The 138,073-nt window shown below is 54.5% G+C and overlaps 5 protein-coding genes and 1 pseudogene across 12 annotated transcripts; 4 read left to right on the top strand and 2 right to left on the bottom strand.

The window, feature by feature from the left end:
• Nucleotides 1-355: 355 nt before the first annotated feature.
• On the top strand, nt 356-4,248 carry LOC122109067 (von Ebner gland protein 1-like). The gene is made up of 7 exons (XM_042681257.1): nt 356-482; nt 904-1,040; nt 1,977-2,047; nt 2,572-2,682; nt 3,253-3,354; nt 3,538-3,571; nt 4,060-4,248. Exons 1-6 carry the CDS (start codon nt 393-395, stop codon nt 3,561-3,563), a joined length of 537 nt encoding a protein of 178 aa, XP_042537191.1. The 5' UTR covers nt 356-392; the 3' UTR covers nt 3,564-3,571; nt 4,060-4,248.
• Nucleotides 4,249-7,464: 3,216 nt separating this feature from the next.
• LOC122109023 (von Ebner gland protein 1-like) lies at nt 7,465-13,984 on the bottom strand. 5 transcript variants are annotated; one of them, XM_042681167.1, is made up of 7 exons: nt 13,694-13,984; nt 13,155-13,291; nt 10,882-10,952; nt 10,244-10,354; nt 9,568-9,669; nt 9,359-9,391; nt 7,465-7,630 (listed from the first exon to the last, which is right to left on the bottom strand). In XM_042681167.1, exons 1-6 carry the CDS (start codon nt 13,781-13,783, stop codon nt 9,366-9,368), a joined length of 537 nt encoding a protein of 178 aa, XP_042537101.1. In that variant the 5' UTR covers nt 13,784-13,984; the 3' UTR covers nt 7,465-7,630; nt 9,359-9,365. The 5 variants fall into 5 exon arrangements, with proteins under 5 accessions (XP_042537101.1, XP_042537105.1, XP_042537102.1 ...); XM_042681171.1 differs by lacking the exon at nt 7,465-7,630 and adding an exon at nt 7,655-7,722; XM_042681168.1 differs by lacking the exon at nt 7,465-7,630 and adding an exon at nt 7,744-7,783.
• Nucleotides 13,985-53,719: 39,735 nt separating this feature from the next.
• LOC122109008 lies at nt 53,720-54,326 on the top strand (annotated as a pseudogene).
• Nucleotides 54,327-58,188: 3,862 nt separating this feature from the next.
• Gbgt1 (globoside alpha-1,3-N-acetylgalactosaminyltransferase 1 (FORS blood group)) lies at nt 58,189-76,030 on the top strand. Its single transcript, XM_042681155.1, is given in 7 exon segments — nt 58,189-58,192; nt 61,769-61,834; nt 72,291-72,341; nt 72,421-72,456; nt 73,352-73,486; nt 75,350-75,549; nt 75,552-76,030. Coding segments are annotated over 6 exon segments (939 nt in total). The 5' UTR covers nt 58,189-58,192; nt 61,769-61,787; the 3' UTR covers nt 76,022-76,030.
• Nucleotides 76,031-79,669: 3,639 nt separating this feature from the next.
• On the top strand, nt 79,670-124,529 carry Ralgds (ral guanine nucleotide dissociation stimulator). 4 transcript variants are annotated; one of them, XM_042681162.1, is made up of 18 exons: nt 79,670-79,732; nt 110,948-111,058; nt 112,535-112,728; nt 113,488-113,583; nt 114,127-114,320; nt 114,570-114,919; nt 115,503-115,718; nt 115,984-116,087; nt 116,958-117,042; nt 118,466-118,534; nt 118,824-118,910; nt 119,590-119,622; nt 119,848-119,969; nt 120,184-120,279; nt 120,498-120,699; nt 120,857-121,099; nt 122,167-122,281; nt 123,523-124,529. In XM_042681162.1, the coding sequence occupies exons 1-18, from the start codon at nt 79,715-79,717 to the stop codon at nt 123,696-123,698; spliced, it is 2,511 nt and encodes an 836-aa protein (XP_042537096.1). In that variant the 5' UTR covers nt 79,670-79,714; the 3' UTR covers nt 123,699-124,529. The 4 variants fall into 4 exon arrangements, with proteins under 4 accessions (XP_042537096.1, XP_042537095.1, XP_042537094.1 ...); XM_042681161.1 differs by lacking the exon at nt 79,670-79,732 and adding an exon at nt 102,853-103,035 and having other exon boundaries at nt 113,524-113,583; XM_042681160.1 differs by lacking the exon at nt 79,670-79,732 and adding an exon at nt 102,853-103,035 and having other exon boundaries at nt 115,503-115,713; nt 115,979-116,087.
• Nucleotides 124,530-129,134: 4,605 nt separating this feature from the next.
• Cel (carboxyl ester lipase) lies at nt 129,135-137,842 on the bottom strand. Its single transcript, XM_042681100.1, has 11 exons — nt 137,754-137,842; nt 135,065-135,215; nt 134,865-134,987; nt 134,504-134,701; nt 133,776-133,906; nt 133,523-133,630; nt 133,068-133,185; nt 131,324-131,510; nt 130,935-131,138; nt 129,878-130,075; nt 129,135-129,539 (listed from the first exon to the last, which is right to left on the bottom strand). Exons 1-11 carry the CDS (start codon nt 137,817-137,819, stop codon nt 129,215-129,217), a joined length of 1,809 nt encoding a protein of 602 aa, XP_042537034.1. The 5' UTR covers nt 137,820-137,842; the 3' UTR covers nt 129,135-129,214.
• Nucleotides 137,843-138,073: the final 231 nt, after the last annotated feature.

Raw genomic sequence — 138,073 nt, 5'->3', positions numbered from 1 at the left:
GGGACTCTGGTTCCTACCAGCTCCCTCTGTGGCAGCCAGACCTGCCATGTGGGGTGGGATCCCTCAGGATCTCCCCACACAGGAAGCCGCACACCTCCATTCATTTCCTGCCAGCTCTCGTCTGGGTCCGCTCCTGGCCAGCCACCCTGTCCTGGACATCCTTGGGGTGGAATGCTGCTGTTCAGTGACTTCCAACAATAATGACATTTACCCTCCACTGCGGAGCTGGCCGTGTTTGTGGTCAGGAAGGGACAGGCCTGTCCTCTGTGCCAAGTTCTCCTGGTTCCAGGACCCAGTGGTATAAAGGCAGCTGGTTCCCAGTGAGGAACCAGTGCAGACTCTCCCAGCCCTGCGATTGAGCTGTTGGACAGTCGTGAGAGCAGACCCCAGACATGAAGACCCTGTTCCTGATCTTCGGCCTGGGCCTCCTTGCTGTCCTGCAGGTGCAGGGCCTTCCAATTGTGGAGGAAGAAGAGCAAGAGGTGAGTCTCCATGAGGAGGGGCCGGCCTGTGGAAGGGGACTGAGACCTCTGGCTGAAGGTCCCATTTCTACCTACATCCAAGGAGACCCTCACTTCAGGGCCATGGCCTGAATCTCAGGCCTAACAGAGCATGAGACAGAGAGCCGTGTGACTGGTCCAGGGGGGCCAGGGTTCAGAAGGGCTAGCATGGGAGGGGGACACCGCTGTCTTCCCTGGGATGGAGGGAGCCTGTAGCCCTGACTGACCTACAGGGACTCAGGGCCTGCACGTAGGCGGCCTGGGGGCAGTGATAGGTGGTTTGGGATGGAAGGAGGACTGGAACAGGCCCCATGTCTGCACACCTTGGAGATGAAGGTAGAGTCCAGGCCTACAGAACAGAGGACAAGCCCTTACAGGGGTGAGAGCTGAATATCTTCTCTAGGACTTAGGGACGTGGTATTTGAAGGCCGTCATATTCGACAAGGAGATTCCTGGGGGAAGGCAAGGGTCTGTGTCTGTGACCCCCATGGCCATCAAGATCCTGGATGGGGGCAACCTGAAAATCCAGTTCACGTTCAGGTGAGTGCCTGCCGGCCATGAGGCCGTGACCTGCCCAGCCTTTTCTTACCCACATAGGAGAGCCAGCAGTCGGCGGGGCAGGCCAACAGCGCCTCACATCTCAAATCCAGGCACTTTTGCTCGAGGGGCTACTGTGCCACTGCGGGTGCCTTGATCAGATGGACCCTGGGTTGTTGAAGCCCTAGAGCAGACCCAGTGGGCTGGGTGGACTGGCACCTACTTTCTACTTGGTAAAGGAACAGCTGTTGTCCATCCAGTCCCTTGGGGGATAGAAGCGTCACTCACAGACCCAACCAGAGCTGGCAGACTGGGCTTATGGCCCTAGACTTGTTCATTATCATAGCAAATTGCTGCTCTTCGACACAAGCTTTGCAGACTGACCAGAGAGGGTGGAAGAGACCAAGGAGAAGCCTTGGCAAGGCAGTGCATGGACACCTCTGCAGTCCCTGCGCAGACCCCTGTGTCCTTCCAACCTTTCATCCCCTCTGCATCCATGGGGGGGGCTCCTGCTTGAACAGCAAGATGGTATCTGTGCTCGGGTCCTGGGAAGACATTCACCCTGTGTTTTGGGGATCCCCGGGACCTCACATTCACCGACATTTCTTTTATGGCACCAGGTGTTGGGAGATGTCAATCCGTCTCTAGGCATAGCGGACCGCCAGGACAGGAACTGAGCAGGGCGAGGGTTGGGGGCAACACTGGTGTCTGAGGGAAAGGCAGACCCAGGTCCCCTCTGGGCAGGGGCACAGCCAGGCGGAGGTGAGGCATGGAGCTATGGCCTCCACGTGACATGGAGGGCTGGCTGGGCCTGTAATGAAGGAGCCCACTCCTCCTTGGGCCCGACCCCTCGCTGGGCCTGCATGGGCATGCGTGGTCCCACTGCCCTCAGGAGAGGTCCTGGGCTGGACAGTGCTGCTCACTGAGCTGGTTTTCCAGGGTTGCAGACCAGTGCCACGACGTGAGCGTGACCCTGCAGGAAACTGAGGAACCCGGAAAATACACAGCCTGTGAGTCCACAGCCCCTCGCGGCTGCTCCCCAGTCCCAGCGGGGAGCGGCCAGCGTCCGCTCAGGGTGGCCTTTCCGTCAGAGAACCTTTCTCTCCATTCGGCACTTGTTTGCACACACCCTTAGCTCCCGTGGCTCAAGACCCACACACTGTCCTCAGCCTGGACGGTGCAGACTTTCCCAGTGGTGATGGCTGAGCCTAGAGCAGGGTCAGCAGCACGGCTGCCCTGGGCTTCCTGCTGGGGCTCCCAGGCTCAGGATGTGGGCACCACTCTGGTGTGTGGGGACACCCTGGCCTGGACATCGGCCCAGGGAGGACGTGGTGAGGACCTGCTGCCAAGCTGCCCGGGGCCGGATACTGAGCACTTTTCCCAGCTGGGTGCTGGGTGCTGGGAGCTGAGTGCTAGGTGCTGGGTGCTAGGTGCCAGGTGCTGAGCACTGGGTGCTGGGTGCTGAATGATCTTGCACCCATGCTGCTGCAGGATCTGGTCCTTACTCAGGACTGGTTGTCCCTATCCTCTGCAGATGGTGGCAAGTATGTGGTACAAATCATTAAGTCGGGCGTGGAGAGCCACTACATCCTCTATGGCGTGACTGACCTGCACGGACATCGGACCCAAATGGCTGAACTTGTGGGTGAGTCACGTGATCTACGGGCCTCCAGAAGTCACCCTGCAACAGGAGGGGTTGAAGCCTCTAGAGCAAACCTTGGGCCCCTTTCCCGAGGGGTGCCTGGTGGGCACCAGACAGGAATGGGAAGAGAGGCCTGCATGCAGCTCACCTCTGAGCAGCTCTGGGTGCCAGCACCCTTCCCAGACAGACAGAAAGGCCCAGGACCCTCCTGCGTCCTCCCCAGGGCCAGGTGTGTGTGAGCAGGGAGCAGAGGAAGGCGCAGTGCCCCGAGCCCCATGGACGGGTGCCCACTCCTCCAGGGCGCATTGGTCCTGCCACCCCTCCTGCCCTGGGCCAGGCACAGGGTGCTGGACGGAGAGTGGCCCTGTGTCCCAGCTCAGCTGCTATGGACTCTGTGGTGGGACTGTCACCTGGTGGTCCTTGCCTAGCCAGGCTCCAGGCCCAGCCCAGGCCTCCAGGCCAGGCCCCTCAGGGTGGGCGGGGCCTTCCGCAGCCCAGCCTGCTCAGTCCTGCAGGCTGGGCTGATATGCCAACAGTCACTCACGCTCCTGTCTCGGCCATCCTCACCTGCAGGCAGAGACCCTGACTTCAACCAGGAAGCCCTGGAGGACTTTGCGAATGTCACAGGAGCCAGAGGTCTCAACACAGAGAACGTCGTCATTCCCAAACAAAGAGGTAGGAAAGAGGCCCCCACCTAGTGGGGCCTCCCCATGGAGGGAAGGCCACTGCGTCACTTCGCGGGGTCAGGCCGCCTCCCATGCTGACTGTCCCTCTGGGATCGTGGGAGATGCTGGCGATGGAGAAACTAGGGTCTGGAGTGAGCTGCCGGGGTCTGAATCCTGAATCTTCCTTTCACAGAAACCTGCTCTCCGGGAGGCGATTAGGGTAAGAGGTGAGTGTCAGACACATTGGACAACACCCCCGGAGCTGGGGGTGAGTGAGCCTCCAGAGCCTCTGTGGTCTAGCACCCCACTCCTGCCTGGACAGGGGGGAACCCCACCGCCCCGGCACCCCGAAGGGTGCGGACTCTGCTTCGGCAGAAATCTTTGCCCGTGAGCGCAGAGCTCAGGTTTCCTTCCGGAATGTGATTCCAGTTTCAGGGCAGGACCGTCCACCCTCTGCGCTCCAGAGGTGGGTTGCTGGAGGAGAGTACAGCCCCTCCCAACTCCTGCACCCCGGCAGCACACCCAAGACCTCCCCCGCCCCTCAGTAGGAGGGTGGCAGCCATGCTGTAGGCCTCAGAATTCCCACGTCCCCCCTGTGAGGTTAGAGACCCTGCCCACGGTCCTGGCCCAGATGAGGACAGACCCAGGGGACACCTGCTGGCATCTTGCCCTGGTCATTGCATTTGCTGACATCACCGTTCCTCTTCGCACACAGCGGGCAGCCTCACTGTGATCTGGTGGATGGAGCCCCAAGAGCCAGCATCTCTCTGCTTTTCTCCCTTCCTGGCCCCGCGAACACTCCTCCTCTTCCCGGTCTCAAGGCCCATGGTGTGGCAGCAGACCCAGTGTCTTATCCTAGGGGACATGGAACCAGCCCCCTCTACTATCTGCCTCTGCCCTCCCCTTCCCCGTATTTCTCAATAAAGGGCTTCAGCATTCCCTGGTGACTCTGCCTGTCTGTGAGGCCCTTTGGTGGGCTTTGCTTGGAGGGAGGAATGCCTGGAAGCAGTCAGGAAGCACTGAGGACCCAGCCATGTTCTGATCCCTTCTGGTGCTGCACAAAGACCAGAGAGAGCCTGACAGGGCTATGGTTGCAGATGTGCCCCCAGGGTCCCCTGGTTGCTTCCTGCAAATGTGCCACCCACAAAGCCAGGTTTTGATGACTGCTGTGATGGCAGACAAGGATGTGAGGCACACAGGGGCTTCAGCGGAAGTCCAACACCCAGCAGAGCTCATGCACAGCTGGAGGGTCTTTATATTAACATGACACATAATGTATCATAGTCAAGTAATGGTTTTCCATTTATATTCATTGATGCTATACACACACACACACATCTATCTACCTATCTATCTATCTATCTATCTATCTATATATATATATATATATATATATATATTATACTTACAAGTCTCTTTGTCTTTTTCCTTCCCTTACTTATTGACTCATCCTCGCCTTCTTTCCTTCCTCCATTTACAAATTTATATTCAGACATAATCCTTGCAAAAATGTTTATATTTAGACATAATTATTTATTTCCCCAGCCAAATCCATTTTTTGTTAATAACTTTTTAACAAAATACTTAATTTTAGGCCTCAAACATAGAACTAATTGTGCTAGTTCAACTCCTAGTGAAGACTCAGGAAGTAGCCATCTTGAACTGCTTTTCTATGCACCAACAATTTGTGAAAATGTGTATATGAACAGACCCGAATATATGCGTGCACATGTGCACGTAAGGTCCTGGGCACAGGCAACCAACGAGATAAAGGCCGTGTGGATACCAGGAGCAGGAGCAAGGTTGGAGCTGGCAGTGAGGCTGGTGGGGGAGTCAGGTGTCCAAGGACCCTGAGGCTGTCTTTTACCTGTGCAGACAGGGTCAGCACTCTTCACTGGCTTCTGGGGAGCACTGATGAGTCTAATCTTTAGAAGAGGCGGCACCACAGAGGAAGGATGCAGCGCTGGGACTCTGGGGCCACTATACCCTTGCAGTGCTGATTGTGATCAGCAGAGGGAAACCAGGCTGACTAGGAATACAGTCCTTCCATCCTTCTATCCACACATCCACCCATCTGCTCATCCACACACTCTACTATTCTCCCATCTACCATCCACCCATCCATCCTTCCACACAACCACCCATCTACCCACTCTTCTGTTTTCACCTACCCATCTACCCACCCTTCTGTTTTCCCATCCACTCATCCACCCATCCACCCATCCAGCCTTCCAGTCACCAATCCACCTATCCATATACCTACCATCTACCCATCCATCTATCTTCCATCTGTCCATCCACCCATCCTTCTATCCACCCATCCTCCCATTTCCCCATCTACCTAACTACTCATCCATCCTTCCTTCCACTCATCCACCCAATCTTACACACATACATCCACACATCCACCCATTCTTACATCCATCCATCCACCCATTCACCCAAACAAAGTTCTGTTCACTCTAGGCCCTACCTGTCCTCCTGTCTCCTCCTCCTACACTGAAAGATTCCATCTGGCCATTCCAGAAACCTCTCAGAAACTTCTGAGATGAGCCCCTCCCAGAGGGAATACCATTCAGGAGAGGCCTGTCTGCCTCTGCCTGTCCAGCTCAACCTGCTAATGAGAGAGCCTGCCTGTCCGTGGGAGTTCGTGTTTCTTACAGGGCTCAGAACCACCCTGCCTATGCAGAGACTCTAACCAAGCCCTGCGCCTGCCTCTGCTCCCATCCAGCCCCAGCCCTCTGCCCCTTCATTCCTGCTGAGGAGTGGCTTCCCCCTCCAGCTCTTAGGGAAGTGGTACATCCGGCTCTGGGCAGGAAACGTGCCCATTCCTGCAGGGAAGAAGACCAGCCCGCAGCCTCGCTTGACATTTGTCAGCAGAGATCTCAGGAAGCTGGAGTTCAGGATGAAGGAAGCTGGAGTTCAGGATGAAGGGCTGTCCTTGAAGGACTGCTCTGAGTGGGATAGCTGGGTCAGCCTAAGCAGAGACAGGGAGGGGTGTACTTGTAAGTTACCCCTCCTCCAAAATCCTCCAAAATCTCCCTCCTTGCAGGACTCCATCCCTGTCCCATAAGAGTCCCTCCCCTGCCCCCAGAACACATTCTTCCTGTGCACCTCAGCTCCTCCAGAGGCCCCTGGTATCTCCTTGACCCTGAATGCTCCTTGGTGTATCTGATTTCAGAGGCTGCACCCTGACAGGCAGCGTGCACAACACCTCCACAGCTACCCATGGCACCTGCACACGGGGGGGGGGGGGGGGGGGGGGGGGGCATGGACAGGAAGCCCTGCCCATCTCTCCCCGGCCCTGATCCCCATACTCGGAGTCACTCCTGGGCCTTGTAGACTCTTGGGATCGCAGAAAGTGCAGAAGAATGAATATGTGAGCTCTTGGCTCCTCATCCTCAGCTCAAATCCTTCCCGAGGAACGCTGAACACTACAGGCCACGCCTTGGACTGGGCCCCATTCGATGGGCCCCAGAAGAGAGGAGAGGCATAAGGTTCGGTCAGGAGAGGTGACATGAGCTGAAGACGCCTGGAAGTTTGGGCCGGCCCGGAAGGCCCTGCGGTCCAGGGTTACCTTTTGAAGAGCCAGACGCCGGGCAGATAGTGGATGCTTCTGCTCATGCCTCTATCTCCAACCTGAACCCCCAGGGGCTGAGAACGCTTTCCACCCAACTTCTTTCTCCTATGAAAAAGGAACTGTCTTACATGGCACCTCGGGGGTGCCTGTGGGCGCCCAGTACCTCTCTGAGCGGGAGATCTATGAGCCCATGAAGCCCTCGGGGACTGGGCCCATGGGAGTTGTCGTTTGCAGGATTTTTTTCAAAAACATCTCTGGTTCTGGCTCCTCTTGCCTGTGGTCACTTTCTCAGGTCAGCGCTGTGTCTGACACCCTCGCACTCAAGACTGGGAGACAGCCAGCTCTTCCTCAGAATCAATCCGTTAGAATCCCACCATCCAGGACCCCTGCCCAGCAAGCGACCCCACATCCAGCCCCTGGCCGGTGCAGGGAGCCCAGCGAGTTCCCCCACTATGAGCACAACCCCAAGAAATCCCGAAGCAGCCCACAGACAGCAATCACCAGGGACTGTGGCAGCTCTTTATTGAGAGAGGAGGGAGGAGGGTAAGGGCCAAGGCAGCAGGTGGCGGAGAGCGCTGGACATGGGGGCGGGGCTAGCCCAATGGCCCCCAGGGCAAAAGTTCAGGGTGATGCCACCGGGTTGCTTCCAAGCCGTAGTTCAGCATAGCTCAGCATCCGTGAGGCCAGGAGGGAGGGAGGAAGAGGGCTGCAGCAGGGGAGATCACAGCAGAGGGCGGACAAGCCATTGGCCGGGCTGCCTGCCGAGCTCCATGTCCAGGTGTGAAGAGAGACAGGTGACTTCGGCAAACAGAATATCAGTGGCAAGACACACACATCTGGGCTCTTGTTTTGTCCCTATCTGGGCAGAAGACCTTAGGCAAACTCTTAAACAACACACAAGAGACACAGGAATTCTGAGGTCCTGCAGCATGTCTGTTGCCTTTCTCTTTGTTTTGTTTGTTTGATGTGTGTGTGTGAGAGAGAGATAGAGAGACAAACAGAGAGAGAGAGAGAAAAGAGAAAGAGAGAGAGAAAGAACAGGTCCTAGGGCTTGAACTCAGCCTGGGCGCTATCACTGAGCTTTTTTGCTCAAAGCTAGAATTCTACCATTTGAGCTATAGCTCCACTTCCTGGTTTTTGGGGTGCTTTATTAGAGACCTTGTGGACTTTCCTGCCCAGGCTGGCTTTGAATGATGATGCTCAGATCTCAGCCTCCTGAGTAGCTGGGATTACAGGCATGAGCCACCAGTGCCTGGCTGGCTGTCCCCTTTCTTAAAAGCAGCCCAGGGAGTAAAGCGACCCAGAGATGGGTGACTCTACCTGGCCACTCTTTTTTTTTTTTTGGGGGGGGGGGTCCGGTCATGGGCCTGAACTCTGGGCCTGGGCGCTGTCCCTCAGCTCTTCAGCTCAAGGCTAGCACTCTACCACTTGAGCCACAGCACCACTTCCGGCTTTTTTCTTTTTGCTTATGTGGTGCTGAGGAATCGAACCCAGGGCCTTGAGCATGCAAGGCAAGCGCTCTACCACTGAGCCACCTTCCCAGCCCAACCTGGCCACTCTTGGTGATGAGGCTCAGCTGTGAGTGAACATGGATAAGGAAGCAGTCATCATTACAGAAAGCCAAGACCAGCCATTCTCCTCAACTAGGGGTACATACTGAGCTGTGGGGACCCTTGCCCATGGAGGACGCTGAGGGTCCTGCTCAGGACAGCCACATAGATGCACAAGATGCTGGCTTTGTAGCAGAGGAAGACCAGGACCCAGCCATGCCCACTGGCACCCATGGATCTACACCCAGTGGTCTTAGTGGAGGCCTGGGATCTGGGGAAATTAAGCTGGGGGCCTCTTTCCACAAGAGGAAGCTCCTGTCCCATTTTGGCTTATATTCAGGTAGTTTAGACCAAAATCCATGGTGATTTTAGGAAAGAGTGTTTGGAGAAGGCAGTCATATTGTTCAATGTATACCTGTAAAAATGGAACTAGGAGAACTGCGGGAAATGGGGGAGAATAACACTCCTCTATACAATACCTTAAAGAGCGTTTTTTAAATTAATTTTAAAAGATGCATTACACTCATAGACTGACATGTTGCATTGAAATTTATTTGTACAACTACTTAGAGATAATTTTAAAAGAAAAAGAAAAAGGAGGAAGAAAGAGGAGGAGGAGGAGGAGGAGGAGGAAGAGCAAGGGGAAGTCTTCAGAATATGGAAGGCAGGCAGCTACAGGAGGGGCAGCAAGTGTGTAGATTTCAACCTGCCTGGGAATGGCCTATGGGAAGGAAATCTGAGCTCAGTGCTGGTGGGGAAGGACTCCACCTCTGGGACAGGTGGGCGCTCCTGCCCAGGCAGGGGCAGGGATGGAGGGCAGACCCCAGGAGCTCCTGAAGCCAGCACCCAGCACCAGCATGGTTACCAGTGTCCCCAAAACCAACCTTTATCCTAATCGCTTCCTGAAGAGCAGGTTTCTGTCAGAGAAAGAAACACAGGGTTCAGACCCCGGCAGCTCACTCGAGACCCCAGCTCCTCCATCGCCAGCATCTCCCACGACCCCAGAGGGACAGTCGGGGCACGATGCAGCCTGACCCCGCGAAGTGACACAGTGACCTTCCCTCCATGGGGTCTGGGGTGTGCTCTTTCCTACCTCTTTGCTTGGGAATGACGACGTTCTCTGTGTTGAGACCTCTGGCTCCTGTGACATTCGCAAAGTCCTCCAGGGCTTCCTGGTTGAAGTCAGGGTCTCTGCCTGCAGGTGAGGATGGCGGAGACAGGAGCGTGAGTGACTGTTGGCATATCAGCCCAGCCTGCAGGACTGAGCAGGCTGGGCTGCGGGAGGCCCCGCCCACCCTGAGGGGCCTGGCCTGGAGGCCTGGGCTGGGCCTGGAGCCTGGCTAGGCAAGGACCACCAGGGAGCCATGACAGTCCCACCACAGTCCACAGCAGCTGAGCTGGGACTCAGGGCCACTCTCCGTTCAGCACCCTGTGCCTGGCCCAGGCCAGGAGGGGTGGCAGGACCAATGCGCCCTGGAGGAGTGGGCACCCGTCCATGGGGCTCGGGGCACTGCGCCTTCCTCTGCTCCCTGCTCACACACACCTGGCCCTGGGGAGGACGCAGGAGGGTCCTGGGCCTTTCTGTCTGTCTGGGAAGGGTGCTGGCACCCAGAGCTGCTCAGAGGTGAGCTGCATGCAGGCCTCTCTTCCCATTCCTGTCTGGTGCCCACCAGGCACCCCTCGGGAAAGGGGCCCAAGGTTTGCTCTAGAGGCCTCAGCCCCTCCTGTCACAGGGTGACTTCTGGAGGCCCGTAGATCACGTGACTCACCCACAAGTTTAGCCGTTCGGATCCGATGTCCGTGCAGGTCAGTCACACCATAGAGGATGTAGTGGCCCTCCACGCCCGACTTAATGATTTGTACCACGTGCTTGCCGCCATCTGCAGAGGACAGGGACAACCAGTCCTGAGTAAGGACCAGATCCTACAGCAGCATGGGTGCAAGATCATTCAGCACCCAGCACCCAGTGCTCAGCACCTGGCACCTAGCACCCAGCACCCAGCACTCAGCTCCCAGCACCCAGCTGGGAAAAGTGCTCAGTATCCGGCCCCGGGCAGCTTGGCAGCAGGTCCTCACCACGTCCTCCCTGGGCCGATGTCCAGGCCAGGGTGTCCCCACACACCAGAGTGGTGCCCACATCCTGAGCCTGGGAGCCCCAGCAGGAAGCCCAGGGCAGCCGTGCTGCTGACCCTGCTCTAGGCTCAGCCATCACCACTGGGAAAGTCTGCACCGTCCAGGCTGAGGACAGTGTGTGGGTCTTGAAGGCAAATTGAGCCATGGGAGCTAAGGGTGTGTGCAAACAAGTGCTGAATGGAGAGAAAAGTTCTCTGACCAAAAGGCCACCCTGAGTGGACGCTGGCCCTCCCCGCTGGGACTGGGGAGCAGCCGCGAGGGGCTGTGGACTCACAGGCTGTGTATTTCCCGGGTTCCTCAGTTTCCTTCAGGGTGCTGCTTATCTCCCTGCAGTGGCCTGCAATCCTGGAAAACAGAAGGTCAGTGAGCAGCTCTCTTCTGCTCTGGGTCTCTCTGCTGGGGAAAGCCACAGTGTGTGTCCTAAGGAGGCCCATGGCGGGGACATGGCCTAAGGAGAAGCAGCCTTCACCCCATCTCAGGTCCAGGCAACAGCTAGTCCTCCATGCCTCCGTCCACAGGCAGATCCCTGGCCTCTGCAGGGACCACTACTCCTTTCCAGACCTCCAATGGCCTGTCTGACCCCCTCTACTCTCTCCAGAGAAACCTCTAGGCTGCCCAGTTTGCATCCTCATTTGTGGCTGTGGGTCTGCCCTCTAACCCTCACCTGGCCAGCCCCTCTCCCTGCTAGCCTACTGGATGTGGAGAATCCCAGGGACAGCCCCCGGTATAGACCGTCCCTGTCACAGTGAGGGAAAGCTTCAGTTCTGGAAATGAGGTAGAGACCACGCTCCATGGCCATCCCTGTGGTCAGTGTGGCCTAACGGCAGGATCTTAGGACCAAATCACAGACACTGTCACAGCACAACGCGGGTGGGAGCCAGGAGGATGAGTGAGATGCACAGGTGGGAGCCATGTTGGTGGGAGCTGGGGGGGAAGGCGGGGGGCGTGCAGAGGGGTCACACAGATGAGAGCCCCAGAGGGGAGGGCCACAGAGGGGAGGGCCCAAGGGGAGGGCCCAGAGGGGAGGGCCCAGAGGGGAGGGCCACAGAGGGGAGGGCCCAAGGGGAGGGCCCAGAGGGGAGGACCACAGAGGGGAGAGCCCAGAGGGGAGGACCCAGAGGGGAGGGCCCAAGGGGAGGGCCCCAGAGGGGAACCACAGAGGGGAGGGCCACAGAGGGGAGGACCACAGAGGGGAGGGCCACAGAGGGGAGGACCACAGAGGGGAGGGCCCAGAGGGGAGGGCCACAGAGGGGAGGACCACAGAGGGGAGAGCCCAGAGGAGAGGACCACAGAGGGGAGGGCCACAGAGGGGAGGGCCACAGAGGGGAGGGCCACAGAGGGGAGGGCCCAAGGGGAGGGCCCAGAGGAGAGGACCACAGAGGGGAGGGCCACAGAGGGGAGGGCCCAGAGGGGAGGACCACAGAGGGGAGGACCACAGAGGGGAGGGCCACAGAGGGGAGGGCCACAGAGGGGAGGGCCCAAGGGGAGGGCCACAGAGGGGAGGGCCCAGAGGGGAGGGCCCAGAGGGGAGGGCCCAAGGGGAGGGCCCCAGAGGGGAACCACAGAGGGGAGGGCCACAGAGGGGAGGACCACAGAGGGGAGGGCCCAGAGGAGAGGACCACAGAGGGGAGGGCCACAGAGGGGAGGGCCACAGAAGGGAGGGCCACAGAGGGGAGGGCCACAGAGGGGAGAGCCCAAGGGGAGGGCCACAGAGGGGAGGGCCCAGAGGGGAGGACCACAGAGGGGAGGGCCCAGAGGAGAGGACCACAGAGGGGAGAGCCACAGAGGGGAGGGCCCAGAGGGGAGGGCCCAGAGGGGAGGGCCCAAGGGGAGGGCCCCAGAGGGGAACCACAGAGGGGAGGACCACAGAGGGGAGGACCACAGAGGGGAGGGCCCAGAGGAGAGGACCACAGAGGGGAGGGCCACAGAGGGGAGGGCCCAGAGGAGAGGACCACAGAGGGGAGGGCCCAGAGGGGAGGGCCCAGAGGGGAGGGCCCAGAGGGGAGGGCCACAGAGGGGAGGGCCCAAGGGGAGGGCCCAGAGGGGAGGGCCCAGAGGGGAGGGCCCAAGGGGAGGGCCACAGAGGAATTTCAAAGGTGACTGTCACATTGCCTGACAAGCCATCTTGCTTGTGTTTTGCGCCCCCTGTAGGCCATTCTGCAAATCCCACACCTGTGAGGCTCCCAAAGAGAAATTCACTAGAAGGTCTATGAGGTCCAGGGTCCATGAGCCCAGTCTGACAGCTCTGATCAGTTCTGAATATAAAACTCCTGTCCCCACAGGGCCTGAGTGGCCAACAACTGTTCCCTCACCAGTAGAAGGTGGGTGCCAGCCCCCACGCCCACCACGTCTGCTCTGGGGCCCCTAGACCACAGTGCCCTTCTGACCAAGGCACCCTCTGGCACCGTTGCTCCTAAACCTCCAGGTGTGGAGGGACGCAGGAAGGGAGGCGGAGTAGAAAGCATTGTCTGCCTGCCCCAGCCCTGGGTCGAGCCAGGGAAAGCTGAAGGAGAGCATGACCTCCTGGTGGGGCCAGCAGACACTCACCCGAGAGTGAACGTGATTTTGAGGCTGCCCCCGTCCAGGATCTTGATCTTCATGGGGGTCACAGACACAGAGCCCAGCTTCCCGCCAGGAATCTCCTTGTCGGATGCCAAGGCTTTAAAATACCACGTCCCTGCATCCTGGGGACAGTACGTGTCTGTCACCACGGTGTGAGCAGACCCCCCTGCAGATGCGCCCTCCCCGATCCAAGTCCCACACTACACCTTGGCCTCCATCTCCTTCCGTGCGCTGCCCTTGCCGGTCCACTGGAGGCTCTGAGTCCCTGTAGCTCAGCCAGGACTGCAGGCTCCCTCCGCCCAGCCAGGGCTGAAGCCAGGCCCCACTTCCTACCATAGCTTCTTTGCACCCCGAGCCCATCTTAACCGGCCACTCCATGCTCTGTCACACGTTGCCTTGGAAGGGCTTCGGGATTGACCCTAACACAAGGGCTTCCCTGGATGCATGGGAAACTGGGGTCTTCACCCAAGCCGCCTCAGTCTCCTTTCCTGGTATTCCCCCCCACCCCCGCAACTGAGGCTCACCTCCTTCTCCTCCTCCACCACAGTCGGAAGGGTCTGAGCCTGCAGGACAGCAACGAGGCCCAGGCCGAAGCTCAGGAGCAGGGTCTTCATGTCTGGGGTCTGTTCTCACAGATGCTGAACAGCTTGCTCGTGGGACTGGGGGAACCTGTGCTGGTTCCTCACTCAGCTGCCCTTTATACCACTGGGTCCTGGAACCGGGGAACTTGGCACAGAGGACAGGCCTGTCCCTTCCTGACCACAAACACGGCCAGCTCTGCAGTGGAGGATAAATGCCATTATTGTTGGAAGTCACTGAACAGCAGCGTTCCACCCCAAGGATGTGCAGGACAGGGTGGCTGGCCAGAGGAGCGGACCCAGACGAGAGCTGGCAGGAAATGATTCATACACTGTGGGAAGGAAGGTGCGGGGACAGAGGGACCGGGGCTCGGGTCTCGGTGACCTTCCTCTGTCCTTGGGTGTGTCACTTAACCTCAAATTCTTACTGAACAAAGAAAGGCCCTGCACTTTGCACATGAAAACACGTACATTCTAAGAGGTTGTGTGCCCTCCTGAGCAAGGCGTGCAAAGGCCCCAGCTCCACGGAGGGAGACACATGCGTGTGCTCACGTGAGTCAGACACAGGAAAGAAGCCCCGGCTGTGAAGGAGCCGAGGCCCCAGGCCCCGAGGCTGGCAGCAGACCCAGACTCCTCTCCTGGGGAATGAGGGGGGTCTCCCTGGACCCAGAAAGGAGGCTGAGAAACCCTTCCTGATGCATCCCAGAGTCCCCGGCTTGTTGAACTTCACGGGGCACTGATAAGGTGCAGAGCATCCTCTCCAAGCATGAGTTTGACCAACCCGTCCACGGGCCACTGGCTTTACCTGTGACACCTCAGCGTCTGTCTTGAAATATGTGGCAAATGTCTTGTGTCCGTCTACCTTTGGAGAGGAGGGGAGGGGAGAGAAGAGGAGAGGAGAGAGGGGAGGGAAGGAAAAGAGAAGGGGAGAAGAGAGGAGAGAAGAAAGGAAGGGAGAGGAGAAGGTAGGGGAGGGAAGGGAAGGGGAAGAGAGAAGAGGAGAGGGAGGGGAGAGGAGAAGGGAAGGGAGAGGAGAGGGGAGAAGAGGAGAGGAGAGGAGAAGGAAGGAGAAGGGAAGAGAAGAGGAGAGGACAGGAGGGGAGGAGAGAAAAGAAGATGAAAGGAGAGGAGAGGGGAAGGGAGAGAGGAGGGGAGGAGAGGAGAGGGGAAGAGAAGGGAAGGGAGGGGACGGGAGGGAGGGGGGAGGGGAGGGGAGGTATAAAGACCCTGAAACTAGTGATGGAAAAAGCTCTGGCTTTCTTGCCTGGGAAGCTCCTGACAGCGGCCCTGGGGCCCCGGGGCAGCTCCCAGCTCGGCTCCCTCAGCAGAAGGCCAAGTCAGTGAAGCGAGTGGCAGTGCCGCGTTGGCTCTGCGTGGGCGCGGGCCATGCACGCTTCCCGCAGAAGGCCTGTCCCACGGCTGCCACCGTACCGTGGCTATATCGGCTGGCAGTCTCGGAACAGTGCACGGCACCAATGCCTTGGGCGAGGACCTCCGCCATGAGGAAGAAGCAGCTTCTATCTCTGGCATCGGAAGGCCAGTTGCTACTGCTCTGAAGACATCTTCCTGCCTCCCGCGTCGTCTCGTTCCTGGTGGCTGGAAATCAGCACCGGGGCAGGCTCTGATGGCAGCTGGGCCATTCTGGCCCCACACCTCTCCCCCTCCCTGGCCCACAGCCCTCCCCCGCCAGGCCTACATCACTCTAACACCCTCTGTCCACAGCACAGCCGCTCATTTCCCATGTCCAGCACCCTGCAGGCACGGCTTGCTGAATCAGCAGGCTGTGTAGGCGCCCGCGGCCGGATCTGAGGTGCTGGTCCATCCTCCGCTGTGCCACCCAGGACCTGGGCACTTCCTGTCTCTACAGGAAGGCCCACAAGCTGGGACCCTAGCCCCGGGGAAGTAGTTGAGATTACAAGTGGTCCAGGAAGACCGGTTACACAGAGCCCTGGAGAGGCCTGATGGCCTCTTGGGCCCGAGACTCAGACGAGGAATGACAAGGCCCAGGGTCCCAAGAAATTCTAGAGGCTTCCAAAGAGAGGATTGGCAATGGACACACAACTGACTTCCTATTGAATACTGGAGTGAGTTCATTTGGTTCTGAATTAGACATTGAGAGTGTTCAACATTGCCGCCATTGTCACAGTGGTGGGGGTCATGGGACCTTCCACGTGCCAGCCTCTGGAATGCAAAGTGGGTAGGCAGAAAATAAATCATGGCTTTTCATACATACCTGACTGACCTGTCCTGTCCTAGGTGTAAATTGAGTGTTCAAATGACCCCTGTACCTGGAGTGCAACAGCTCCACCTACAGGTAGCTCCTGAGAATGCCGTCCACCTGCAATCTGCCAAAAGCCTGGGTTTGATGCCACTTGAAGTCTATGAAAAACTAAGCAAAGCTGTGTGCGCTTAGCAGGGTCCTTGGATGAGCTGTTCCAGTGGTCCTCATCAAAGCACTATTCATGGAAGGGGTGGTGTGCCCTAAGAGACCCTGAAAGGAATTCATCTGATTCTAAGCAGACATTTTGAGCATGAACTATTCTGTTTGCTTGTTTTTTATTACGGTATGTACATGTTACTTGCTTTCGGGTTCCACACTAATACAAATTAGTACATGAGCTAAGAGTATAAATGATACTGTCCAGGATAGCCACTCGACTGTGCTTAAAAAATAATCGGGAATGAGACAGTTGTGTCTACTCTCTCCACTCTTACTCAATGTAGCACTTGAATTTTTAGCCAGAGAAATAAGGCAAGAAAAAGAAAATAAGGGATGCAAATCATAAAGGGAAATTTTTAGTTATTCCTAATTGCAGACAATATAATCCTATACTGACTAGGCAAACCCAGCCTGATTCCATTGGGGCGGGCAGTTCAGGACTATGTTTACCATCTTGAGTACAGGACCAGCTTAGGCAGCTCAAAGCTGGGCCTCTCCTAAGATCACACAAAGTTCTGCTGGAGTAGGAAACCTGCCAAGGGGCTGCACACTGCTGCAGCCCTGACACTATCTCTCCAGCCCAGGACCCAGATTCACGCAAAGCCTGCTGGGGTGGGAGTTCATCCAGCGCCCTCCCCCACCGGGGCTATCACATTCTCCTACAGAACTGTCAGGTACCATACCCCCTGGGGCCCTTACTAGGTCTATCTCCCCATCTTAGCAGTGCTCTTAGGGACGTAACCCCAGGCCCCTTCACAGACATGCCAAGCTCAGAATCATTGCTGTAGTGCTTTATTTAGAGTGAAGCAGGTCTGGGTGGGAGATGGAAGGATAAGCCATGGTTCAAGAAGAAGGGGCGGTCCAGGCACGAGAGGTGGTCCGGGGAGCTCCCAGCACTGTGTTGGTGGTAGGATGGCTGAGAGGGACAGACCTTGGTGGCTGCTGTGACAGGAAGAGGAGCAGAGGTAAGTGCCCATCGCATGGGAGCTGCAGGTGGTCTAGGCTGCCGGACAGGGTGCAGACACTGGGCTTGGGATGTTCCTTCCCCAAGCTTTGGGGCTTGTTGGGAAGTCATGAGCCCCCAGAGCCATCACTGCGCCTCTGTGACCAGCCAGGTCTCCGAACATCCCTGGTGTGTATTTGGGGTGGGAGATTGGACCGTGGGGGAGCAAGGGAGCGGGGAGAATGATGGTAAAGCAAAAGGCATTGGGAAGTGGGGTGATCTCTCAGCCTTTGGCTGACAGTGTTGATTCACTGATCTGGATGTCTCGAGCCAAGTTATCAGGAGAGGATGCTGATCAAAGAAAGGAGTTTCAGGAACGCCCCTTAGGGCCAACTCCTGCCTGATGTGTCACGGCCACAGCAGCTGGACCTCAAACACCAGGGCCCAACTCGGCTTTAACACCATTCTCCCGGAGGGTGACTTACCCTAGTTCTGCTCAGGAACACAGCTATCTGCAGAAGCCAAGAAAACACAAGAGTGAGAGGTGCCGGAGAAAGGGCCCAGGGCCCATCATGTCGGAATCTTAACCCTTCGGTGGCCGAGCACTGAATGGGGCGGGGTCCTGCTGTCCTTGTGTCTTCCCACAGAGACACAGAGAGCGAGAGAGACGTGCATGCACACAAGGGGGAAGTGGACGGAAGGAGACCCTGTGACGTGGGAAGTTGTAGGGGACTCAGGGAGGATTGGGGACGCAGAGCAGGGGCATAGACAGAGCTCGCGCTCACCCTTCTGCTCAGGCATGATGATGTTCTCCTGCAGGAGTCCCTTGTGCTGTGTGAATTTCTTAAATTCTTTCAGGGCCTCTGGGCTTGCCTCGGGGCTCCTTCCTGTGCACGGAGGTAGAGGCCGGAGTGAGGAGTGGAGGGGCGGTGGCTGCCCACAGTGCATGCACGGCCCAGGATGAGTGCCACCTAGCACCAGGGGCTCTGCCCTCCAGCAGCCAGAGGCAGAAGGAGAGGGGAGCTCTGGGGTGGGAGCACCTCCCAAACCACTCAGTGACCCTCACGAGCTGGGCTGATCCTGAGCAGACCTGCAGGGTCACACACTGACCCCAAAGGCCTCTGTACCTCCAGGGTGCTTGCCTGTGCCCTGACCCTGGAGGGTCCCTCACCCAGACTTCCGTCGGGGCCCAGCACCTTCACTATGACCTTTGGCCTGAGATCACAGGAAGTGGCTCCTGCCAGCTTCCAGGGCTGAAACTCCCTCCCAGGTCTCTCGGGGCCTGGGCTGCCCCTGTCCCTGACAGTCTCTGCCCAGATGACCCTTTTTGGAGCCTGAGCCATCCCCAGGCAGTACACAGTACCAGCGCCCAGAGGCAGGCCATGGAGACCTCACAGCGCCAAGCTGCAGCTACGTCCACTCTACTAAAAGCCCAGATGGTGGCACAGGAGACAGGGGCTCTGAGGGGCCCTCACCCAAGAGCTTTCCCATGCCAAATGTTTTCCCAGGGCGCTGCTTTTCACAGTATATGATGACATGGTCCTTCATGGGCAGCTGCTCTACAAATATCAACTTGTGTCCCTTTGCTGTAGATGAAGAAGGGAAAAAGTTCTTTAGCATATCCATTCCTGGAGAAGACATTGACAATGACATTAAGGAATAGTCTAGAACATGGTGGTGGGAGATCCAGCTAGCCTGAGCCCAGGCCTTGCTGTGTCTCTGACACTGGGCAGGAAGTCCCTCCCATGGGTGCTGTAGAATCCAGATGATTGACAGCAGAAGAGGTCAAGGTGGGAGGAGGTCCCAGGCCCTACTCTACCCTGCTCTGCTTCCCGTACCGCCCAGATGTCCAAGTCCTTCTCTGCTGTAGCACGTGGTGGTGGCTGGTGTCAAGGCCACAGACACCCAGGACTGGAGGTAGCCCCTCCTGTGAGGTGGACAAAGCAGGGAGCCTCCCGTCCCCAAGGATCAGGCCCAGCCAGGCCAGACTCACAGTCCCTGTATTTGCCAGGCTGTTCCAGTTTGTACATCAGAACCTTCTTCTCGTAGCACCGACCATTAAATCTGAAAAACAGGGGACCACAGCTCTCAGAATGCCCTCCTCAGCCTAGCTGCCATCCCTAAAAATCCCATCCCACCTCTGCCTGAGCTTTAAGGCAGGGAGAAAGCGAGAGAAAGTGGATGGAGGAGAGCCATGGGGCAACACTCACTTGAAGTTGATCTTGGCCTCCAAGTTCCCACCTTCCAAGGCCGTTATAGTCACAGGGAACACCTCCCGGGGCCTTCTCCCCTCCGTCAGGTTCTTGGATACCATGGCCTTCACATACCAGGTCCCGGTGATCTGGAAGAGACCGCGCCATGAGCCAGCCCAAAGAGCCCAGGTTTCCCCTGCCGGCCTTCCCACACACAGCCTGAGTGATGATACTCCCACCGCCCAGGCAGCGGCCCCCGAGTTGCGATGCACCCACACACACCTGCACCCCTGAGCTCAGTCCAGCCCAGCACTCCAGGCTCCAGGCCCTGGGGGGAGGCAGTGGGTATCTGTACCCCAGATGCCATTCTCTTTTTTTTTTTTTCTGGGGAAGGGTGTCCCAAGCCCCAGTGCCAGGTAAGTTCTCAGTCCTGAAAATCCCTCCCTGAGAGGGCCCAGGATCCAGGTATCCATTCAACAGACCCCCTCCCCTAACCTGCTCCACTGAGCCAGCCCTGCACCATCCCTGTCCCAGGCAGGCAGCCATAGGTCGGCTGGGAACCAGAGTCCCCAGTCTCTGAGCACCTCAGGCTGGATGACACCTTCTGACACAGGGCTCAGTCAATGTCGGGTGACTGGCCCTCATGCCATTCTCCTGCCCCATCTACCGCCCTGCCCAAGCTCACATTCAGCTCCTGGGGGGAGAAAAACAGAGGGTCCTGGGCCTGCAGGGCAGCCACCAGCCCGAGCAGCACGGCGGTCAGGAGCAGGGTCTTCATCTCCGGGCTCCGTGCTCACAGATGAGGCAGGTCTCCTGTGTTGTCTGGAGGAGACTGACGCCTTTTATGTCCCCCACGGCCAGTGGCCTGTGCCCACGTGGCACCAACCATATCCTCCTGTCCATCTGTCATGGCCAAATCTACGTCCATCATGGAGGTGGAAGGGTGTTATTGTTGGAATCGGATGAATAGCAACTCAGTGCTCACAGAGCAGCCATGCGATGGAGGGTGTGGAGGGGGGGCCCCGTCATTCAGTGTGCTGGCACATGAGTCTGTATTTTAAAATGATGGAGGAAGGCCCTAGCTTCCTCACCCTCCCCTCCAACACACCCTCTGGCCACCCACGTCCTGCCTGGGCCCTGTTCCCTGGGGAACTGTGTCTCACCTCACGTCACTGAGGAAGGGGCTGAACTTCTGAACCACAGACAGCCCCCACCCCCGGCTCCCTAGAGTCCCAGCCCTGTGTCCATGGAGTCCTCTCACTACCCCCTCCCCCGCCCCCCGTGCCTCACCCTGAGCCTCCTGGGAATGGGCATCCATCTGGGTCTGCTGAGATGTCACCAGCTCGGGACAGGCCCCAGCCCACACTGCAGATCAACGTCCCTCCCCCCTGCCCATTCTGCACCGAGGCCAGCCATGCTTGTTGAGAGCCCTCCCAGATGCCGCTTGCTTTGCCTTTTCCAACCTGTGGCCATAGCTCAACTCCTCAGTCCCCCTTTATGTTCTCCAAGAGTAGAGGCTTGACCATGTGGCCTGCAATTTTATCTGGACTTTATTGAAGAGCACCCAGCCACATGTTTGGGGTCATGAATATTTGTCCACTAAAGGAAGAAGCCTCTTTATTGCACTTCTGTGAGCTAGTAGCGTTCAAACTCATGCAGAGACCCCGCAATGTCCCTGAACACTGATTTCCTCCCTATTCTCTAATCTCCAATAAACCACCAGAAAACCGGAAATGGCACTGTGGCTCAGGCAGTAGAGCACTAGCCTTGAGCTGAGGAGCTGAAGGACAGCACCCAAGCCCAGAGTTCAAGCCCATGACCAACAAAAAAGAAAAGCAAAGAAAGAAAACACATCTAATCATGTATCCAATTAACTCTTTTCCATTCTCCATAGGCCACACGGTCAAAGAATGCAAGAGTGAAGGGATCAAAGCAAATGTGCTGCTGTCTCAACATTCACATCGGAGGACAAAATAGACAAACTACGGAGGAGTTACAGTGCTCAAATCAAGCTCTTGCCTTTAACTCCAAGCACACCCTTCATTGCTTGCTCTGTAATAATGGAGGAGGACTCGTTGGCACTTTCCTTCTGTTCACAGCATGAATATAACTTTTATTAGAGGCCCAGGAAGCAGGGCCTTCCCCTCCAGCCCCAGGATGCTTCCAGCTCTTTCTTTTCCATCCTCCTGCTGTGTAATGACCAGTGTCACACGTAGGGGACATCGTGAGCTCTCTTTGTTGGCTCAGTGGCCCCAGCACGTGGCTTCCTCTTGAGCTCAGTGACACTCCACCAGTGGCTCCCAGCGAGCCTTGGGGCTTCCCAGCCCCAGGTCACCATATCTGGAAGGGAAGGGATATGGCCACCCGCCTTGCCCACCAGCCATGTGCACTGTCCATTACAGCTCTTCCCCTGGCAGCCCAGAGAACGCCCACCACTCCTGGGCCGCAAGCACACCAAAGAGGCGGGGCCTGAGCCTCGTGGAGGGGTCTCAGCCCCGTCAGTCCTTCCTCGGCTGCTCTCCGGCAGCCTGGGGCTGTTCTCCATTGTCCTCCTTACACTGGTGCTGGCAAGTGTTCAAGTGTTCACCACACACACTCTCCCTGTTCTGTCTACCGCGTGGTCCTGCCTCCTGACTGAACACTGATGTATATAATTACAAATTATTCTGAAAGGTCACAAGTGTGATGAGGAAAAAGCAAAGGGAACACAGTGGACAGGGAAGGTTGAGGCAAGAGGGGGTGTTTGTATTTTCAAGGGAACGGCACACGTCACCTCCCCGAGTTGACATTTGCACCTGGAGTTGAAGATGGTGGGGGAAATGAGCCATGAGAGTCAGGTGGAGGAGGAGTCAGCTGGGAGAGGCCCACAGTGCAGTTCCAGAGGGGAGAGGGAGCCGGGGCAGTGCCAGGAACAGACTGGAGACAAAATGGATAAAACAGACCACTGGTGTTGGAATTTGGCCGAGCACAGGACATAGAGAGCACAAGGCAGACAGGGGTGGGTGGTGAACTGCTGTAAGGAATTGGCCTCCTCCTCTGAATGAAAGAAGGAGTTGCTGGGTACCAGATTCAGGATGTGACTGGTTTAAAGGGTAACTCCAATGCCTACATTGATGGAGGTGGAGTTGGCAAACACACAAATGTAGAAGCCAATTGGGAAAATATGCAAGAGTTTTAAAGCCATAATGACAGTTGAATTGACATCTAACTTGGTGTCAGGAGGGCGTGACAAGGCACAGACTCACATACAGACCACAGTGAAAGGGAACTGGGTGTGAACCTCTGAAATGGTTGTGTGTTTTTATATACTGGACCGCATTTGTGCAGTTGCAATCTCTCCATGAGGGAAATGGGTGACATCACCACTTGTTGCCATAACTCTAAGCCTAGACGGAATTCTAATGCCGGGGCAGAAAGCAGACACCAGAGGCCCAGGCAGCTTTGCTGTGTGCAAGAGAGGAAGGTGGCATTGAAGCCCTGAGCCACCATCAGAACATGTGGACAAACATCCAGACAGGACAGTGCCCTGCACAGGAGGAACCCAGAATGCTGCAGGGGACCCCGGGAGCAGCCAGGAAATGCCAAGCATATAGCAGAGGCTGTTGATCCACAGGCCAATGGAGGCAACCACAGATGAGGAACAACTCCAAGACCAGGAAGGAAAGCAGCACCCAGCACCCAGCACCAATTGGAGTCTGCTCCAATGAGTGGCTCTGAGACCACCAACCTATGAAAGGACGACGTTGACCTGATCCACATGCAAAACTTTACTCAAAAAAGCCAGGCACCAGTGGTCCACGCCTGTCATCCTAGCTGCTCAGGAGGCTGAGATCTAAGGATCACAGTTCAAAGCCAGCCTGGGAAGGAAAGGCCGTGAGACTCTTTTCTCCACTAAACCACTAGAAAACCGGAAGCAGTAGAGCACTCGCCTTGAGCTGAAGAGTGCAGAGACAGCGGCCAAGCCCAGAGTTCAAGCCCCAAAACGGACCAAAAAAAATGAAAACAAAACCTCTTAGAGGATATCAGTCTTTGTGACCTAGGCATTACCAATGCTTGGCTTCTGCTGAACACTCAGAGAATAAGAAATCAAAGAGTCTCTGTAGGCTGAAGGTCCTGAGACATTCAGTCACATGCTGGCCTCTTGGCATCATCCGTAGGAGTAGCCGGCAAGGCAGGACAGGGCAGGGAGTCCTAGCATAAGACAGCAGCTAGGATGAGCTCTAACCAAGGGCCCTTGCACAATTGAATGGCCAAGTCAAACCTTATTTTCAGGAGGCTGACACAAGAGAGTAAGCCAGGGGCCCCGGTGGACATTGCTCAGGAGGTAGCTAGTCACAGAGGGAATGTGTCACTCTGTTGTGACAAAGCATGAGCTCCAGACAGGCTCTGGTGGCTCACTCCTGTCATCCTAGATACTCAGAAGGCTGAGATCTGAGGATTGCAGTTCAAAGCCAGCCCTGACATGAAAGCCCGTGAAACTCTTAACTCTAATTAACCACTAGAAAACTGCTATAGCTCAAAGTGGTAGAGGGCTAACCTTGAGCTGAAGAGCTGAGGGACAGTGCCCAGGCCCAGAGTTCAAGCCCCATGACCACCATCAACAACAACAAAAGCATGAACTCCTCCAATGACATTGACAATAATCTCCCTGCTCAGATGGATTCCAATCCCAGGGTCCAGCCACTTCCTGCTTCATCTGCAAGCACTGGTTCTCCCAGTCCAGGCAGCAGTGAGTGCTCCCCTGTGGTTAGTGCAGCATACACACTAACAGTGTTGTTATCTATGCACACAACAGTCCCTGGGTCCTTGACAGCATGACCTCCATATTAGCCTTCCCACTAGCTCCCACCGTGCTCCTGCTCCTGGGATCTACATGCCTGTGATCTCATTTGTTTCCTGTGCACAGGTTGATACCTCTCCCTACCTCCTTGAGTAGCAAGGATGCAGGCCAGGGTTTATGTAAAGGGGGCAGCAGCAGGTCCCAGGCCCGGGCGGCCGAGAACATATCCAGCAATTGGCCACCCCCCTAAGAGGGGAGAGGCCGACTTACAGTCACCACAGAGACACTTTGGGTTGAGAATGAATGGGCCCAGGAACTCCTCATCAGAGGAAGTGTTGTTGCCTGGCCATTGGCTACGACCCAGGGCCTGTTGAGGATAAGATCAGTTTCAATTCCAGGATGAACACAACAGAGACGAAAGTTGCTACATCTCCCAGATTTTCCAACTCTTAATCAACAGACCAAGAACCGTCTCCAAATTCCCCTGACCCTGATTTGGACTCCCATTAAAAGACCACCAACTGTAGTGCACTGTTAGTGTGTATGTAAACTAGTACAACTACTCTGAACAGCAATCTGGAGGTTCTTCAGAAAAGTAAACAGATCTTCCCTACAATTCTGCCATGCCACTCCTGGGCATCTACCCTGAATATCATGAGCCAGGACACCATAAAAGCACCTGCACATCCGTGTTCATTGCTTCACTATTCACAATAGCCAAAATATGGAAGCAGCCCAGACGCCCCACAATAAATGAGTAGGTCTAAACAATGTGGTACCTACACACAATGGAATTTTACACAACCATTAGAAAGAATAAAATTATGCCATTTGCAGGGAAATGGATAGAACTAGAACAAATCACATTAAGTGAGACAAGACAAGCTCAGAATAACAAATGGCACATATTCTGATTTGCAGAAAATTGATCTAAAATACACTGGGATATGATAAATTATACAGGATTCTGGACACTCACACGCAGTGAGACCAGTGAGAAGAGGATGCTCCTAGGAGAGAAACACAAAGGCACAATGCATATATGCCTCTTTATATTTATATAAAATAATATATGTGTATATCAAAACAAACAAGATATAGAAACAAGAGATCTCTTTTATTATGTTAATTAGTTGATGATTCTGATTTCTTTTCCTTACGTATGGTGTATTTGCCTGGGAGGCTAGGATGGAGGGTACAGAACTCAAGGGAAAAAGGGTGAAAAAGTGCAGCAGAATAGTTCACTGGACACAGATGAAAGTGAAATCTACAGCTCGTGGGTAGAGATGAAAAGGGACTGAGAGAGAGTGAGCAAAGGGAAGACACTGTATAAAAGGAAATGTACTCATTACCTGACTTGTGTAATTTTAACCCCTCTGTGCATGTAATTTTAACCTCTCTGTGCATCACCTTTAAAATAACAATAAAGCGACTTTAAAAAAAAAAAAAAAAAAAAGACCAAACAAACCTAGCCAGGCACAGGTGGCTCATGCCATCTGAGGAGGCTGAGATCTAAGGCCCAGCCTAAGCAGGAAAATCCATGAGACTCATATTTCCAATTAATCACTAAAAAGCCAGAAGTGGAGCTGTGGTACAAGTGGTAGAGTACCAGCCTTGAGCCAAAACACAAGGAGACTGCACCTAAGTTCTGCATTGAAGGCCTCATACCAGCAAGAAGAAAAGACCAAACCTGTAAATCATGAGCATAGATGAAGGGGAAGAAGTTCAAACCAATGGCACAGAAAACATTCAAACAATAACAGCAGAAACTTTCTCAGATTTGAGATACGGTCAGCTGGGTGCAGGCTTTTAGAACACCAAACAGACAAGATCAGCAAAGATCATTTCCAAATACCTTTCTGCCAGGATTGACTTGTTGCCTAAGATGCTTTTTGGATCTCTGGAAATGAGGATCAACTGACTTTTGCCAAGTAATGCCACCAAAGGCATAGAACCTTGCCTGTCCCTAGGTTCTGCCCTCTGTATTATATCCTGAACCTTCCCAGGTGAATATAGTAAACCTGCTTTATTCACTAATTTATTAGACTTATTTTGACCAAATACAGTTTAAAAAAAAAAAAAACACTCACGCTGGGAATGTGGCTTAGTGGTAGAGTGCTTGCCTTGCATGCATGAAGCCCTGGGTTCGATTCCTCAGAACCACATACACAGAAAAAAATGGAAGTGGTGCTGTGGCTCAAGTGGTAGAGTGCTAGCCTTAAGCAAAAAGAATCTCAGGGACAGTGCCCAGGCCCTGAGTTCAAGCTCAAGGACTTGGGGAAAAAAGAAAAAAAAAAACTAATCAGGAATTTGAAAAAACGATGAGAATTTGTTTAAAAAAAGATATCCCATAAACACATTATACAACTCAGCTTATGCAAATATGCTCTGTCAACCCAGATTATCATCAATGTATTTAAATTACTGTGTGATCTGCTGAGTGTTTCCCTTTGAAATGGTACCAAAAAAAAGAAGATAAAAATTATGGAAATCTCCCTAAGCTCCCAAAAACCCATTTTATGTGCTTAATTTCAGTCATATAGTGAAAATGTCTGCTTTGTTGAAAGGTAGCATGTCTTTAGTAGAAGTTGGACAGTGATGTAGGAAAACTGAATCAAGGATCTGTAGTACAGTACTGAACTCCACACCTCCTGAGCAATTGTGATTTTTTTCTCTACAGTGGTCTCTTTGCAACCATATACTTATGGGTACCAGGGGGTCTACTGCATTACATTAAAATTCTGATTCTACTGCAGCCTTGTCCTTGTGGTTTCATTCTTTTATTTCTTGTGTTCGTGAGACAAGGGCTCTCCCGTTTCGTGTGAAATAGGAGGCCTTGCCAGATGCCCAGGGGATTTGATGAAGAAGGTGAGGAGCAGCCATCTTCTCAGCTGTAGGGGAGGAGCTGCCTGTGCCCCTGGCATGGAGCCAGCAATCATCTCCATTTCATTCACTTGATGCTGCACTGAGATGCCCTCAGAACTCCTGGGACCAGAGCTTGTGGGTGCTGCCACCGAACATGGAAGAAATTGAACTCTCAATGGTTTCTAGAGATGGTGGTGATTCCATCCTCAAGCCCCATTTTACGTGCATGGAAGTCATACCTCCCACTCTCCGGGGATGGTCACCACGCATTGCCAGGTACCAGACCACTGAAAAACATCCCAAGACACCAGGCTCTGGAATCACCTTACTGGGTGACCCTAGGCCTGCCTCCCTGGGACTGCCTTGCCCTCTCTGAGACCATGCATGCTATGGCTTGTGAGTTATTAAAACTCCTCCTTCCTGACCATTATGAACATTGTTTTTTGTCAGTCGAGGGGCCTGAACTCTGGGCTTGGGCACTGTCCCTCAGTTCTTCAGCTCAAGGCTAGCACTCTACCACTAGAGCCACAGTACCACTTCGGGTTTTTTCTGCTTATGTGGTGCTGAGGAATCGAACCCAGGGCCTCATGTATGCAAGGCAAGCACTCTACCACTGAGCCACCTTCCCAGCCCCACTATGAACATTTAATGATGCTTCTTCCCACACCTGATGAGGCAAAGCCTGAGCCTGTGGGCACTAGATGGCTAGAGGACACTGACCACCTCCATTGAAAGCAAAGGGCATTAGGAACATGGTTTTGTTGTGGGTTTTTTTTTTCATCACTGTGACAAATAGCAGAGGGAAACAACCTAAGGAACAAAGATTTATTCTGACTCAGGGCTTCAGAGGCTTCAGTCCAAGGATATCTGGTTGCTTTGGACCAGAGCTGAGGCAGAACACCACAGGGTAGGTCTGTGGGGCAGAGAGGGCCACTCACTTCTTAGCAGTCAGGGAGCCCTGAGGGTAACAGGAAGGGGCAAAGGCCAAAATACACATTTGAATAGCCCTGTGCATTGGTGGCTCAACTCCTCCAACCAGCCTCCACCTTCAACAGGTCCATGATCGAGCAAGATTATATTCCAAATTTGAATCCAACAAGACATTAAATTATTTATTATTAGATCAGAACCCTTCATGATCTGATTGCCTATACAAATGCACTCACAGACACACCCAGAGATGTGCTCTACTAATCTCCTTGGCATCTCTCGGGGAAGTCAGGTAGAGAGGTTTGGAAGGTGCGGGTGATGGCCTTGTTCTCCTCTGCTCAGAGAAGTTAAGTCCACAGGATGCAGAGGGTACGCAGGTTCCTTAGCTCTGAAGTCCAGGCATTTTCTGCGGGTCCTCCCTCCCTGCATTAAGACTTAGGTGGCAACTTACAGGCACCTGCAGAGCAGACATAGACAGAGGCGTGGAGGAATAGCAGTGCAGTCACCACGGGACATCCAAAAGTACAAACCTCAGGTGAATGGAATCATTAAAAAAAAAAAAAAAAAGGAAGGAGAAATAAGGGGGAAAAATTCTTCACATTACCGACGTGGTTAGGATGGACCATATCTGTTCTGTTTAGCCCTGTGCTATCCACAAAGTCCACAAACACCTTCACAGCCTCTGCGTCTTCGTCCAGGGTGCGACCTGCAGGCACACAGAGTAAGGGTGGGAGAGGGATCGCAAGGCCCACAGCGCACGGAGCTGTGGGCGGAGATGAGTGAAGGCCACTATCCCACACGGGAGACTCGCAGCTTGTGCAGGAGATCTCTGAGCACTGAGAAGATTCAAATACCAGGATGGAGCCTCCCCAGCCCTGATCTCCTGAGAAAGAGGTCAGCCAGTGGGAGCTAAGAGGCAGGTGTTAGGTGTCTGCATCATTTGGGACATAGTCTTTCTCAAAGCTGATCACTGCTGGTTGCTCCCTTCTGTTAAGGCCTTCACAGGAAGGGGCTCCCAGCAGAGGATGGATGGAGAATTCCCTTCACAGGTATCACGTCTTGTCATGTTACAGCCCTTCTCTGAAGGACAGCATGAGACTGAGATTGATGATTGAGACCTCTAGCTCCCTCTCTCCGTGACCCTCCCCCTTCATCAATCAGCTGCTCAGCTTCTCCCAGGCAAGGCCCCACCCAGCTCATCCCATCAGGAGAGGCCCTGTGTGTCCCTGTCCCTCCAGGACCCTATCCCCTCCTCGGCCATCTCCCCTCCCTCCATAGGGAGACTCGTCTTGAAGGCCGTACCCTCCTGATCAATGATGCTTATGTTCCTACCCTGAAAATCCTGTCAAAGAAATGGGGCGTGGCACAGGCTCCACCCCGCCCTGGGCCCTGTTTGGTGTGGACCTTTCCCCTACACCAGAACACAGTGGCCTAGAGGAGGGAGAGGAAGGAGCTGAGATTTGAACTGAGAGAGGGTGGTGGGAGGTGACCTGTGGAGATTTAATGGATCTGGCACCACAGTGGCTCTAAGGTGCAGGCTTTGAGCTGGAGGTGAAGGCAATCTCTAAGTATTGGATATTTCTGTCCATGAATTCCTGGTGCAGCCCAAACTCCCACATAGTCTACTCCTTGGACCGTGTAGGTGCAGAGTCTCTGAGAACACTGAGGATGGGGTGGACAGAGAGGGGAGCAGCATCAGTAAACAGGAGAAGGCAGATGTAGAACGCTAGAGAGAATGAGGAGGGATATTCGCAAGGCTGCGTGGTGAGGAGGACCCTTGGAGAGGAGGCCCTGGAGAACGCTGGCAGAGACCGGAAGCGTGGGGAGAGCTGAGAGGCTCGGGATGGAGAAGTGGCCCTGAAGGTGACAATGGTCACAGGCTGAAGCCAAGGCATCCACCTGGACCCTACTGACCTTTGGGATAGCCCGCTTCCCATGGAGGCCACTTGTGCATAGCAGAGTCTTGACCAATGCCCCAGCCTCCACCCACTGGATGCCGGAGTCCACCATTAAGACAAGGCACACGCTGCTCATGCTGCCCACATTGCACATACGCCCCAAACGGATCTCCTGATCAACGCGTGCCCACACCCAGTGCAGCCTGAGAAGGGACAGGAGGGGCCTGAGGTGTGGGCCAAGCATGGATATGGGCCTTATGGACTGGGATTGGTCACATGACAGCTGAGGGCGAGGGAGGCCAACAAATCCCTATCCCACAAAGAGCCCAGGGAGCCGGAGATGGCTGGGCGTTAGGGCCTGGAGGGAGCTGGGAGGAAGCGGACATTTGTCCTTGAACAGCAAGCCAGAAGTTCCTGTTCAGCTCCCACCAGCTCGGAACGCACTGGAACACACCCATGAGCATCATCATCTGGTGCAAGATGTTGTCCACCTTGTCCTTGAAGGAAGCAATGGCGTGCTTCTTCCCTGGAAGGAGACTGATGTAGATCTTGTGTCTCCACCCTGCGGGCAGCAGAAGCCTTGTGAGCCCAAGCCTCTCCCGACCAAAGGAGAGAACTTGTGTTTACTTGGCTACTTACAGGTGAAGAAGAGACCGGGCTCAGAGTGTTCATCCAGGGGCAGCTTGAACTGAATGCATCCGATTGGTTTCCTAGAACACAGCAGCCAAACATGGTTCGTTCTCTCCCGGGACACCCACTCCCTCCTGTCCTCTCCAACACACCAACGCTCCCACAGTGAGATAAACGGCCAAGGGCACGCACGATGCACGCGTCTGGCCCACATGCTTTAACTCTACAGACGGTCGGCCAGAGTCACTCAGCATCCAGCACCCCACAGGAACACAACCCTGAGATGTTACTTGGCACACTGCTGAGATCGTAGAAGAGATGCCGTATTCCTCGTGGCGAATGATACGGGGATGCAGGAGCACAGTGGGGGGTTGGGGTAATACAACGCACAGCAGGGCGTGGGGAGAGCGGCCTGTGGGCAGGGTACTCACATGATGTTCATCCTGAACTCCAGCTTTTTGAGTTTGTTGATGGCAAACATGAAGGGGGGCAGAGGGTGGGCTTTCCGCTTTTCAGGAATAGGCATGTTTCCTGCCCAGCGTACTATGTTCCAATCTCCTAAAAGCTAGAAGGGAGAAATTGTCTCAGAGCAGAACTGGCACAGCAGGGGCTGGTGGGACGGCCTGGGGAGGCTTCCAGGCCACTCCCAGCTGGGTCCTGGGAGGGAGGGGGGGGGAGGGGGAATGGGAGGGGGAGGAGGGGGGTCCTGCCACTCAATGACTCACTTCCTCCAGAGAAGGCTCTTTCCACTCATCAGATGGGACTCTACTTAGAACTTTTATTTCCCAATGAAAGGCTCATGGGTAACCATCTACACAAAGCCGTGGGTTTTCTAAGAAGTTTTCACTTTCAGAAATCTGCAGTCTGTCCCTCAACCTCTGGATCCCCTCCAGCGATTGGACAACGCTACTATCCCCCAGAGACCCTCCCATACCAACCCCTGGTCCAGACTGATGTCACCAAGGACCTAAGACCCCACACACTGCCAACCCCCACCGCCAGCCCCTAGTCACAGGCCTGAGACCTCATCTCAAAGACCTAGGCCTGGGCTGGGAAGGTGGCTCAGTGGTAGAGCGCTTGCCTCACACGCATGAGGCTCTGGGTTCGATTCTTCAGCACCTTACAAGCAGAAAAAGCCGGAAGTGGCTCTGTGGCTCAAGTGGTACAGTGCTAGCTTGAGCTGAAGAGCTCAGGGACAGAGTTCAGGCCCCACACCCGACACAGGCACACAAAAAAGACCCAGGCCCCACCCTCACTCCTGCCCAGGGCTGTCACCTGCCAAGAGCGAGCTGGAATTAGCTTAGGCCCCTCTGCTTGCACCACAGAGAGCAGGCTCAGCGCCCCGGACAGCAGAAGCAGCTGCAAGGGCTCCATGGCTGCTCCGTGCACCCGCCTCCTCACAGCCACTGGGTTTTATTCTGTCATGGGACCTCGCTGCCCTCATTTGCACAAAGGTACACACACACACGCACGCACACGCGCTTGAAGGTAGGGTCAGTTACAGGACTTGGTTGGGATGGCAGTGAATGGATAGTACTAATTTGTGCAATTAGCTTTCACAATGTCCTTTGATGGGCTTTGAGGAAGTGTGGGCGGAGCAAGAACTGTATTATCAGAGTGGGAAGTGTTCTGCCTTGGAACAACCACAAGGGCTCCTTGTTCTCCCCCCTTCCCCAGAGCCAGGACCAGCCTCGGTTGTGACGTGCTCCCTGGTGTTGTTGGCCTGTACCTAGACCCCAATTCCCACCCACAGCAAGGCTGCCACACCTCCCCCTTTCTCCTCCACCTTCAGACTCCAAGCTCAGCAAAGTCTGTCTCCAAACCCCTCCACCAGCAAGGCCCCCTGCAAGCTATGTTGCTTTCCCTCTCCTCCACAACCCTGGCTCCTGCTCCGTCTTCACACCTGTTCCCCACGGGAAACACAGAATGCTCGCTGCCTCTTTCTACCCCCAGCCTGCCCACTCAAACCCGAGCTTGTCCTCATCTCCACATCCGTCCAGGGCTACCACCCCATCCCTCATTCTAGGTCTTAGGAGAGCTCAGCACAGGCCATTGACTGAAGGAATCCACCTGCTGTCTGCATGTGCCTGTGTGACTGTGTCCTGTGAATCTTGCCTTTGCTAGTGCACGTGTACGCTTGTTTGTGCCTGCCCGAGCCTCTCCATGTGTGTCTGAATGATTCCCTTCGGGATTTGTAGTTACATCGGTGTCTCTAGTGTGTGTATGTGTGTGCACATGTTGACATTCTGTGTGTGTGTTTACTCCTGGAGGCATGTTTGTGCATGAAGCTGAGTGTTGTTGTGTGTGCACCATTTATGCATGTGACTATCTACACATACAAATGCATGTGCTTATGCGTGTGTGTAAGTGTGCATGTGTGTGCCTGGATCTGTGTGTGTATGCTGATGTGTATGCGTGGCAGTCAGCCATGGAGTGCAGGCAGCTTCCAGAATAATCTCTCTGTTATGCAGCCTTTATTCTAAAAGGGGAAAGACTGTAACTCCATATCCACAAACCCCAGAGTTTTCCAGGTCCCTGAACTGCTGGGATCCTCTGCTGCTCCTCTACTGGTCTGCACTCACTCTGTGGGGTCCTAACAGAGCTGAGGAGTCTCTTCCTTAGTTCTCCCTCCCCCTGAACGAGACCAGCTGCCCTCTTGTACCCCCACCCATGGCTCCTCAGACATCAGTCTCCCGAGCTTCCTCGCTGGGAGAGAGGGGACCTCTGCTGTAAGGGAATTTACCTGGCCTGCACAGCCTCCCTCCTTGGTGCATCGACACACTGCCCATGGGGTCACCCGCAGATCTGGGACAGGCAGCACTGGGGCCTGCGAAGTCATTTGACAACGTGAGGTGGCGTCTGATGGATCTCTTGGCAAAGGCTCTGACTGGGAGACCTTCTTCCCTTTCATTTTCCTACAAATTCATTTTCCTTCAGGAAAAGCAGAATACTGGCTCCAAAGCTGCTCATGTCCTGGACCCAGAACTTGCAGACATGTGAAGTTGCCTGGCAGAGGGAGATGAAGACTACAGACGGCACCAGCGATGCCAGGGGCTCCTGTGGTGGACGGAGATTGTCCAGGTGGGTCCAGAGCAGTCACCAGTTCTCCGAGTGTGAAAGAGAGACAGGGGGCTGAATCAGAGCGGGTTGGCACTAGGGTACAAGAACACAGCTAGTCAGTGCAGGCTGTGAAGATGGAGAGAATGTGGCAAGGAAGAGGGAAACCTCTGACTTCTGTGGAGACAAGGGGATGCAGACTTCCACCGAGCCTCCAGGAAGAGTCAGCGGTGAGTTAGGATGGCACAGCACAGATCTCTCTATGCCCACAATGTGGACAGAAGCCCACACTTGTTTGGCATGTGCGGTTGCACACCAATTTGTTTAGAAGATTCCAGAGAGCACCAGGCTCTGGAGTAGCAAGCCCGTGAGCTTTGGGGAAGTGAGTGGATCAAAAAGGTCCTCATCTTACCAATGAATTAATCCATTGATTGATTCATAAGTTAAATGACATGACTGGGAAGTGGTGGGAAGTAGGAGATAGGGAGACTAGTTTTGTGTATGTGTATGTGTGTCTGTCTGTCTGTTTGTCTCTGTCTCTGTCTCTATGTCTCTGTGTAGAGTCCTTTCCGTGAAGTAAGTTTCTTTCAGAAAGCAAGAATTAGATGTTGGATTATTTTAGTACATTTATCCCTTCCGTACCTTTTAACTGGAGAGCTAAGGCTTTTGCGTTGCGGGTTATTATGGGAAAGTGTATGGTAATTTCTTCCTTAATAATCTAATAGAATTGCCAGTTTCCTGGATGAACAATGTTTGATTTTCTCTAGTTCTCCTCTGCTTATCAGTTCTTCTTGTGAGATGTATTCTTTCCCAAGTCCTCTTGATTGTGCACATCTTTTCTTCTGTCTTACGTATATTATTCCTTTACCTAGCATTGGCAATACTTAGTGGTCATAAATTGCTTTAGTTTATGCTTATCGTGAAAATCTTTATTTCTGTTCTGGAGAGAAGAGTTTAAGCTGGCAGTTACAGTCTTCAGGGTTTGAAATACATCACCTCGTGTTCTCATGACCTTTTAGGGTTTCACTGAGTGGTTGGCTGTTGTTCCAAAAAGTTAGCCTTTGTAAATAATTGGTCCTCCCCACTCGCATTTTCCATTCTTTGTTGTGTTGCTGCTGTTTACTCTTGGCATCTTCGTGTAATATTAGAAGGATAAGTTCTCTGATCATGACTATTTGTGGTTATACATGCCTCCTGTGCTTGTATGTCCATCTAGTTGCCTAGATTTGGAAAACACATTCTGCTATGATTTCCTTGAATAGGTTTTTTTATGCTTTAATTTGTGTCTCATAAGAGCTGTGGGGTCATGGAAGTTTTATCCAGATTTCAAAGGTGGGGCTGGAAAGCCGGGACACGTGTGAGAGCAATGAAATCCCTTCAGGCTTTCCCTGAGAGAGAAACGTGAGAAGATGTGAGGGTGAAATCTGAGCAACAACGGAGACCACAGGATGCTGGAAACACCATGTTCCTGGGATGTCTGACAAGAAAAGCCACAGGATAGGAGTGGAACCAGCCCAAGAGAGGGGCCATGTAGGGTGAAAAGACTGAGCTTTGCACACTTAGGAGCTCACACCATACCACCCTGTACCCAACACACCACATGAGCTACAGGATTAGATGCTTTCCCTTCTGAATTTCAGCCTTGCTTTGGTCCCATTGCTCCTTCCTGTGCCCAATCCTCTGCTCTTAGTGCTTGTTTTAATTATTCATTACGTAAACTATCCCTGTCCAGTATATCGCGTGGTTCTGTCTCTAATGCATATCATTGTTAAGGGTTATAAGCACGATGGGGAAACAGCAAGTGGCAAATGGCCCCTGCTGCACAGCTTCTGTGGGTACCAGGTCGGGTTGTATTATCACTGGAATAGCCTGAGTCCACTTCAACAAGCCGGCAGTTGAACAAAGATGATAAGCTGGTGGTGGGACTTTATACTGGACAAGAGTGACTAGAACTTTGGGGATGGAAAAAGATAGAGTAAGACCAAGTCAGATGTTAAGACTTCAGCCCAGAAGAAGAGAGGCACTAGAACTGAACAAACAGATGACCAGGTACGCACAACAACGGTATTGGTTTAATTGGTTTCCCATTGTTGATGGGCATTGTTGCTAAAGATGTTTTCCTTCTTGTGTACAAATGTCCTAGTTCTTCAGGGATTTAGGCAAAAGTGTGTTCAGCTGGGACCTGGAGGTGCTGAGTCTCCCCTGTTTCTGACATCACCATCTTGCATAAATATCCTGGTTCTAGGGAATGTATCTCTGATGGGACAAAAAGAGGTCCAGTGCTTGAGCTGCTAGAAAAAATCATGGAAGTGTAGTAGAAGAAATTCATACCACATCCAATGGGCAACAGGCCAAGTTCACCTTGTGTTAGATACAACTGTAGGGGAAGATTTTTTGTCAGTTGTGGGGCTTGAACTCAAGGCCTAGGTGCTGTTCCTGAGCTCTTTCGCTCAAGGCTAGCACTCATTTTGAGCCACAGAGCCACTTCTGGTGTTCTGGGGGTAAATTGGAGATCAGAGTCTCACAAACTATCCTGCCTGGGCTGGCTTTGTACCGTGATCCTCAGATCTCAGCCTCCTGAGTAGCTGGGATTACAGATGTGAGTCACTGGTGCCCAGTTAGGGAAACATTTTTTTTAAATGAACAATACATCTTACATGCAGTGCTGAGTAGAAATTGACTCAAAGATTAAGACAGCAAGGAAACAGAAAAACTGAGGGGATGGGTAGGGTTGGCAGGGATGGGAGAATATGAGGAAAAGGATGGCATTGATCAAGATGCATAGACTGATATGTTGAATGATAAGCCCTTTGTACAATTACTTAAAATAAGAAATACAATTTTTAAAAATATTTTTAAAGTGAAGGAAAAAAGAAGCAAGGGAGATGGGTACAATATGAAGATAAGGATGCCAAACCTGCTTATTGCATGTTAGTTATCCATCAGATATAGCCAGGACCAAATGAAATGCTTTTCAGCAAAAACAGCCTTTGAGATTCCATGAAGTAACCTAGGCAACCATTCTCCTAGCCCACACCTGCACAGCAAGGTGGGTAGGAGACTAAAAATGTCCTGTCCAAGTTTGTGACTTCCAAAATTAGTAAGTCAACTAAGGGCAGGTGCTAGTGGCTCATGCTTGTATTTGTAGCTAACCAGAAAATAGAGATCTGAAGACTGCAATGGGAAGACAAACCCCAGAGTCTTACCTCTAATTAACCAGCAAAAAGCCAGAAATTGAAGTATGGATTAAGTGGTACAGCACCAGCCTTGAGTGAAAAAGCTAAGAGCACAAGGCTCTGAGTTCAAGCCCCAGTATTGGTGTGTGTGTGTGCACGCACACACACACACACACACACACACACACAAACTCAACTAAGAACAAGTGCTGTGATTCTGCTCTGGCAGATTGCCTAACATAGACTTGATACTGAGGCCTGTCCAAGATCATGTGTTAGACATCATTCCTGTGGTCATCTGAAGTCCCTCACATTTACTCAAGGGCACTCCTACTGTATAAACATTTTGGCCTAATGCCCTAAACGGATGCTTCATGACAAAATTATAAGGAGCTAGAAACACCACAAGAGGACAAAGGCAAGTAAACTTTCTTCTGCCTCCTTCCTTACTCCCTCAACAGAGAGCGTTGGCACTCCATGTATAGACATTGATCGTGTGTATGCGTGTATGCGCATACGCCTGTATGCGCGCATGTGGGCACACACATGCACTCTGATGCTGAGGCTTAAATTCAAGGCCTAAGTGCTGTCCCTGAGGTTTTTTTGTTTTTTTTTTTTTTTTTTGGTCAGTTGTGGGCCTTGAAGTCTAGGCCTGAGCACTGTCCCTCAGCTCTTCAGCTCAAGGCAAGTGCTCTACCACTTAAGCTACAGCATCACTTCTGGTTTTCTGGTGATTTTTTGGAGATAAGAGTTTCACGGACTTTCTTGCCCGGGCTGGCTTTGAACCGCTATCCTCAGATCTCAGCCTCCTGAGTAGCTAAGATTACAGGTGTGAGCCACCAGCTCCCGGCTGTCCCTAAGCTTTTATGCCTAAAGCTGGTGCTCTATCACTTGAGCCACAGCTCCATTTCTGGCTTTTTGGTGGTTAATGAAATTCTCATGGAATTTTCTGCCGGGGCTTCCTTCAAGCCACAATCCTCAGATATAAGCTTCCTGAGTAGCTAGGATTATAAATGTGAGCCACCAGCACCAGACACATAGATTTTTTTTTTAATTTTGTCCAAGGCTGTAATACAGGGCTACTAGGGCCCATTGCCAACTGAGGACAGCAAACATTTCTTCATCAACAGAAGCTCTGGTCCTTCAGTCCTATGACAAGGCTCAGACCTACTACTAAACCAAGACATTTACATGAGATGAAGACACCAACAAGATGAGGAACTCAGTGGTTCCTAGAGAAGTTCACCACCTCCTAGTTTACAAACCTCAACACCAGAACTCTTGGGTACAGGAATGATTCCATTCAAAACCAGGGCCATGGAAAATGGGCAATTATTGAACTTCAGCCCACTCAGCCAGTCGTAACAGCCGCCCCTCGGGTTCAAGGAGCAAAGGTCTCATCCCCCTCTTGGTCATGGCTGTCTCCCTTGAGCTTGCGCTGAAGCCCCCTTTCCCTGGGCTAAAATGTTCACTCTGTATAATATTTGGCATAATCTTTTATTTTCAATTGTTTGTATGCCACAGATTCTACCTATTATTTCTGATTAGGAAAAAAGACCACGTAGAAGATGTTTCCAGGTGAGAGGGGAGACTTACTGTGTGGACTTAGACAAAGGCTACAATTTCTATTCTATTCCCAGAACAGACCAGAGAGCAGAGTGTCTGGAGAAGATGCTATGGGGAAGACTGACCAAAAAAAAGAGGACACCAAAAGGGTGTGGTCAAGCTGGAGCCGGTGGCTCCCACCTGTAATCCTAGCTACTCAGGAGGCTGAGATTTGAGGATTACCATTCAAAGCCAGCTGAGGCAGGAAAGGCCATGAGACTCTGATCTCCAATTAACCCCCAGAAAATCAGAAGTGCTGCTGTGGCTCAAGGTGGTAGATCACTAGCCTTGAGCAAAAGAGCTGATGGCAGCGCCCAGGCCGAGTTCAAGCTCCATGACTGACAAAAATAAGTCTAAGTGTTCTACCTCATGATCTCACAACTCTTGCATGCTGCATGCCAGCAAAACCAGCATCACATGGGTGACATAAAGGCCTACCCCTAGCTGGGGCAGAGGCCAGCCCCCTCATTCCACAGCTGCAAAAGTCCCTGTGCACCTGTGTGAAAGAACCCGGGAAAACACTTCCCCATGCATCCTGTGCAGTCTGAGCGCAGTAGTGCTCTCTCCTCAGATCAAATGAGCTCCCATTTTTCCACCCTTGATCCTGCTGTAGGTGCGTCTGCAGTTTCTGTGATGTTGTCAAGGTGCGTGAAGGGTGGAAGGTTGATGAAATTCAGGATGCCAATGCTTTCGTTCCACAAAAGGACAGAATTCCAGCCTGCATGTAAGCACGCCTCGTGACAGCCAGGGTCAAGATGAGCTGCATGTCCTCTAAAGCTGAGAGTCTACACCCACAAGCGCGATGAGCTCACGTCTGAACCTCTATCCGCGGCAGGTACCCGTGCACCAGGGACATTCTGGGAGCCCAGATTTAGAGTCACTCACACCAGCCCATCCTAAGCATGCCCCCAGCTTTTTCCCACCTACCCAGCTTGCTCTGATGCTGACCCTCAGGGGCCTGTGCACTCTGGCATGTGACCAGCATATTGTCCTGTGAAGATGACATTTCTCCTTTGATGATCATCGTGATCACACCAGAGCACCTTCCCACACCGGACTAAGACAAAACCCAACCCCATAAGACCCTGGGAAACACACATGGCCAGGGAATAGTGACAACTTTATTGAAGACCAAAGGTTGAGGGGATGGGAGTGATGGAGCTTTTCTCCTTTGCCACCTGGAGTTCTCCTTGCCCGGGTACAGAGGATGGCCAGGGGCCCAGCCCCTTTGTCCCTCGACAATCTCTGCAGCACCCCATCTGTCCACGCAAAATCTCATTCCAACTCACAGGCATCTGCGGACCCAGAAAGAGACAATGAACAGGATAGCATTTCAAGCGAGCTATGAGATATGAAGACAGAGAGAAAAGGGAAATCTTCCTGGGGCCACCCTGGGTGACTGGAACCATGAAAACAAGAGGAGTAGAACAGAGAGAAGTCCATGTCATTACCCGAGCTGGGAGGACGGAAGAACTTGGTGGCTTTTGAAAACTTAGTTGCTGTAAACGCCTTGAAAATCTTCATAGACTCTGCGCTTGCCTCTGAGATACGACCTGCAGGCCAGACCGTGTGAAAGTGGGTGGGAGGCAGGCAGAGTCCACCAACCCACGGTGGGATGGGGGAGGAGAGGAGGGTCACTCTAGGCTGCAGGGGTGATGGCCCTCCCGGGGGCCTCCCGACACTGAAGGGCTAGAGGCTGCTATCCTAGGAGATGGGAGATAGGAGGATGGGACTTCCCCAGCCCAAACCACTGTGGTTCAAGTAGCAGACTGGTAGCCTTGAGCAGAAGAAGCTCAGGGACAGAGCCCAGGCCCTGAGTTCAAGCCCCAGGAGTAGCCATAAATAAATAACTAAATAAAAGCTTAGAAATCCCTTCTCCACTGAGAACCAATGAATTCCAGGAAAGGACCCTCCACTTCTCAGTGGAAATCACTGAAGGAGGCAATATCCTCAGTCAGAAGCAGTGCCCCAAGAGCCATGCCAGAGCCAAAAAGAACAGTAGCCAGGTGCTGAAGGCTCACACCTGTAATCCTAGCTACTCAGGAGGCCGAGATCTGAGGGTCAGGTTCAAAGCTAACCCAGGGAGGAAAGTCTGTGAGACTCTCATCTCCAACTAACCACCAGGAAACCAGAAGTGGAGCTGTGGCTCAAAGTGGTAGAGGGCTAGCCTTGAGCGTAAAAGCTCAGGAATAGTTCCCAGGCCCTGAGTTCAATCCCCATGACCACCACCACCATCAACAACAAGAAAACAAATTAACATACCCAATAAAATCATCATGTGGTAGAACTTATAGTTCATGTACCCTTTCAAGTAGAGAGTGACGTAATTCTCATCTGGGAGGAAGTAAATTTGAACCGTGTGTTTCCACCCTGCAAACAACACAAACTATGCAACCATCTGGTCTGTTCATGTAGACTCTACTGAAAGAAAGAGCCAGAATCAACTGCTTACATGTGAAGAAGGTGCCAGGTTCCGTGCCTACATCCAGGGGCAGCTTGAACTGAACACATCCTGTAGGCTTTCTGGAAAATGATTCAAGCACAGTGCTCCCACCAGCCACTCACCCAATCTGTGCCTGCCTTCACCCCTTCCTGTCCTCCTGATGTGTGAATATCCACGGACAGTACAAGCTCTTCAACTCTGGGGGTACATTACCCCCAAATGCACACCCTCAACTCCCAGGCCCCTGAAGCTGGGGCTGCCAAGAGTTTCTAGAAAAGACCTCAACAGGTCTTTATTACAGGCACAGAAGGCCCCTAGGGCAGCAGGCTGGTCAGGAGACAGTGCCTACTGGTACACAGATACCATGCCAACTAAACTGAGGTTTGTCTTAAAGACAAGAGCCAAGCAGGACCTCCTGCCCTGTCCTCCTCTGTAACAGAAGACCAACAGCCTGAGGACTTGCCCTGCCATACAACTCCAAGTAGTACCAGTAGGGGGAAATCTGTGCAAATGTGAGGGCTGATGACCAGCCCTAGCTCCAAGTTCAAGGTACCCTGACCACTCGCCTGCCCCGTCAGAGCATTTCCCACATAGGAGACCAGGCTGTGCCTCGATCTGCAAATGCGTCTCCCAGGATGAGAGTCCTAGACCATCCTCACTCCATCCTGGGCTTGTTACTGACCCTCGGGCAAACCCTAAAGGATGCCAAGGTTTTGTCTCTATACAGCGTTGAGCAGGATGCCCACTCCAGCTTTCTCCAGGAGCAAGTAGCACTGCGTAGAAGGTAATGAGTGGGCACTGCAGTGCCCCCAACTCGGCTCAGTGACCCCGTGGGCATCATTCCCATCTTCACAGAAGTTGCCAAGCACAGGGCTAAGACAATAGAAAATGTCCCTCCATTTTCCATGCAGGGTCACAAGCTGATATCTGAGCTCACACAGGAGGTGAGGGCTGCAGTGTGGAGAGCAGGAAGTCAGGAGCAGAGCGGTCAGCTGCAGTGTGGAGAGCAGGAAGTCAGGAGCAGAGGGGGCAGCTGCAGTGTGGAGAGCAGGAAGTCAGGAGCAGAGGGGGCAGCTGCAGTGTGGAGGGCAGGAAGTCAGGAGCAGAGCGGTCAGCTGCAGTGTGGAGAGCAGGAAGTCAGGAGCAGAGGGGGCAGCTGCAGTGTGGAGAGCAGGAAGTCAGGAGCAGGGGGCAGCTGCAGTGTGGAGGGCAGGAAGTCAGGAGCAGAGGGGGCAGCTGCAGTGTGGAGAGCAGGAAGTCAGGAGCAGGGGGCAGCTGCAGTGTGGAGGGCAGGAAGTCAGGAGCAGAGGGGGCAGCTGCAGTGTGGAGAGCAGGAAGTCAGGAGCAGAGGGGGCAGCTGCAGTGTGGAGGGCAGGAAGTCAGGAGCAGAGCGGGCAGCTGCAGTGTGGAGAGCAGGAAGTCAGGAGCAGAGGGGGCAGCTGCAGTGTGGAGGGCAGGAAGTCAGGAGCAGAAGGGGCAGCTGCAGTGTGGAGGGCAGGAAGTCAGGAGCAGAGGGGGCAGCTGCAGTGTGGAGAGCAGGAAGTCAGGAGCAGAGGGGGCAGCTGCAGTGTGGAGGGCAGGAAGTCAGGAGCAGAAGGGGCAGCTGCAGTGTGGAGGGCAGGAAGTCAGGAGCAGAGGGGGCAGCTGCAGTGTGGAGAGCAGGAAGTCAGGAGCAGAGGGGACAGCTGCAGTGTGGAGGGCAGGAAGTCAGGAGCAGAGCGGGCAGCTGCAGTGTGGAGGGCAGGAAGTCAGGAGCAGAAGGGGCAGCTGCAGTGTGGAGGGCAGGAAGTCAGGAGCAGAGGGGGCAGCTGCAGTGTGGAGAGCAGGAAGTCAGGAGCAGAGGGGACAGCTGCAGTGTGGAGGGCAGGAAGTCAGGAGCAGAGCGGGCAGCTGCAGTGTGGAGGGCAGGAAGTCAGGAGCAGAGCGGGCAGGCCCGTAGGTGGGGTACTCACGGCATGTTCATCCTGAACTCCAACTTGTTAAAATTGTTGATGACAAATGAGACCGGAGGCATCAGACGGTTCCACTTCCACGGGGGTGTAGGCATGTGTCCTCCCCACTGAAGTACATACCATGCTCCTAAAAGCTAGAGCGGGAAGCCGTCCCTGAGCAGAGCTGAGAGGGCTGAGATGAGACAGAGGCAGCTTCCAGGCAGGGCCCACGGCAGGCTGGAAGTGCTGAGACTGCACAGGAGGATCCTGAGCATGAGCCAGTAGCAGCAGGAGGAGCTAGAGTCACCATGGGGCATCCCAGAAGTCAAGATGGGTGCCTTCCGGAGCTGAACTTGTCCCTAGAGAGAGCCAGGCTGCCCAGACCCAGGCCTTGACCCAGGAACTGTTTGGAGACCAAGTGACTTTAGCTTCCAGGACACGGATCCCAAAGATAAGGGAAGACGCCACAGTAACCTATGAGCATGAATGACAGGGGCTGGAAGTGTCTAGCCATCTCTAGAGACTTAAATTTTCTCATAAAACGTGTAACAACTGGGCTGGGAAGGTAGCTCAGTGGTAGAGCGCTTGCCTTGCATGCATGAGGCCCTGGGTTCGATTCCTCAGTACCACATAAGCAAAAAGAAAAAAGCCGGAAGTGGCGCTGTGGCTCAAGTGGTAGAGCACCAGCCTTGAGCTGAAGAGCTGAGGGACAGCGCCCAGGCCCAGAGTTCAGGCCCCACGACCGGACCCAAAACAAAAAAAAAAAACATGTAGCAACTATTAAAAGTTGAAACTTCTAGGTGGCTCACGACTGTAATCCTAGCTATTCAGGGAAGCTGAGATCTAAGGATAGAAGTTCAAAGCCAACCTGGGCAGGAAAGACCATGAGACTCTTATCTCCAATAAATCACCAGAAAATCAAAAGTGGCACTGTGGCTCAAGTGGTAGAGCGCTCGCCTTGAGCTGAAGAGCTGAGGAACAGCGCCTAAGCCTCATGACCAACCACAACAACAAAAATCCAAGAGACTCTTAGCTCTGATGAACCAGCTGAAATCCAGAAGTGAAGGTATGGCTCAAAAGGTAGAGCGCCAACCTTGAGCGCAAAAGCCACATGAGAGTATGAGGTTCAAAGTTCAAGCTCCAACACAATATAAAAATTAAGTAAAACAAAGCCAAACTTGGAAATCCATGATTTTAAGTAGTACAGAATTCCATCTGCTCAGCAGAAAGAAGCCTCTTGGAGCTCAGGAACTGACAGGGAGGAAGTAAGTCTCTGGGTACCACAGATGGCAAGACCCCTGCCTGAGGGCCACCTCAGCAGCTCTCAGTCCACACCCCTTGCGGCTCAGCATCCCCCTATCTGCAAACGCACACGATAACAAAGCTCAGGATACCCATCCATAGTCACCTGTGGCTTGAGTCAACAGACCTGACTGGAAAATGATCCAAGCACAAGTGCTCCCACCAGCCCCCCGCCCACTCTGTGCCTGCCCTCACTGCCCACATCCTCCTGGTGCGTGAAATGCCCACGGACAGTACAGGCTCTTCAATTCTAGGGGTACATTTTCCCCAAACGCACACCCTCAACTCCCAGGCCCTTGGAGCCTGGGGCAGCCAAGAGTTGCTAGTAAAGGCCTCCACAGGCACAGAAGGCCCCTGGGGCAGCAGGCCGATCAGGCGACAGCACCTACTGGTACACAGGTACCATACCGACTAAGCTGGTCTCTGAGGTTTGTCATACAGACAAGACCCAGGCAGGACCTCCTGGCTTGCCATACATCTCTATTTAGTACCAGTAGGGGAAAATCCCTCCAAGTTCAAGATACCCTAACCACCCACCGGCCCCATCAATGCATTTCCCACATGGCCCCAACCTTGAACACCCAGGCAGGCCCTCCTCACAGCCCTCCCCAGGGCTATCACCTCCTGAGAGCTGGCGGGAGTCAGCGGCAGCGAGTTGGCTTGCACCACGGAGAGCAGGCTCAGCCCTGCGGTCAACAGAAGCAGCTGCATGGTCCCCGTCCTTCCGTCCAGCCTCGGTCAGCTCTATGCTCCTGGCCTTTCTCCTGCTGTTTATCCTGCTGCATGGCCTTAGAAGCAGAACCCCACCCCACCCCCTTCACCTGGCACAGATGCCTCCCCCCCCCTTCTGTTGAGCTGAGTTCCTGGTTTTGTTTGGATGGTTGTGAATGGATGGTGCTAATTGGTTTAATTAGCCATCATGAGCACCTTTGATTCTTTCTGAGAAGACCTGTCCCATGGAAAAGGTTATCAGGAACACGAGAGACCCTCCTAGGAATGGGGAGGCAGGGGGGTCAACAAAGGATGTTTGTACCCCCTCCCTCCCTTCCCAAGAGCCAGGAGCATCCTTAGTCCAGATAAACACCCTGGAGTCATTTGGCCACATCCACAATCCTGGTCCTGCCATAAGCAAAGTCCCCACCCCTTCATATTTCTTCCAGATCTTCAAACTCCAGACAGTGCTCAAGCCCTCTCCACCCACTTCCTCCATGGCCCCTTGGTGCCCACAGTCTTATCCCCTAGCAAGTTGAGTTGCTCTGTTTCTCCTTCCCTCACCCTGGCCCCTAGGTGCCATCTTCCGGCCTGTACCACTGGGAGAGCCACTGTAGGCCCTGTGGCTCTCAGTACTTTCAGTCCTATGCCCCAAGGATCTTGAAAGTTCCCCCCACATGCATCCTCCCACAGTTGCTATTCCTTCCCTAACTCCAGGCTCCAGGCCCTCTCTTGAAAGGACCAAATGACATAAGCACAGAACAAATGAGTAGTTGCCAGGGGTGTTGGCGGGAGGGAAGTGGTTGGGCTTTGATGGCGCATGGGGGAATCCAGAATAATGTTTTGAATCTTGGCTATATCAGTATCAATATTTTTATATCATCCTGAAGTTTTGGAAGATATCGTTGGAGCAAGCAAGGTAAAGAGTATATGTGATCACTCTGTTATTTCTTCTAGATGTGAATCCAACTTATCTTAAAATAAAAAGATTTATCTACAGGTCACAATGAACATAAATATGTACTTTTAAAATGTATGTGGCCTTGGACACTGGTGGCCTACACCTGTGATCTTAGCTAGCTACTCAAGAGGCTGAGATCTGAGGTTCGTGGTTCAAAACCTGTCTGGGCAGAAAATGTTGTGAGACTCTTATCTCCAATATACTACCCAAAAAAAACAGAAATGGAGCTGTGGCTCAAGGGGCAGAGTGCTAGCCTTGAGACAGATGCTCAGGGACAATGCCTAGGCCCTGAGTCCAAGCCCCAGGACCAAGAAAAAAATGTATGTGTAGGGTCCTGGGAAGGTGGCTCAGTGGTAGAATGTTTGCCTTGTATGCATGAGGCCCTGAGTTCGATTCCTCAGCACCACATAAGCAGAAAAAGCTGGAAGTGGCACTGTGGCCTCAAGTGGTAGAGCGCTAGCCTTGCGCTGAGGGACAGCACCCAGGCCTAAAGTTCAGGCCCCATGACCGCCAAAAAAAAAATATGTGGCTACAAGATCAGGCTGACGTAGATATGTATATATACATGTACAACATATTTATAATTGAAAAAGTGTCTGAGGGAATTAGAAGGGGGAGGAAAAGAGAATGTTAGAGGGTGAACGATACTGATAACATTGCATCTGTAAATGGAGACCGCAAAAATAAACTCACGGAGAGCTGCTGAATAGTGGTGAGAGAAGGGGCTGGAGAAAGCGGTATAGATGAGGGAGTCCGTCTGATGAAGGTAGGATGCATGCGTGTTTTCTCACAGATGTGCATGCTAGAGCTAAAAGATAAACAGATACATAAGTAGATAGGATTATATGTGTATATATCAATCTGATTAAAGTATAACGTGTGCCTGTGAAGTGCAGGAGAAAGCAAGCCCTTTGGAACATGCACTTTAATATCAATAAATGTTAGGAAAATTAAACATCTCCTGCCTGGGGTGTGGGAACCAATGGGGGTGGGAAATATGGAAGACAAACAGAGAAGGTGATGGAGGGTGGACACTATCAAAATGCTTTATGCAGATGCAATTAAAAAACTGGATGTTAACAACTATTGAGATTGGTTTTGGAGCAGAGGAAAAGGCTGAGTGGCACAGATGGAGGGGATGCATTGCAGCATAGACGGACTTCCCCAAATCTGTGTGCAACTAATTGATGCTCACTCAGAATGAAGGAAAAAGTACTAGCCAAACTTCAGACTATATAAATAGGATCCTAAATTGCATTTTCAAATATTTGTTGTTGTTTTTTATTTTAAAATTTATTCAAAGCCAGGTGCTGGTGGCTCATGCCTGTAATCCTAGTTACTCAGAAGATTGAGATCTGAGGATTGCAGTTCAAAGCCAGCCTGGGCAGGAAAATCCATGAGACTTTTATCTCCAATATCCACTAGAAAACTGGAAGTGGTGCTATGGCTCAAGGTGATAGAGAGGCTAGTCTTGAGCACAAAAGCACGCAAGCCCTGAGCTCAATCTCCATGACCCAAAAAAAAAAAAAAAACTATTATGTAACAATAACACCTCTGTACATCACCTTTATAATAAGAATAAGAAGATGAAAAAGGAATAAATCCATTCACATGTTCAGTGGTATTTGCATGTTTGCTATAGGCCAACATCCTTCCAGACATAAGGAATTGCACCACCAAATTAAAAAGCAAGGGCTGGGCTGGGAAGGTGGCTCAGTGGTAGAGTGCTTGCCTCGCATGTATGAGGCCCTGGGTTCGATTCCTCAGCACCACATAAGCAGAAAAAGCTGGAAGTGGTGCTTTGGCTCAAGTGGTAGAGTGCTAGCCTTGAGCTGAAGGACAGCGCCCAGGCCCAGAGTTCAGGCCCCATGAGAGACAAAAAAAAAAAGCAAGGGCTGGGATCATGGCTTAGTGGCAGAGCGCTTGCCTAACATGCATGAAGTCCTGGGTTCAATTCCTCAGCACCAGATAAACAGAAAAAGCCAGAAGTGTGCCGTGGCTCAAGTGAGAATGCCAGCCTTAAGCAAAAGAAGCTGAGGGACAGCACCCAGGCCCTGAGTTCAAGCCCCAGGACTGACAAAAAGAAAAGAGAAAACCCATTCTCCTTCAGGAGCTCACCACCTAGGGTACGAGACAAATGCAACAAAATAGATGAATGAATTCTGGTGCCGGGATCAATGTCATGCCACAGACACACCCTTCATTGCCTGCTCAGAGATCCTGGAGTTGGACTCGATAGACATTTCACTTCTAGGCCTGGCACCGTGCGAAGTCAACTTAGTAGACCCTTAGGAGCGAAGGTCTTTTCTTCTTGTGTCGGGCTCTTTTTCCTTTTTCATCCTCTTGCTGTATGCCTTCAGCAGCGTGGTGAGAGTGTATGGGACATTGGCTTACCGGGTGTCAGTGGACCCTAATGGACGGCTATCAAACATCACTGTCACTAGCGAATCCACCAGTGGATTCTCAGGGGATCTTAGAGGCTTCCCAGCCCCTCCTTCCCCTCCTTGGGAGGAAAGGGAGGTTTCTTACTTGCCTAGAAAGTTGTCTTTCCCTACCTATTACCTTCCACACCAGTCATGACCAGCTATGGCCCCAGGCAACCGGTAAATGTCACCTCATCCCTGGGCTGCCACCGCATCTCCTTTCACCAGGCCTGAATTGATCTTTTTTTTTTTTTTTCTGAATTGATCATTGTACGGGAAACTTCCCCATCCAAAAAAAAGAAAACGATTTATTTCCTTAATACAACCTACAACCACTGTTCTTTATAGATCGCATTACCTCGGAATTGTTAACCGTTCATTTTATAAACACTCCCTGTTTAATCTTCTGTTTACCCCATTGAATGTGGATTCAGATAATTAGGTGTTCTTTCACAAAGCACAAATTGCCAGGAGGAAAAGGGAAATGGAGGAAAGTGATTATGGAGTATTTGTGTTTTAGATGGAGCAGTCCAGGTGACCACGGCCAAGTGACATTTGAACACAGGACTGAATCCAATGGAGGAAATGATACGCGCTTGAGTCAGTTGGAAGAGGAGTCTAGGTGAAAGGAACAGGCCCAGTGGACGTGGGAGGTGGCGTCAGGAACAGGCAAGAAGGCAGATCGGCTGGACTGGATGCAACACAAGTAGAAAGGCAGATACAAGGTTGGAGAGAGGCCAACAGCAGGTGTGGATGTGGAGGGCCACGGACGTGGGAAGGGATTTAGCTAAGAGAAACAAATCCAGAACCTGGAGGGCTGCATATGAGTCAGGATCGTGAATTAGGTTTTTTAAGGGTCACAGAGGACATCGAGTATGGGGAGCATATAGAAGCAGAAAATCCACTTGGAGAGATCCTGCAACAGTCTGGCCAGAAAATGTGTGCAATGGTGCCCTCCTTATAAACCCAACACAAAGAAAGGAAAATCAATCATCATCTGAAATGATTCTTACGTGGTACAGCTGTGATCCCAGGGCAAGGAGAGCAGATGAGGTCAGCTGTTTCACCAGACTCTCTGTCTAACGGCAAGGGGGGGAGGGGGGACGGGAGTTCAACACTGGCATGGAAGGAACTCATTAGGACAAAGCAGCCTTACTGGGTCTGGTGGATAACGCCATGGGAGCCGCAGCCAGGACCAGGATGTGTAAGACAAACACCAAAACAGGGCGTCACTGTGCACACAAAGAGACCCAGAAACAGGCAGCAGCCCACAAGCAGCCAGTGAAATGCCAAGTCACCAGAGTGTGGAAGACATCCCAGAGAAGGAAAGATCCCGATACCTGTAAGAAAAAATGGCACCCAGAAACACAGAAATCCTGGAGGAATCAAGGCCACAGACCGGGGTAAGAACAGACTACAGCCACTCTGGGACCATGGATCCCCTGTGAAAGAATGAACTCGACCTCATTCAGGGGCAAAACTTCCCTCAACGTTTGAAATTCCACCCAGCTATCATTTCAGGCTTCCTGGTGGACTTCACTTTTGAGACACCTACTTCCTTTTTTATTTCACGTGATTTGTGCTCTGGGTTAAGATTTACGACTCTGAGGCCAAGTGTTTGTTGGAGTTTTAATCTCCTACTTCCAGTGGGAGTTTCCACAGTGAGACTGACATCAGCAGGTTTGGTGTGGTTTCTCCTCACTAGGCCAGGTGGGTAGCACAGTAGTCAGACATTCAACCAAGTACTCAAGGTACTGGGTGCACAGTCCTCCACTCAGGAGAAGAAGCTCAGCTGCAGAAGCTCCTGCAGAGAGGCATACCATCCCCAAGTCACAGCAATCCCTGAAGACCAGTCACTGCAGTGGCGTTGTGGCTCAAGTGGTAGAGTGCTCGCTTTGAGCTGAAGAGCTCAGGGGCAGCCCATAGGCCCAGAGTTCAAGCCCCATGACCAACCAAAATAAAACCCAATAAACAAGACCTGCCAGTGCTCCAGCATCTTTAGAGGAACAAAGGACTACATCTTTTGCTTTGGTTTGGGTTTTTGTTTGTTTGTTTGTTTTGTATTTTTATATTTTGGCAGTACTTGGATTTTGAACTTAGAGCCATGAAGTTGCTGAGCAAGCATTCTAACACTGGAACTGTACCTCTACTCCATTTTTTTTGCCTTAGTTTACTATCTCTGACTCTGTACAAAAATCAATTCAAGGGGCTGGGAAGGTGGCTCAGTGGTAGAGTGCTTGCCTTGCATGCCTGAGGCCCTGGGTTCGATTCCTCAGCACCACATAAGCAAAAAGAAAAAAAAAGCCAGAAGTGGAGCTCTGGCTCAAGTGGTAGAACGCTAGCCTTGAGCTGAAGAGCTGAGGGACAGCACCCAGGCCCAGAGTTCAGGCCCCACGACTGGACCCAAAAAAAAAAAAAATCAATTCAAAATGGATTAAGGACCTTAAGGTAAGATCTAAAACCTTGAAACTACCACAGGAAAATATAGGGAAAACTCTTGAAGATACAGGCAGGGGAAATGGTTTTCTGAATAGTACTTCCACTTGTCAAGAAATAAGAGCAGGAGTTGGAATAGGATTGCCTCACACTAAAGACCTGTGCAGCAGAGGAGCGATTACCAAAGTGAGGAGACAGATGGGAGAAAATCTCTGCCAGCTATTCATTGGATAAAGGTATAATATCCAGAATACACAAAGGAGCTCAAAAAGTTGACCACTGAAAGAACAAATAATCCCAGTTCTCAGAAGAAATGCAAACAGCAAATAAACACATGAAGAACTACCAACATCCTCAGTGATAAAAGAAATGCAAATCAAACTGCACTGTCATTCCTTCTCATTCCAATCAAAATGACTATTACCAAGAAAACAAGTCATAACAAGCCAGGCACAGTAATCCTGGGACTCGGGAGGCTGAGACTGGGAGAATTTTAGATGGCATCCAGCCTGGGGAAAAAGTCTGTGCAAACCCTACCTTAGCCAGCTCAAAGATAGAAGTTCAAAGCTAGGCAAAAGCTAGACACAGTGATGTCATCTCTGTTCAGTAGAAAACGTGGACAGGAAGATCATGGCCCAAGACATAAATGTAACACCTACCTCGAAGATAACAAAAGCAAACAAGGGCTGGAGATGTGGCTCAAGAGGTAGGGCATGTACCGCGCATGTGTAAGACACTGAGTTCAAACCTCAGGACCACCAAATAAAAAGAATAAATGTGCCAGGCGCCGGTGGCTCACGCCTGTAATCCTAGCTACTCAGGAGGCTAAGATCTGAGGATCACGGTTTAAAGCCAGCCTGGGCAGGAAAGTCCACGTGAGACTCTTATCTCCAATAAACCACTAGAAAACTGGGTTCGATTCCTCAGTTCCACATACTCAGAAAAAGCTGGAATTGGTGCTTTGGCTCAAGCGGTAGAGCGCTCGCCTTGAGCTGAAGAGCACAGGGACAGCGCCTAGGCCCAGAGTTCAAGCCCCACAACCGACAAAAAAAAAAAGAAACATGCTAGTGTTGGTGGAAGGAGAAAAACTCTCATACACTGTTGATGGGGATATAAACCAGCGTGGCCACACTGGAAATCAGAAAGGAAGTTCATCAAAAAGCCAAAAATAAATCATTCTTGGGCACATATCTAAGGGAGCGTAAATGAAGATACTTGGGATATGCCTGCATGTCCACGCTTATTGAAGCATTATTCTCAATAGCCAAACTATGGAATCGGCCTAGGTTGTACAATTCATGAACTGATAAAGGAAATGTGGAATATGTACACAGTAGGGTATTTTTCAGTCATAAAGAAGAATAACATTGGTGGCTCAGTGGTAGAGTGCTTGTCTCACATGCATGAAGCCCTGGGTTTGATTCCTCAGTACACATAAGCAGAAAAAGCCAGAAGTGGTGCTGTGACTCAAGTATTAGAGCACTATCCTTGAGCTGAAGAGCTGAGGGCCAGTGCCCAGGCCCAGAGTTCAGGCCCACGCCTGACAAAAAAGAAAAAAGAATAAAAAAAGAATAACATTATGTCATTAAGAAGAAGAAAAAAAAACAGATGAAAGTAGAGGTCAAAATATATTGAGCAAAGTAAGCCAAGTATGTTTGTTTCTTATATTTATTTTTATTTTTTTTGCCAGTTCTGGGGCTTGACCTCAAGGCCTGGGCACTGCCCCTGAGCTTCTTTTACTCAAAGCTAGCACTCTACCACTTGAGCCAAAGCACCAATTCCAGCTTTTTCTGAGTATGTGGAACTGAGGAATCGAACCCAGGGCTTCATGCATGCTAGGCAAGCACTCTACCACTAAGCCACCTTCCCAGCCCGTATGTCATTTGGAAATACTGAACAAAAGAGAATGAGGGAAATGCCTCCTTACCATCGTAAGGAGGGTTGATGAAATCTGTTTGGCTCAGCCCTCTCTTCTCCACAAACCATTCAAAAACCTGCACAGACACCAGGTCTTCATCCGGGGAGGGGCCCGCAGGCCGCACAGGGGTGAAGTGGGGTAGAAATTCAAGGCAACCCAATCCTTGTGGGGTGCAGACAAGGTTTCTCCATACACTCGGCACCTACAGGTCTTTCAGGGGTTCCCCGGACAGGAGATGACTGAAGCCCGGAATGGGGCCCCCCTGGTCCACACCGAGCTAGAAGCCTCTAGTCAAGACTAGTGTTTGCCTCTGTTCGGAAGAAGAGCCACCCCCGTTCGGGCCTTCTCTGAGGCAGACAGCTCCAGGTGGTTCCTCCTTCTAAGGTGCCACAGGAAAGAGCTCCCACCCACCCTGGCCCTGGAGAACAGGGGAGGCCTACAGAATTCTCTGTGCATTTTCTTTTTTTTTTTTTTTTGTCAGTCATGGGGCTTGAACTCGGCCTGGGCTCTGTCCCTCAGCTCTTCAGTTCAAGGCAGGTGCTCTACCACTTGAGCCACAGCACCACTTCTGGTTTTCTGTGCTTAATTGGAGATAAGAATCTCACGACATTCCTGCCCAGGCTGGCTTTGAATCAAGATCCTCGGATCTCAGCCTCCTGAGTAGCTGGGATTACAGGCGTGAGCCACTGACACCCGGCTGATGTGTATTTTCTATGCGCAGTGCCTCCCTATGAGACAGCCCTGAGTTCAAGAGCCAGAAGGGGAATAGGGAACAAATTCTCCTCTGTATCTGCCCTCCAGACCCCCTGAATAGGACCCCATCTCCCAAAATGGCCCGTCAGCTTCCATCCCCTGTCCCACAAGCAAACATGTTCATCCTGTAGAGGAAGGGCTTCATGTGTGACCCCCCGCCTCTCCCTGTGGAGAGCTGGTCTCAGAGTCTGCATCCCAGACTCTTCTGATTGGCAGGGAACACGTTGCCCCCAAATCCTGGTGAGGACTCTGTATCCCCGTGTCCTCTGAGCATGGATTGAGTATGCTACCCTAATGCTCAGTGTTCTCCAGGTCCCATCCGGGGACTTGTGGAAAGCGAGTGGGAAATGGATGTTTGCTCTTGACTTCTCTCATCCTCCACTATCCTGTCAAATTGTCTAATGCTAGAGGCCCATAGCCATTCATGGCCCACCCGCTTGGCCCCAAGAACCCACAGAGCCCAGGAATCCAGGAGGGGCTCCTTGGGTGTGAGCTAATGGGAGTCAAACAGGAAGGTGATGCACCTGTCCACGCCTGTGGTCTCTGGCGCCCATGTCCCATGCTCACAAACCCAGAAGAGGCGCTCTTCCTGTAAGCGGCCGGAGGTGACCTGTGAAAATGGTTCGCTACTCTCTAGACCCAGAAAACGCCACAAAATTATGCAAGTCAAAAGGTTCCAATCTTTGTGTACACTTTAAGAAACAGCCCAGGCCATCAAGGGTATGCATATCCCAAAAGCAACCAAGTATCTGAAAGATGTCATGTTAAAGAAGCAATGTGTGCCATTCCGGCGTTACAATGGTGGAGTTGGCAGGTGTGCCCAGGCCAAACAGTGGGGCTGGACACAGGGTCGGTGGCCCAAAAAGAGTGCTGAATTTCTGCTGCACACACTTAAGAATGCAGAGAGTAATGCAGAACTGAAGGGTTTAGATGTAGACTCCCTGGTCATCGAACACATCCAGGTGAACAAAGCACCTAAGATGCACCGCTGAACTTACAGAGCCCATGGTAGGATTAACCCATCCATGAGCTCTCCCTGCCACATTGAGATGATCCTTACAGAGAAGGAGCAAATTGTTCCTAAACCAGAGGAGGAGATTGCACAGAAGAAAAAGGTATCCCAGAAGAAACTGAAGAAACAAAAACTTATGGCACAGGAATAAATTTAGCATAAAATAAATGCAAATAAATTTAAAAAAAACTTAGAAGAGGCCATAACACGCCCATGAGCATTATCATCTTTTTTTTTCGGGGGTGGGGGGGGCAGTCCTAGGTCTTGAACTCAGGGTCTGGGCTTTGAACTTGAGCCTCTCTGTGCTCAAAGCTTGCACTCTACCACTTGAACCACAGCACCACTTCTGGCTTTTTCTGTTTATGTGGTGCTGAGGAATCGAACCCAGGCCTTCATGCATGCAAGGCAAGTGCTCTACCATTGAGACACCTTCCCAGCCCTAGCATCGTCATCTCGTAGACAGTTTTGTCTATCTTTTCTGCATAGTAGGCGATGGCATAATCATTCCCAGGTGGGAACCAGATGAGGATGAAGGGCTGTAACCCTGTGGGTGACACAACTCACATAACAACCCATTCTCTCTGCAGCCTCTATTGAAGGAAGGCATTGTTATCTGGCCACTTCCACGCATGGAAGACACCATCTACATCAAATGCATCCAGGCATAACTCAAACTGAACGCATCCAATGGGTTTCCTAGTACATATGATAAAAGCATGGTTCTTGCCCTTCAGACACCCGCTGACCCTGATCTGGACACGTGTCTCTAGAGGGACCCAGGATGTCTGGCCACCATTTTTGATTTGTTAGCTTCCGGGAGGAGAGCGTTCAAAGTGAAAGAGGCTGCCACCCGGTGCCTGTGTTGATGGCTGATCGTCTCCAGGGCCTTCCTTGATCTTGACACAACACATGTCCTAAGTTTTTATAAATAAAATATACTTGGACAATCTAGGGTTTTCTGTCAGTCACCTCTCTTGAGCTTTCCATTGAGAATCAAAAATTCTTCTCTGCAGCCACGGCTGAGAGGGGGCGTGGTTTCCCAACCATCAGACCCAGGGCTTCATGCATGCTAGGCAAGCACTTTACCACTAAGCCACATTCCCAGCCCTGTTAAATTCACACAAAACACATTAAAGGTGTCAGAATTTGCGAATTTCTTTCCTCTATTTTGTTCGTTTTCTGACGTTATACTTCAGTACATAAATGTATAGATGTAACTGATTTTACTATTCTTTGCAAAGCATTATATTCTGTAACCCTCGTGCTAGAATATTCTAAAATAACAAAAATGAATCTCAAACCACAAAGAAAGGACTCAAGTTGTAAATGTACAGTGAAAGTGAGAAAGTTACCACTGGTTTTGTAGCAATAAAATAATTATAAGAGAATATGGTGTATCATTGCACGCCAACAGCTGATAAAGGAATATTAGTCAGCCATCAGCATGGAGCTCCACATATGCTAGAACGTAGACAGACCTTGAAATTGTTAAAATTCCACTTTTAAGGAACAACTAGAATAGGCAACTTCATAGACAAGAGAGAAGCTACCACGGGCTGGGAGAAGGAATTGGAAGTTAGTGTTGAATAAATATGGCGTGTCTATGTGGAGTGATACGTCACTTTGCCAGTTCATAGGTCATGTCTCCCCTAAGCCCTTCCTAAGGAAACCCACAGACAAAGGCTCTGGCATCAGTCCTTTGCTGAGGCTCCTAGGAATCTCAAGCAAGGCCATGGGAAGGAAAGGTGGGCTTGTGCTGAGGTGCTGGCCTTGAATTTGTACTTGACACACCTGAGCTGGAGCATGTAGCTATTTCCGCTCTAAGTCTACAGTAAAACCTGGGCTTAGCCTGCCCCCTGGTGTTCAAATAGCAGAAGTAACTACATGAGCAAGTAAGAGATTGGATGGGGGAACACACCCTGGCAAAGTTACACGTGTGTGCAAGTATGTGTTTACTCTGTCCCCTTGTCTTTCCTGGGATTCTTCCTCTGGTCTCAGCACACACTGCCTGACTGGGGGAAGGGTAGCTTGTTTAAACAAGTCTGACGGGCAGAAAAGCAAAATGGTGCTTGCTGCAAGATGGAGGTACTCTGGCTAGGATTCAGAAGACACGTTTTACTACACCTGGGCACACGTGCTAAGACTTGTGATTTGTCATTACCATCCACCTCCAGGGGACAAGGCTCTGGTGGACAAAAGTAGGTAATGTCTGGGTCTCAACCAAGATTTTGTAAAGCCGTCTGTTTGTCCCCATGATGCTGGCTCTCCCTAAGGAAAATGAGGAGCACACAGAGAACCACAGGACCCATGTGCACTTTCCTGAGCTCCCTCTACCACAGCCTTGTGACCGCTTAACTTCCTGCTGTCCACTGGGGAGGAAAGGCCTGAGAGTCCTGCTCCTGGGCTCACCCAAGTGTATGCAGACTTTTCTGAGCATGATGTCAGAGCAACGCTCTAGGGAATTCTCTGGCATCCTAGAATTGAGTGAAGCTGGAGATGGATTGTGAAGGTCAAGTGCATGCTGGGGAGCAAAGGACTGGGATGGGAGTGAGTACCAAAGGGGTTAGTTTAGCCTGTCTCCTAAACGTTCCTTCCAGGAGCCCAAGCCTCAGCTCCCCAGGGTTGCCAGTGGGGAAGCAGGACACGGCTTTGTCCTTCAAGGATGGAGACCGCCTCACTATGGAATCAAGGGCTGGAAATCCCCCAATGCCCATTTTACAAATGAAAGGCTGGAGATCAGGAGGGGACCAGCTACATAGAGATGCTGGGTGCCCATCTGTTGCCCCTGGGTGTGTCAGCCAGGCATCTGCTACTAGAACAAATACCTGAGATGGCCAAATGAAGAAAGTTTTATGTGAGGTCACAGTTGCTGATGGGGTCCAGAGTGAAGTGGGCCCGTTGTCTGAGGGTTGTGCATGATGACCAGGACAAGTCCAGATGCTCCTCCCACCCCCTGGCCCCAGGTCCTGCTTGGTATACTTTTTAAGCCGTGGCATGGAGGTAGGGGGACTCTTCTTCTATGTCCCCTGTGGCCGGGTGGACAGTCTGGACCAGGCGTGACCTGGAGCAGCGCCCAGCCCACAGAGATAGCAGTGTGGGGTCTCGCTTGCCTCTCTGTTAAAGAACAATGACCAGGGAGATGCCGGCAGCCCCAAGGCCAGACCCAGGTATGGAACACGCCTCAGGAGTTTCCTCGGGCCCCAGGGAGCCAGTGAGTGCACCTGCCAACAGAAACAATCCCTTCCAGAGGCCCCCAGGACCGCAGACTGAGAAAATACGTCCAGCCACACAGGAACCTGTGGTCCTCAAGGGACCCCTAAGCACCTGGAGGCTGTGCCCGGGCACAGCCAGATTCCAGACAGTCCTGGGTTTGTGGCTTCAAGCTGCTTTATGTCTCTGAGCAAACTCAGAACCTCTCTGAATACATTGTGGTTGATACTGTGTGTGTGTGTGTGAGAGAGAGAGAGAGACAGACAGACAGACAGACACAGACACAGAGAGACACAGACAGACAGACAGACACAGACACAGAGAGACACAGACAGACAGACAGACACAGACACAGAGAGACACAGACAGACAGACAGAACCAGAATTGAAATCAGCCTCTGGCTCCCATTTGGTTTTTTCACTCAAGGCTGGTGTTCTACCACTTGAGCCACAGCTCCACTTCCATTTTTTTGCTGGTTAAATGGAGATAAGGTCTCCAGGGCTAGCTTCAAACTGCACCTCAGAGCCCAGCCCCTGGAGTAGGGACAGCCACCTGCGCCTGGAGATGCAGCTTTGGCTGGCTGCTTTCTCCCCTCCCACCTCCCGCTCTTATTTACCCTCCCCATTTTCTTTTCTTAGGTCCCAGATCCGGGTTCGAACTCGGTACCTGCCGCTGCTTTCGCTCATTGGCTACCATTCTGCCAACCGAGCCACAACTCCGGCGCCCTCTTTTGGCCAAGGGCCCCGTTTTGCGCCCTTCTCTGCCCCCTGGCCCCCCCCTGCTCGGCTGACCTTTGTGAGATGTCAGAGGTGGCCCTCGGGCCCTGGGGTGGACCCACGCCTCCCCCGGGGTCGCAAGGGCAGCAAGAGGAGGCCGGGGCCACTGCCCTGGGGTGTCCTGCGGGGAGTGTCACGTGGGGGCCGGGGTGTCCTGCGGGGAGTGTCACGTGGGACGGGGTGGTCCTGCGGGGAGTGTCACCTGAGGGATGGGATGATCCTGCGGGGAGTGTCACGTGGGGGACGGGGTGTCCTGCGGGGAGTGTCACGTGGGGGCTGGGGTGGTCCTGCGGGGAGTGTCACCTGAGGGATGGGATGATCCTGCGGGGAGTGTCACGTGGGGGACGGTGGTCCTGCGGGGAGTGTCACGTGGGGGCTGGGGTGTCCTGCGGGGTGTGTCACGTGGGGGACGGGGTGGTCCTGCGGGGAGTGTCACGTGGGGGCCGGGGTGTCCTGCGGGGAGTGTCACGTGGGGGACGGGGTGTCCTGCGGGGAGTGTCACGTGGGGGCTGGGGTGGTCCTGCAGGGAGTGTCACGTGGAGGCTGGGGTGATCCTGCGGGGAGTGTCACGTGGGGGGACGGGGTGGTCCTGCGGGGAGTGTCACGTGGGACGGGGTGGTCCTGCGGGGAGTGTCACGTGGGGGCTGGGGTGGTCCTGGGGGGAGTGTCACGTGGGGGCTGGGGGTGTCCTGCGGGGAGTGTCACGTGGGGGACGGGGTGGTCCTGCGGGGAGTGTCACGTGGGGGACGGGGTGGTCCTGCGGGGAGTGTCATGTGGGGGATGGGGTGGTCCTGAGGAGAGTGTCACGTGGGGGCCGGGGTGTCCTGTAGGGAGTGTCACGTGGGGGGCCGGGGTGTCCTGTGGGCAGTGTCACGTGGGGGGCCGGGGTGTCCTGTAGGGAGTGTCACGTGGGGGACGGGGTGTCCTGCGGGGAGTGTCACGTGGGGGGAAGGGGTGGTCCAGCGGGGTGTGTCACGTGGGAGCTGGGGTGATCCTGCGGGGAGTGTCACGTGGGGGCTGGGGTGGTCCTGCGGGGAGTGTCACGTGGGGGCTGGGGTGATCCTGCGGGGAGTGTCACGTGGGGGCCGGGGTGGTCCTGCGGGGAGTGTCACATGGGGGCCGGGGTGGTCCTGCGGGGAGTGTCACGTGGGGGCCGGGGTGTCCTGCGGGGAGTGTCACGTGGGGGCTGGGGTGGTCCTGCGGGGAGTGTCACGTGGGGGCCGGGGTGTCCTGCGGGGAGTGTCACGTGGGGGCCGGGGTGGTCCTGCGGGGAATGTCACGTGGGGGACGAGGTGATCCTGCGGGGAGTGTCATGTGGGGGCTGGGGTGGTCCTGCAGGGAGTGTCACGTGGGGGCTGGGGTGTCCTGCGGGGAGTGTCACGTGGGGGACAGGGTGTCCTGCGGGGAGTGTCACGTGGGGGGAAGGGGTGGTCCTGCGGGGAGTGTCACGTGGGGGCTGGGGTGTCCTGCGGGGAGTGTCACGTGGGGGGAAGGGGTGGTCCAGCGGGGTGTGTCACGTGGGAGCTGGGGTGATCCTGCGGGGGTGGGGCTGGGGTGGTCCTGCGGGGAGTGTCACGTGGGGGCTGGGGTGATCCTGCGGGGAGTGTCACGTGGGGGATGGGGTGGTCCTGCGGGGAGTGTCACGTGGGGGAAGGGGTGGTCCTGCGGGGAGTGTCACGTGGGGGAAGGGGTGGTCCTGCGGGGAGTGTCACGTGGGGGCTGGGGTGATCCTGCGGGGAGTGTCACGTGGGGGATGGGGTGGTCCTGCGGGGAGTGTCACGTGGGGGAAGGGGTGGTCCTGCGGGGAGTGTCACGTGGGGGCCGGGGTGATCCTGCGGGGAGTGTCACGTGGGGGCCGGGGTGGTCCTGCGGGGAGTGTCACGTGGGGGCCGGGGTGTCCTGCGGGGAGTGTCACGTGGGGGCTGGGGTGGTCCTGCGGGGAGTGTCACGTGGGGGCCGGGGTGTCCTGCGGGGAGTGTCACGTGGGGGCTGGGGTGGTCCTGCGGGGAGTGTCACGTGGGGGCTGGGGTGGTCCTGCGGGGAGTGTCACGTGGGGGCTGGGGTGTCCTGCGGGGAGTGTCACGTGGGGGACAGGGTGTCCTGCGGGGAGTGTCACATGGGGGCCGGGGTGGTCCTGCGGGGAGTGTCACGTGGGGGGCCGGGGTGTCCTGCGGGGAGTGTCACGTCGGGGCCGGGAGGACCCGTCCTACCTCTCGCAGAGATGCGGGCGTCCGCCTCCCGCCGCCGCCTCTGCGTCCTGGGGCCGCGGTCCCTGGGACCTTCTCCTGCCCCGGCTTCAGGCCCGCGCTCCCGGGCGGCCCGCAGCCCGCAGCCCGCCCCGGCGGGAGGCCGGAAATGCAGGTACGCACCCCGGCTTCAGGCTCCGGGGCCGGGGTCGGGCCGGGGTCGGGCCGCGGGGGAACGGCCCGAGGCCTGGGCCGGCCAGCGGCCGGGAAGCTGGGGGGAGGCGTGGAAGGACCCGGGGCACCGTGGGGAAGAGGGAGCGGGCTCGCCCGGGAGGGAGCTGGGTGACGGGCCGGCCCGGAGCGCCGTCCTCGCACCCCTCCAGCCCGGCCCGGCGGGGAGGACTTGCCCTGGAGAATCCTGAGCGCGGGCCGGCAGCATCACGGGGCCCTGCCGGTGTCGTCCGGCTCCCTGGACCGGCAGTCCCCTGGCCCCTGCAGTGAGACACCAGCCCGGGCCGGGAGGACCGTCCCGAGGGACAGCGACCCAGCCACCGCCGCCTGTCAGCGTCCCGAGGCTGAGCCTGGGATTAGCTGGAGGGGAGAGAAGTGGGGCCCTTGCCAGAGTGGGGGGGCGGGGGGCGGGGGGCGGGGAGTCCGCTGCTCCGGAGTAAAGGAACTTCCTTTGCAGGAGTCATCTGGGCCTGGGAGAGGCTGGCTCGGAGCAGACCTGCCCAGAGCCCCACAGCCCTGGCAGGGAAAGCCCGACTGGACAAGGCTCAGGGGTCTCCTCGGGCGGCTCTGGCACAGCACCCAGCAAGGTTCCACTGGAGACTAGCCCTGGTCCTGGGGTTATGTCTACCGGCCAGCCTCAGCCTCTGGGTCCTGTGGTAAGCTGCACCTTGGGCTCTGTCCCCTGACCACCCTCTGTATTCAACCCCAAAAACCTGGATTCCCTTGAAAGTTTCCAGGCCCCATCAAGCCCAGCTGACTCATCAGCTTCCCACTCCCCTCCCCAGCCAGAGTAACTTTGGCTTCCACATTTTGCCTCATACTGACTTTTGACTTGCAATATCCTCTGCTGAAACTATCCTTCCAACTGTGAAGATCCCTATTCCAGCTCTCCCTCCCTCCCTCCCCCCATAACACACACACACACACACACACACACAGCACCTTTGGAAAGGTCTGGGGCTATACGCTACTTTCAATATTTAGGTAAGGCTCAGCATCAAGAACATAAATGCCCCAGGAGTGAATAAGTAAATGGGTGAATCGATATCTACATAGCAGGCACTGTGCCATATTAAAGAAATAGATCCTAGGATGGCAGGGACCTCCCCTCCCACACACATACACTATGCACTATAGGGGGTTCCAATATGTGCCAACTGGGTGTCAGCCTGTTGGGCAAAGCAGAGTCAGTGGGTGTTTTTCCTTTCCAGGGTGTATGTTGAGAACTGGATGCCAGTTTCTTGTATACCGTACTACCTCCCCTGCCCAGAGATATTGTAAGTATGGGATGGGGCGTGTGTGGGCTGCTCACATTTGGAGAGGCAGAAGAGCTTTTAAGGTCACATTGTGTATTCTGCATCCTCAGCTTATGATTTTGGTTTTGTTTGGGGTGGGGTAGGGATGCATGTCAGTAATGGGGCTTGAACTTGGGGCCTGGGTGCTATCCCTTAGCTTTTTCACTCAAGGCTGGTGCTCTCCCACTTGAGCCACAGCTCCACTTCCAGTTGTGTGTGTGTGTGTGTGTGTGTGTGTGTGTGTGTGTGTGTGTGTGTGTGTTTACTGCTTAAATGGAGATAAGAGTCTCTGGACTTTCCTGAACAAACTGACTTGGAGCCATGATCCTCAGATCTCAGCCTCCTGAGTACTAGGATTACAGGTGTGAGCCACCAGTGCCCAGCCTTCGGCTTATGGCTTTGAGCAGTGTCGTCATGCTGAGGTCATTTATAGGCTGCCACAGATGTGAGGTAACATTGCCGTTTCGGGCTTTGAGCATCCCTGCTGTTCCCTGCATGGTTTGGCCACAGATGTGTTGCATGAGCCTCATCCGAGTCCCACTTGCTGCATCTCTAAGATGGCATGGTAAAGGTGCCTTTCTTTGTCTGCTGAGATGCAGTGTGTGTCCTGGCTCTTAGAAGGTGGTCAGTAACAGGGCTTTTAGAACTAGACCTTACTCAGGGAATGTGGCTTAGCGGTAGAGTGCTTGCTTAGCATGCATGAAGCCCTAGGTTCGATTCCTCAGTACCACATAAACAGAAAAAGCCAGAAGTGGCGCTGTGGCTCAAGGGGTAGAGCACTAGCCTTGAGCAAAAGAAGCTTAAGGACAGTGCCCAGGCCCTGAGTTCAAGCCCCAGGACTGGCAAAAAAATAAAAGAAAGAGAGAGAAAACTAGACCTTAGGCTTGCTAGTCAGTCGCTGTGCTGCTTGAGTCGTGTATGCCCCAGTCCTTTTCATCAGATAGGTCAGGGTCTTGCAATTTTGCCTCGTCTGCCTCAGATCAAAACTGCCGGCTTCTGCCTCCCAAGTAGCTGGGATTACAGGCGTGAACTACCACAGCCAGCTTTCTGCCCAATTTTGTATTCTATGTGGACACAGGAACTGATTAACATTTGGAGAAATAAAGCCTTCTTCGCTTTGTGCATGTAATTTTTTTTTTTAACAACTGAGTGAAAAAAATGGATTGGGACAGAATCAAGGGGCATCTGGCTCCATGGTCTTTCCTTTTTTTATGACAGCTACAGGAAAATTAAACATCTGAATTATAAGCTACTAATTAACAACAAAGTACGTTTTATTGTTATACATTATACATGTACTATGTATATACGTGTTTATTTATTATTAAACATGGTCTGTAATAGTGTCTCAATTCATTTCCTATTGTAAATAACACCATGCCACAGACCCAGGTAGAAAGAAAAATTTTGAGTCAGGTTCACACCTGCCATACAGCTGCTCAGGAAGCTGAGATTGGATTGGGAGAATCTCGGTTCAAGGCCAGTCTGGGCAAAAAGTTCACATGACTTGTCTCCACCAATAAAAAGCTGGATATGGCGATGTGCTGCTGCCATCCCAGATGCCTAGGGAACATACATAGAAGGATCATGATCCAGACCAGACTAGGCAGAAAATGAGACCCTGTCTGAAAGATAATGGAAGCGAAAAAGGCTGGAAGAGTGGCCCACGTGGTAGAGGGCCTGCCGATTAATCACAAGGCCCTTCATGAAGAAAGACAGAGAAAGAGACAGACATTTATTTTGGTTTATGGTTCTGGTCCAAGGTCGAGGAGGTGCATCTGGTGACCTCTGTGCTGGCAGGGCCCCACAGTGGCATGGGGCATTGGATGGTGAGGCACAGGAAGTATACAAGTATACTATAAGTTCCCACTCCAGGAAATAGCATAGTGAGCCTATTAAATATGAGGATTAACTATAAACAAAGCCAGCCGTGATGTCAGTGGCTCTCACCTGTAATCCTAGCTACCCAGGAGTCTGACATCTGAGGATCAAGGTTCAAAGCCAGCCCAGGCAGGAAAGGCCGTGAGACTCTTATCTCCAATGAACCACTCAGAAAACCGGAAGTGGCACTGTAGCTCAAGTGGTAGAGTGCTCGCCTTGAGCTGAAGAGCTGAGGGACAGTGCCCAGGCCTAGAGTTAAGCCCCATGACTGACCAAAAAAAAAAAATAAACAGTGCCCTGGGATACACTCAAACCACATCCAAACCATAATAGTGAACAAGCTGGAGCCAGGTACCAGAGGCTCACACCCATAATCGCAGCAACCCAGGAAGCTGAGATATAAGGATTGTGATTTGAAATCAGCCAGAGCAGAAATGTCTGTGAGGATCTTTGTTAGGAACAATCTAGTGGACATAAGGAGAGAAAGAAGGCAGAGACCTCGGCAGACCAGAACAGGTTTTAATCATGGCTGCAGAAGGACTCTATGTAACATCAAGCAGGATTGGGTTAGGGTTTTATACATTCTAGGGTGACACTCTGGAATTTCTTTGTCCTGTCCTGTTTGGGATTTACGGTGCAAACAGTTCCATTTGGAGTTTTATGGTAGGGATATCATCCTGATTTCAGATAGGGTTAGGGGTGAGGTTTTCCTGAGAACCAGGAGAGGCCCCTGGGGAAGTTGGTCATTGGGCCATGGGAGCAGCAAAGAGTTAGGAGAATGAAGCAAATTCCCATCATTTGAAACCCTGACGGGGTATAAAAGGTTGAGGGATGTCGTGGTCTTTTCTGGCTACTACCTGCCCCTATGTGAATAGGGGCACTGAGGAGTCACTGGGTCTGGGGTCAGGGTCTGTACTGGGCAGGGCAGGATGGTATAAGTGAAGCCTCCAGTTGCTTGCTATAATAGGATGTCCTTGTCTTGCTCCCAGGTAGTATCCTGAGTGAGGGCTGTTATCCTGTTAAAAAGAAACTTTTGAAAAATGTTGAGAAAAACAGGGTCCAAGAAGGAGGAGTAAGAGGATAATTGGTCCTAGTAGAGAGGCCAGCCAGGGGGACCATGGTGAGAGGGTGCCCCACCACCATGTCCTTTGGGGTGATTCCCATCATCTATTGAGATGTTCCTGCAACTGAGTTGAGATCAAACAAGAGGCAGACAAGCTGGCAGGACCAGTTGATATGAAAGACACAGGAGAACACACCCTGGTCACAAGCCAGAAAAGTTCCATTTGGAGCACAAACCCAGTTGTGGCCTATTACAGGGGAGGAGAAATTTCCATATAACTGAACTGGGGGCGGGAGGGGACTGTCTAGAGCTTCTGGTGACTGGGTAGGGGAGAACATGGTAGACCGATTAAGAAGCTAGGGATGGATTGGAGTGATAAAAGGCCCAGTGGGAGGCCTGGAGATTTCCTGTAAGTAGAATATAGAAGTCTAGATTATAGATTTCTGGACCACAGAGTACGGATGGGAGACCCAAGCAGGTGCCAAGGCAAATTGTCCTGAGTCCAAGACTCACTATAAATAGAAATAGCAGATAACACAGGCAAGAATGTAAATTCCTATCCAGTTAGAAGATACACGGGAATGGACATTAGATAGGCATGCTTATGAACTATTTTCTTTTTTTTGTGTCGGTCGTGGGGCTTGAACTCTGGGCCTGGGCATTGTCCCTCAGCTCTTCAGCTCAAGGCAAGCGCTCTACCACTTGAGCTACAGCGCCACTTCCGGTTTTCTGGTGGTTTATTGGAGATAGGAGTCTCACGGTCTCTCCTGCCTGGGCTGGCTTTGAAATGTGATGCTCAGATCTCAGCCTCCTGAGTAGCTAGGATTACAGGCATGAGCCACCAGCACCCGGCTGAACTATTTTCTTTTTATCTCCATTTAGGATCTGTCACCATCCCCTCTTATCTGAGCAGCTCTTCCCAACTGCCTCTGGATGGGCCCTTGTCACCAGGACCAGCTCTGTCCCTGTGGGTCCCCTTCTCCTTGCTAGAATAATGTCCAGCAAAAATAGGATGGCCCATCTGGCGTTTTTGTTTTTTGTTTTGTTTTGTTTTGTTTTTTTTGTCGGTCGTGGGGCTTGAACTCGGCTTGGGCACTGTCCCTGTGCTCTTCAGCTCAAGGCGAGCAATCTACCACTTGAACCACAGCGCCACTTCTGGTTTTCTAGTGGTTTATTGGAGATAAGAGTCTCACGGACTTTCCTGCCTAGGCTGGCTTTGAACCGAGATCCTCAGATCTCAGCCTCCTGAGTAGCTAGGATTACAGGTGTGAGCCACCAGCGCCCGGCCCATCTGGCATTTTTACTTGTTGCTGGGATGGCATGTCCAAGTTGGCCAAATCCTACATTGGAGGGAACTGAATGACAAATGGAATGAGGGTTAGTGCTAATAGCCCCCCCTTTTTTTTTCCAACTGAAGCAAGAAGATCAATATTGAAGGAGATCAGTAGAAATAGTTTTGTTTTGTTTTGTTTGGGGGTCTGGTTGTGGGGCCTGAACTCTGGGCCTGGGCGCTGTCCCTCAGCTCTTCAGCTCAAGGCTAGCACTCTACCACTTGAGCCACAGCGCCACTTTCCGGCTTTTTTCTTTTTTGCTTATATGGTGCTGAGGAATCGAACCCAGGGCCTCAGGCTTGCAAGGCAAGCGCTCTACCACTGAGCCACCTTCCCAGCCCCAGTAGTAGAAATAGTTTTTAAGCAGGGCTTACCTGGAACTTATTAAGAATCAAAGTTAAATCTGACAAACTTGTGGAGTCATCTGCCCCTCTGTGGGTCTGACTATGAGAGCTACAGAAGATCAAATCTGCAAAGGTAAAACTCAATAGTATCATGATGAGAATTTTGAAACAACTGATTGAACAATCTAGTTCTTAATTTCTTTATTTTTCTTTGTGCCCGTCTTGGGGCTTGAACTCAGGGCCTGGGCACTGTCTCTGAGCTTCTTTTGCTTAGGACTAGCACTCTACCACTTGAGCCACAGTGCCACTTCCAGCCTTGTCTGTTTATATGGTACTGAGGAATCAAACCCAGGATTTCATGCATGCTAGGCAAGCACTCTACTCCTAAGCCATATTCCCAGCCCCTATTCTTAATTTCATATAGCACTTTAGGATACTGAGATTAAAAACATGGTAGATGCCACTAACCCTTTGTGATTACAACAAAGAATGCAGAAACTGCTTGGTGTCCTTTAGCACTTATCCAACATGGCTTATCTATTTGGGAAACAGGTATGTTAGACAACAAAAGATGCCTTTTTAGTTTTACATAATTATCTAAAGTGTGATCATTTGATAGCCCTTGACATAAATACTTAAGCATTACTTTACCTTCATAGATGGACATAAAGCTGCCTCCTGGCTTGCTTTGGGCTAACTCTTAAAAATTTTCTGAACTCACATAACATAGTTTTTCTCAATATAATGTCATAACTCTTAGGCACATTTGTTTGCACCCAAATCTGATGAGCTTTTTTGTGGGTTGAGTTTAAAACTGCCCCATTTTTTCCTCATGGCCTGTGGAGGTAGAGTTTCCATTACCTTAGAACTGCAGGATGACTCTTCTCACAGTCGTTTACTGTTACTCCACCCAGAGCCAGGCTACCTAGGCATAGAAGTTTGCTAGGTTTTTATCACAATCCAAACTGTCCTTCCTCCTTGCCACGGAGTTCGGCTCACATTCTAAGTATAATTAATTACCAAGGGGGCTACTCCCTAATTTTTTTTTCAAAGGTTTACAGTTTCTCCATCACAGATGGCTGGGTATGGGGCTGGGAACAGACTGTCTGGCAGACACAGCTGGAGGAGGTTGATGAGCTCAGTGGAAAGCTCCCACTCAGAAAGGGGGCCTCATTCCTTTTACTACTTCCATTGATAAATATTATTTATCCTTCTAACAAGCAGCACTTGACTTTTTTTTACTTTTTTTTTCTTTTCTCTAGCAGGCCTGGGGCTTGAACTCAAGGTCTAGTTTATTGGAGATAAGAGTTTCATTGGGACTTTTCTCCCAGGGTTTGGCTTTGAAAGCACCAGCCCCGAAAGCTACACAGACACAGGAACACAGTCACATACGGAGAAAGGGATTTATTGTCAGCTAGCTCTCAGGACAGAGAGTAGCAGCAGCCTGTCCCTGGGTAAGGCAGTACTTATTGTCTAGGGGACTGGCTCGGGTGAGATGTGACAGCCGAGTATTCCATTATGGTGGGCTAAGATTTATGGCAGCTGCCCAAAGAGTAGGTAAGGAGGCCTGCTGCTACCATTGATGGCTGTAACTGACCCAATGGAGGAAGCTGGTTACCAGCTGCCTGCACCAAAAGGGCCCTTTGTCCACCAATCTAGGGAGAAGAGCATGTCAGACTAACAGCCTTGGAACCATGATCCTCAGATCTCAGTCTCCTGTAAGAGAAGTAAGGAGGCCAGGTCTGGCCGGCACCATATTGGCCACATGGTGGATGGTAGGGTCTGGCATCTTGTTTTCATGCTGGGGGAAGGAACCCTCCCTCCCCCATCACCTGCCTCCCAGGTAGTGGGCGTGCCCAGACCCCTGGAGGCAGGCAGGGGCCGGCACTTGGATGATAGGTTACTGAATCTGTCAGTCTAGTGCCTGGGACTGGGAATTTCCTGAGGATCTGCCTGCCCCCTGTGTGGACCTATTTAGGCTGAGACCAGCCTAGCCACCAGACTCCATGCCACATGGTCACTGTGATGTGTCCTGTGTCCTGTCTCCAGTCATCATGGAGTCCCAGTTCAGCTCTCTATTAATTGGATTGTTGGTATTGTTTTTTGTTCTTTCTTTCCTCTTTAGCATGTTTCCTGGCAGTGTACCTGTATTTGCGTGCTACAGGCCTTTGTAACAACTGGCGGCCTGCAGCCTGTTAACTGTGTAGTAAAGACTTCAATATTCTATATTTTAAAATATGGCTTCCAGGATGATTTACCTTACAACATAAGCAGCACAGAAAGTTAAAATTGATGTCAAAAGACAAATAATTTCAGGAAATATCAGTACCAAAATATGTCAATATTCAAGATAGAAATACTTGGTTTGCTAGAAAAGACTTTTTCTCAAACCATAATGACAGTTTTTATGCTTTAAAATGAGGTTGAGCATGCTCACACACACTTGTGAACAAAAGTTTTAAGACACACTTAGGTCTTTTTTTTTTTTTTTTTTTGTTGGCCGTGAGGTTTGAACTCTGGGCCTGGGCGCTGTCCCTCAGCTCTTCAGCTCAAGGCGAGCGCTCTACCACTTGAGCTACAGCGCCACTTCTGGTTTTCTGGTGGTTTATTGGAGATAGGAGTCTCACGGTCTCTCTCTCCTGCCCGGGCTGGCTTTGAACCGAGATCCTCAGATCTCAGCCTCCTGAGTAGCTAGGATTACAGGCGTGAGCCACCAGGGCCCGGCTACACTTAGGTCTTAAAAGTGAAAGCCAGCTATAAAAGCCAAGAGTTGGTGTCTGACTTTGGGAAGTCTCTCTTTTTTCCTCTTTGGTTTCTTCATCCTGATAAATATGCTAAAGGCGTTGATGGCCACGTTAAATAGCTCTTTGTAGAAAGTTTGGTCAGTTTGTTGCTATGAATACATTTACAAGACAAAGTTACTTTTCTTTGCTTCCAGCCACCCCACCCAGTATCAGCCACTCAGGCTCTGCGGGCAATGGGGCAAAGGTGGACTGAAGAAGTTTGCCTGGAGAGGACAGTTTCGGCTAAGAGAATCCGGGCGACAGAGAGGAAGAACATAGCAACCGGAGCTGGAAGGAAAACAAGCTTGGACTTAGGGAACCCCTGACCACTTGCCACCCCATTGGAGAAACTTGTATCTTGCAATATTGTTGGGTCAGAAGTGCTGTATTCAGGCCAGTGATTGCAATTACCTCTTGGTACTGAAGTCAGATTTCTAAACTGTTAAGCTTTTTTCTTTTGTGATTGTCCAATTGATGCTGAGGCCAAATTTTTATGCAAAAGCCAATACGTTTCTTTTTTTTTGGTGGGGGGGGGGGGGGAGGTCCAACCATGGGACCTGAACTCTGGGCCTGGGCACTGTCCCTCAGCTCTTCAGCTCAAGGCTAGCGCTCTACCACTTGAGCCACAGCGCCACTTCCAGCTTTTTTCTTTTTGCTAATGTGCTGAGGAATCGAACCCAGGGCCTCAGGCATGCAAGGCAAGCGCTCTACCACTGAGCCATCTTCCCAGCCCCATGTTTCTTTTCATTTTAAGTCTGGTTTCAATCCCAGAACAACTAGTCCTCAAGAAGGAACTTAGAGGGGGTTCTGGGACCTAGCCTGTGTCACTCTTGAGAGCACCAGCCAAAGGGCAGCCGCTGGGATGGACAGCTGCAATCCCATGTCCTTACAAGCCAAACCCCTGGGGACGTGGGCTCTTCTACAAAGGGCCTGGGCATCCCCAAAACAATCAGTCAGAGGCAGCAGTCCCTGGGGACCTACTAAAAAAAAAAAAAACAAAAAACAGAAGTTTCTCTCTTGGGGGCCCTTCTAGAGGGAAACTGGAATCTTCACTTTGCAATGCCAAGAGAGAGGTGATGAGTACAGGCAAGCCAGTGGCAAAGGATCTCTGGTCTGGAGGGGGGGGGGGTGATGTGGGGAAACCGTGGGCTACTAGCAGCGTTTACCAACCCAGTCAATGAAGACCCAGGCAGGCAGCTGAAGCTGAGGCCTGACCCAGTGGAGGCATCCACTCACGCACAGGCTGCAGTTTAGTGGCGGGGGGGGGGGGGGGGGGGGCGGGGGGGGGGGCGGGGAGCTCTTGAACTCCTGTTAGCCTTGAGGGACTGTCTGGCTCTCTGAAAGTGGCAGGAGGAGGGAGGAAAAAGAGGGGAGACAGAGAGAGATACAGCATCCCTTAGATGAGAGTCCTCCGGGAACACTCTTCCGGTCAGGGAACCATCTGTTAGGAAACTAAATCATCAGCTAGGAAAGATCAAACGGACAAAAGGGAGAAAGGAGGCAGAGACCTCCGCAGACCAGGTTTTAATCTTGGCTACAGAGCGACTCCATATACCCCAGAGCAGGGTTGGAGAAACAAAGAGAAAGAAAGAATGGGGAGTGGGGGGAAGGGGTTAGGTTTTTATACATTCTAGAGTGAGACTCTTTGGGATTTCTTTGTGCTGTCCTGTTTGGGGACTTGTCCTAACTGCCCTGTTTGGGATTTATGGTGCAAACAGTCCCATTTGAGGACTTAGGGTAGGGGTATCATCCTGATGCCGGTGGTCAGATAAGGCTGTCCCCCACTCTCAGATGAGGTCAGGGGTGAGGTTTTCCTGAGAACAGGAGGGCCCTGGGGAGGGCAGTCAGTGGGCCATGGGAGCAGCACGGAGATTCCCATCACTCTTCTCTCCAATTAACCACCAAAAGCCAGAAGGGGAGCTGTGATTCAAGTGATAGAGCACCAGCCTTGAGTGAAAAGCTAAGGGACAGTACTCAGGACTTGAACTCAAGCCCCCAGTGCTGGCACATACCACATACCAAAAAAAAAAAATGTCCAGCCAGGGCCTGGTGGCACATTCCTGTAATCCTAGTTACTCAGGAGGCTGAGATCTGAGGATCGTGGTTCAAAGCCAGCCTGGGCAGGAAAGTCTGTGAGACTCTATTCCCAAATTAACCACCAGAAAACTGGAAGTGGCGCTGTGGCTCAAGTGGTAGACTTGAACTAAAGAGCTCAGGGACAGTGCTCAGGCCCAGAGTTCAAGCCTCACAACTGACCAAAAAAAAAAAAAAAAAAACAATCATCACTGGAGAATTAGCTTTTATGTTTTGTTTTTTGTTGGGTGCTGTCCCTCAGCTCTTCAGCTTAAGTCTAGTGCTCTACCACTTGAGCCACAGTGCCTCTTCCAGTTTCCTGGTGGTTAATTGGAGATAAGAGTCTCCATGGACATTCCTGCCCAGGCTAGCTTTGAATCAAGATCTTCAGATCTCAGCTTCCTGAGTAGCTAGGATTACAGGTGTGAGCCAGTGGCATCTGGTGAGAATTAGCTTTTGTGACAGTGAGGGCTAGACAGACAAGTCTCAGCACCCAGTGCAGAGTGGAACTTGTGGACCAGGAGTGGGATTTCTTTTATCTTGAGGAACCATCAGTTCTTTCCTCAAGGCCCTGGAACTAACAAGGTGGATCCATCCAGCTTTCCCAAAGAAATTTCCTTCATCTAGAACCAACCCATACATATGCATCATCTATGCCAAGATGATGGGCACCAGTAATGGCGGTCACCATTACTGGGGTTAATCGGCTCACCCAGAGTCCTGGTTCCCAGGCTTTTGTGGCTGCTTAGTCCTGCCCGGTGCCTATGTGGCTGAAGAGGCATGCGCTTTGGGGCCTGCAGGGCTGCATCACAGACTGCCAGACACTGGTGTCTTGTTGGCCCTGTGGGAGAACCCAGCAGATCCCAGAAAGTGGGCGGAGCTGTGGGAGGGGCTAGAGGGAGTTGCTGGAACCCCTGTCTTCCTGCGCAGCACTAACAGCTCTCTCTGTTGCCTCTGCACCAGCAACATGAAGCTCCAGTACAAGGGGGCGGAGCCAGCACAGCCTGTGGGCGGGTGAGTAGCCGGTCCTTCCCCTCTGTGGTCCCTGGGGAGGTGAATGTTTTCCCTCACACTGGCCCTCTTTTTGTGGCAGGTTGGAGTACCTTCAGCCCAAGCTGCTGGAGCAGAGGTCAGTATCCAAGACATGGCAGGGGAGAGGAAGGACCACCGACAGCTCTTATTTGTAAGGATTGAGGAGATCCAATGTGAGGGTGGCCCTGGCACTATGAGTGCCCGAGACCTGAGCTTCCGCTCTGTTCCTTACTAGCTGTGTGACCACAGGATCTTAGGAGCACCTACCTTGTAGGAGGCTGGAGGAGCAGATGGAATGGTATTATAGCCAGGTACCCTGGTGCCCAGCTGTAATCTCAGAACTTGGGGGGTCAAGGGCAGGAGTATCATGATTTCAAGGCCAGCTAAGGCTAGAGAGGGAGGAACAGAAGAAGAAAGGAAAGGAAAGAAAGGAAGGAGGGAGGGAGAGACAGAAGAAAGAAAGAAGGGTGGGCTGGGAAGGTGGCTCAGTGGTAGAGCGCTTGCCTTGCATGCATGAGGCCCTGGGTTCGATTCCTCAGCACCATATAAGCAAAAAGAAAAAAGCCGGAAGTGGCGTTGTGGCTCAAGTGGTAGAGCGCTAGCCTTGAGCTGAAGAGTTGAGGGACAGCACCCAGGCCCAGAGTTCAGGCCCCACGACCAGACCCCCCCCCCAAAAAAAAAAAAAAAGAAAGAAAGAAAGAAGGGAAGATGGAGGGAAGGAGGAAGGACGAGGAGAAAGAAGGGTAATGTGACACATGCTTGAGTGCTCATCGCCCTCATGCTGCCCTCTGGCCTGCCCGGGAACTCCAGGTGCTAGCTGTTATCTCCAATTTCCACACAGGGAAACTGAGGCCCAGTGTCAGGGACCAGGTTGACCCAAGTCACACAGTGTGAGGAGGAGAAAGTCAGGGCCAGGACAGCCAGGCTTCAGGAGTGGGGGATGGAGTGCCCTCAGCTCTTGTATACACATCCCCCCACCCCCACCCCGCCAGGCCCACGGAGCTGCTGATGCTGACACCCTGGCTGGCGCCCATTGTCTCCGAGGGCACCTTCAACCCAGAGCTGCTGCAGCACCTGTACCAGCCGCTGAACCTGACCATCGGGGTCACCGTGTTTGCCGTGGGGAAGTGAGTAGTGGGCAAGGCGGGAGGCAGCGTCTCCTGGGGCAGCTGGGGCTGGCAGTCCAGAGGAGAGGCAGGCCCTTCTCATAGGCCCAGCAGGGTGCTGAGCAGACTGTGACAGGGGAGAAGACCCCTGTGGAGGGGTCCGACCTCAGTGTGTGTGCACATGCAGGTGCGCACACACACAGATCCCAGAGCTTGAACTCCAGGCCTGGCCGCTGCCCCCCACCCTTTTTTTTTTTTGCTCAAGGCTGGTGCTCTACCACTTGAGCCACTGTTCCACTTCCAGCATTTTGGTGGTTAATTGAAGATAAGCGTCCCATGGATTTTTTCCTGCCTAGGCTGGTTTCAGACAACAATCCTTAGATCTCAGCTTCCTAAGCAAGTGGGATTCCAGGCATGAGCTACAAGCACCCAGCTGGACTTGTCTTTAGGTCCACATGGGAGCACATTTGGCCTAAGCATTGTGGTCAGTGGGTAGATGACCCCAGGAAGCCATGCCATCCTCTTCTCCATGCCCTCTACAGCTGTACCTGCCTTCCCTTGATTCTCCCCGCTACTTGTTCCTCGCTATTTCCTTCCTGTTCACCTTCACTATTCCTGCCTTAAAACAAGCAAGGTAAAAATAAACAAGTAATAAAACAGGAAGGACTGGGAGAGAGTGAAGGAAGGGGTGACATTGTCCAAAAAGAAATGTGATGTTAGGACAGGGAAAGTGTCTTAGTGGTAGAGTGCTTGCCTAGCGGGCATGAAGCCCTGGGTTCAATTCCTCAGCACCACATACACAGAAAAGGTTGGAAGTGGTGGCTTTCAAGTGGTAGAGTGTTAGCCTTGAGCAAAAGAAGCTCAGGGACAGGCCCTGAGTTCAAGCCCTGGGACTAGCAAAAAAAAAAAGAAGAAGAAGAAGAAATATACTCATTACCTGACTTATTAACTGTAACCCCTCTGTACATCACCTTTATAACAATTAAAAATTTTAAAATAGTGGTGCCGGGTGCTGGTGGCTCACGCCTATAATCCTAGCTACCCAGGAGACTGAGATCTGAGGATCACAGTTCAAAGCCAGCCTGGGCAGGAAAAGTCCATGAGACTCTTCTCTCAAATAAGCCACCAGAAAACCATAAGTGGCACTGTGGCTCAAGTGGTAGAGCGCTCGCCTTGAGCTGAAGAGCTGAGGGACAGCGCCCAGGCCCAGAGTTCAAGCCCCAAAACAACAATAAAAAGTTAAAAATATAACAGGGAAAGTTATGGGCAGATTATGAAAATGGAGGATTATGAGAATCCCTGAAAATATTGCCCGGCACTCCAGAAGAGCTCAACAAAAGCTAGTGTTGCTTATGACTATGGTTCTAACATTAAGGCTGGGAGCTGGTTGCTCATGGCTGGATTCCTAACTGCTCAAGAGGCTGAGATCCAGGGAACCATAGTTCAAAGCTGGTCAGGGCAGGAAAGTCTGCAAGGCGCTTTATCTCCAGATAACTAGGAAACAAAGAAACAGGAATAGAGGTGTGGCTCAAGTGACCACTGAGCAAGCAAGCCAAGCAAATACAAGGTCCTGAGTTCAAACCCCAGTACAAGCAAAAAATAAGTAAACAAACCACCAGTGAGGATCCACCTTACAACAGTCCTAAGGGGTCAGTTCAGGTTGAATATCCCTGATTTAAACTGGATGTGGGAAATTTACGTAGAACTCGCCCATGAAGGTCCCCTAATTCAAACACATGAAGCTGAGTTTTCAGACTCAGGTCGCTGTGGGAAGTTGACAGATGAGCCCACGAGGCTGCCTGAGGTGAGGAGCGGGGCGGGCCGGAGCCCTGGACCCCACGCACTGTGCTGGGCTGTGGTGCTGATAGGACCACTGGTCACCAGGTACAGGCCATTTGTCCAGCACTTTCTGGAATCAGCTGAGGAGTTCTTCATGCGCGGTTTCCGGGTGCACTACTCCGTCTTCACTCCCAACCCCGCAGCCGTTCCCAGCGTTCAGCTGGCCCCTGGCCGCCGCCTCAGCGTGATTCCCACCCAGGACCACTCCCACTGGGAGGAGATCTCCATGCGATGGACGGAGATGATCAGAAGCACATTGCTGGGAGGGCCCACCGGGAAGTGGACTACCTCTTCTGCCTCCATGCAGACATGACCTTTCGGAACCCGTGGGGCCCTGAGACCCTGGGGGACATGGTGGCTGCCATCCACCCGGGCTACTTCTCTGTACTCCGCCAGCAATTCCCCTATGAGCGCAGGAGAGCTTCTACTGCCTTTGTAGCAGACAATGAGGGGGACTTCTATTATGGTGGGGCAGTCTTTGGTGGGCGAGTGGCCAACGTGTATGAGTTTACCAGGGGATGCCATATGGCTATCCTGGCGGACAAAGCCAATGGCATCGTGGCAGCCTGGCAGGAAGAGAGCCACCTTCATCTCACACAACCATCTAAGGTGCTGTCCCCTGAGTACCTGTGGGATGACAGGAAGCCCCGGCCACCCAGCCTGAAGCTGATCCGCTTCTCCACACTCGACAAGGAGACCAGCGTGCTGAGGAGCTAACTGTGGACAGCCTGGGGACACACAGTCCTGCAGCCCTAAGATAGGTGAAGGAGAGCCCGTCCTGCCTGCCTCATGGAAATCCAACCAGAAAAATGGGCGTGCAGGAGTGGCTGTGCTCTGACCAGTCTGGCACAGGAATGGTCAGGAATCAGAAGATGAGAGGTTCAAAGGGCAGGGCTCAGGCAGGAGCAGCGGGCATCAGAGCGGCAGGCCCTGGGTTTCCACCGTCCTCAGAGTGCCTGGAATTCCGCTGTGTCCCCACTTCTTACTTAAAGCCTTGCTTGAAGTTGTACGTGTTTCAACACATGGAAAGCACTCTGGACCCCTTTGGCTTCCCGAATCCTGGGTACTAGGTCCTCCCTCGGGACTCAGAACAGTTCTGAAGTGTTTTTTTACTCCCATGCCCCGGTGGCCTGACTGGCTGCCTCCTTTCTAATTGAGTTAGGAGTTGTTTCATCAAAGGTGGTGTGTACAAGGCGCTAGCAGCTTTTTGCCTGTCTACCTTGGCTGTTCTGCCAGTCAGACAGTTCTGGGGATACAGGAAGACTGGATTTCAACTACAATCAGCTAGGGGAGCAAGGACAGTCATTCCAGCAGACCTGAGCCAAAGTTGGCTGCTGCCTCATGCAGGAATTGATCTGGGTGAGTCCTGGTGAAGCCAGAGCCTGCAGACAGATGTGCCAAACACCTGCCTGTGGAGCCCGCCAGAGAGCTTCCTGTATGTGGCTCCCAGGCCAGGATTAGAGGGTCTGCCAGTGTGGCTGTTCCAGCCAGGACTCAGAGGGACCTCAGAGGCCTGTGGAGCTTCTGTCTGCTCAGCGGGGCAGAGATGGGGTGTGACATGGGCCTAGTGCCTACTCCCCTGGAGACACAGTGTCTTGCATGACAGGAAGAAGACACAGGGTGAGCTGGAGGTACACCCTGCAGCCAGGCAGCATCCCAGCCTGACCTCTACCCTGGCAAGGGGTCAGTCTTGAGTCCACTTCTTCCTACAACCGACAGCTTCGCTGGTAAGCGGGGCCAGATCACAAGATAGGGCTGGCAGTGGCCAGTGTCAGCATACACCCTAGGCTGGAGGGAACTAGAGTGGCTTCCTGGGCGGAGGGATGATAAAAGACCCTGGCTTCTGTCCCTGGTAGGGAGCACCTGCCGGGGGATGGGAGCACAAGAGTTGTCAGCAAAGCAGGGCTGGGTTGAAGAAGCAGACCCTGAACCTGGGAACTGTCAACCTTGTCCTGAACTCACTGCCAGGCTACCCCTGTGCCCGTGCTCAGCCAGCTTGGTTGGTTGGCACAGCCTCTCCTAGTCCGACTGTGGGTGTCTGCAACCTGGGCTAATCCCACAGGCACTCTGGCTAATTCTACTCCATCCTAGAATATGACCCTCACACAGCCCAGAAGTTGGTTTTCTAGAAAGATGAAGGGCCTGGTTTATGAGCTGTAGAAGAGGTTTGACTCCTCAGAGGAAAGTGACCAGAGACAGTCCCAATGGGGACCATTTTGCCCCTGTCTGGCAGAACCAGATTAGAGCTTTGTATGAGGACATCCACCAAAATGGCCAGGGCAGATCAAACACCTGTGGCTCTCACCTGTCATCCTAGCTACTCAGGAGGCTGAGATCTGAGGATCGCTGTTCAAAGCCAGCCCAGGCAGGAAAGTCTGTGAGACTTCCAGAAAACCGGAAGTGGCACTGTGGCTCAAGTGGTAAGGTGCTTGCGTTGAGCTGAAGAGCTAAGGGACAGTAGTGCTCAGGCCCAGAGTTCAAATCCCACAACCCACAAAGAGAAATAGAAACCTAAAATTACGAATTTATAAATGTTTGCAAATCGCCACACACACCCCCCCAGCCTTAAACTTCCCTTCAGGAAGAGTGCTTCTCTAGCCACACATTACCTTCAAAATCACAGTGCAGCCCACAGCGCCGGGCCCAACAGACCCTCTCCCACCGCGCTGGTAAGTCAGGCCTGGTCAGCTCACCAGGCCAACTCCCTGGCCCCTGTTCCTGACATCACAGCCTCTTGGAAACCTGCCTTGATCTGTGCAGTGTGCGCTTTCCCACACTTCCCCCGGCTCACAAGGCCTTATTTACAATACAATGTTGCACCCTCCCCAGAAGTGAGGCCGAAGAGGTCACCCGTTAGCCCTGGCCAGCTGGTGTTCTCTGGCACCCAGGTACCCATGAATCCTTGTGGGAATGGCTGGATGGGAACAGATGAGCAAACACCGCTTTAGGAGTTCGCACCTGTGTGATGGGGTACAGGTGTGTCTACCCCTCTGAGCCCCAAGGACTAAACAAGATGAATGTTAGGAGACTTTCGGATACCTGCCCTTCCAAGGCAGCAAGGGTAATGTGTCACTAGTAGCAGCAGGCTTGGTCTGGGAGGAGGTGAGCTGCCAAAGCACCCAGTACACAGGGTGGGAGGTGAGGTAGGTGGAGGGGGGCTTGAGGATGTGGCTCAGTTGATAAAAGAGTGCTAGGCCAATAAGTAAAAGTCGAAGATACCAAGTTGGAGTCCTGGTCTCAGACTTAAAAAAAGGACTGGGAAGGTGGCTTGCCTTGCATGCATGAGGCCCTGGGTTCGATTCCTCAGCACCACATAAACAGAAAAAGCTGGAAGTGGTGTTGTGGCTCAAGTGGTAGAGCGCTAGACTTGAGCTGAAGAGCTGAGGGTCAGTGCCCAGGCCCAGAGTTCAGGCCCCACGACTGACAAAAAAAATAAAAATGGACTCCTAGGAGCTCCAAAGACCACATCCTGGGCTTCTGTGAAGAGCACAGTGTCGGGGTCCATGGACCTGAGTTCAAAACACAGCCCGGCCCCACCACAGCTGTAACAGGCCTGCTCACGGGTGACTTCTCAGAGCCTCAGTGTCCCCAGTGGGTCTATGATTGCACACGACAGCGCTGTGAGCGCGGGAAGGCAGGAGACTGGTGGAGAAGAGGGGTGATCTTCAGTGCGCAGGCACAGGGCCACGCCTCTGCCCGTCGGACGCGTGCTGCAAAGGGGGGCTGACCCCCTAGTCCGCTGGCCACAGCTGGTGCGGTCACTGAGAGCCGAGTGGCAGGTGAAGCCAGATGAGGGGGTTAGAGCGAGGGGCGGGGACGCCCTGGCCGGGGTCCCGCAGGTGGCACGGGGTGCCTAGACCAGATGCTTACCACGTCCCTAGGTCCCGGGGAGCCGGAGCGGAGGCTGGGGGGGAGGGGGAGGAGAGGGAGGGTCACGTGCGCGCGCCGCCCGCGGTCCCGCGCAGGCCCCGTGCGCGCGTCCGGCCGCGGATTCCAGCCCCGCCTCCCCGCGCGGGATCTTGCCGCGCGCGCGCGCGCGCTCGGGGACGCGCCCGGCCTCCCTCCGGGGAGCGCGCGCGGCGAGGCCCGCCCACGCACCTGCGGCGCGGCCGGGGCGTGGCCACGCCGTCCCCGCCCCCTCCCGGCCCGAGCCCCAGGAGCCCGGGCGGAACCGAGCGGCGGGGCCCGAGCGGCCGGCGGCGCGGCGCGGCGCGGCGCAGACAATGGGAGGAGCGGCGCTGGCGGCGGCGGCGGCGGCGGCGGCCGGAGCCGCGGAGCCCCGGGCCCGGCGGGGACTCGAGGCCGCGCCATGACCCGAGCGCCCCCCTGCGCCGCCGCGGGCCGAGGCGGGCGGCCTCTGGGAGTCCCGGGCCCCGCCCGGGGGCTGGCGATGAGCTGCCGAGGCCGAGGATGATGGTAGATTGCCAGGTGAGTCCGCGCGGGGCCCGCGGCCTCGCGGCGAGCCGGCGCCGCGTCCACGCAGAGCGCGCTTACGCAATTCCGCGTCCAACCGTCCCGGCACCACTGGGAAACTGAGGCTCGGGCGGAGGCCGGGGCCGCCCCCCCTCCTGGGCCCCCGGCATGTGCTTCGGGAAGGACAGCCCTGAGGTCCTGGGGGACCCCTCTCTGCGGGCGCCGCGTCCGAGCGCCGCGCGCACTCCCACTCGCGCGCACTCCCACTCGCGCGCACGGACTTCCTAGGTGTGAGAAAGGCGGGGCGGTGACCGGGGCGCTCGGTCCTGGGGGAGAGGCGTCCAGTCGCCTAGCAACTGGCCTGTGGGGGGGCTTGGCCGGAAGGGGGAGGCGCGCCCGGCCTGGCCGAGGGGGCGGCTCGGTGCTGCCTGCAGGGGACAGGGCCGGGGCCCCCGCGGCCCCAGCTCTAGGCACCGAGCCTAAGCACCCTTCCCTACGTGCGAGGGCTCGCGGGAGCCAAGAGTCCGTTTGCTCCTCTACAAATGTGGGGTGCTCGGCCTTGGGGGCCCCCCAGGACCCCAGAGGCGCTTGCCCTTGGTTCCCTGCCCGTGACCCTCTGTGCGCCAAGGCCTTAGAAGACGCCTTCCTCCCTGCAGGACTGCGTAAGGCAGAGCAGTCGGGGGGGACGGGTCTGTCGGGGTCACGCAGGGGGTTCGGAGCAGGGCAACTCTCCTCCGGGGCTCAGGGATGAGACCGTCCTTTCTGGAAGGAGAGGGTCCCCATTTGGGGGGGTGGGAGGTGAGGCCCTGGCTGGAATGGCCTTTTAAGTGAACTGGATGCCCCAGAGCCGGAAGAGGGGAGCGAGTGAAGCTTCCGAGGGCTTCCTGGTTACCTGTGGACCTGTCGGTCCTTCCCCGTGAACCCCTGGGGGGCCGGGAGAGTAGCTGCCATGACAACATCCAAACAAAGGTGTGTGTTTTGTTTTCTGGGTTTCTTGCCTAGGGCTGCAGTGCTGGCGATGGCCACTGGGGGAAGCAGTGCCCCTGTGACCGTTAGAACAAGTGGAGTCAGGGGCCACGAGACCCCCAGGTCATTCTCTGTTATGTCCTTTTTCCCACCCGACCAGACTTCCCATCGTGAACGTTCCCTTACGGAATGGAATGAGCTGTTCAGAGGAGGGGAGTCCCCTCCCCACTTCTCCTCTCTTTTTGTCCTTGCTCCTGGGCGTGACTCTGGAAGTGACCACGACGGACCCTTGCCCCCCAGGGGTTCCCAGACTGCAGATGGAGATTTACAGGGGCTCTAGTTCTCCACTGCTGTGTGATGTCATCCCCCCTACCTCAGCTGACAGCCACAGACGTTGATGATGTCACTGTTTTTGTGGTTTGGGGCACATTTGGAGGCCTGCTAGAACAAGGCTCTGCCCCCAGGTCTCTCGGGAGTCTGGAACTGTGGCCTCCACTGAGACTCAACTGGGAAGATCTGCCTTGAAGTGCATTCTGGGTTATTATTGGGAAGCTCCAGTTTGGGCCGCAGGTTCACTCTGGCTGTTGGCTGTGGGCTTTTGGGTCCTTGGTCAGGTGGGCCTCTCAGCACAAGAACCTCCCTCTCCCAGAGGGGGATCCCAAAGGAGTGGGGGAAAGCACAAGAGAAAAAAAAAACAGACAGTAGGTCAGTTTTCTGTGTACCTTTGTAGTGAGCTCATGTCCCTTTTGGTGTGTTTTATTGGTTAGAATCCAGTTCACCTTAGGCGATGAGGAGTGGATTACTCAGACTTGTGGAGCAGAAGGGAGGGGTCGCTGGGAGCCATTGTGGGAACCATGTGCCACGTGGGCTGAGATAGAGACTTGGGGAGGGGGTGCTGGTGCATGACAACACCTGACTTTGCTTACTTTTCAAGCCACTAGTGGTACGGACAAGGAAGTGAGATCAGGAGAGGAAATGACTGTCCCGAGCACAACACCACAGCCAGACCTATTTGAGTTGTACTCTACGCCATATCCCATCCCCTCTAAGTTTTTTCATGAACCCCAGGTGACCTCAACCCAGGTGTTAAGGTGTTACCTCTCAGACACACACATCACATGTGTTGAAGCAGACACTAGAATGGCCCCCATCAGTGCACTTGGGAGACTAGGCAGGATCTAAGAGGTACAATGACCAGTCCAGGTCACTGAACTGGTCAGGACATCTCAAGGGCTGAGGGTATGAAAATCAAAATACAGTGTCAAGCATCAATGGCTCACGCCTGTAATCCTAGCTACTCAGGAGTCTGAGATCTGAGGATCAAGGTTCAAAGCCAGCCCAGGCAGGAAAGTCTGTGAGACTCTCATCTCCAATAAACCACTCAGAAAACCAGAAGTGGCTCTGTAGCTCAGGTGGTAGCGTGCTTGCCTTGAGCTAAAGAGCTGAGGGATAACGCCCAGGCCCAGAGTTCAAGCCCCAGACCAACCAAAAATAAAAATGCAAAATGGCATGACCACCTGGAAGCTCCTTCCTTGGGCAGCCCCTCGACCTCTCACAGTCCCAGCTCCCTTCACCCCAACACTGCTCTCCCTTGATTGTGCTGGTACTGGGGCTTGAACTCAGAGCCTTAGATGCCCTATCAGCTTTTACACTCAAAGCTGGCATTCTACCACTTGAGCCACAGGTCCACTTCTGACTTTTTACTGGTTAATTGGAGATTTAAAAAAATCTCAAGGGTTTGTCTGCCCCGACTGGCTTTGAACCTCATAGCCTCCTGAGTATGATTATAGGCGTGAGCCACCCTTCAGTGGCCTCCCTTGCTTCTTTAAGAATGTTTGAATATGACAAAGTAGCAAAGGAGAGAATACATTGATTCAGTTGGAGGCCCTTTCCTGGGCCAAGGCCATGCCAGAGGGAGGCAGTAAGGAGAGTTGAAGAAGGTTGTCGGGAAGAGGTGGGTAGTGGCCAGCTGTGGAATGTGTGGCTGCAGATCTGGGAAGAGGGGTGCTCTGGGCAGATTGATTTGAGGAGGGGGTACATGTTGGTGGCCTGAGGTACAACTGGGCCTGGTGTCTGTTGTTCTTGTATCCTCCAGCTGCTGTAACAATGTGCTGTATTCTGGGTGACCACACAACAAGGTCTGAGAGTGTCAGCAAGGCGGTGATCTCTCTCTCTCTCTCTCTCTCTCTCTCTCTCTCTCCCTCTCCCTCTCTCCCTCCCCCTCTCTCTCAATAACCCTCTGCTCCCTGCAGCTGTGGTGATGCCTAGGAGTGGGTAGTTGTACGTTCTCATAAACATAGTGTTTCCAGGCTTTTCTTCTGTCTTTACATGGCTGCCTGTGTGTGTCTGCATCCTATTTTTTTCCCCTGACGATAAGGCTTACCAGTTACCCTAAATCCCAGTTGACCTCCTGTTGATTATATCTGAAAAGACTGTATTTCCATGTGCAGTCACCATTGCAGGTGGCAGGGAGCTGTTTGGGGAGGGACACAAGTTAACCTGTAACGGTGGTACTGGGACTGATCTGCTGCACAGACACTAGGTGCCAGCAGGGCTGGTGGAGTAGCCAAGGGTGGAAGAATGTAAAACGGAACTTAGATCCAGCTAAGGATCCCTGGGCTTGATGGGTCTGGCAGCAGCACCAGCAGGCGGCGCTGTGACTCTCTGGTGCAGATGCCCTGCACCAGCACTGAGCCGCCTCAGACAAAGGTCTTAACTGGTTGTGATGGCAATGATGGCAGATGATTGTAAACAGGTCAGGGGCACATTCAGTTCCAGGGGGACACTACACTGAGCCAGGGCCTCAGGGTGGTGGTTGGGAAGGCCAGCAGAGGCAGCTCCCCGCCCCCAACCCCGGGTCAGAAGTTTGCATCGCCTTCAGTTCCTTTCCAGGAGCCTCGCAGCTAGATTACACCCGAGGTTTCCAGACAGCTCTCCTGTTACTGCAGCCAGCAGGATGCAGGTCTAGGGGCCTACGGAAGGCAGCTGTCAGAAGCGCAGACAGGTGAACTGCCCGTGAGGGCATGAATGAAAGAGTCCTTTCCACAGAGTCTGTCCCAAAGGGGGTGGCTCACCTGATAGAGCTCAGGCCTTTCTTGCTGCCACCGCCTCCACCCTCTTGAGTCTCACTGAGCCTGTGCACCACTGCGCCCCTGGTGCCTGGTGGTTGATAGTAGCTCACTGATTGAGTCGGGTTTGTGGAGGGCTCTGTACACCTGGCCTTTGTGACTCACTGCACCTTCCTTGAGAGACGAGGCACAAGAGGAAAGCAGGAGCAGAGGTGCAGGGCAGGCTGATGGAGGAGCCTCGGACCCCTGCTCAGCTGCCGCTCTGGGGCCCCACACCAGGGAGACGCTGTGTTCTGCGGGTCCTCCAGACCACACATGCACCTCACCCATCCATCCACGTGACTGGCCACGCTCCGTAACACCTCTGTGAGGCAGGGACTCTGGCACCTGGCCTCGGGGTGGGAAACCTGGACACCAGGTAGTGGCAAGTCTCAGCCACTCCTCATTTGCAGACAAGTCCAGGAGGGGCCAGGCTCTAGGGCTGGCACTAAATTCCTTCCAATTACAGTGGGTTTCCAAATAGGGCTGGGCAGCTGGAGCAGAGCAGGGCTAGAAGCACCCCCTATCCCCAAGGTGGTTAGCAGTGGGAGAGAGACAAACCTAAGGAGCTATTTCTTCCTCTTCCTGCTTTAATGAAGGCCTCAGAATCTGAGCTCCCAGGCTTTTGGGCTTGAGCCTCACAGTTTTCTTAGCCGGGTATGGTAGTGAACACTGGTAAATCCCTACACGTGGGAAGTTTAGGCAGAATTGAGAGTTTGAGATCAGCCTGAAATACATACATACATAAATGGAGCTTTCTCTTAGCACCAAGGCTGGCTGGACCTGAGGCAGGGGGTGGGATGGGGTGGGATGGGGTGGGGAGGGGGAAGGTAAGCTTATGGACAGTCAGTGTCCCTCCCAGGGCAGGCCCCAGCACAGCTAAGCCAGACCGAAAGTGTAGAGAGGAAAGGGTATGGGAAGTGTGGCATTCCCCCTAAAATGACAAGCCTGCAAAGGAAGAAGCGTTCCCATGGCAACCTCGAGCAGTTGCTTGGCAACTGCAGGTCCCCAAAATACTTGCCTGCCTGCCGGAAGGCTTGGGGCTCCGGGCTTTCCCATGGCCTGTGGGTGGCCCTTAGTTCTGAGTTTGCTCCAGGGCTTCCCAAGGAAGGCCCAGCACCCCCTGGATCCTTCCTGAGGGAAACCCCAGTCCACGCCCTGCTCCCCAGCGCCCCACTCTGCCAGCCACCTGTCATAAGGCCAGTCCCCTGACAACCAACCCCATTTCCTGGATATGGGAGGGACGGTTGACAGTCACCGACTGTCAGAGAACTCAAGGGTTAGGCTTAGAGATGTGGCTTGGTGCCAGCCAGCCAGCCAGGCAGGGAGAGGCAAGCCTGGTGCTTTGCTACCACCATCACGAACACCCAGCAGCCACAGGCTCCCGGCCCTGAGGCAAGGTGTACTGCGGAGACACTGAATGTGTAGGCCGCTTTTGAGACCTACTAGCCAGGTGACCCTGGAAGGCTCTTCTCCTCAACTCAGTTTCCCCATTTGTGGCCCATCCATACCTCTACTCTTGTGTTCACCATCCATGCTGGGGTCTGGCTGGGGAGGTGAAGCCACCCCCTTCCCCCAGGCCATCCATGCTCCCCCCTCTATCATTTGGGGTCTTCCTGGCTTGCGAGTCTTGCTCTTCTGGGGCCCCTGGTCACAGGTGCACCAGCTGCAAAGCAGAGCACCTGGGCTGCAATCCCAGCTCAGGGCTTAGTATTGGGTGTCCTAGAATAAGCACTGAACCCCTCTGATCCTTGCTGTGTTCCCCCTCCTACCGCTCCCTCCCATCCTGCCCATACAGGATGTCCTGAGGATGAAGGATCTGGCCCCTGTACGCCCCTGGTGCTACCTCAGTGTGTGGCTGCTGGCCCTGTGCACTGCTGAGAGCTGACGACATTGCGGTGGTGGTGGCAGTGGCGGAGGGCTGGGGTGGGGGGAGTGGTCCATGTGGTCCATGACCACAGGAAAGGACCAGGAAGCAGAGGAGGTGACCGGACAGGCAGGGGCAGCCAGGTTGGAAACAGTCTCTCCAGGCAAGGCAGGGAGGGGCGTAGGAAATGTTTCTTGGTGCCCCAGGGAGGCAGGACTCCAGGAATCTGACCTTGATCACTCTCTCAAGGTGACCTTGGGTGACCTTGAACTATAGTCCTTCCTGTGATCTGTACTTGTTCCAGAGGGGCCCACCCACTTCTGGAGTTGGGAGGGGCCTGTTGTACTGTATGTCCAGGCGCCTGTCCCACGTGTTCATGTTGGGGACCTTGGTGAGGCTCAAGCAGAGGCCGGGGCCAGCTGGCAGAGGGGCACAGACAGTGCCCAGACTGCTGCAAGCTACCTGGAGCTGCCCATGTTTTTGCTGAGTATTGCCAGCCCAGCAGCCGTAGGAGGACATCGACGGGGAGGAAGCAGAATGAGAGCGTAGCCCCCACCCCTGCACCACCCAGACCCGGACACACAGCCTCCGTTCCCTCCTTCAGGGAAGATTGAGAGGGAGCTGGGTCCACTGCCCTTCTTCCTGCTTTCTGGGTTGAGTCCAGACTTGATTTCCCTGGGTTCCAGCTATGGAAGAGAAAGGGATGGAGAAAAGACCCTTAGCCAGTGACCAGTCCTAAGTCCAGGAACATTCCCTCCTCTTCCCCTCCACCCCTCTAGGGGCTCCATATTGACCCCAGATATCTCCCCCTGCGGGTGGGGGAGATGATGCCTTTTCCCAGTAAACACTAAGATTAAGCTGGAGAAGCGGGAAGGTGGGGGGGGGGGGGTGAGTGTTGGAGCCCTCTGCTCCACCCTTGCAGACAAGATCTGGCCCAGATTTATCTCAACCTTCGGTCCTCTGCCCCAAGGGAACCGCAGTCCTTGGGGCAGGTTGGGGGGAGGTAAAATCTGGAGTTGGTTGAGCTGACCAGGCTTGATGGTAGGTTCCTTACTTCTGAGCCTCAGTAGCTCCGAGCAGGACACCAGCTGGCCCTCCCAGGTGCCAGAGGATGTCGAAAAGCCCATGGCTGCACGGCCCCACCAGCAGTGACTGCCCTGGGGGACTGGGACACGTGCCACCCAGAGTCGAGAAAACTTCCTAGGCCATTTTGGGAGTCTCACCTGGGTCCCCACTTCTCTGAGGTCAGGTTCAGGTCCCAGACCTTCCAGCTGCTCAGCTGGAGTTCAGGGTAAGGCAGTTCATCTGGCCTGAAGCCCTGAGTAGCCCAAGAGGTAACAGCCACAAATGGGGGAGATCTGGCAGGTAGTGTCCCGTGGAGAGGGCTGAGCTGGCAGTGCTCCCCTGGGCCCAGGCCCCAGACCTTAGAGACTTCAGATTCTTTGGGATTCCAAGAGGAGTTTCTTTCCTAGCTTCTGGGCTCAGGAAGTCCCTGCAGGAGTCTGTACCCTCTCCTTTCTTAGCAGCTCTGTTCTAGCTACTGGAGGCAGGCGCAGGGGGAGGGTGCTACCTGATCCCGCCCTCTCCTTGTCTGGCAGATGTTCTGGGAAGAGGCCTCAGGGCCTGTAAGAGCCAGGCTGCACCTCCGTGAGAGAGAGAGAGAGAGAGAGAGAGAGAGAGAGAGAGAGAGAGAGAGAGTGTGTGTGTGTGTGTATGTGTGTGTGTGTGTGTTGGGACTCTGGGTACCCCTGCCCACATTGGAGTGAACACATACTGTAGGATCGTGTGCCAGTGATGTGTGTTCTTGGACTGAGCGAGCACATGAGTGAGGAGTGAGTGTACGTGTGTCTACACCGCCTACGTGGCCAGAGCATTGAACGTGAGGATCGTGGCGCTCGCAGCCGGCCTCTCAGCCCGTGAGCTTTCCCATCTGTGAGTGGGTTGATAGTCCTGCCTGACTTGGCACTGTGGTGCCGGGAAGTGCTGGCACGGTGCCTGGCACACGGTCACTTTATTATCAGACAGTGGCATAGGGCTGCTCCCAAGGGCCCAGGCAGGTGTGGGCACCTGCCATCCTCTCACCCAGCATCCAGGCTGAACAGGTGGAGGCAGAGCAGAGCCCTGGATCCTGCCTTCAGGGAAGAAACCAAGGAAGGAGAGAAGTCCGGGGGTTGGCAGAGAGACAGCAGGTGGCAGGAGGCTGGGACAAAGCAGGGCCATTCAGTACCAGGGCCCTGGAAACCCAAGGCACTGCCCCTCCCCTCACATCCCCACCTGGAGGAACTTCCTTGCTGGACAAGAACTGTGGGAAAGAGGGCAGTGGGCACGGGCCCCAACGCCAGCTGGAGCCCTGAGCCCTCTCTAGAGGCCAGGGCATCTCAGGAGGTCCCCTTCTGAAAGGGCAACCCTGCTTCCCAGGCCCAGGCTACCGGCTGGTGGCAGCCCTGGGCACGCAGTGTTCCTGGCACAGCAGGCAGCCTCCTGTACCACAAGGGCCCATTTGTCCTCATTTTCCTGGGCGACCAGGGCCTGCTAGGCACAGGGGCCTTGTCTGTGGGCTCAGCCTCTCCAGGCCTTGGCTACACTTCCAGGAGGGGCTTCTCTGCCCAAGCCATGCCACGCCAAGGCAGCCTGGACTTGCCCTGTGAGCAGAGACCCATTCAGCAGGAGTTATTCCTGGCTAGGAATGTCAGAGCGGGAGATCCCCGTGATGAACCTGAGCTGAGCTGAGCTGAGCTGAGCGGGCCTCCAGGGCAGGCTGGCTTCTGGGCACCTCCAGGTTCCTGCCTCTAGGAAAAAGGATATCTGCTTCCCAGAAAGCTCTGGCTGCCCCGCTCCAGCCTCCCCAGCCCAGTCTTCCTCCTGCCTCAGTGCCCGGCCTTGCCCTCAGAAAGGCACTCTGATGGGAGCTGGGAGGGTAGAGACCAGTTCCTCCATGACAACCCTCCAGCTTCTCTCCAGCCTTGCTGCCTCCTCCAGACAGCCTTCCTGGTGCTCTTCCCAAGCCACAGGAGCCATCTGGACCATCAAGTCCACCTGTTCATGCAGGTATTCATTGAGAGCTCTCCGTGTCATTGCATTCTGGGATCCATGCTGCAGGGGCCCCTTCCAGCCCCACACCCTGTCTAGTTTAAAGGGAAGGAAGGGATGTGAGTTGGGACACTGGTGCCCCCCTCCTCGCCCCCGGTCTGGCAGAATGGGGTGGGGGGGAGGGGGAGGGAATGTTAGTTCTAAAAGCTCACTTGTGGCCGGGTACCATTCTGGGCACTCAGGTACAGATGAGCAAATAGAACCCACATGATTGCTGCCCACCGGGGAGCTCTGAGCCCACTGGCTTTTAGCTCTCCACCTCTGCATCTTTGTCTACGTTTCGTCGTAAGCTTACCCAGCCTGTTTGTTCTACAGCATTCTCGTCTTCAAACGTGGGCTTTGAGCTACAGGAGGCATAGCCATGAGGACCATGATCCAGCCCTGGCTCCTGGCAAAAACTCAGCACCTATCCAAAAAACAAAGCACAACAGCTGGGATGTGGCTCAAGTGTTCGCACCTGCCTAGCAAGTGTGAGGTCCTGAGTTCAGTCACCAGCCGCGCAGAATGAAGAGAAAGCAGCCCAGGGAATATGTATTGCTTTCCTTCTGTGCCCCAGGTCAGAGGTGGTTTCACCTGTCTGTTCCCTGTTCTGCCATCAGCCCTTGGTAGTGCCAGGCACCTAGGAAGTGCTCAGGAAACTCCTTCCAGCAGGCTGTGTGACAGGAGTGGGCCTCTGGGCCCTGTGCTCTTCAGATGGTGTGGGCTACAGGTTGTTACCCTTTCTCAAATTAACAGGAACAGCCCTGGTTCCTTCCCGGCCACCAAGGAGCGAGACTACTTGGGGTGGCCATGTTTTGACCACGTGGAACCTACCAGATTCTGTTCTGAGTGTGTCCATCCAGTGCACCCCGATCTGAAGCGGGGAGTAGTAGCCCCACTTGTGGGCCAGGACTGACACTTAAGAGCTGCCTGCCCAGCCTTCCTCAGCTTCCCGCAGCCAGTGTGTGACGGGCTGGGGCCTGGGTTCCTTCCTGTCCAGCCCCGAGCGAGCGCTCTGCTGCAGCTCTAATCCTTCCAGTTGGATGCACCTTGGGGGAGCTCCTTGAGAAGCAAGCTTGGGGTGCAAGGGGAGGGGCTGTCCCTGCTTAGCTTGGAATCCCACGGAAGGTGGGGCACAGCCAGCATCTGGGATCCAGAGTGCTGCCATGTGCTGGAGTGGGCTGGGGATCGGGGAGGCAGAAGAGGGCTGTAGCAAGTGAATCAGCCTGGGGCAGCGGCAGGCCCCGGCTGTAAACAGAAGCACAGCATCCTCCTCCCAAGGGCCCATGCCAGAGCAGGTGCACCTGTGCTGTGTCCCGCAGGGGTACCCCCGGGCCACTCCCATCTCAGGAGCCCCTGCCCATCGAGGGGCTTCAGGAGGAGGAAGCCACCTCCCTGGCTCTGGAAAAAAGGGATGTCAGGAACGCCAGCCGCAGCGCCACATGAGACTCAAACTTTTGGCTTTGCAGAGTGAGTGGCGTGGATGAGTTTGGGGCTGTGTCCATGCTTCCATCCCCAGGCCTCTCCCGTCGCTGTGAGGATGTGATGTCCACAGTCATAATGCCAGGTCAGGGCAGCCGTGATCCTCACCCCAAGCCTGAGCCTCGTCCCCAGAACAGACCACTCTTCCCAGGGACAAGCCGTCACCCAGCCCCATGTCTGTCAGTGCCACCAGGCACAACCGTACTTGTAGAAGCAAGCGGCCTCCCTGCTGGCCAGGCCTCCCTGCTCCTTGGCATTGACATGCTGTGTGACTGTAGGCAGGTTGTTGGCCCTTTCTGTGCCTTGATGGTCTCAGCTTTACAATGGAGATGGGATTGTGGCTTCATCTGCCTGCCAGATGACTGTAGGAACATGGTTTGTCCTAATCTAAGAGCTGCTAGAGGCAGAGCCTGACTGGGCGCCTGGGGCAGGGGCTTCAAGAGTTGCTCTACCTCCAGGGTGACTTAACTGTGGGTAACTGTTGCCTTTGGGCTACAGGGGGCAGGTGTTGAGGAGTTCTAATCCCTGAGTGTCGCAGGATGGCATGGATGCTTCCCTCAGCTCTTGGTGGAAGCCAGGGGGGTGGGGGAGTGTGACAAGAAGTCACTACAAATAGTACCAGAGCTAGAGGGGATGGGAAGCCAGGCCTGCCCCTGGCCCTGGCCCTGGCCTAGCTATGTCTGCTGCGCAGGTGCGGCCCCTAGCAGAACCAGCCTGGTGTGAGTTAGGTGAGCTGATGATGGGGCTGCGTTCCCAGAAATGACCGGGAGAGCTAGGCCCAGGCAGGACCCCATCTCAGGTCAGCAGGCAACAGGAAAGAGGAGCACAGCAGCCCGAGGCCTCCACTTCCTGGACAGGATGTTGTGCAGATCAAACCTCGCAGAAGAGTCACTACTGGGCTGAGTCACGGCTCCTAGCGACAGGCCACTTGTGTTTATAAACAACGGGTTCACACCCAACCAGGGCCTGCTGGCACCTGTGAGGAGCAGAAAGACCCCCCCCCCAGGTGCAGCCTGCCCCCCCACCCCGCCCCCCAGCCAGCAGCAGGTGCCTGGCCCATGGAGCTGGCATGGGCCTGCTGTCATTTGAGTGCCTAAGCTAGAAGGCCGGTCAGGTACCTTGTCCAGGGCCACCTGGCACTGTGGGCAAAGCATCCTGGGATGTCAGCGTGTCAGGTGACCTGGCTGTCCTGGGAATGTGGAGGGAGGAGGGGCGCCGGCTTGGATGAGGGGAGCAGAGCTCTCCCATGCGCCCAGTGCCCTGCTTCGTTCCAGGCAGTGACAGTGATGTGGTACGTCATGTGGTGACAGGAGCCGGCAGGGAACAAAGGCCTGCTCTCCCGATGCTGGCAGGCTGGGGGGCTGGGCAGGGATGGACCACGTGGACAGGAGGAGGGTGGTGCCTGCCTGCCTGCCTGCCTCCTGCCCTTCCTCCCTCCTGCCTCCTTCCCTTCCTCCCTCCCTCTGCTCCGCCTCCTGGGGCTCCCACACTGCTGAGCAGCCTCTGGCCCTGGGTCTGGGATGGACCTGGCTGTGACTCAGGCCTCAGCCTTCCAGCCCTTCCCAGCTGGTGCCCAGGGCTAGCCCTGCCCAGCCCTGTTGGGAAAGGAGTAGCTCCAGGACCTGGCCTTACAGCCAGGCCAGAGGCTGGGGCAGGAAGGGGAGGGGAGGACAGGGGTCTGGAGGGGGGTTATTACAGAACAAGAAGCTCAGCTCCCCAGGAGGTGCTGAGTGAAGGCTTCCTATTAGAGGCTTTGCCCACAGCAGCCCCAGAGGCAGCGTGGAGTCCTCTTGGTCCCTAACCTCAGCTCCCCAACACGGACTGCCTCCTCCACCGGCCTCTTTTCATTTTTTATTTATTTTTGCGGCAGTATTAGGTTTAAACTCAGAGTCTCACGCTTGTTAGGCAGGATAAGGTGGAAGGCTGGGAAAGGTGGGAAGGCTGGGAAAGGTGGGAAGGCTGGGAAAGGTGGGAAGGCTGGGAAAGGTGGAAGGCTGGGAAAGATGGAAGGCTGGGAAAGGTGGAAGGCTGGGAAAGGTGGGAAGGCTGGGAAAAGTGGGAAGGCTGGGAAAGGTGGGAAGGCTGGGAAAGGTGGAAGGCTGGGAAAGGCGGAAGGCTGGGGCAGGGAGCCTTGACCACATGCTGCTGAGAAGAACATGGGGAAGATGGGGTTTAGACAAGAGGCACTGGGGCTGGGAAGGTGGTTCAGTGGCAGAGTGCTTGCCTCGCATGCATGAGGCCCTGGGTTCAATTCCTCAGCCCCACATAAACAGAAAAGGCCGGAAGTGACACTGTGGCTCAAGTGGTAGAGCACTAGCCTTGAGCTGAAGAGCTGAGGGACAGCGCCCAGGCCCAGAGTTCAAGCCCCACAACTGACAAAAAAACAGGTAGAGGGATATTAGTGAAAAAGATGATAATTTTGCTGCACACTGGTGGCTCATGCCTGGAATCCTAGCTGCTCAAGAGGCTGAGATCTGAGAATCCTAGTTTTAAGCTAGCCTGGGTGGAAACTCTGTGACTCTTAAACCTTCAGTTAACCCAAAGAGCCAGAAGTGATGCTGTAGCTCAAGTGGTAGATCACCAGCCTTGAGCCAAAAAGCTAAGGAAAATGCCCATGTCCTGAATTCAAGCCCCAGTACTGGGGCTTCTTTACACACACACACACACACACACACACACACACTCTCTCTCTCTCTCTCTCTCTCATACTCTCTCTCTCCCCCCCCCCCCCCCCGGTTCCATAGTAGGGTTGGGGACAGGGAGGCAGAAAGTGGCTGCTACAGCACCCACCTGACACCCACCCACTGGCTCAGTTTCTCCGATACCTGTCCAGCCTGACCCATCCCCTGGATGATCATCTACACCCCGTAGAATCGCCACCCTGGAGGGGTGCCTCCAAGATCTTTTCTTCTGTGAAAGGAGCCTGCTGGGTCACAGCAGACAACTCCCGTCCATCCCAGCCACCATCACAGATCAGGAAACTGAGGCCCAAGGGAGACAAGTCCCCCGGGGAGGCTGCAGCAAGCAGGCCTTGCTCCCCGGCTCTGAGCCGCCTGCTCGGCCAGCCCCCCCAGCACCCCACAAAGCCACCAGAGAGGATGTGAAGCGCTCAGAGGAGCGGGGCAGTGGTGCTGGTGGGACCTAGTGAGGTGCAGTGTGAGGTCTCAGCCACCGCGGCCGCCTGCACCCCAAGGCCTGATGCATCTCTTGGGAGGGTCCAGATCCCCTGCACACTGCCTCCTCCTTCCTGCCTTGGTGGGCCTGTGTGCCCAGCCCAGTGCCTGCCTCTTGAAGCCAGGCTCCACCAGCCAGGGAGGACAGCCCAGCCCAGCCTCTCAGCCGTGCCCCCTTGACGCTGGGATTTCTGGGCTTTGGGGTCCAGTCCCTGAAGGCAGATAGAAGAAGTGTTCAGTCACCTGTGGGCCCTGCAGACACAGGCCGGGCTTCTGTCTGTGAGATCTTGGGCTTCCACTCCCCTAGTGTCACGTGAGTGTGTCAAACTCATCCCATCCCGGGCTTTCCTTGTTTGGGTTTCAGCAAAACAAGAAAATGTGTACCTCTGCTTCCCTGGTGCTCTGTTTTCTGGCCTTAGACTGCTCCCCATTCTTTCACAGAGTCTTTTCCGAAGTGTTGGTAATAGTGGTGTGTTACATTTTTTCTGTTCTACTTGGTGACATTTGTAGTGGCAACTCTAGGTTGGTCCTTGATTTAAAATGAAGTCCCCTGCCTGGGTGCCAGGGGAGGAGGTGCTCGGAGTCCATGGCCAGGGAAGGCTTCCAGAATGAGTAAGCCAGGCTGGCCTGCGTCCTTCACAGCCCCGGCTGGGCACATACCCAGCAGGTGACTAGGCCTTGTTGAGTCCATCTGGACCCAAGTCACTGGCACCTGTACAGCTTTCTGGCTCTAAGACAGGGGTCCGGGGTGCTGGAGGAGAGATCCGAGCCCCCTCCAGAGGAAGAGCTTGGGGTTAGGACCACCGGGTCAGCAGGGGTACAGTCCCTGACTCTCATCCTTGGCTGCCCCATTGCATGGTACAGGCGGGAATTCCTAGCCTGCCCGTCACAGCAACAGGTATGACAGCCATGTGCTGACACCAGGCCTAGGCACTTAGGTGCTCCTCTCTACCAGGGCAGGCCGGTGACAGGCACACTGGACAGAGACCTGCCGAGGAACCCACTCCCCCACCGGGTTCTTGCCCCACCATGGCCCGGGATGCAGGCCAGACCCGTGCCAGACCTGCCGCACCCAGGGGGAGGAAGGGCTCGGTGTTCTTTGCCTGCGTCTCGTTGGTGACTGCCAGGCGGTGGGTCGTTGCTCGCAGCACCCACCGTGCCACTCTCCGAACCCCACCACCGCCACCACCTTGGCCAGCACCCCTGCTGTCACCGTCCACCGAGGTGAGTCTACCTGGGAGAGGCTGCTCTGGTCCCAGCTGGAGCCCCAGCCCCCTCCTGTCCTTCCTTGTCAGAACTGGTTGAAGGAGTTTGGTGAGAAGTCCCTGAGGAGCCTCTCTCTCCCTCCCGGTGCCCGGTGTGCGGGGAGGCTGGGCTGGGCCCAGGCCTTGCCTGGCAGGCGGTGAGACCTGGCATGGAGCTCGCACTGTTCAGAGCATCTTAGACTAACAAGGGCTTCTGTGCCTGTCCGGCCCTCTGCTTTCCGGATCCCAGAGCCGCATGGGCTTCTTGTCCCTGCCATCTCCATTTTTCTGATGGAGAAGTTGAGGCTGAGGGAGAGGCTCAGAGAGGCCTGGCTGGGTAGCAGCCAGGCACTGGTAGTTCACTCTTGTAATCCTAGCTTCTCAGGAGGCTGGGATCTGAGGATGGTGGTTCAAAGCCAACCTGGGCAGGAAGGTTTGTGTGAGACTCGTAGCTCCAAAAAAGCCAGAAGTAGAGCTCTGGTTCAAGTGATAGAAATGCTAGCCTTGAGTAAAACAAGCTCAGAGACAGCACCCAGGTCCTGAGTTCAAGCCCCAGGACTGGCAAAATAAGGTGTGGGGGGGAGGTGGAAAAGGGGGTTTCTGGGGGCTCTGAATCTTGAGTTTCCCAAACACACAAGAGAGAAGTTCTCCGGAAGCTGCTCATCCAACCCACCCTGGGGCTGGCGGCTGGGGGGCCTCCGTCCAGGGAGTTCTGGGCACTTTTAGGCAGTGTGTCATCTCCTTGCACAGTTGTGGACCAGATATCATTGCCCTCTAACCCCAGAGTAGCGGACAGGTTTGGGCTGAGCCTGTGGGTCCCTCTAAGCCAGCGTCTCCTGGGCCGATCCTGTGCTCCTTGCTTTTTCGCCCTCTTTGTTCAAGTCTGCCTCCGCCCCGTCTGCTTGGGCTCCTCTAGCTCTCCCTCTCTCCTCTGCACTCCTGCCGCTTGGGCCAGCACACACAGACATGTTTGTGAGCGAGGAGACGTTTGTCAGAGCCGCCCCGGGTCTTACTCTGTGGACGGCATTTCTCACGACGGGTTGTGAGCTCCCACCTCCAGCAGGGCTCCCCCGAGCACCTGGCAGATCCAGAACTGCCAGGCCCTGGCCTCGCCATGTTCAATGCGAGTTCAGGCTGTTCCTGGACAGTAACGCCCTATGAGATCAGAGATTTTGGGTGACAATGACGTCACACCCCTCCACCCAGCCTAGCCTCCTGAGGATTCAGTTCCCACCTCCTGACCAGCTCTGAGTCCAGCTCCTAGCAAGGCAGCTGGAAGCTCGGTGGAACCAGTGTCCAGTGGGCTGTCCTCCCCACCCGGCCCCGTGACCCACGTCACCTCCCGCCAAGGTGTGTGCTCACCCGCCCACACGGCCACCCAGCACCCAGGCAGGCCCAGGATGGCCGTGTCCCTGTCGGGAAATGCCAGAGGGTTTGGCCAGGCCACACCCTTGCCATGTTCCCCCTGGGCGCTGAGTGGTAGAACAGCAGACAGATGGACAGGGTGACTGCCTTCTCCCTGCTGTCATCCTGGTTGCTGTGCTGATTGTTTTGAGACAAGGTCTCCATATAGAGCCCAGGTTGGTCTCAAACCCATTGTCTTCCTGCTCAGCCTCCAGAGTGCTGGGATCACAGGCATGCGCCATCACACACAGCAAGACTCAGCAGGTTTTCTACCAGCACCTAGCCTGCATTTCACATCATGGCTGCTGTCCTCGTTTAGCCTTGTCCCAGCCCAGGTTTAGAGGTGATGGCCAAGGCCTGTGGTAGCCCCAACACTGCCTTGTGCCTCCGTCCAGCCCTGAGATACCACCAAAGCGGGGTGGATGGTGCAAGCCCTCCAGGCAGAGGGGACAACAGACAGGAGCAAAGACCTGGAGCTCTGAGAGCTGTGGGGGTCCTGTGTGTGGTCCTGAGTGTGGTAGGAGGACCACTGGGAGGGGAGGGAGGTCGGGACCCCTCTGGCTGCCAGTGTCGGGGGACTGGCCCTGTGTGAGGACAGGAGAAGAGACTATTTTGCCCTGGTCATGCCTTTCCCATAAATCAGGCAGCTGCTGCATAGGACCAGGGGGCCTGTGGCAAATTCAGAGCACACGCCCAGACTTAAAGGGCCAGCACTGGCCACTTCCCACTCACGTGCGGAACTCGGTCCCAGTCTGGTCAGGTCATCTGAAGTCACAGGAGAAGCCGGAAATACAGATTTTCATATGAAGTCACCTGACCTTTTACATTGGCTCAGAGATTTAAAAACACTTTGTGGGCCAAACCCAACACATGTGTGGGCTACATTTGGCCTGGTTCTCATCCCGCGCTGCCAGCTCAGTCTTGTAAAGTTTTGCTTCCAGGAACATCCATTCTGTGGAAGGTCTGCACTGTGGTGGTCTTGGGGGTGCTTACGCTAGCCCCCCAAAGGGAAGGGCCAGCATCAGCCTGAGCTTCAGACCCGTCCAAGGCCACAGCCCATCTGGTCCTCAGGACTCAGTTTCCCAGCTGCCCACTACCTGGGACCCAGAGTGAGCACCAGGCCCTTTTGTCCTCAGGCTGGCAGGCATGACCCTAGGCAGCTGCGGCAAAGCTGGCTCGTGGCACGGCCTCCGCCCGGCTCTGCAGCCTGTGGCTGCTCAGAGCCTCGGGAACCTTGCAAACTTTCTTCCTTAAACGTCTACTATTTCTCCTGGCCTTACTGCCCTCGTTCCCCTGCCGGCCCTCCCAAACCACACTGCCACATGCCAGGTGTACACATGCCTCTAGCCACCATTCCCATCAGTGACCACAGTAGCACTGTCACACCTGACCTGATGTCCACTGTCACCGGGTTCCAGTAGTGTTCACATGCAGCCCCCTCCCCCAGTCCCCACAGGCAGTTTCTTTTCTACAGTTCCACTTACCTGAAGCCAGCCATGGCCAGAAAATCCTAGAAACTAAAAGGTAGTGTTTTTGTTTGGTTTTTATTTGGCTTTAAGGACAGGGTCTCACTCTGTAGCCCGGGTTGGCTTCTGACTCCTAGTCCCTCCCACCTGTCCCCCACGTGTGAGCCACCACACTCAGCTAGAACTTAAGTTTTAAATTGCAGGCTGGGGCTGGGAAGGTGGCTCAGTGGTAGAGTGCTTGCCTTGTATACATGAGGCACTGGGTTCGATTCCTCAGCACCACATAAGCAGAAAAAGCCAGAAGTGGCGCTGTGGTTCAAGTGGTAGAGTGCTAGCCTCGAGCTAAAGAGCTGAGGGACAGCGCCCAAGCCTAAAGTTCAGGCCCCACAACCGGCCACTGGAAATAATCTCCTTGTTCAGGTTGTCCACGCAGTCTGTACTACTCCCCATTAGCCACTTAGCTGGCCGAGCAGTCCAACTGGTCCCATTATACTTGGTATTCTGCTTTGGTGTGACCCTCAATTCTAGGAATCCACTGGGAGTGTCAGGACTCAGCCCCCCGCGAGGGAGGCGCTGCTATAGCCCATTATCTTTTCATTTTTGTATTTGTTTTTGTTGGTTGTGGGGGTTCAACTCTGGGCCTAGGCGCTGTCCCTGAGCTTTTCACCTCAAGGTCAACACTATACCACTTGAGCCACAGTGCCACTTCTGGGTTTCTGGTGGTTAATAGGAGACAAGAGTCTCATAGACTTTCCCGCCCAGCGGGCTGGGAAGGTGGCTCAGTGGTAGAGCACTTGCCTTGCATGCATGAGGCCCTGGGTTCGATTCCTCAGCGCCACATAAGCAAAAAGAAAAAAGCCGGAAGTGGTGCTGTGGCTCGAGTGGTAGAGTGCTAGCCTTGAGCTGAAGAGCTGAGGGACAGCGCCCAGGCCCAGAGTTCAGGCCCCATGACCAGACCCAAAAAAGAAAAAAAAAGACTTTCCCGCCCAGGCTGGCTTTGAACCGCAATCCTCAGATTTCAGCCTCTTGAGTAGCTAGGATTATAGGCATGAGCCCACCGGCACCTAGCTTCTCTGTTATTTCTTTCTTTCTTTTTTTTTTTTTTTGCGGGTCCTGGGGCCTGAACTCTGGGCCTGGGCGCTGTCCCTCAGCTCTTCAGCTCAAGGCTAGCACTCTACCACTTGAGCCACAGCGCCACTTCCAGCTTTTTCTGTTTATGTGGTACTGAGGAATTGACCCCAGGACCTTATGCATGCAAAGCAAATACTCTCCCACTGAGCCACCTTCCCAGCCTCTCTTTGTTATTTCTTTAACGGTCACTTTCTTCAAATCATAGTCTAAAATCAACAGGAGCATTTGGTTAGTGTCTCTTCTTCTAGTATATAGATTCCCCTTTAATTTTTTTTTTTTTGCTTTTGAGGTGTATTTGTCAAATAAATGGGTTGTGTGATGTGGAAGTTTGACTTGTAGCCTGAACCTCTGTCGGCTGTATGCTGGTGGTGTATCTTAGTGGGTCTCTCTGCCCCTGTGATCACCCCCAAACCTGAAAAGGCCTGCTTAGTTGGACTGGGTTTTGGCTTCTGTACACAAGGACATGGTGATGTGTTCTCCAGTCAGGTGGCCTGCACTGTCCTTGTCCTCTCTATTGGGTGGCCCTGCCCTGGAAGGAGGGGGGATGACAAGAAAAGGTGTGTGAGCCTCAGGACAGAGTCTTGTATGTGGACACATCTGGGACATGGCAGCGCCTATTCCTAAAGGTGCCAATACTGGGGTACAGAGCACCGCGCTGTGCAGCGACTCAGCTGAGGTTGCTTGCCTAGGGGAAAGGATCACAGAGTAAGAAATGGATGGAACTCAACTCCCATAGAAGCCAGGCTGTGTGTTTGTGTGTGTGTGTGTGTGTGTATCTTATACATGTGTAAGTGCACAATGTCTGTTTCTGGTCTCTATGTGTGTGAGTTTGCATTACACAGCCAGAGGCATGAGCATTCTCTCTAAGAGGGAGATGAGGCACCGTCCAAGATGGTGAAACCAGGCAGAAAAGGAACTTCATAAAAACAAGTAGGCCAAAAAGGGAACCATACTGCATTGTTGGTGGGAATGTAAACTTGTTCAGCCACTTTGGAAAGCAGTATGGAGTTTCCTGAAAAGACTCCACATAGAGCTTCCCTATGACCCAGCAATCCTACCTTTGGGCATTTACCCAAACCATCACAAACAAGGGTATACTAAAGCTACCAGCACAACTATGTTTATCGCAGCATTATTTACCATAGTTAAGATATGGAACCAACCCAGATGCCCCTCAGTAGATGAATGGATCAAGAAAATGTGATATATGTATATATGTATGTATATATATATATATATATATATATACAGTATATACATATACACACATATATATATCTGCGTGTATACATATATATAATGGAATCCTATGCCTCCATCAGAAAGAATGACATTGCCCCATTTGTTAGGAAATGGAAAGACTTGGAAAAAATTATATCAAGTGAAGTAAGCCAGGCCCAAAGAAACACAGGTCCCATGGTTTCCCTTATTTGCAATAACTAATATATGTCTAGGACAAGCAGAACAGTTCAAAAGCTATGTACCTATGACCGTATAAGATGATGTTAAGCAAAATGAACCCCAAGACAGGGACACAAGTAGTTTTTTTTTTTCTTTCTTGCTATAGTTTTTAACATAATGTACTATGTGATTTTTTTGTTTCTTTGGTATGTTCCTCCCCCACGGTATAACCCCTGTTTTCACTGTATGTGATGCCAGTGCCCTGCATCTTGTATATACACTTTTCTAATTTAGGGGAGGAGAAGGGAAAAAACAAAATGCTTAAATAGGGACACAGGTTGACCTATTGTAACAATGAGAAGTACAAGACACTATGTCGAAAATGAACTTTACAACTTGTGGGAGGGGAGGGAGGAGTTGGGGAAGTGGGGAGGGAAGGGATGGTAGGGGAAAAACAAAGGAGGATGTTAACAATGCTCAATAGGAAATGAACTCATTACCTTACTCAGGTAACTGTAACACCTCTGTACACTATTTTTACAATAAAAAAATAGGCCAGCCAGGCACCATAGCTCACACCTGTAATCCTAGCTTCTCAGAGGGCTGATATTTGATTATCCTGGTTCAAAGCCTGCCCAGTTAGGAAAGTCCATGATTCTCTTATCTCCAATTAACCAGAAAAAAAAAAAAAGCTGCAAGTAGAAGTGTGGCTCAAGTGGTAGAGTGCTAGCCTTGAGTAAAAGCTGAGGCACAATATCCAGGTCCGAGTACTGGCACGCACGCACACACACACACACACACACACACACACACACGGGACTGGCTAGATAGCTCCCTCCCCACTGAGGTCCATGATGTGCAGATAGAAGGACAGGACAGTCAGCGAGCTGCACTGGCTAGCTGCTCCTCCCTCCTCACCCTGCACCCTCGAGGTTGGAGGGGTGATGACCCCTTGTGTCACTTGTTGCTCCAGGAACAACCTTAAGGAGCTGCCCTGGGAGGAAGAAAGCAGGGCCAGGTGAAGGTGCTGCATCCCGAACTCCTTTGGAGGAAGTCAGCCTGGGCCCAGAAGCAGGGGTGGGAGAGAAGGTCAGTGCCCAGGGGCCATGTCCAGACCACCTCTCTCTCTGATGAGCCACACACCTGACGATCCCTGGAGGCTGTGCTAGGAGGCTTCTCCATCTCAAACCACATCTACCTGTCTTGCTTCTCCTAAACAAAACAGCTTTCACTACATTGCCTAGTTACAAAGGTATTTTAAGGAAATTAGGAGATTCAGAGAAAGTTAGAGAGTGTCCAGTCCAACTTGGAAATAATAAGCATTCATTTGCCCCATGGCTCTGTATACTTGGCATGTGGCTGCCATGGGAGACTGAAAGCTGACTCTATTCCCTGCCATTGTACCCCAACCCCCAGAGCTGGGTTCTACCCTTAGCTGGGGCTTGGGGGCTTGTCACATGGTAGGGACAGCATGTGCTTGTGGAATGTGTGATCTGGCCCTGCCCTCTCTTCCAGGTAGGGAAAACAGGCCTGGTGATATGGATGGTCCTCCTGACTTTGTAGGACCAGATTGTAGCCTCTGAGGTCAGGTCTTGACCTGAGGCTTAAGGTGGAGGTTTCAGCACAGAGGCTCCTATTTATCTATTGCACACACCCATCCTTTTTTTTTTTTTTTTGCTAGTCCTGGGGTTTGAACTCGGGGTCTGGGCTCTGTCCCTGAGCTTCTTTTGCTCAAAGCTAGCACTCCCACCACTTCAGTCACAGCACCATGTCTGGCTTTTTCTGTGTATGTGGTACTGAGGAATCAAACCCAGGGCTTCAAATGCATGCTAGGCAAGCACTCTACCACTAAGCCACCTTCCCAGCCCCATGTACACCTATCCTTAACTCCCCACCCCCACCCCCACCCCCGACCCCACTGCTGGGCTTGTGCTTCCTTCCTTCCCTCTCTCACTGCTGGAAGGAGAAAGTGAGGCTCGCTAGCCCTGCATCCCACTCTGCCCTCAGCGCTTCTACCTGAGTCATGATTTGCCCAAAGTACCAGTGTTCCAGCTGAGCAAACCAGTGGCCAGGTGCCCTGCTGTCATTTATAGTTCTTGATCCCACCCTCCATGAACAGTTCAGCTCCCAACCCTGGTGACTCTCAGCTCTGGCCACCCCCCCAGCTCCCTGGCCACCCTAGTCTACCTTTCTCCCCAGACCACCTGGGGCGACTATAAGACCAAAGTGGGTCATCACCTTCCTCTCTCCTTCTAGACACTCAGCCAGCCTCCAGACACGGCAGGACACCTGCGCCACGGTGTGCTCCGGTCACCCTAACAGTGCTCGGGTCTAAGCTCGTCGCCCAGGGCTTGTCCAGGTGACCTGGTGCCTTCCTCCCCGGCGCGCTTTTAGGAAGTCCTTTTCCTTACCCTTATTTTCCAGATGTAGACACTGAGTCAGTGAAGTTAAGCAACTTGTGCAAGGCCACAGAACTAGGGAGGGGTTTGACTGGAATTCCAGGCAGGTGGGCCTGACCTCAGCAGCGACATCCGCACCCACACCGCACACGCATCACGGTGCCCTGGGCGCCGCCCCTCCGCGCAGGCCCCGCCCGCCGCGCAGGCCCCGCCCGCCGCGCAGGCCCCGCCCGCCGCGCAGGCCCCGCCCCCGCCCTGACCTCAGCGGGGCCGGGCCGCGGGCGCAGAGCGCTGGCAGCGCGGAGCCGCGCGGGCTTCCCCGCCGCCCCTGCTGCGCCGGGCCGGCTCCGCGCCCGCGCCCGCGCCCGCGCCCGCGCCGCCCCGGGTCCCGCGGTCACCGGCCGCCCGCGCTGCCGCGAGCCTTCCATGGTGCAGCGCATGTGGGCCGAGGCGGCCGGGCCCGCGGGCGGCGCCGAGCCGCTGTTCCCGGGCTCCCGGCGGAGCCGCAGCGTGTGGGACGCCGTGCGCCTGGAGCTGGGCGTCCCCGACAGCTGCCCGGTGGTGCTGCACAGCTTCACGCAGCTCGACCCGGACCTGCCGCGCCTGGAGGTGGGTGCCCGGCGGCCGGAGGCGGGGTCCCCGCGGAGATCCCCGCCGCCGCCGCCACGCCCGGCCGGGGCAGGGTGGGGGTGCGGGGCTCCCCGCTGCCCGCCGCCGCCGTGCTATCACTGTTTACGTCTTCTGTCACTCCGGGCAGCCGAGGCCTGCCCCACGCCCGGGCTGGCTGCACGACCCTGGGCTCCCCAGAGGTGACTGGGGCTGCAGGGGCCTCGGGACGGCCTTCCCGGGGCAGGCGTGGACCCGGGAGCCGTCCGGGCTGCTGGGAGAGAGCGGGGCCCGGGGGGGGGGGGGGGTCGGGAGGGGACAGAGTGGCCCGGCTCCCAACGTGTGGGCCCCGGTGTCTAGGCAGAGGGCAGGGCCTCTGTGGCCCGGCCTGGATCGTCCCTCCCTGCGGTTGTAAGCGTTTTTGAGAAGGGCCTGTCATGAACGGGGTAGGGCCTAGAGGCCCCGAGCCGGAGTCCCTGCCAGCGGACACCCGGGGAAGACCGAAGACCCTCTGCCTCCTGCCCGGCGGCGCACCTGATGCAGCGCTGCCCGGCTAGAGAACTCCAGAGCGGCCCGGGTTGAGCCCTTGTCCCGAGGGCTGGCTTGAAGCCTGGGAGGGGGAGCCTCAAGCTGAGGCCTACTGAGCTCGGCAGGTGTCTGCGCCAGCTTCGTACCGACCCTGGTCCACCCAGCCCTCCGGTCTTCCCAGCAGCGGGAGCGGGACCCCTGGGAGTGGGGGTGGGAGGCCTGCCACCAGGCCTGCGCTCATCTGGCTTTCATTATGTCTGGCAGCGCCTGGGGCTTTGTGTGCTGGGGAAGGGTCTGGCCTTGAGTGTACGCTGGGGCCAGGCAGGTTCTGGCTGGGGTAGGGCTGCCTCTCTGAGCTTCTGTCCATCTTTATCCCTGTGGATCTGAGGGAGGGAGACAGAGAGCCAGTGAGCGGGAGTGGCCAGAGCTGAGTTCCAGCAGACCCAGGCAGCTTGCTGTTAGTACTCTGCTTTCTCCATCTGGGCCTCAGCAGTGAGATGCAGTCATGGCCACTGTTTAGAAATCTGAGGGGAAGCTTCTGGCTAGGGCAGGAAAGCCAGGGTCCTGCCAGGAGAGCAGCCACTGCCGGAAACCAAACACAATGACCATTTAGCATTGGCCTGGGGGAGGCTGGAGGGAAGTCCCTGTCTCTTCTGCCAACCCCCCCCTCCTTCCCTGCCCCCCAATCCTGGGGCTGATTTCCTGGTGGCAGTAGCATGTCAAAGCCAAAGCAGTCCAGCATGAGATTCCCTGTCTGGAAATCACCAGTCATCTCAGCAGCCCCTCCTCCACCACTTCCCATTATGCTTCCCCAGTCTTTCCCTTTCTGGGGTACCAGATGTCCTCCCAAAGCTGGGCCTCCACTTGCCATCTCAGTTTTCAGCCAAGCCACCACTGACCCATCCTGGGCTTTCTAGAGGTCACCAGAACCTTGGCCCTACCTGTGGGAAGGCCACAGCCTTAGCCAGACAAGATGACTGCCCATCTGCACACATGGAGACAGCAGGTACCACCACCTCATCCACCTGGCTTAGACCAACCTGCAGAGCAGCTGCCAAGCCCGCCTTCTAGGAGACTGCAGGACAGAGATGCTATCCCTGGCCTAGATAGACATGCAGGCAGCACTGGGCAAGGGCTGTGTTCCCTGTGGGGTGCCTGCTGCCTACAATTGCTGGCCGGGGATCTGTGCAGGGTGAGGTGGTAAGAGGGCCATGAAGGTGGCCTTACAGCCAAACTGCACAGCCCAGAGGTCCTGGTTAGGTGAGGGGTAGGAAGGCTTGTTTGTAGTCGGGGGCAGGTGAAAGTGTTTAGGGCCACAGCACCCTGAGGACAGCTTCCTGGAGGAAGCATGACCCAGCTGGAGCCACAGGTTTAACCTAATAGCTAATGGGAGGGAGGGCTCTGTCTGAGGCCCTGTGCTAGGGTAATTTGCATGCATTATGGTCAAGGCTATTAATAGTCCATTTGACAGATGAAACAACTAATTAGATTGCGCCAAGTCAACAAACTAGGCACGAAGCAGAGGCAGGTTGCCTGGTAGGCCTGAGGGCCATGTGGGTGGGAAAAAGTGAGGGGGCTTTACCCCTCACCCCTCTGGCTGTTTGGTCTCTTGATCACTGTGTGTTCAGCTCTTCAGCTTAACCCCAGGGTTCTGCTGTACGGTTGACAGGGGAGGAGCCCACAAGAACATGGCCTGAGCGGGAGAACGGAGGGTGGGGGGAGAGATGCCACTATTATCTAGGAGGGCTTCCAGGCTGACTTCAAAAGGACAGGACCCAGGCACTTCATTCAGGGCCTGGCAAGTTCAGGAGGGATCTGCCACCAGTGGTCCCCTAGGCCCCTCCTGCCTAGGGAGAGAGGGAGAGGAGAGGGCGAGGCAGACTGCTACTGGTTCTTTTTCTTTCCCCACGCTGGGGACACTGGAGCATGATGGCCAGTTTCCCAGGAGTCTTGGGGCAGTCCTGGAGCAGGAGTAAGTGGCAGGACACAGCTCCGGGAGACACTGGACTACACTCAGGCAGGCCTGGGGTCTGAGCCTCAGTTGGATGGTTTCCAGACCCTGCCTGTTACCAGGGAGAAGGGACCAGGTGCTTTTATCATTGGCTCAAGCCAGGCCAGCTCCAGTGGAACCAGTGGGGGCAGTTTCAGGAGGCCACGCCCAGATGGGTCCCTCAGCGTAGACCACTGTGTCGGAGCCATCCTGTCCCAAGGTTGGGCCCAGAAACGCCATGTTCCAAGACACACCTCCAGTCCCCCTCCCCCCCCCACTCAGTCCAGCTCTGAAGGGGCAACATCAAAGCCTAGTGTCTGGTACCAGGGCAGCTGAGCGAGGAGCAGACACCATCCTCCTGGGGAAGCGGGGGACAGGGGATGAGGACTTGGACTGCATTTGGGGCCCTGATGCCTTTGCAACCTGCCCTGGAGTCACCCCCTGTCCTCCCGAGCCAGGAGGCACAACCCAAGCTTGAGTGCTGCGCTGCCTGGCTCCAGACCTGCCCCTGCCCTCCGAGCCTCAGTTGTCTCATCTGTACAGTGGGCATGAAGACAGCTCGTTTTCTTGGGCTTCTGGTGCAGACCTGGTGGGACAGGCAGCCTGACCAGTGGTTCGCACAGTGTCAGAGCTGGATGGGTGGTGACACGAGTGGCCTGAGTCTTCTGAGTGCCGGTGCCCTGGCTCCGGGGACACGGTACCTGGCCTGTGTGCATGGGGGTTCTCAGCCTGGCTCTTGCAGCTGGCCTCAGCCCTGCAGTGACCACAGATAGTGTCCCCAGAAGTCCTTCCCGCCCTTGGTCCTCCTCCACACCTATATGATAAGGGTCCGGGCCCTTCTCTGTGGTTGACTTAGAAGCAACAGCCAGGGGCTGGGAAGGGGGCTCAGAGGTAGAGCGCTTGCCTCGCATGCCTAAGGCCCTGGGTTCGATTCCTAAGCACCACATAAGCAAAAAGAAAAAAGCCAGAGGTGGTGCTGTGGCTCAAGTGGTAGAGTGCTAGCCTTGAGCTGAAGAGCTGAGGGACAGCGCCCAGGCCCAGAGTTCAGGCCCCGCAACCGGAACCAAAAAAAAAGCAACAGCCAGACCTGTGTATGACCCTGCAGACCAGGGTTCAAATCCCTGCCTTGTCTGCCACTTTCTGCCTCCTCACCTAGAGACATCCCTGCCTGTCAGTCTGTCCATCTACTAGGTGAGGTGTTAGGGTTAAGTGTGCCAGAGGCCTGGCACCAGGGCATGCACACATTCACTAAACACTGATTGTGGACCTTCAGCCAGCCCCACATTGTACCCTACTGGGACCTGCCACCCTCCTTAGCTACCACTGGCCACACCCCCTCCTAGGCCTGGCCCTGTTGTGGTACTGTTGCCTGATGCTAGCCAGTTGTAGTTTGACCAGAGGACAGGGTAGACAAGGCAGCACCTGCTGCGCTGACCTGAGGCCTGCTTTTCCTCCTCTGAAGTCCTAATGTGGCCAGTAGCAGAGCACGGGTTGACAGAAAGGGCTCCTGGGGATGTAGGTCGGCCCTTCACAGGCTGGTCCTCTGACTTCATTTGAAATCTGCTTGCCAGGGCCATCAGTGCTGTGGACCAGGGCTGACTTGCTCCCTTGCAGGGTCCTGGCTGGATGGCATTATGTTTGGGACTCTCACTCTCCTCCCTGGGGCTCGTGGTCCAGGAGCCAAGCCAGGGCCTGGGCCTCTGCAGCTGGGTTCTTATCTCACCGTGGACACTGCTCAGCCCCCTCTACTGGCCCTCAGTCTCCACCTCTGTAAACTGGGAATGTGCTCAGCTTCTGTGGCCCAAACAGCGGGGATTCCCTGACAGCCAGCAGCCTCTGTGTGCCGTGTTCCCGCCGCCGTTCAGTTCAACCCAAGGCTGGAAAGTCCAGAAGCCGCATACATTGCGGGGTTTGGGGGGAGGTAAGGGGCCCTTCTCTAGGTGCCCCATCTCAAGCCAGGTTCAGCTTCAGATAGGACCCCCCACCCCATCCCACATGCTCAGCAAGGTATAGCGCCCTCTCTGTCACTCGGGGAGAACTGCCGCTATCCTCCGGCCAGCTTGTTGGGCTGAGCTGGGAGATCAGGCCCTCAGGAGGGGCACCCCTGAAAAGGGCCCCAGGGAAAGCTTTAGAGGCCCCAGCCCCAATTGAAGCTGAGCGTCTGCATGTGCAGAGAGAGACTGGTTTGGGCCTGTGCCCTTTGTCCTCAGCCCGGCCTCCCGGAGCAGCCCGTGTGCAGCTGGGACACAGGATTTGGGGCTCCTGGTTGTAACTTCCACAGGTACAAGTACAGGCGAGCTGGACCAAGGGGTGAGGAGGAAGTGAGAAACACTGCCTCAGCATGCACAGGCAGGAACACTTAAACACCCCCCCCCCCCCCATCGTGTTTCCTCTCCCCATGCTGAGCACTCTAAGCTGTGGCCCAAGGGGCAGTGACATGTGAGGGTCCCCTCTCTCCAGGGGTACCTCTAGCCTAACCCACTGACCCGTGCATGTTTGGAGTGACAGCTGGACCCCCGGGACATTGCTTGTGCCTAGGATGGAATGAGAGGACCCAGCCAGCCATGTGGATCTTTCCCTGAGAGCTCAGAGCAGCTGCCTGGACGGCTGCCCGCAGGGAAGGCGTTTTTCTGTGCATCAGCTGTTTACTGGGCTACTCCCCTCCTCCCCCTCGGACCTCCCCGGCCTGCCAGAATGCCCCTGGGGGCCCGGCCCACATGGGCTGTCTGCTCTTCTAAGAGGGTGGCCCAGGGTGGCCTTCGGTTGCTTGGTCCCTGCCCTTCCTGCCCCAGAGTGTCCTGGCACAGAGCCTTGGTCAGCTAGCCGCTTTCTTTCTCTGTCCGTGTTCGGGGGTGGGGACCAGGGGACCCACTCTGCAACTTAAAGCCTGGGACTGGAGCAGCGTGCTAAAGCCTGCAGCCACATCACCCTTGTGTGGCTGGGGTGTGTGGTGCCTGTGCTCAGCCTTGTTCCTGCTTGCTGCCCCCATGGGAAGGAGCCAGAAAGGCTGGGGGTTCCCTCTACACTGGCTTGAGCAGCTCCCCCTCTGCATCTGTGACTGGGAAGGCAGGCACAGGGATCACATGACACCGGTGCAGAGCCCAGGTCAGCTGCTGGGCGTCAGGCCGGCAGCCCAGGCCTGCAGCTCACTGAGGAACTGCTGTGAGACCTGCTTAGGGATGGCCTGCCCCAGCGCCTCCTGTGGGAAGGCGCTTCTGTCCAGCATGCACCCCTGGTGGAACCCTGCTGTGAGCTGGCACTGTGCTGGGTGCCCCGGGGCAGTGGGTTCTGCTGAGACCCTGTCTGCCACAGCTTGAGTGCTCAGATAGATGCTCTTGGCTTGTCCAGAAGTGGCTAAAATCTCAGAGAGACTGCCACCCAGCCTCGACCTCTGATGACCTCTCAGGCACAGCGGTGGGTCGAGAGCCTTCACTCTGAAACTTGCTTTCCCCCCAAGGCCGCTTTCCAGATATGGGAAGAAAGTGACCACTTTTCCTGATCTGAAGAGAAGCTCCCCTTGGCCACCAAAGGGCTGAACTGTCCAGGCCAAGGGTGTGCGGAATGAGGGGTGTGCCTGCACCTTCCCTGCTGATTCCCAAGAAGCAGGGATGGGGTGGGAGTGGGGGCGCATCGCAAGCCTGGTGTGATGTCCACAGCTTCCCTTTTGGTATGAAGCCCCAAGTGGGAGTGTGGCCCGGATCAGAGGAAGTGGGCTGCCGGAAGATGGCTCCCAGGCCTCTTGGAGCTCACCGAGGGTGGGCAGGAAGCAGAGGCCCAGGATCCAGATATTGCACACTGGGCCCAAGGCCAGGCCCTAAAGAAGGATCTTCACTGAGGCCCAGGCTACATCAGCACTTTGACCTGGGTCTACTGGGCTCCATGCCACCCCGAGGCACAGTGGTCAGCTGACATGAGATTTGAGTGATGGCCCTGAGCCAGGCTGTACCACCCAGCTGAGCTCCCAGATGTCAGCCCACAGAGTTCCCTGTACCTAGATGGCACAGGTGGGAGGGACTAAAAAGCCTGGGTGGCCGGGTGCCTGTGCCTCATACTTGTAATCCTAGTAATTCAGGCTGAGATCTGAGGACCGTGGTTCAAAACCACCCTAGGCAGAAAAGTCCATAAAACTTTTTTTAGAATTTTATTTTATCGTAAGAGTGATGAACATGGGGCTGGGAAGGTGGCTCAATGGTAGAGCGCTTGCCTTGCATGCATGAGGCCCTGGGTTCAATTCCTCAGCACCACATAAGCAAAAAGAAAAAAGCCGGAAGTGGTTCTGTGGCTCAAGTGGTAGAGCGCTAGCCTTGAGCTGAAGAGCTGAGGGACAGCGCCCAGGCCCAGAGTTCAGGCCCCACGACTGGACCTCCCCTCCCCCCCCAAAAAAAAGAGTGATGGACAGAGGGTTACAGTTATATAAGTAAGGTAAAGAGTACATCTCTTGTCAAACATTGTTACCCACTCCCTCATTTTCCCCCACTTCCATAAAAACTTGTCTCCAGTTAACCAGGAGAAGAAATGGAGCTATGGTTCAAGTGGTAGAGCATTAGCCTTGAGCAAAAAAGCCAAAGGACGATGCCCAGTCTCTAAGTTCAAGCCCCACTACTGACAGAAAACAAAATTCCTGAGTAGCTATGGCTGAGTGGCTTTAGTCAGTCCTAATGATGCTGCTCAGTTGGGGAAACCCCCAGCTCCTTAGAAACCAAAACCAAAAAAAGGGCCTTGGGCTTGTGCTGTGAGGTATAGGGCCTTCCTGCCCCAGCCACGGCCTCCATTCACAGCCGCCCAGCTCACGTGCGGAGAAACCGCACGCCGGGAACCCCGCTGTTGCCCAAGCAGGCACAAGGGCATGAATGAGCGAAAGGGGAAGGAAGTGATGCAGCCTGCTCCGGCCCGTGATGCCGGGTCAGCTGGGGCCCCTGGGTGGACAGGGAGATGAGGGTGAAGCTGGCTCCAGACCTCGAGTCCCGGGGAGATCGCTGCCTTTTCTGAGACCACTGCACCCAGACGGCTGTGTCAGCCTTGGGATGTCAGAGCCACCATGCACCCAAGGCAGCTTGCCCTTGGGTCATCTGCCCATCTCTCAGCCTCCACTTACCCTTCTGTAAATGGGTGAATAACGTTGCCTGTCTTGAATGATGTAAAAGGTGGTCCAGACCTGAGCAGGCCTGTTGGAGCAGCAGCAGCATAGGGGGCTGTGATGCTGCACCCCAGGTCATCACCGGGCGTGCATGGCCTTCTGCCCTGGCCCCGTCATTTCCCCTGGGCTGGAGGTCGATATAGCCACTCTTATCTGTCTCCCCTAGGGGACAGAGGTCGCACAGGGTTTGACCCCCATGACCATGGCCAGGCCGGCCCCTAATTAATGTTCTGGCCCGCCACTGGGCACTGTCTTTGCAGAGTTCCACGCAGGAGATCGGCGAAGAGCTGATCAACGGGGTCATCTACTCCATCTCTCTGCGCAAGGTTCAGCTGCACCACGGAGCCACTAAGGGCCAGCGCTGGCTTGGGGTGAGCATGGGCACAGGGAAGGGTGGCGTATGAGCCCGGCCTAAGGACTCCAGTCTTTCACAGGAGCCTGGGTGGGTGCAGCCTCCCCCACTCCAGCTTCCAGCCCCACATCTGGCCGGGTGTGGAGATCTTGCCAACATCCCTGCCTGACCTTGAGAGGAGTCCCCTTGTAGTTTTCATTTCTCGTTTCACATTAGGCTGTGAATGCATCCACATTGTATACAGGTTTTCTGGGCTTAACTCCTGCCCATAGCACCCCCACATAGCCTTCAGCCTGATGATCTTGCCTGCCACACCTTCCAGCCCGCACACCGCCTTATGTCATAAGGCTGTCCTTTGCTCAGAATGAATGGAAGGTCCTAGCTAGTATATACGTATCTTTACAGCTTTCTGTCTCCCGGAACCTGCCCCTGGGCCCCTGGTAATATTCAGAAGTCTGGTGTCACACATTGAGCCCACTGCTCAGATCACAACATGACTTTCTGTGTTCACATAGCATGCTGAGGACATCCTGTGTGTTCTCAAACCTCCTCCACCCCTGCTAAGCCTCTGCCTTCCCTCTCTAGATGGATACTGTCACAACTTCCTCGGGTAGCGCCCTTAGTTAACTGAGATGCTGTCACTATGCAGCAGCTAAACTGACCAAGCTTTCAGCCTCTGTGTGTGTGTGTGTGTGTGTGTGTGTGTGTGTGTGCGCGCGCGCACATGCGCGTGCGTGCAGGCATGCATGCATGCGCACTTTCCTGGCCTGACTGACTTTGAATCATGATCCTCAGATCTCAACCTCCTGAGTAGCTACAATTACAGGTGTTAACCACCAGTGCCTGGTAGGTTTTGGTGAGGTGTTTTGTTTTTGTCAATTGTGGGGCTTGAATTGGGCCTGGCTGCTGTCCCTGAGCTTTTTCACTCAAGGCGAGTGCTCTACTACTTTGAGCCACTGCACCACTTCTGGTTTTCTGGTGGTTAATTGGAGATGAGAGTATCACAGACTTTCCTCTCCTGTCTGGCTTCGAACAGCAATCCTCAGATCTCAGCCTCCTGAATAGGATTACAGGCACGAGCCGTGAGCATCCAGCTAGTTTGTGTTTTTAATGGCTTACATATTATCAGACTGTGTGTATGTGCGCATGGGCATGTAGATTCCTTGCTCAGCTAGCATTCTTACCCCTTCAGCCAGCCTCCAGTTCAGCTTTTAGTTGAATGTTTTAAAAATGGAGTCTTGAGGACTTTTCTGCCCAGGCTGGCTTCAAACCATAAGCCTCAGATCTCAGCCTCCTGAGTAGCTAGGATTACAGTGTGAGCCACCAGTACCCAGGCTTAGATACTACTTTTAAAGCAAAGACACTTTGCCCTACCAGAGATAATTATAACTTATGGCCCAGCTTTGGCCACAGCCACTAACAGCTTGGAAGCTAGTCTGAGCACATGAGCTCCTGGAGGTGCTCCGATTGACTACTCCTCCCTTATTGGCCCCAGTGTGAGAATGAGTCCGCCCTGAACCTCTATGAGACCTGCAAAGTACGCACTGTGAAGGCCGGCACGCTGGAGAAGCTGGTGGAGCACCTGGTGCCCGCCTTCCAAGGCAGCGACCTTTCCTACGTCACCATCTTCCTGTGCACCTACAGGGCCTTCACCACCACCCAGCAGGTTCTGGATCTGTTGTTCAAAAGGTGAGTGTTGGGCTGGGGATGTGGCTCAGTGGTAGAGAACTTGCCTAGCATGCATGAAGCCCTGGGTTTGATTCCTTAGTCCAACACCCGAAGAAAAAGCCAGAATTGCTGTGGCTCAGGTGGTAGTGTGCTGACCTTGAGCAAAAGAAGCTCAGGCCCTGAGTTCAAGCCCCAGGACTGGCCAAAAAACAAAAACAAAAAAAAACAAAAAAAGGTGAGCACTGCCTGTGTGCCCAGGGCGCCTGCTCCAGGCTGGGCCTTGGGAATGTGCTGTGTGTCTCTGAGCCTGCTTTCCTAGGGTAACTGGGGTGCTCTGAAGACCAGAGCCAGCCCTAGACAGGCTCATCCCAGCTTGGCCCTGATGAGGGGACTGCCCAGGGCTGTGGCCACCCCACACCCTCTGCCTCCAACCTCCCACAGCAGAGGCCTTGGGCAAAGCAGTTTCCCCATGTGTAAGGAAGAATCCAGATTCTGCCTCAGGGGGAGGGGGCTGACATCTGTAGGCCAGGCATCCCTGCGAGTGGACTGGGGCCTACTGAGGTATCTAAGAAGGAGCTGGTTGGGCTCACTGTGTGAGGGCCTGTCTTCAGGCACTGAACATAGTTGAGTGAGAAGAGCAGAAGATCCTGGCTATGCTAGACTCCAGGCCATGGGGGCGGGGGGGGGGGGGGAGGGTCCGGGGGGCTGCCAGGGACCCGAGACGTCATGAGGGCTCCAGGCCACGGGGGGTCAGCTAGTGACCCAAGACATCATAAGCAGGTTCAGTAGATGTGACGCCCTCACGGACTCCTCTAGATATGGCTGCATCCTCCCCTACTCCAGTGAGGACGGCGGGCCGCAGGACCAACTCAGAACGTGAGTGGACTTCAGTCAACAGCGAGAGCACCTGTCCCCAGAGTGGGGATCCAGTGGTTCCCACCGAAAAACTGAGGCTTTAAGCCCTACAAACATCACTTGTGAACACTGGGGAACAGGGTGGAGGCTGGGACCCAGAGGTGACCCCTGGGAGATGCCTATCGTAGCCCATTCCAGCCAGGCTTGCTCGCCTCATCGGGGGCCACAGAGAAGGTATTGGGGCCTTGCCTCTAGGTCTTGGGCCCTCAGAGAGCTCAGGCCAGGCTGTGCCTCCAGAGAGCCGTGTGGTGGGAAGACAGCCCACATATGACTCACTCAGCCACCAGTGAGGTGCCACCAGGACCCTGTGCATGCCAGGCAGGACCGCAAGCCCTATCTGAGTTGGTCTGCCACCCCCCGGACAGCCAAAGGGGCTTGGGTTAGGGCCTGCTTGTCTCTGAGCAGCAGTGACAATCACTGATGCCCAGCTTCCACGGGTGGTAAGGGAGGATGGGGGTGATACTGCCAGGCCTCTGACTCTGCTGCTCACCTCTCTGCCCCCAGTGCCATCTCCTCCATCCTGGGCACATGGCTGGACCAGTACTCGGAGGACTTCTGCCAACCTCCACACTTTCCCTGCCTCAAGCAGCTGGTGGCTTATGTGCAGCTCAACATGCCGGGCTCAGACCTGGAGCGCCGTGCCCATCTGCTCCTGGCCCAGCTGGAGGACCTGGGGCCCAGTGAGGCAGAGTCTGAGGGTACGGAGCCTGCTACGGGAATTCAGAGCATATGGGGGCTCGGTGCAGGGCCCCCCCAGGAGGGAGTCTCAAAGGCTGGCCCTTGGGCCACAAGCACAAGGACAAGCCTGGAACCCCACAGAGGGTGGGGGGTCATCTGACATGACGTCCTGGTGATAGGGCTGGGCCTTCGCAGACAGCAAGGTCTTTGGCACCTCTGGAAAGACTCAGAACAAGGTAGTAATGTGTGGCAACCCTCTCCTCCTGCAGCCCTGTCATCAGCTCCAGTGCTAGCTCTGAAGCCAAGTCCAGAGCTAGAGCCAGCTCCAGCACCGGCTCTGGCGCCCAGCCCAGTGGCAACACCAGCATCGGGTCCTGAGCTAGAGCCAGAGTCAGCTCTAGAAGCTGCTGTGGAGCAGGAATCAGCGCCACTACCTGCTATAGAACTGGAGCCAACCCCCTCGCAGACTCCAGAGCCCGAACCTGATCCAGCATCAGGTCCGTCAGGAGAGCCTTCCTGCCCTTCACCTGTGGCCACGGAGAATGGGCTGAGCGAGAAGCCGCATCTCTTGACTTTCCCTCCTGACCTGGTGGCAGAGCAGTTCACACTGATGGATGCGGTAAGGGGCTGGGCGGGGCGGGGCGGGGCGGGGCGGGGCAGGGCAGGGCAGGGTGGAGGCAGGTTTCCTGTGCACTCTGCTCCCCTGTCCTGTGGTTCCTTCCCCTAAGCCCAATCACTACAGCATAGCTGAGACCCACACATCTTCCTGTGGCTATAAAGGCTCAAGGATTAAGGCAGAGGTGCAGCCAGGGGTCCTCTTGAGCCTCAGTACTGATTAGGCTCCTGATGTATACCTGATATGTGCCCAGGCCAGACAGAGGACTGACTGAGCCCTAGAGGTGGGTCATGTGCAAGTGGACCAGGAGACACACGAGGCCAGGGCTGAAAGAAGGTGCTTCCTGGGCCATGCAGGCTGCTGTGAGGACTGAGAAGAGTTAGGGGAAGCACTGCTCCCCGCCTTTCCCGTCTTCTGTCCTTCTGGTCCCTCCGCTGCTGGGTGCGCTGGGTGCTCAGCACAGCAGACCCAGAGACTCCCACCGCTCTGAGCTCCATGTCCTCCGTGTCTGTGGGCACGGATGCAGGCCTGGGTCTGGGCCCTGTGGTCTGCGACAGGGCCTGGTGACCCTCGTGCCTTTCCCCAGGAGCTGTTCAAGAAGGTGGTACCCTACCACTGCCTGGGCTCCATCTGGTCCCAGAGGGACAAGAAGGGCAAGGAGCACTTGGCCCCCACCATCCGGGCCACCGTCACCCAGTTCAACAATGTGGCCAACTGTGTCATCACCACCTGCCTTGGGGACCACAGCATGAAGGCCTCAGACAGGGCCCGCGTGGTGGAGCACTGGATCGAGGTTGCCAGGGTATGCTACAGGCCGTGTCCGGGGCCTCTCCCTTCACACTCCCCCACTCTAAGGATATGGGCTGTGGTCAGGGTCTGCTGTCCAGCGATCACCTTTTACTGACACTGCCCTTGGGGTGACCTCATCCTGTTTTCTGTCCCCTGGGGTTTCCCGCGAGACTTCCCAGTGTGAGCTTCCTAAAACCCAGCTCATCAAGAGGGACTCAGATCTGGGGGGCAGGCAGGAGGCTGCAAGACGCCAATGCTCACACTGTCTTCCTCCCCAGGAGTGCCGAGTTCTGAAGAACTTCTCCTCCCTCTACGCCATCCTCTCTGCTCTGCAGAGCAACGCCATCCACCGCCTGAAGAGAACGTGGGAAGAGGTCTCCAGGTGTGTACCCCACATGGGTGCACAAGGGCTGGCGTCACTCTCCGAGATCCGGCGCCCAGCCTCCAGGATAGGGCAGCTGGGTGGTGGTGCTCCCTCTGCAGGGGGCCTGCATCGGCAGTCTTCAGCAAGGCTTAGCTTCCCTCTCTGCCTGAAAGGAAAAGCTGGCGGGACACACAGACGCTTTCCAGATTTTCTGTGGTAGCCACAAATCTTTGTCTAGTTGCAGTCAAGCCAGAGCTGCAGAGTGGACATTGGGTGGCACCCCACTGTGCCAGGAGGAAGAAGCCACTACAAGCCCATGGCTCTTTAGGGCTCCATGCAGCAGCCATTTGCAAACCTCTTGTCCAGGCAGTTTGATGTTTTGTTTTGTTTTGTTTTTGCAAGTCCTGGGGCTTGAACTCAGGGCCTGGGCACTGTCCCTGAGATGCTTTTGCTCAAGACTAACTCTCTACCACTAGAGCCACAGCGCCACTTATAGCTTTTCTGTGTATGTGGTACTGAGGAATCTAACCTAGGGCTTCATGCGTGTTAGGCAAGCACTCTACCACTAAACCACATTTCCAGCCCAAGTTTGAGGTCTTGATGCTAAAAGAAAATGGATCTTGGTGCTTGTGGCTCACGTGTTAACCCTAGCTACTCAAAAAGCTGAGATTTGAGGATCATGCTTCAAAGCCTGGGCAAACAAAGCCATGAAACTTTTATTGAGCAAAAAACTGGAAATGGGTATTGTTCCAGTGGTAGAGCACCAGTCTTGCATAAAAGCCAAGTGAGAGTGCAAGGCCTTGAGCTCAAGCCCCAGTATCAATGTAAATAAGAAGTCTTACTCTCCCTCCCCACCTTCCCAACTGTCACCTCGTGTGCCTCCTGCAGGGACAGCTTCCGCGTGTTCCAGAAGCTGTCAGAGATTTTCTCAGATGAGAACAACTACTCCCTCAGCAGAGAGCTGCTGATCAAGGTAGGAGAGGTGGGGGTTCTTGGGGGCGGGGGGGGGCGGGCAGGGGCACAAGTGAATCTCAATTCCTTCCTGACCATGTTTTTCAATATTTTCTGGTCTCTCTCTCCACGATAAAGGGAAGAGAGTTGTCTGTGAGTCCCTCGTGCAGGTCGGGGGACCCTGAGTCCTAGGAGGCCCTTGGGGATGGAATGTTGTGGAGGGGAACACAGGGTGGTCCACAGAAGCAGGGAGCCCCAAGATTGGGAATCCCCACTACCTGCAGTGGTTAGCATCAGCCAGAATGTCACGTAGGCTGAAGCAGATATTGCTGCCTCCCCCAAATCTGTCCAGCAATCCCAGGAAGCCTGGACCTGGTCACCATATGTTGGGTGCACTTCCCAGGGGAGGGGCCTCCTGGTGTCTCAGGGGTGTTAGGAGCTAGCCAGCCATAGGGTCTGCCGGTCTTGTCCAAACCTCAAGACCCACCACCTCCATCTGGAGGCACTGTGTGGCTCTGAGCTCTTCGCGGGGGCAGAGGCCACGCATGCTCAGACCCCAGCTGAGAGGTCATAGCACACAGCCGCAGCTGTGACAGCCCAGAGGCTTTAAAATTACGAGTGACCGAAAACCTCCCTGGGCCTCTTTGCTGACCTCTCTGGCTGCTTCCATGGGAAGTGCAGCAGAAGGCACAGCCTCCTCCACGGGGCACCTGCTGTGCACGAGTGGGCCCTGGGAAACTCCCAGCCCAGCTGCACAGAGGCAGTTTCCTGCCCTGGCCCATGAGCAGGGGCTGGCCAGAGAGGGGAAGATGTTCCAGGGGTCTGGATCCCCACCCTACTCGCTGAGGAGAGCCAGGATCTGGGGTCAGGAAGGAGTCTGGAAGTCTATGGCCCTCTCCCTTCAGGCTCATCTCCTGTAAGGACCCTGTCACATAGACAAGCTAGCCGACTGGACTCTGCTCAGAGGCTGCAGGGCCCCTTGCCCTGCTGACCTTCAGGGCACTGGACAGGTCACCAGCCCTGTCTGGACCTCAGTTTTCCCCTCTCCTAACAGAAAGATGCAGAGCGGCCGGGGCTGAGGTCCCAGGCTGGCATTTGAGCTGCCAAGGAGAAAGAAATGAATGTGGCTGAGTTCTGAGGAGGCCCGGGCCCCACATGCCAGCCAGGCCAGCAGCACTGGTGGCAGGCAGGCAGGCAGGCAGGAGAATCAGGGTTCCCCAGCCCCTTCAGGAAAAGCTTACAGATGAGGAAGCAGGCAGGGGGAGACCAGCTCCCCAGGTGAGATCCCACAGCAGTGAGTGCTGGAGCAGAGCCTAGGGTAGAGTTGGTCTGCCAGGGGGTATGTTTGGCACCGACCACCAAGGATCTCCAGGCCCAAGATTGGGCATTAGTGGAATGGGGGTGAAAGGATGAAGGCCTCACTAACAGTCTCTTAATCCTGGCAGGAGGGGACTTCTAAGTTTGCCACCCTGGAGATGAACCCTAGGCGAGGCCCGAGGCGGCCAAAGGAGATGGTGAGAATGGAGATGAGGGCCCGCCCTGCCGCCACTGCCTGAAATGCCCAGTAGATGTGGGCCGGAGCCCCTGACCACTCCTTATTCTGATCAACTTGGAGGGAGGAGCTTTACCCAACACCCAGGGCCCAGCAGAGCTTATGGGGAGGGGAATAGGTAGAGGCCACGTAACTGGGGTGAGACATAACCCTTGATGTGGGAAGGCCTCTGGACAGTGGTGTCCATAGGTTCCCTGAGTACCCCAGGGACTGGCAGGGAAGCCTTGCTTATCACCGACTCAATGCCACAGGGTGTCATCCAGGGCACCGTCCCCTACCTCGGCACGTTCCTCACTGACCTGGTGATGCTGGACACGGCCATGAAGGACTACCTATACGTAAGTGACCCCAGGGCCAGGGAGGGACCTAGGGCTGAGAGGTAGATTCTGAGACCTAGAAGGAGAAAGTTCCTTTGTTGGCCCAGGAGCCAACACTCAGGAGAGCCTCAGGCTGCCCACGTGCTAAATGCCACAGCTGCCTGACCACAGAGGTTGTAGGCAGGTTTGTTCTAGCAGGACAGAGTGTCCACAGGTAGTATCCGTGGGCAGCCCCTCTAGGATGGGGCAGCTCATGAAACAAGCAGGGCTTCTAGTTTTCCACATCCTCAGCGAGTGTTGGGCAAGATCTTCCTGCCCAGAATGTGGCTCAGTGGTAGAGTGCTTGCCTAGCATGCATGACGCCCTGGGTTCGATTCCTCAGTACCACATACACAGAAAAAGCATGAAGTGGCGCTGTGGCTCAAGTGATAGAGTTCTAGCCTTGAGCAAAAGAAGCTCAGGGACAGTGCCAAGGCTCTGAGCTCAAGCCCCAAGACTGGGGGAGGCTGGGGAGGGGGGGTGGTGGTCATGGGGGGAAGGCAGTGGGGAAGAGATCTCCCTCCCCAGGGACCCAGAGCCCACCCTAGTCCAGGTATGCACACCCTGCCCCCTGCTGGGAGCTCCCAGTAGTGCATCTGCATGGCAGCCTTAAGGGGGAAATGGGCTGCTTTCTAAACCACATTGGCTGTCTGCTTTCTAGGGGAGACTGATCAACTTCGAGAAGAGGAGGAAGGTGAGCAGCTGCTGCCCTCAGGGTGGGCGGGCACCCCCTGGCAGGTCTCCCCTCCCTCTGTCACCTCCCCTTGACCTGAGAGGACATTTGGTACAGAGAGAAGGGGCCTTGGGCAGCAAGGTGGGGGTCTGGGGCAGCTTCCTGTGTGTGGCTATGAGAAGCACGGGGAGGGGACCCCAGAGCAAAGTCCCAGTCCCGTCACCATCCTGCCCTCTCCCTGTGCAGGAATTTGAAGTGATCGCCCAGATCAAGCTTCTGCAGTCAGCCTGCAACAATTACAGCATTGTGCCCGAGGAAGCCTTCAAGGCCTGGTTTGAGGCCCTGGAGCGGCTCAGCGAGGCTGAGAGGTGAGCTGGAAGGCACTGGGGCAGCCAGGGTGGGCTGTACCCAGGGTGGGCAGTGGGCAGGTGGCCTGACCCTTCTGAGAGCCTGAGGTGTAGGTCAGTGTGAACCTTTGCCTGGTGCTGACAGGGTGCTTGGGCCTAGGCCTCTGCGGAGGCCCTGGGAGGGAGCCAGAGAGCATGGAGCCTGGTGGCCTCACACCTCCCTCTCCCGTCTTAGCTACAACCTGTCATGTGAGCTCGAGCCCCCCTCAGAGTCAGCCAGCAACACTCTGAAGACCAAGAAGAGCACAGCCATTGTAAAGCGCTGGAGCGAGTAAGTGCCAGGCCCGGCGGGCAGGGGCTGGGGGACATGGTCAGGCAGGAGCCCGCCCCCCTCTGCCCAGGCCTGTGACAGGGCTGAGCGGCACAGGTTCACCCTCTGCAATGGCTCTGTGGCCAGGGCAGGGGCAGGGATTCCTAACTGGCCAAGCGTACAGGGTATAGGGGACTTGGAGTGGGCGGAGTTCCCAATAAGTCTGCCCCTCCGTTTAGCCGGCAGGCGCCCAGCACTGAGCTCAGTCCCAGCGGCAGTTCCCACTCCAAGTCCTGTGACCAGCTCCGGTGTGGCCCCTACCTCAGCAGCGGGGACATCGCAGACGCCCTCAGCGTGCACTCAGCTGGCTCCTCCAGCTCCGATGTGGAGGAGATCAACATGAGCTTTGTCCCAGAGTCCCCTGATGGCCAGGAAAAAAAGGTGACTGCTCCCTCCCCCTGCTGCCCCATGCAGCGCCAGACAAGGGGTCCAGAAGGCCCAGCTGCTGACCCCAGCCTCGGGAAGCCCCTCCAGCCAGCTACGGGGCAGGGACATCCCGGCCAGGCCCGAGGCTCCGCTGACATTGCTCTCTCCACAGTTCTGGGAGTCAGCCTCCCAGTCGTCCCCAGAAACCTCAGGGATCAGCTCAGCCTCCAGCAGCACGTCCTCCTCATCAGCCTCCACCACCCCTGTGGCCACCACACGTACCCACAAGCGCTCTGTGTCGGGGGTCAGCAGCTACAGCTCTTCGCTGCCCCTGTATAACCAGCAGGTGGGCGACTGTTGCATCATCAGGGTGAGCCTGGATGTGGACAACGGCAACATGTACAAGAGCATCCTGGTGAGCCGGCAGCCTGGCGCCCCCTGGTGTCCTCCACTAGCCAGGACACCCCTGTGGGATGTCCCACATGTCCTCCCTGCCCTCCAGGAGTTGACCTTCTAGTGGGTGGGGAAGAACAGACAGCAGGGCCTATAGGCCTGAACTGAGAGGAGGGGACATGGGAGCCGTGTGCCCAGTCCCCAGGCAGGAGTGAGCTGTGGGGAGGGGGCAGTGAGGAGGCCCCAGGGAAAGGAGCAGAACTCAGCCAGGTGAGGGCCCAGGACTGCCTAGGGCTGTTTTGAACTGTGACCTTGACTCCCCCTGGAGGATGCAGTATCCCCTAGGATTGGAGCAGAGTTGCTGAGCCAACTCCATGAGAGGCGGCAGTCACAATCCAATCTGTGCTGGGCTTAGAGGCCAAAGCAGGCAGGTGGCCAAGAGGTAGCCAGCACTGAGATGTTGTTCAGCATTAAGCCCAGAATCTGACCCAGTGAACTGGCCCAGTGGAGAAGCCTCTTTCCTCTTGCAAGCCCTCCAGGGTGCCCCAATCATCTGTAGCCTCTCCTTCCTCATGCTTCCTCATGGAGAGTCCAGGCCACACTGTCCTGCTCAGTCCCCTCCTGGCCACCAGCCACAAAGGCTGTGATTAGACCCCAGCAGGGAGGCTGTGTCCTGCTGTGTGCTCTGCTCAGAGCCTCAGGGCAGCTGCACAAGGCTGCAGCCCTGTCCTCCACCCCTGCAGCCTCCAGCCCAGAGCGGGCCTGGCTGCTAGGAGGCCCTGCTCCCGGGCTCTGGACCTCTTCCCTCCCTTGGGGTTGGGGAGAGTCTGGTGTGTGTCCTTTCCCCTGGCTCCCTGATCCTGTTCTCCCTGAGGGGTAACCAGCTCCCAGATGGGCACTCAGAGGGGGCAAGCTGTCACGGGAGTGGGGGTGAGGTACTGTCCTCATTCCACAGAGGCCAGGCTCAGGAACAGGAGGCAGTGAGGCCTGTGTTAGTGCAGAGGTAGCCTTGGAGAGCCTGTGCCCACTGGCCCCAGAGTGCCACTCCAAGGGCCTTTCCCTGATGTCCTGCTCCCCGCTCTGACCCAGGTGACCAGCCAAGATAAGGCCCCAACTGTCATCCGCAAGGCCATGGACAAACACCACCTGGACGAGGACGATCCAGATGACTATGAGCTAGTGCAAGTCATCTCGGAGGACCGCAGTGAGTCACAGGGCCACACAGTGAGGGAAATGACCCATGAGGGTCAGCAGTACTCACAGCCCCAGATTCAGGGAGCTTGGCCTCAGAAAACATGGCTGCCGCATGAAGGTGGACACTGCCCGGCCCCCTGTCTCAGCAGGTGCTGGTTCTCCCCACTCTTGCCTGGGTCAGGAACACACAGTGCAGAGAGAGCACTGGTGAGTGGCGGAGAGAAGGCAGCCATCGGAATGGCTAAGCCTGGAAATGCATGCTCAGAAAGAATGGCACCTATGTGAAATGAAGTCTCACATGTTACAACCCACGCATGTGATCCAGGAGCATGGAAGACAGAATCAAGAACATCCCGAGCCAGGCAGCCTGGTCTGGGTGGCTTTGGAGGTTCAAATCCTCTGCCTATGTCCTCAGCCCATTAGAAGGCCAGAATAGCCAGGAGAGATAAGAATATACTAGGTGCACATGGGCCATGAACATCACTGTATGTTGCCAGCGCTCACTGTCTTCACAGTCATCTGATTGTGCTGTGCAATCCTTTTCGTAGACCATCAGCATTGATTGCCACTTGCCTGTCATCAAGCCTTTGCTAGTTTCCTGCACCCTTCTCCTGGTGCAGGCCGCATGGGTTCCCTTCTTCCCGGAAAGGAAGTGAGAGGCCTAGCCAGACTAATGATGGTGGATGAGAAACAAGAATGTGGGCAGGAGGTGAGTGCAGGGTAGCCGTAGTTGACAGGAGACTCGTGGCCAGAGGGACTGGGAGGAGGAACAGCCTGCAGGAAAGGCAAGTGCTGCTGAGTGCTGGGGCCTCACTGGGTGGAGGCCCTGGAATGCATGCTGTGCAGAGGGCCTGGGTCCAGGCCTGCCCCATGGGGCTCCTTGGAGCCCTCCTGGTGCTCAGTAGGACAGTGCTCCCTGCAGGTGCTATGCATTCTGGACAGCTGGCTGTGCCAGGAGGTCCGGATCCTCAAGGCCGGAGTGAGGAGGCAGCAGGGGAATCCCTTGTGCCCCTCCAGGAGGAGCTGGCACCAGCCAGAGTCCCAAGTTCTTTCCTGAGCAAGACAGGATAGGTTTCAGCAGAGTCTGTTCCCAGGCAGGCATCCCAGGCCCTTGATGCTGCTGGCACTGGACCACAGGGAGGGCAGCATCCTGCCTGACGCCTGGTCTGGTGTGTGGAAGCTTCTCAGATGCTTGGTGTGTCCCAGTCCCTGTCAGTCCTGCTGACTGGCACTCTGTCCCTCTTCCACCAGAGCTGAGGATCCCAGAAAATGCCAACGTGTTCTATGCCATGAACTCCACTGCCAACTATGACTTCGTCCTAAGGAAGCGGACCTTCAGCAAGGGGGTGAAGGTCAAGCATGGAGCCAGTTCTACCCTCCCGCGTGTGAAGCAGAAGGGACTCAAGATTGCCAAGGGCATCTTCTAAGGACATCTCCCTGGGTCGGACTGGCCAGGGGCTAAGTACTTCCAGACTCGAGTGGCCCAGGCCACGCAGGTACTTTCCTTGCCACCTTGCCAGCCCAGGCCACCCCCAGACTCCAGTTTCAACTCAAACCTCTCCTGCCGGGATTGACACCTGCCATGCGGCAGGCTGACCTGGCCTCGGGGACCACCTGCTGCCTTAGGTGCCTTCTGCTCTCTGGAGCCAGAGGACCAGCTGACCTTTGCCAAGGAGCGCTGCCAAGGGCACGGTACCGTGCCTGCCCCCAGGCTCTGCCCTCCGTGTTCTGCCTGACGCCTTCCCAGGTGCAATCACTGCCACCCGTACCCTCGGGCACCTCTCACCCAGCAAGGCTGACCACTGCAGTTCTCTCCTGCTCACGGGCCCTGGCCTGTGCACTTCCTGGGGGTCCCTGCCCCTCCTCCTGCCGCTCTAGCCTTTCTCAGGCTGCACCAAAGATTCCACCTTCAGAGCCAGCCCAGAGTGCCGGAGTGTTCCCCACCACGAAACCCAGCTCGGCCCTGGAGCCGAGAGCCAAGGCCGCTCATAGACCTCACTCCTCACCCCGCCAGTACGGACAGTCCCGTTGGTGACCAATCACATGCCACTGGAATGCCATCTGCCACTGCATCCTGGGCTGTATGATACCACTCGAGTCAGGGGTTTGAGGTTAGCGGGGAGTTTGGGGGAGGGGAAGGATGTCTGGACATTTGTATAAAAAGAAAAAATGTTTACGGATTGGGGTGGGGCAATATTTATTTGTTGTAAATAGAAAATGTTAGACTTGAATATTATATTAAAATCTTGTTTCTACTATAGCCTGGTCATTGTGGCTTTCTTGTTTCATTCCGGTGTATTAATGATGAGACAGAGAATCACATTTCAGGTTCTAATAAAAACTGTTACAAGCTGGGCACCAGTTAACCACCAGAAAACTGGGAGTGGTGCTGTGGCTCAAAGTAGTAAAGTGCTAGCCTTGAGCAGAAGAGCTCTGGACAGTGCCCAGGCCCTGAGTTCAATACCATGCCTGACAAAAAAATAAATAAATAAAAACTATTGCAAGATGCGATCTGAGGACTGTGGTTTGAAGCCAGCCCAGGCAGGAAAGTCATTAGGAAATTTTATCTCCAATCAAGCACCAAGAAGCCAGAAATGGGGGTGCTGCTTAAGTGGTAGAGTGCCAGCCTTTAGTGAAAAACCTCAGGAACAATGCCCAAGTTCTGAGTTCAAGTGTTAGTGCTGACACAAGAAAAAGAATCATGTTAGCCAGGCACCAGTGACTGACACCTGTAATCTTAGCTACTCAGGAGGCTGAATCTGAGGATTGCAGTTTGAAGCCAGCCCAAGAAGGAAAGTTCAAGAGATTCTTAATCTCCAGTTAGTCACAGAAAAAGCTAGAAGTGGTGCTGTGGTTCAAGTGGTAGAGAGCTAGCCTTGAACAAAATGAGCCCAGGTATATAGCTCCAAGGCCCAGAGTTCAAGCCTCAGGACTGGCAAAAAAAATAAAAATCAAGAGCACAATATTTTATAAAGATTAAAAATCTGTGCCAATAGGGGCTGGGAAGGTGGCTCAGTGGTAGAGCACTTGCCTTGCATGCTCAAGGCCCTGGGTTCGATTCCTCAGCACCACATAAGCAAAAAGAAAAAAGCCGGAAGTGGCGCTGTGGCTCAAGTGGTAGAGCGCTAGCCTTGAGCTGAAGAGCTGAGGAACAGTGCCCAGGCCCAGAGTTCAGGCCCCACGACTGGACCAAAAAAAAAAAATCTGTGCCAATGACATCACAAAGGAAATGAATGAAAGAGTGTTAAGAGCAACTAAGATGGAATTACTCAAACTAGCTTGTTATAAATGTGAAGTATTCGTTGAAATCTCAAAGATAGATACTAAGAAAATAACTAGAAGGTATCCAAAAAAGGAAAGAAAAATAGAATAAAATGATGCACTAGAAAAACTCAACAAGAGCCAGGGTGCTGGTGGCTAACGCTTGTAATCCTAGCTACTCAGGAGACTGAGATGTCAGGATCATGGTTCACAGCCAGCCTGGGCAGGAAAAGCCATGAATCTCTTCAATAAACCACCAGAAAACCGGAAGTGATGCTGTGGGTCAAGTGGTAGAGCACTCGCCTTGAGCTAGAGAGCTGAGGGACAGCGCCCAGGCCCAGAGTTCATACCCTATGACCAACAACAAGAAAAACTCAACTAGAGGCATGGGATGCGTTTCAGTGATAAGAGCACTTGCCTAAATGCATGGGAACCTGGGGTTGCACTGAAAAAACTAAATCCACAAAGAGTGATGGAAGAAGTGAGGAACAGAAACGTGACAGACCTACAGAAAACAAAGCCAAGTGGCAGAAGTAAGGCCTCTCTCCGTAACTTATAAATGGGTTAGGCTGTTCAGTTAAAAGGCCAAGTCTGGCTGGGAAGGTGGCTCAGTGGTAGTGCTTGCCTAGCATGCATGAAGCCCTGAGTTCTATTCCTCAGTATCACATACACAGAAAAAGCTGGAGGTGGTGCTGTGGCTCAAGTGATAGAATGCCACCCCTGAGCAAAAGAAGCTTAGAGGGCCAGGCACCAGTGGCTCACACTTGTAATCCTAGCTACTCAGGAGGTTGAAATCTGAGGATCACAGTTCAAAGCCAGCCCGGGCAGGAAAGTCTGTGAGACACTCATCTCCAAATAACCACCAAAAAACTGAAGTGGTGCTGTGGCTCTATTGGTAGAGTGCTAGCCTTGAGTTGAAGAGTTGAGGGGCAGTGCCCAAGCCCAGAGTTCAAGCCCCAGGACTAACCAAAAGGAAAAAAGGCCAAGGCTGGCAAAACAGATCTTTAAAAACATGAACTACTTATGCTATATTCAAGGAGATTTGGTTTGAGTGCAAAGACACAAAAAGATGGAAAAAAAGAAGCTAGTCAAGAAAAACTATGCTTGGATAATGACTACATTATCAGGCAGATATATTTTATATCAGAAAGGTAGCAAGAGACATGGAAGTCAGTGTATTTTGGTAAAAAGCTCTAGTTCATTATAAAAATACATCAACTGTAAATGTATCATGTCCAGATATATAAACACCCTCAAAATATATGAAGTGCCAGGTGCTGGTGGCTCATGCCTGTAATCCTAGCTACTCAGGAGGCTGAGATCTGAGGATTACAGTTTAAAGCCAGCCTGGGCAGGAAAGTCTATGAGACTCTTTATCACCAATTAACCACAAAAAGTTGGAAGTGGAGCTGTGGCTCAAGTGGTAGAGCTCTAGCCTTGAGCACAAAAATAGCTCAGGGAAAAAAAAAAATAGCTCAGGGACAACGGCCAGGCCCTGAGTTCAAGCCCCAGTACTGGCAAAAACTTGAAAAAGAGGGGCTGGGAAGGTGGCTCAGTGGTAGAGCGCTTGCCTTGCATGCATGAGGCCCTGGGTTCGATTCCTCAGCACCACATAAGCAAAAAGAAAAAAGCCAGAAGTGGCGCTGTGGCTCAAGTGGTAGAGTGCTAGCCTTGAGCTGAAGAGCTGAGGGACAGTGCCCAGGCCCAGAGTTCAGGCCCTACAACCAGACACCCCCCCCCCCCAAAAAAAAAAAAAAAAAGTTTCACAAACTTTTGGGCTGGGAAGATGGCTCAGTGGTTGAGCGCTTGCCTTGCATGCCTGAGGCCCTGGGTTCGGTTCCTCAGCACCACATAAGCAAAAAGAAAAAAGCCGGAAGTGGCACTGTGGCTCAAGTGGTAGAGTGCTAGCCTTGAGCTGAAGAGCTGAGGGACAGCGCCCAAGCCCAGAGTTCAGGCCCCACTACCGGACCCAAAAAAAAAAAAAAAAAAACTTGAAAAAAGAAAAGCATGATGGAGAGAAGAAACACAAGAGTTGGAGACTTTCCCAATAGTGGCTAGAAGAACCAGGCAGAAGACCAGATGACTTGAACACACTGCAAACCAGTTAGACCAGGCAGGCGTGTTCAGAACACACAGGTCAGCCACGGCTCAGTGCATGTGCCTCTCACATGCTCACAGAACATTCTCCATGGCTGCCCACATGGGAAGCCACAAATGAGCCCAATGTATTCTAAAAGACTGACATAGTGCAGAATATTCTTCCAACAACCGTGGAATGAAACCAGACATCCACAGCAGAAGCTAGAATACTTTAAATACTCTTTTTTTTAAATACTCTTTTTCTCCAATTAATCACCAAAAAGCCAAAAGTGGAGTGTGACTCAAGTGGCAGAGTGCCTGCCATGAGATTTTGAAAAAGCCAAGGGACAACAGACAGGCCCAGAGTTCAAGCCCCAGGACTGGCATACACACACAGAAAAAAGAAAAAAAAAAAACAAGAAGTTTTCCTGACTGAAGGCTGCCTTTCCACGGTTCTGGAGGATGAGAAATACTGGATTCCAGGTGTGTTGGACTACAGATTAGAAATGTATAGATTTCAAATTCATACTGTGGAATTTAGCACTGAGAAAGAGAGACAGCAAACAGGTCAAACCTGTTGGAGAAGCCGGGCGTCGGTGGCTCACGCCGGGCGCCGGTGGCTCACGCCTGTCATCCTAGCTACTCAGGAGGCTGAGATCTGAGGATCACAGTTCAAAGCAGCCTGGGCAGGAAAGTCCAGAGACTCTTATCTCCAATAAACCACTAGAAAATCGGAAGTGGTGCTGTGGCTCAAGCGGTAGAGCGCTCGCCTTGAGCTGAAGAGCACAGGAACAGCGCCCAGGCCCAGAGTTCAAGCCCCATGACCGACCAAAAAAAAAAAAATCCTGTGGGAGAAGAGAATTGCCTGTGGACAAAAAGAACCTGGCCTTCCTCATCTTCTCTGTGGACCTCGGCCAAGGCTTTCCCTAAGATGAAATCCTTGCCTGAAACCCCAAAACTCCTTCCCGCCCCCCCCCCCCCCGTTTTGTGCTAAGGAAGACGTGTTGCATGCATAATGCAGTGGCCCTCCCACTTTTTTTTTTGTGGGGGGGAGGGAGGGCCCGGACGTGGGGCCTGAACTCTGGGCCTGGGCGCTGTCCCTCAGCTCTTCAGCTCAAGGCTAGCACTCTACCACTTGAGCCACAGCAGCACTTCCGGCTTTTTTCTTTTTGCTTATGTGGTACTGAGGAATTGAACCCAGGGCCTCATGCATTGCAAGGCAAGCGCTCTACCGCTGAGCCACCTTCCCAGCCCCGGCCCTCCCACTTCTGAGCCAAGTTCCAGCCTTTCACCACGGACATCATGACCTCACCCCGCTGGGCCCCAAGGATGCTGGGTAAGTGCTCGTCACACACTCACCTTCTCTGAATCTGTCGGCTCCTCAGAGCCTGGGGACTGACCAAGATGATGGGCTGGCGGAGGGGCTGGGGGGGGCGGGTAAGGGGGAGTGTTTGTGACTGTAAGGACTGGGGGCCCCTCCTTCCTCCAGCCTGGATCTCAGGAGCAAAGACGCTGGATGGAGATGGAGAGAACTGAGGTTTTATTCCGGAGGCGGGGCTGGGTCCCACCCTCATGGCCTCTTGGGGCCAAGACTCTTGAGACACTAAAAGCCAATGACAACAGGCATTGGAGCTCCTTCAGGGTTGTCTGCTGGGGGCTCGGGGGCAGTCTGGGAGTCATCCACGGGGGGCACCGGGGCGGCCTGGGAGTCATCCACGGGGGGCACCGGGGCGGCCTGGGAGTTGTCCTCCGGGGGCATGGTGGGCAGCTCCTGGTAAGTCGTATTCCAGTACTGCACGTACTTGGTCCTCAGGTGCTCCTTCATGGACTGGCTGTTCATCTTCTTGGTGATCTCCAAGTAGTTACCGTTCTCCATGGTGTAGGGGTACCAGTGTGTGGGCACAGGCGAGTGGCCCATGTTGGGGTCCCTGAAGAGGAGGAAGAAGCTAGGTAGGATCTGAGGACTGCTGGGCAGTCGGGGGCCTGGGCTCCTAGCCAGCTCAGGCTCGGGCCTGAATGCCCGGCTTGCCCCAATCCCTTGAGCTGCCCCAACCCTGCTGAGCAGAGCATGGGTGTGTGGCTCCGGTCAGCAGCTCTTAAAGCCTCATGTACAAATGGGCATGGTAGCTCGGGTTGGTTAAGTGACTTGCCAAAAATTCTCTCAGCAAGTTAGGACACAGGGCTGAACTCCAGGCCGACAGGGCCGTGGTTGGAGGTGGTCCCCCAGTCTGCTGTCCTCTGCCCTGAGTTCGACCCCACACCTTACCCACTTTTGGCAAAGTTGGTCCAGTAAGCAATCATGGCCTTGGAGATGGTCCTGTCTTGGGTGCGGTAGCCCAGGGGCGTGGCGAAGGGCTTGCCAAACACATACTGCAGGTCGTCTGCGTGGTCCGCCCCCATCCATTTGGGGTAGATGGGCATCCGAGAGGGGGCGGAGAACAGGTAGGAGTAGGTCCGGCCACTCCTGAAGGGGAAGAGCCTAGGTTGGCAGGATGTGTGCATGGGGCTCCCCAGCCCAAGGATGAGCCCTGAACGGGGCGGGGCCCAGTGGGCTTAGAGAATTCCCCCAAGACTTACAAGGAAAATGGGGCTCTTTTTTTTTTTTTTTTTTTTTTTTGCCAGTCCTAGGGCTTGAATTCAGGGCCTGGGCTTTTTTTGTTCAAGGCTAACACTCTAGCACTTGAGCCATGGCACCACTTCTGGCTTTTTCTATGTACGTGGTACTGAGAAATGGAACCCGGGCCTTCATGCATGCTAGACAAGCACTCTACCACTAAGCCACCTTCCCAGACCAAAAATGGGGTTCTTATTCCCAGGGAAGGGACCGACAGCTGCAGACTGAACTCATGGCCTGTACCTATTTCATGGGGTTTGTATCCCACCTCTACAAAAACATACAGAGGTAGCTTCTTCCTAAATCAAAGATTTCCTTTTCCTCTCTGTGGGAATTTGTATTTTTCATTTGATGGAACAAGATTTATGCCCTTGTCAGTTTTCCTTGTCTTTTTTTTTTTTTAATGTACCAGTACGAGGATTTGAACCTTGCAACTCTTCCTTGGCTTTTTCACTCAGGCTGGAGCTCTGCCATTTGAGCCATTCCTCCACTTCCAGCATTTTGCTGGTTAATAAGCAATAAGAGTCACAATCGTTTCTGCCCGGGCTGGCTTGGAACCACAATCCTCAGCGTTCAGCCTCCTGAGTTAGCTAGGATTCCAGACGTGAGCCAGTTTCCCTTGCCTTGAAAATGGGAAGCTCAGAGCTCAACTGATTGCTCAGTTAACTAAGAGACCTCCCAGGGAGCCACTGGCTTCCCAGACCCTCACTTGGCATTCATTTTGTGCTGCGCCAGGGCTATCTCCGTGGGAACCAGGAAGAGGACGTCAGTCTCCAAGTCCACCACAGTCTTCTTCTTGGTCTCCTGGGATGGGTCCTGAGCCCAGGGCTCGGTGTAGATGTCGAAGGTGGCACTAGCACCTCTGAGCCCCTTGGCGATGGTGAGGCCGCTGACCATCCTGTAGAAATCCTCCCTGCAGGGTACCAAGCAAGCATGAGGCCCAGCTTCACAGCCAACGGGAGGGCGCTGCGCCCCACCCCAGCATGGGCCCTCCTCACTCCCCTTCTCTCTCCTCAGGCCTCCTGCCTCCAAGCCAAGGCTCCTGAGGCCAATCCCTGGCCAGTTGTCCACACATCCCAGTCCCAGGCCTCTGCTTACTCCGTGATGTCCTTGTTGGACTTGTCGATGGCTGGCATGTCAATAGTGACAAAGAGATGTCCATCCATGTTGTTGGTGCCCGCTAAGTAGTCGATGTCGGCAGCATTGGCGTACAGGTTGATGGGGTTATCAGGGATGAAGTCTCCATCGACCACAGGGACAAAGCCCAGGTAATGCACTATGGGGTCTGTGTATGAGACATCATAGTTACTTCTAGTGTCCACCTGGCCCTGTCCCATGGCCTCTTGGAGCTAGCCTTGACCTCGCTCTCTGATCTGGGCCAGGGTTCCCAGCCCCATCACCTGGCACCTTGTGGACTGGGTACCCAGTGTTGGGGTAGAGGCCCATCCAGGTGCATAGAGGACGGTGAACAGCACCCCTGGCCTGGACCCCCTAGGTGCCAGTGGCACTTTTCTCCATTTGTGACCATCAACAGTGTGCCCTGACAGTGCCACAGGGCCCAAGAGCCCAGCTGTGTGGGCTAGGTCTGCCCTCTTGCTTTAACATTGCTCCCTTGCTGTCTTCCCTCTTCTCCCATTGGGACTAACCCAGGAGCTAGAAACATCTGGAAGCAGCTGGAGGGGACTGATGGAGGAGGCCAGACCCTCTCCTGGGTCTGTTAGCCAAAAATTATGCAAGGTGTGTGTGTGCCTTCTAGAGCTCCTGACTGCCCCTAGAAGACCAGACCACTGGCGAGGGGCAGGTGAAGGGTCTGGCTGTCTTTAGGCTCAGCACTGGCTATTTTCCTGCAATTGAGCTCCAAACAAAATAGTTGGTGTAAGACGGGCACTGGTGGCTCACACCTGTAATCTTAGCTACTCAGGAGGCTGAGATTTGAGGATCACAGTTCAAAGCCAGCGGGGGAGGAAAGTCCGTGAAATTCTTTTTTTGGGGGGGAGGGGGAGGAATGGGGGGGGTCCGGTTGTGGGCCTGAACTCTGGGCCTGGGTGCTTTCTCTCAGCTCTTCAGCTCAAGGCTAGCACTCTACCACTTGAGCCACAGCGCCATTTTGGCTTTTTTTTTTTCCTGCTTATGTGGTGCTGAGGAATTGAACCCAGGGCCTCATGCATCCAAGGCAAGCGCTCTACCACTGAGCCACCTTCCCAGCCCTCTGTGAAACTCTTATCTCCAGTAAACCACCAGAAACCAGAAGAGGCAGTGTGGCTCAAGTAGTAGAGTGATAGCCTTGAGTGAAAAAGCTAAGGCCCTGAGTTCAACCCCCAGGACTGACACTGTATACACACACACACACACACACAACACAACACACACACACACGCACACACATACACACACACACACACGCATGCACGCACACACACTGCATGAACTAGCAGGAAGGATTTGCTGATGGAGTCCACAGCTAAGATTGCCAAACACTACAGTATACAGCCGGCAAATGTTGGCCAAATGGATGAGGGAGGGAAGACTGAGTGGCCATCTGGCACTAAGGCCCTCGGGTCCACAAATCCCCGTGAAACTGTATTCACTTCACTGCAGGTGCGTGCACTGCCGGGCGTGTGGGACACACGTTCACCAGCTTCTCACTAGAGAATAGGAAGAAAGAAGGGCGCCTTTCTCCTTCCAGCTGAGACCTGCCAGCCCACGGTGGCAGCCGGCCAAGCACATTGGCGAGTTAGGGACAAGGCCAGATCTCAGGCCTGGCACCTTCCTCTCTTCTCTGGGCCCTGCCTGGCAATGGAGTCGTCCCCCCTTCCCCCGCTAGCCCTGAATACACACTCACACTCCAGGCCAGCTAGCGGCAACTTGTAGGCCATCGTCAGGGCGCGAGGGTCGGTGACCTTCAGACACCTGGCCAGCCTGTCGGTGTCCTCTGTGGGGCATCCCACCTTCTTTGCAATCTGGGGGTGGGGGGGGGAGGGTGCAAGTAGACAGCCGGTGAGGCTGGTAATCAGGCAAGGCCAGAAGCCAGGACAGAGATGGGAAACAAGAAGGTCCCCACCCGACCGCGAGCCGGGCCTCCACTCACCTTTTCTTTTTTCTTTTTGCCAGTCCTGGGGCTTGAACTCAGGGCCTGGGCACTGTCCCTGAGCTTCTTTTGCTCAGGGCTAGCGCTCTACCATGTGAGCCATAGTGCCACTTCTGGCTTTTTTCTGTGTATGTGGTGCTGAGGAATGGAACCCAGGGCTTCATGCATGCTAGGCGAGTGCTCTACTGCTAAGCCAGCCCTCCACTCACCTTTTCTGCCCAGAAGAGCGGGTTGTGTTGGATGGCCCAGGGGCTCAGCGCCACGCCACTCTGGCTGATGGCTCTCCGGATGAGGCCCTTGTTGTAGGGGGAGAGGGTCTGCAGCACCCACAAGTCCTGTCACCAAGCTGCACCCCAACCTGTCCCTTCCAGTCCCCACTCTCCTCCCCCTAGTCTCTCCAGCCTCATCGCTGTCTCCTGCCCAAACCTCGGGAGTAGCCCTCCCCCTCAGGGAGCCCGAGACCTGCAGAGAGACGCTGGCGCCTCCGGCGGATTCCCCAAAGATGGTGATGTTATCGGGGTCCCCTCCAAAGGCTGCGATGTTCCGCTTCACCCAGGCAATAGCCATGTGCTGGTCGCGAAGGCCATAGTTACCTGTGGGCAAGAGATGGCAGTGAGCCTTCATCTGGGTCCCCGGGCCGGGGCTGGAGGATGGGTGAGGTGAGCGGCCCAGAGTGGGCACACAAGGTGCCATTGGTGTGAATGAGAGAAAAGTGCCCTGGGCCACACTGAGACTCCGCGAGAGTTCACGATGGCCCTGGGCCACACTGAGACTCCGCGAGAGTTCACGATGGCCAGTGGTGGGTCTCTGGGAGGCTGGGGATGGTGCCGTGCTGGAGGGGAACAGACAGAGAAGGGGAGCAGGATGACCAGGCCTCTCGCTCATCTCTCCTCCTCCCTGCCGCCATCTGTTGGTCCTGCATCGCCATATCCACTCATCTCTGCCTCTGTGCAGCATTCTGTCTCACTGGGCTGGCTTCCCTGCCCTGGGCCTCTCTCTGCATCTTTCTGTCTGTCCCATAGCCCCTTTGATTTCCTTCACAGCTTTCAAGATGCTCCTGTATCGCACAGTTCAGTTCCTGCCTGTGGAGCGGTCAGAAGCTAGACGTGTCCTCTGCTGGTCTCGGAGCTCACAGTGTCCTGCACACTGGCTGTCCCTTTCCCCTTCCCAGCCAGAGGTGTCCAGCGAACCTGGCAGGCTGGCATCCCCAGTGCTGAGGAAGCCCAGGGGGCCCACGCGGTAGTTGAAGGTGACCACAACGACGTTGCCACGAGTGGCGATTTCCTCCCCGTCGTACAAGTAGTTACTGAGGAAGTTAGCTCCATGGCCGGACCCCATGAGGAAGGCACCCCCGTAAATCCAGATCATCACAGGCAGATTTCGGGAGACTGTGAGGGAAAGCAAGTGGGTGACCTTAGGCGCCTACCTGCCCTCTGTCCAGCCCCAGCACTGGGCGCGGCCGTGGGAGCTCCCCCTCCCCTCCCCAGGGCACACAACCCAGAGCAAGGCCCCGGGCTCTGATCAGGGGCTTCCAGGAGCGGGGAGCCAGACCTTGCTTCTTGCCCTGGGGGACCCAGATGTTGAGGTAAAGGCAGTCTTCGTCCCCGTAGGTGTTGTCCTGGGTGATGGTGGCCTGCAGGCACCGCTTCCTGAAGTCCTTGGCCTTCAGGGTTCCTGTGGCCGCAGGAAGGGCTGGTGTGAGGAGGGCAGCCCCCCGCCACCCCCAGCTGGCTCTGCACCCAGCACCCTACCTTGCCAGCCAGGGTGGCGCCGGGGGTTCTCCAGGGTCTCGGCGGTGGCATAGGGGATGCCCTTGAAGATGTCCACAGAGTCCCCACCCAAGAGGCTGAGCTTCTTGTTGACGCCTTCCACAAAACCGCCTTCCGTGTACACGGTACCCAGCTGGGACGAGAGTGGTAGCAGGGTTGGGTGGGGCCAGCCTTGGCCGGCTCGATCCAGAGTGGCCAGCCAGCACAGCGGGCCCCAGGGGTCCCACAGGCCCCACAGAAACAGCTTCATAGGCCCGTGACACTTGTCCTGTGTTTGGGGGCTGGCTTGCTGCCCCTGTCCCCCCCCCCCCAGGTGTCACATTCCTGCATCAACAGGAAGCCAGTTCAGCCTCTTTTCACTCAGCAGGATGAAAACTAGGTTCCAGCTATGGACCCTGAGATGAGACCTGGAGCCTCAGTTTCCCCATCTGTAAGATGGACCATGACTGTTTCTTACAGCCTGGTGGCTATCGGCTGGAGGGCCTGTCCAGCTGTGGGCAGTGGTAGTAATACTTGGCTTTCATACCCAGCCCTGAACCTCTCATGGGGGCCCTTTACCTAACCTGACAGGCTCACACCTATAATTCTAACTGCTATAACTGCTCAGGAGGCTGAGATCTGAGGATCTCAGTTCGAAGCCAGTCTGGGCAGGAAAATTAGTGAGACTCTTCTGTCTGATTAACCAGCATAGAGCACCAACCTTGAGCAAAAAGTCAAGTACAAGGCTGGCTGGGTGCTGGTGTCGCATGCATGTAATCTTAGCTACTAAAGAAGCTGAGATCTGAGGATCACGGTTCAAAACCAGCCTGGGCAGGAAAAATCCGTGAGACTCTTATCTCCAATAAACCCACTCAGAAAACCAGAAGTGGCGCTGTGGCTCAAGTGATAGAGTACTCGCTTTGAGCTGAAGACCTGAGGGACAGCGCCCAGGCTCAGAGTTCAAGCCCCACGACCGACCAACAATAACAACAAAAAAAGTACAAGGCTCTGTCAAGCCCCAGAACCGGTGCACGCATGCTCGCGCGCGCGCATGCACACACATATACACACACACACACACCCCTCCCTGGTGGGTCCCCCACTTCACCTGGCCCATCAGCTGTCCCTGATGGGACACTGAACTGTCCCATAGGGGCCAATTTAGCTGTCTTTAATGAGGAGCCTGCAGACAGGTGCTCATCCACCCACTGAGGCTCACAGGCTTTCCTGCTTCAAGTCACCCCACTGGGAAGCAGTGTCCAATCTCTTGACTCTGTTTAGGACAGGTAAGAGCGACACTGCCCAGATAGCAGTGGAACTGTGGCTTCCTGCCTGTCACCCGTGCCAGGCTCTAGGTGGGGGAAAGCATGTGGCTGGAGGCCTGCAGCCCTCTGAAGTCCAGGCTGATGGGGCCCTGGCCATGCTGGGAGAGTGGAGCAGGTGGGAACTGGAGAGGAAGCATCCAGAAGGAGCCCTGTTGGCTGCCCCAAGCATCCCTGAGCCAGGCACCTGAGCTTCCCTGCTCCAGCCCCCAGGCCCCTGAGAGAGGCAGAGGGCCAGGTCAGCACCAGAGGCACTGGGAGGTTGTCTCCAGCAGTGTCTGTGAGGCCGGGCACCAGTGGCTCACGCCTATAATCCTAACCACTCAGGAGGAGGAGATTTGAGGATCTCGGTTCAAAGCCAGACCGGGCAGGAAAGTCTGTGAGACTCTTCCTTTTTTTTAATTCCCCCCTGGGCTCAAAGGGCAGCTCTCGGGTGGGCGGGGGTGGGGGAGGGTCTCAGGATGGGGAAAGGGCAACACAGGGGTGTGGAAACAGGTACAAAACACCACCTTGCTGTGGCTGTTGGTGTGTTCAAGCTCTCACTCAGAAGTGCAAAGGGCAGACTACAGATGCAGCCTCCTGGACAACAGTCTAGGGAAGCCCTTTGTGGGGCACTCCAGGTGGGGTTCACTCTCTCAGGAGAAGCAGGGTATGGAGGCTGCTCAGAAGACAGACTCCTGGTTTGAATTAGACCAAGTTTGGGATTTCTATTTGGGAATAGGAAGTAGACACCCTGCAAACTAACACTGGTTTGCCCCAGACCTCTACTTGCCAGTCTAGAAGATGGGGACACATTGGCCTTGGTGGGACATTGTCAGTAAGGTGGCCAGAGTTGGCATGGAAACTTCAAGAGGCCCAGGCAGACTGAAATTTCACATCAATAGTGGACTTTTTTCCTCCCAGCTGTGGGGCTTGAACTCTGGGCCTGGGCGCTGTCCCTCAGCTCTTCAGCTCAAAGCTAGTGCTCTACCACTTGAGCCACAGTGCCACTTCCAGTGGTTCAGGAGATAAAAAGAGTCTCAAGGACTTTCCTGCTCAGGCTGGCTTTGAACCGCAATCCTCAGATCTCAGCCTCCTGAGTAGCTAGGATTACAGGCATGAGCCACCAGTGCTCCACTTAGACTTTTTTTTTTAAGTATACCTGTGTTCCAAATGGGCTTATACCAAAAATGGCTCCATTTACCTGACATTCAAACTCAGTTGTGCATGCTTTGTCTTTGGGTAGGGCCAGAGCCTGGGGAATGCTGGGGGTTGTGGGTTGTCTTGCTCTGGTTGACCTGCCTGTTGGTGCTCTCTCCTCTAGGCCCCATCCCCAGTTCCCAGGGGGATGGACTGGCCCTGCAGTAGCCTCCGGCAGGGTCCTTGCTTACCTTCGCGGCACTTGCCACTGCCAAGCAGCAGGTGAGGCCCAAGACGGCCAGCTCCAGGCGCCCCATGGTGAGTGTCTGCCTCTGGGTGGCCTTCTTCAGTCGGGCCTCAGCTATTTATCGGGCTGGAGTCAAGGTCTTGCTCCTGCGCATGCGCACACACAGGCACAGGTGCAGGATGGCCCCGCATTCCCAAGGCAGGTTGCCCTCCAGGCATCCTGGTTGGTGCCCACAATGTACCTGTGCAGGTACAGCCTACCTGGGAGCGGAGTCAGATGGCACAGATGGTGGAGAGGGCTGCCAGGGCTGGGGACCTGGCCGTG

Source organism: Dipodomys spectabilis, unplaced genomic scaffold, assembly GCF_019054845.1.
Source record: "Dipodomys spectabilis isolate Male_0828 unplaced genomic scaffold, ASM1905484v1 ptg000067l, whole genome shotgun sequence".
In the NCBI taxonomy this organism is placed as follows: Eukaryota; Metazoa; Chordata; class Mammalia; order Rodentia; family Heteromyidae; genus Dipodomys; species Dipodomys spectabilis.
Note: the sequence above shows the minus strand (reverse complement) of the source record. Positions and strands in the feature narration are given on the sequence as shown.

Bases quoted from the DNA above. Each gene is read 5' to 3' on its own strand.
- LOC122109067 (XM_042681257.1), top strand. From the start codon at position 393: ATGAAGACCCTGTTCCTGATCTTCGGCCTGGGCCTCCTTGCTGTCCTG. The intron at 483-903 runs GTGAGTCTCCAT...TATCTTCTCTAG, and splicing joins TGGAGGAAGAAGAGCAAGAG to GACTTAGGGACGTGGTATTT. The intron at 3,355-3,537 runs GTAGGAAAGAGG...TTCCTTTCACAG, and splicing joins CGTCATTCCCAAACAAAGAG to AAACCTGCTCTCCGGGAGGC.
- Cel (XM_042681100.1), bottom strand. From the start codon at position 137,819: ATGGGGCGCCTGGAGCTGGCCGTCTTGGGCCTCACCTGCTGCTTGGCA. The intron at 131,511-133,067 runs GTGAGTGTGTAT...TCTCATACACAG, and splicing joins GCCGCTAGCTGGCCTGGAGT to ACCCCATAGTGCATTACCTG. The intron at 129,540-129,877 runs GTAAGGTGTGGG...CCTCCTCTTCAG, and splicing joins ACCAACTTTGCCAAAAGTGG to GGACCCCAACATGGGCCACT.
- LOC122109023 (XM_042681167.1), bottom strand. From the start codon at position 13,783: ATGAAGACCCTGCTCCTGAGCTTCGGCCTGGGCCTCGTTGCTGTCCTG. The intron at 13,292-13,693 runs GTGAGCCTCAGT...TACTGTCCCCAG, and splicing joins TGGTGGAGGAGGAGAAGGAG to GATGCAGGGACGTGGTATTT. The intron at 9,670-10,243 runs GTGAGTCACGTG...CCTCACCTGCAG, and splicing joins CCGAACGGCTAAACTTGTGG to GCAGAGACCCTGACTTCAAC.
- Ralgds (XM_042681160.1), top strand. From the start codon at position 102,853: ATGGTGCAGCGCATGTGGGCCGAGGCGGCCGGGCCCGCGGGCGGCGCC. The intron at 114,920-115,502 runs GTAAGGGGCTGG...GCCTTTCCCCAG, and splicing joins AGTTCACACTGATGGATGCG to GAGCTGTTCAAGAAGGTGGT. The intron at 115,714-115,978 runs CCAGGGTATGCT...ACTGTCTTCCTC, and splicing joins GGAGCACTGGATCGAGGTTG to CCCAGGAGTGCCGAGTTCTG.